The 132,262-nt window shown below is 50.2% G+C and overlaps 7 protein-coding genes and 1 pseudogene across 13 annotated transcripts; 5 read left to right on the forward strand and 3 right to left on the reverse strand.

Moving 5' to 3' along the window:
• Nucleotides 1-1,169: 1,169 nt before the first annotated feature.
• Nucleotides 1,170-15,114, forward strand: LOC140902458 (uncharacterized). Its single transcript, XM_073322550.2, has 7 exons — nt 1,170-1,321; nt 2,181-2,257; nt 3,887-4,231; nt 4,776-5,126; nt 5,880-6,160; nt 10,035-10,155; nt 11,908-15,114. Exons 2-7 carry the CDS (start codon nt 2,203-2,205, stop codon nt 12,600-12,602), a joined length of 1,848 nt encoding a protein of 615 aa, XP_073178651.2. The 5' UTR covers nt 1,170-1,321; nt 2,181-2,202; the 3' UTR covers nt 12,603-15,114.
• Nucleotides 15,115-17,525: 2,411 nt separating this feature from the next.
• Nucleotides 17,526-30,272, forward strand: LOC140902444 (interferon-inducible GTPase 5-like). Of its 4 annotated transcripts, none has more exons than XM_073322523.2 (6): nt 17,526-17,868; nt 18,230-19,085; nt 20,958-21,311; nt 22,241-22,591; nt 22,953-23,236; nt 25,245-30,272. In XM_073322523.2, the coding sequence occupies exons 2-6, from the start codon at nt 19,028-19,030 to the stop codon at nt 26,436-26,438; spliced, it is 2,241 nt and encodes a 746-aa protein (XP_073178624.1). In that variant the 5' UTR covers nt 17,526-17,868; nt 18,230-19,027; the 3' UTR covers nt 26,439-30,272. The 4 variants fall into 4 exon arrangements, with proteins under 4 accessions (XP_073178624.1, XP_073178625.1, XP_073178626.1 ...); XM_073322524.2 differs by having other exon boundaries at nt 18,856-19,085; XM_073322525.2 differs by lacking the exon at nt 17,526-17,868 and having other exon boundaries at nt 17,902-18,425; nt 18,856-19,085.
• Nucleotides 30,273-36,768: 6,496 nt separating this feature from the next.
• Nucleotides 36,769-46,182, forward strand: LOC140902843 (interferon-inducible GTPase 5). The gene is made up of 2 exons (XM_073323411.1): nt 36,769-37,049; nt 40,963-46,182. Exon 2 carries the CDS (start codon nt 41,051-41,053, stop codon nt 42,332-42,334), a length of 1,284 nt encoding a protein of 427 aa, XP_073179512.1. The 5' UTR covers nt 36,769-37,049; nt 40,963-41,050; the 3' UTR covers nt 42,335-46,182.
• Nucleotides 46,183-49,844: 3,662 nt separating this feature from the next.
• Nucleotides 49,845-61,600, reverse strand: LOC140902842 (uncharacterized). The gene is made up of 7 exons (XM_073323410.2): nt 61,269-61,600; nt 60,352-60,428; nt 56,780-57,133; nt 55,675-56,022; nt 55,049-55,296; nt 54,418-54,520; nt 49,845-53,445 (listed from the first exon to the last, which is right to left on the reverse strand). Exons 2-7 carry the CDS (start codon nt 60,419-60,421, stop codon nt 52,655-52,657), a joined length of 1,914 nt encoding a protein of 637 aa, XP_073179511.2. The 5' UTR covers nt 60,422-60,428; nt 61,269-61,600; the 3' UTR covers nt 49,845-52,654.
• Nucleotides 61,601-75,230: 13,630 nt separating this feature from the next.
• On the reverse strand, nt 75,231-78,844 carry LOC140902973 (phospholipase A2 inhibitor gamma subunit B-like; annotated as a pseudogene).
• An 11,456-nt stretch (nt 78,845-90,300) lies between these two features.
• On the forward strand, nt 90,301-103,564 carry LOC144929868 (uncharacterized). 3 transcript variants are annotated; one of them, XM_078850497.1, is made up of 8 exons: nt 90,301-90,623; nt 91,783-91,977; nt 95,660-95,736; nt 96,765-97,118; nt 98,040-98,378; nt 99,019-99,218; nt 99,722-99,827; nt 101,430-103,564. In XM_078850497.1, the coding sequence occupies exons 3-8, from the start codon at nt 95,679-95,681 to the stop codon at nt 102,113-102,115; spliced, it is 1,743 nt and encodes a 580-aa protein (XP_078706623.1). In that variant the 5' UTR covers nt 90,301-90,623; nt 91,783-91,977; nt 95,660-95,678; the 3' UTR covers nt 102,116-103,564. The 3 variants fall into 3 exon arrangements, with proteins under 3 accessions (XP_078706623.1, XP_078706625.1, XP_078706624.1); XM_078850499.1 differs by lacking the exon at nt 96,765-97,118; XM_078850498.1 differs by lacking the exons at nt 90,301-90,623; nt 91,783-91,977 and adding an exon at nt 96,643-96,670 and having other exon boundaries at nt 95,698-95,736.
• Nucleotides 103,565-118,350: 14,786 nt separating this feature from the next.
• On the forward strand, nt 118,351-125,328 carry LOC144929840 (interferon-inducible GTPase 5-like). 2 transcript variants are annotated; one of them, XM_078850450.1, is made up of 3 exons: nt 118,351-118,561; nt 119,128-119,241; nt 120,868-125,328. In XM_078850450.1, exon 3 carries the CDS (start codon nt 120,932-120,934, stop codon nt 122,078-122,080), a length of 1,149 nt encoding a protein of 382 aa, XP_078706576.1. In that variant the 5' UTR covers nt 118,351-118,561; nt 119,128-119,241; nt 120,868-120,931; the 3' UTR covers nt 122,081-125,328. The 2 variants fall into 2 exon arrangements, with proteins under 2 accessions (XP_078706576.1, XP_078706577.1); XM_078850451.1 differs by lacking the exon at nt 118,351-118,561 and having other exon boundaries at nt 118,568-119,241; nt 120,871-125,328.
• Nucleotides 125,329-128,121: 2,793 nt separating this feature from the next.
• Nucleotides 128,122-132,172, reverse strand: LOC144929829 (phospholipase A2 inhibitor gamma subunit B-like). The gene is made up of 5 exons (XM_078850407.1): nt 132,124-132,172; nt 131,567-131,683; nt 130,955-131,107; nt 130,390-130,530; nt 128,122-128,406 (listed from the first exon to the last, which is right to left on the reverse strand). Exons 1-5 carry the CDS (start codon nt 132,170-132,172, stop codon nt 128,192-128,194), a joined length of 675 nt encoding a protein of 224 aa, XP_078706533.1. The 3' UTR covers nt 128,122-128,191.
• Between the last annotated feature and the right edge of the window lie 90 nt (nt 132,173-132,262).

A 132,262-nucleotide genomic window follows, 5' to 3' on the forward strand; every position in this document is an offset into this window, starting at 1 on the left:
CAGCGCCCCCTAGTGCCACCCTGGGGCACCGACACCAGCCCTGACAGCCAGGGGAGAACCCCCACCCCGCCCCCTTGCAGCACAGCGCCCCCTAGTGCCGCCCTGGGGCACCAGCACCAGCCCTGACAGCCAGGGGAGAGTCCCCACCCCGCCCCCTGGCAGCACAGCGCCCCCTAGCGCCGCCCCGGGGCATTGGGGCCAGCCCTGACAGCCAGGGGAGAGTCCCCACCCCGCCCCCTTGCAGCACAGCGCCCCCTAGTGTCGCCCTGGGGCACCGGCACCAGCCCTGACAGCCAGGGGAGAACCCCCACCCCGCCCCCTTGCAGCACAGCGCCCCCTAGCGCCGCCCCGGGGCATTGGGGCCAGCCCTGACAGCCAGGGGAGAGTCCCCACCCTGCCCCCTTGCAGCACAGCGCCCCCTAGTGCCGCCCTGGGGCATTGGGGCCAGCCCTGACAGCCAGGGGAGAGTCCCCACCCCGCCCCCTTGCAGCACAGCGCCCCCTAGTGCCGCCCCGGGGCACCGGCACCAGCCCTGACAGCCAGGGGAGAACCCCCACCCCGCCCCCATGCAGCACAGCGCCCCCTAGTGCCTTTCTGGGGCATTAGGGCCAGGCCTGCCTGCCGCAGGAGCGCGCCCCCCACAGCACAGCGCCTCTAGTGTTGCCCTGGTTCATTGCACTGACTGCAAGGGGAGAGCACCCCCTACTGAGTCACTGACCCCACACCCTGGAGCCACCTTAAATTTTCTGGTGTCCCACCCAAGCACTGAGCGCTGCCAGCTCTGCTTGTCTTGAGTCTGTGAGATCAAGGCTGCTGTGTGCCAGGGGAACATCGGGGCAACAACTTTACAGGGATGAAACAGAGCTGAAGTGGTTTAACTTTCACGTTTCTTTGTTAAAACGACTTAACTGATTGAGTGTAAACCCTTGCCTGGACCCTCTTATTTCTTCTTAAAGCAATTAAGAAGCAACTGAAATAAATCAGCTGAAGACATGTAACTTCTGTGTGTGTAGACAAGGCCTCGAGGTTCCTGTCCTGAATCCATAAAGCGCCATCTCCAAACATTAGGGCTTTATCCTTTTGTGGCGTTCGGGACGCGCGTTCCAGGTCTGTGCCTCCTTTAGCTACATTATCTGGCTGCTGCGTGAATTTTGTGCTGTTTCAATAAGCGGTTGCTTGTTTACTTTCACTTTCCCTGTTACTCAGAGGCTGCTCTCGTAGGGGGGAGAGATGGGGCGGGTGCCGGGGAACGAACAGGAATTATTCCCTTTCCCCCAGCACACCGAGAAGATCGGAGGGTTTGATGCCTTTGGGGTGGAAGGTAAGAGATTCCCCTGCCGCCTGGGCCTGATTTCTTGCTGGGATTTTCTCCAGAATACGTTTCGAAGGCCTGCTGAGTGGCACCTCGAAAATGGCTGCTAAACACGGAACTGCACGTTAATAGCTCTAGATCGAACCGACCTCTGCTGTTCTAACGGAGTCACGGCCGTAACAGCTGCACGTGGCCCGCGGATTTAGTCAGGGGGACCCCAGCCTTCGTGGGATGATGGTGCCGAGCAACATGTGGTGATGGGGGAAGACTTTTGTGGCTAGGCAGAAGGGAGGGGGAGAAGCCCTGAATCCCCAGTATGTGTCTAAACCAATGGTCCCCAAACTTTTCAGGGTCACATCCCCCACTTACCCCTGTCGCCCTCCCGCCCCGAATCAGGGCTGGGAACATGGCCACACTTCCGGGGTGGGGAGGATGTGGATGGGGTAAGGGGGCCGAGGCTGGGGCCCGGTAGCAGGCCCGCAGCCAGGGGCTGAGGGTGGGGGTGGGCCTGAAGCTGAGATGGGGGCAGAGCGGGGCTGGGTGTCGCTTCCTCCCCATCCCTGTGGGGGCTGGCCCTGGCCCACTGTGCCCCCCCCCGGGAACGTTCCTCCACACCAGCGGGTCAGTCGGTGTAACTGCGTGGCTCAGCCGGGGGGGGGGATATGTTTCACACCCCTGAGCGAGGTGGTTATAGCGATGTAAGTTTGTAGCCTAGACCTCGCTTCAGTCTCTATTAGTTTACCCTAGGTTTGTAGAGACCTTTCGCTAGGACCCTGCTGAGCCGAGCCGAGAACCAGGTCGTCAGCGTTCAAACAGGCATTTGGGGCAGGATCCAGCCGTTCAGAGCATGTTGCTCCTTCTCTTGCAGATGTCCGACAGCCTTCAGCGTAATGGGAACTGGCCCCACGTTATCACTTCACTCGCTCGCTCTGTGGACCCTCTACGGTAAGTCCCCGGTTCAGTACAGTTCTGATTGTAATGACGCAGGCTCGGACACGTGCGCCTCGGTCTTTGGATCACACCCGGGGAGAGGCTCAGTCCCAGATCTCCCGCACATCACACTCACCGCTCTCCCACGCGGCTCCAACTAGTCCCTCCACCATTCAGTGCAGCTACGCCCCACCCTTTGAAGGCAAGTAGCGCGCACACCGATCATTCTCTTGCTGTGCCAACTCCAGGGGGGCAGAGTTAAGGTTACAGGGGTGTTGACCTTATCTCAATACTTCCTGGTTTTCAGAAGCCTCAGTTTTGTTGAACTCGACATTCTGGTAAGACAGGAGCTATGACTGGGCGTCCTTAACTCTGCATTAACGAGGGTGACCATACGTCCCGCTTTGGTCGAGAGACTCCCATTTTTAAGTCCTGTCCTGGCTCAGTTGGCAAAAGCAAAATGCACAAATGCACAGTTGTGTCAAACAGGTGGGGAGCGACCCCTAGCAGGAGGCGGAGGAACGTGTGGGGAGGGGGGCGAGTGGCAAGGCCAGCCCTGCATGGGAGGGAGGGCTCGGGAGAGCGGCTTAGGCCAGGCCAGCCCCACATGAGCGGGTGACAGGGGGTCTTGGGCTGGCCCCGCGTGCAGGGGGTTGAGGGAGGCCTCAGGCTGGCCCCACGCAGGTGGGCGGTGGGGGCCTTGGGCCAGCCCCATGTGGTGTCCTGTTTTCCCTTTGGGAAAATATGGCCACCCTAGCATTAACAAAATGTTTTGACGTTTGTCCCATCTGGATTTGGAGACATTTTACCTCTGGCCTGGATGATTTTCTTCCCCTGCCCCTGTACTCCCCTGCTTCCAAATGATTTTGGTCCCTGTAACACGCTGCCCTTGTCACACTCGGGGAGAAACATTCATGCTAGCATATGAGGCACTGGGGAGACCTCATCTGGAAAACCGTGTCCAATTCTGCTCAGGGAAGATGAATCCGGACTGAGCCAGGTGCAGAGAAGGGCTGCTAGGATGATCAGAGGAATGGAGAGCTGATCTTATGAGAGGAGACTGAAAGGCTTGTTTAGCCTAGCAAAAGCAGGCCAGGAAATGAGTCTCTCTGGCCTGTGTTGTGCCAATGGTCATAATGGTCCATTCTGGCTTTAACATCTATGCTTCTGGTTCTTGGTTCGCCTGAGCCCCACGCTGGCCCTGTAATTTTCACCCACTTTCAGATCCCTTCATGCAGTGAGAGTGGCACAAAGCAGCTTCAGTGTCAATGGGAATCAGGGCTGAAAAATGTACAGGCAGAGAGAGACTGGATCTGAAAGTGAAAGATGTTATATTGACATATTACAACTAGAGAAGTTAGAAACAAACTTCAAATCCACTTATGGAAAGATTATGACATAACACAAACTTATTTCTTAAGAATCCAGAACCCTAACACAGAAGAACCAAAACCAGAGAGAGACAAAGGGAGAGAGGTATAACTCAGCCCATCTTACTCTAGGCTGGCTCTTTGCAGACAGACTGATGATCGCACACTTCCCTGCAGACCCCCAGTTTTTGAGTGGGACCCGGAAACCTCTTACCCGTTAAAGAGATAGCTTGTCATTTTAACACTCTAATACCGACCCTTGCTTTCCTTTCAGGGGTCATTGTGGCACAGTCACCCATCACAGCTCAGTGCGGCAAGGACATTACCCTGAGCTGCACCTTTCCCACACTCGGCTTGGCAGCAAATCAACAAGTGAACGTCACCTGGAAGAAGCCAAGAGCCGAAGAACCAGACCTGCTGGTCCACAGCTACTCTTTGGGAACAGAGAAACAATCTGAGGCTTACAGGGGGCGGACGCAGCTGGATCCAGAAGGATTCGCCAAAGGGGACGCATCCCTGAGACTGAGGGATGTTCACATTCAGGACGAGGGGTTTTATAGCTGCTTCGTCAACTCTGAGCTGGGCCCGTGGTCTGAGGAGATGTCGCTGACAGTGCTGAGTATGTCGCCTCCTACAATGGGCTTTGCTGGCCTCTGAGGCTACAGCTGGTCGAAATGATGCTGTCCAAACGTTTGTTGGGTGGAAAACAGCTTTTCAACTAAATGCAAATTGTCACCCCCCCTAAAAAATGTTTTTCCCATTTTTTGTTGCTTAATTCCCATTGAAGTCAAGGGATTTAGGCACATAGAGGGATTCTCAAAAGCACCTCTCTGCAGCTGTAGGCACCTGAATCCCTTTGGAAATCCTCTCACCCTGTCTTGGTGCATCCATGGCCTTGATACCAAAGCTTCTCTGGCACCCTCCATCACTAACTCCAGTATTAACCACCATCTCCCCTTCTGCGAATCCACTCAGGTTTGGCAGTTACAGATTTTGGGGTGGAATGGAAGATGGGTGCAGGCTGTTTCCCTGAGGAAACACCAACAGAGAAGTGTTGTGTTGTGGTTACCTTTTAGACTACAGCGTATGCAAGTTGTGTGTGCATGAGCCACTGGTTGGTGTCTGAAAAATTCCACAAAAAAATATTGATTTTTCTCTTTAAGGGGCAAGACAACGAGAGTCACCCGTTGTAGTTCAGGAAGGGGAGGACGTCACCCTCAGCTGCTCCTTCGAACCTGAGCAAAACCTCCGGCTGTTGAACATCACCTGGAAGAAGGAAACAGCAGAGGGACGGGATCTCCTGGTTCACACGTACTATAATGGGAGGGACCAGATGCTGAGACAGAATAAGGCTTACTGGGGCCGGACCCAGCTGTATCCGGAGAGATTCCACGAAGGAATCGCGTCCCTGAGACTCGAGAACGTCCGGCTGTCAGATGGCGGGGTCTACACCTGCCACGTCAAACCCGAACTGGGCAGGTTTTCCATGCGGATGAGAGTTACCGTGGAGAAGGGTAGGGCTCCTCTTACAGGGTACCGCACAAGTCCCAGGGTCAGGGTAGCTGGGCCGCTAGGAACTGCTCCACGTGGCAGTGGGTTATCACATCACCATAACCCACTGGGGAGCAGAGTCAGACGGCTCAGCGAGATGGTACATGGGGGGCCAAGGCGATCGCTGGTGAATCTCAGTGGTAGCAAAGGGGAAGAGGTCAGAGGGCCCAAGCACAGGCAAATAGGGTTGCCAACGGTCTTGTTTTTACCCAGGTACTCTGGTTTTTGGCTTCTCTGTCTGGGTGGTTTTCTGGGACCTGGCAACCCTCAGTGGCACCCAAACCAAAAGTCCAGTTACCGCGGGGTGGAGGGAGGCACCGGGTCATTACCCCACCCCAGCCCCTGCTCAACCAAGGCCACCTCCTACCTGCTGGTGGGCCCCTTGAGACGATCCAGCGAGCAATGTGGGGAGAGGAGCAAGCAACGGGGTGGGGCCTTGGTGGGAAGAGATGAAGAAGGGGGCGTGGCTTCCTCATGGGTCTGGTTACCAGCAGAAAGGTGGGAACCCTACGGGCAAATGGGAGGAGAAGTCTCCAAGAGATGATCTCTCTGTGCAGCTCTGACAATATTGGCCATCCCCCGGACTCGTGGCAGTGGGAAAGGTATCTGAAATTCCCAACCCCTCTTGGGGGGCGTTTCCTGGGACCCTGCTGTGCTCACAGAAGCATTCTGGGTTTTGTGGATTTTTCTTCCCTCCCACCCCCCATTTCTTACAGGCGCCAGTTGTGTCTGGTTCTTTTGGGCACCTCTTCTTCTTCTTCTTGCTCTTTCCCTGTTGGTAATGGTTATCATCATTAAAATGCATCGTCTTCCCGTCCGATGGAAACTGAGGCCATCCAAACACGCCTTCCAATTGGAGGCTGAACAGACAGATATCCGTCTGTCTGATGACTATGAGGAGAAAAATGACAACGTGGAGGGAAGAGCGCAGCCGGAAGCATATTTCTTGTGGGACATAAGAGTGGATGATACCAAACAGACTCGAGAGTCCTGGCAGGTGAGTTTCAAAACATTTTTCTTTCCTTGGTGTGTCTATTGGAAGGCATCTTCATTACAGGTGTGAGGAGGGTTTATGCCGCTTTGAGCATTTTTCTTTTACCTGTTTGAAATCCCTCTGTTTAATTACATTTGCACTCAGCAGTCTCCAGCCACAAAGAAAAAAATTCCCTGCCTCCCCTTCTCCACCAGAATTTTTAAGGCTGATAGTTTTCTGACACCAAATGTCATGGTGCAGGTACCCCGCACCTGGATGGACTGTGAGGAGTTTATAATTGCTCAGGAATGCATAGATTCCGGACAGAGCAGACAAATCTGATCTTCTGGTCTGACCTCCTGGATAACGCAGACCAGAGAACTGCCCCAATAAGATCCTTTAGAAAAACATCCAATCTTGATTTTAAAATTGCCAGTCATGGAGAATTCACCACAATCCCTGGTAATTTGTTCCAGTGATTAATTACTCTCACAGTTAAACCTTATTTCCAGTCTGAGTTTGTCTAGCTTCAATTTCCACCCATTGTATCATGTCAAACCTTTCTCTGCTTGACTGAAGAGCCCTCTGTTATCAATTTTCTATTCCCCATGTAGGTATTTATAGACTGTGATCTTATTCTTATTGCCTTAATTCTGGAGGCTGTACATTTCTCCTTGTGTCCATTTGCTTCCCTCATCAATTTTCTACAATGCCTAGCTTCTAATTTGTAGTCATTGCTATCAACTTCTCCTTTCTTCCAGTTGTTACATATTATTTTTTGAAGCTTTTTCACTTCATCTCTAAGCAGGCTGTTTTTTTAAACTCTTTCTCATCTGGGATTGTAGTTTTCTGGGCATCTAGTAAAATGTTCTTAAACCATTCCTAATTATCATTGACAGTTTTCTCTTTACATTCTTTCTCCCAGCTGATACATATTGTAATTGTTTTCAGAAACTGGCCCTGTTAAAACACCCTGTATCTATATTACCGCTTGGGACTTTATTCTGATTGCACATGACAAATGTGACCAAGTCATGACCACTTGCTTCTAAACAGCCACTCATTTTTAGTTCTGTGATCCATTCCTTTTGACCCGTCAAGATCAGTAGCGGATTAGCCACTGGGTTGATGGGGCTTGTGTGCAGGCGCCCTGGCCAATTGGGGAGCCCCGGAAAAATGGGGCCCCTGTGTTCTGACCCTGCTCCCCTGCAGGAGAAGCCGCAGTGCCTGGACCCCAGCTGCAGCCCCGGGCATAGGTGTAACTTAGGAGGGTGCGGGGGGGGGGGCGGGCGCATTTCCCTCCCAACAGAGGCAAGACATGTGGGGGGGGGTCACATGCAACTCCCCCACCAATTTCTGTGAACGCTCCCCCCCCTACCCCCCCACCCCGCATGTTTTGGCTCCCGGGGAGCGGAGGGGAAGGAAGCAGCGGAGGGCCCTGCCTTAGCAGCTGGATGCCGCCTCCTTAGTTCCCATCTGTTTCCTCTACAACCCTGAGTGCCCACGGGGAAGGGGGGGGCATAGCAAAGGGAGGTGGGGTGAGGGGAGGAGAAGGGGATAGGCGGGGGGAACCAGGAGCCCAGCATGTGGCATTCCCTGCGCAGCAGCAGCCCCAGCAAGGAGGTAACTGGAGCAGTCCCAGAGCAGTCCTGTCCCCTCCACAGCACCGGCAGCCCAGGTCCCACTGTAGGCTGGAGGAGAGAGCCAGTGAACCCAGGGGACTCGCTTCAGCCTGCATGGGCGCAAGTTGTCCCCCGAGATATAGCAGTCAAACTACGCCTAGGGCCCCCGGGACTCCAGCTCCCTGCTGCAGCCTCAGGGCTATGGCAGGGGAGGGGGACAGAGCTTCTCCAGTCTCGGGGCCATGGGGTGGGGGGGAGCAGAAAGGAGCAATGTTGTGTGGCCGCAGTGGGGGGGTAGGGGGAGAATGGGGCTGACTGTGTGTGGAACAGGGTGGGGCCGAAGGGGGTAGGGGCGGAACAGGGGGGGACTGCAAGTGGAAGAGCTCAGGGCCCCATGAAATCTTAATCCGCCTCTGGTCAAGGTGAAGTCTAATTAGAGCTGGTCAAAATGGTACCGTTGAAACATTCTTATGATGAAAAATGGCTTTTTGACCAAAGTTTTCCAGTTTTTAAAACTTTCCAGGTTAAAAAATAAGGGTTTTGGAAACTATATTTTTTTTGTGCTGAAAATGATTTTCAAAAACCACGTTTTTCCCATTTTTGGTTTTCCAGCCACTTTGCCCCCCCCCTTTTCCAATTGGCAAAAGTTGGTAAACAGTGTGAATGCATCCGATGCAGTGAGCTGTAGCTCACGAAAGCTTATGCTCAAATAAATTTGTTAGTCTCTAAGGTGCCACAAGTCCTCCTTTTCTTTTAGTGTGGAAAAAATACATTTTCAATCCCTTTCTTACTGTTTTCCAGGTTCTAGCTGGAAAACACTAGAAAGGTGGGAGAAGCAGGTTGTCCTTCACTTTATCATACTTTTAAAAAACCTTTCCCCGCCTTTATCCAATGCCAAAAAGGGAAAAAAAACCACTTCCTGAAAATTAAAAAAAGGGAAACAAATCAACATTTTGAGAATGAACATAGTTGGTTTGAATTGAATTTGTTTTGTTTCGAAAATTACAGCAGAAAATTGAAATGTGATAATAAATAATAATAATAGACTCATAGACCCACAGGGTTAGAAGGGACCACAAAGGTCATCAAGTCTAACCCCTAATAATAAAAACCTATTGTTTATTAGGTGCATTACGGTAGCACCCCTAACCTGGCCTGGGACCCCACTGTGCTAGGCACTGTGATATTATTAGTGCCCTTTATTAGGTGTATTATGGTAGCACCCACGCGCCCCTATCCTGCTGCAGGACCCCACTGCACTGGGCGCTGTGCATTATTCGTGTCCTTTATTAGGTGTATCGCGGTAGTGCCCAGGCACCCCTATCCTGACCCAGGACCCCAGTGCACCAGGCGCTGCACAAACACAGAACAGAGTCCCTGCCGCAAAGAGCTTCTAGTCTATGTAGAAGCCAAGAGACGCCAGCTGGAGACGGCCAGATGGACGGGGGAGGGCAAGGAAACAATGAAAGACTATTGTCTAAATAGACACGGTCAGGGAAGGGGGAGAACGCACCAGCGGAGCGAGCAATGGGAGGGCTGGAAACGAGGCGCATTGCATTAGCACAGGGGAAGGGGCAAGGGGGGTACAGGGGGTGCCGAGGGGAACAGGGAGTCAGAGGAGTGAAGCTGAGGTGAAGGGGGGGGGGGCTGCTGGCACGAAGAACCGGCCACCTTAGTCCTTACCGGCCCCACCCAGCCTGTGCCGAGACGGTAACGCACCCAGTAAACACCAGCCTGTGGATTAGGCCTCCCCAGCGCAGCCAGAAGCCATCTGCAGCCAGGCCCAAAGGAGGAGAAAAGGGGCTCCTGCTTCCCTCCCTGTTGAGATTTTGAAGAAACGGGGCACCAGGAGCTTGCTTCAGCTTATGGCTTGCCAGCCTTGCCTCGCTCACCTGCCCCAAGGATTTCGCCAAGGCCTTCAGGCGGAGGATACGGTTTTATGCCTTTCCTACCTTCACTCCTGTTAGCCCAGCAGAGGTGATGCAGAGCGTTCATCCACATTGCAGCTGGGACGTATCATTCCCAGCGTGGGCAGAGATGCACATGCCGGCTCCGATCCAGCTAGCCCCTCGCAGCGGGGCCGTGGAGACGCAAGCCGTAGCCCCCGGGTACAATCCCGTCCGAGATCCTAGACACGTCCTGGGGCAGCTAGCCTGAGACGCTGCCTGTACCCCTGCAGTCACGCCTCTATTTTAAACGAGCTAGTTCAATCAGAGTTGTGCCGATTGCAATGTAAACGCAGCCGTTCTATTCACTCCAATGTCAATCTTTTCTAGACACCAGCCTGGGATGAACGACGCGCATGGGAGAAGCCAAAACAGCCAAAATTCTCTCGTGGAAAGTCTCCTGCAAGGGAAAAGGTTCCCAGAAATATTGCCCGGAAGCCTAGCAAGAAAGGTAAAGTCCCACTTGTAAGCCGTGCTATTTTCACAGAAGAAGGAAAACTAATTCAAAAGAATGATTCTAAAAAACTAATTCAAAAGGTTTATGTCATAGACCTCCCATTATTTCTTAACTCTCTAGGTCTCTGTGGATTATTTCTCACACGTGTTTGCTGTCTTCCCAATTTCATATCTAGGCATGTCACTAACAAGTTGCTCCCTTCTTCCAGAGCAGAATGAAGATGTTAAAGAGATTGGGCGCTCTTAGGGGCAGGGGAATGTCTCTCTCTGGGTTTGTGCAGCGCCTGGCGCCGTGGGGCCCCAGATTTTGGTTGGCATCTGTGCAGCACCCAACAATATGCAGCCCTGATTTCGGTCAGGGTGTGCAGTGCCCAGTGCTACGGGGCCCCCGCTCTGTGTTTGGACTCTAATACAAAGTCAGGGGCTGGTTTGCGTGTGCGTTACTCCACGTCAGAAATCAGGAACTGGGGCTGCGGGTCGAGCCAGGTTACCTGGAGAGGAGCAAGGCAGAAGCAGGGCAGGATCATCACAGCCGTGGGCACATGCTTTGAGCAGCCCCCAAACTGCTGCTTCTCCAGAGCCGGTCTGCTGACTCTTTCAGCTCATCAGGCGGAGTAGCCAGTTAGGGAGCCCACTCCAGGCTGTGCTCGTTAGGTTGCCCAGAGACCAGCTCTGCTGCAGGCCCTGATTCCTGACCATCACAGCCAGCTGAATGGGCGGGAGCCGCCTGTAGACCAGGTTCTGGCTCTTGGTTCCGTTTGTAAGTTTCTTGTCCCCCCAGGAACGGGGGAAGGGCCCGCCCACCTCCCAGGATTTCCAATAAGGCCCCCAGGAACTGCAGCTGGGGGCGAGCTCCTCAGCCCAGGCAGACAGTCATGGGCGAGCTCAGAAGGCTGAAAATAGCTTTCCCCACAGAGCCTGGAGCAGAGATAAAAGCATCAACTGGGTCTGCTGGTGACTGGGACGGGAAATGCTGCTGTGTCCCCCACACACACATTCCAGCCACCCTCCCCCCCTGACCCCCCCCCCACATGCTGTCTCCTGGCCACCCTGGGCTGTGGATGGGGTGTGATCTATGGTAAAATGTCACTTCCATTGTAAATCCAACTTGTGAGTGCGGAAGGCAAGAGGAGGAGACACTAAACAAGGCAGAGACACAGCTCAGTCCTGACCTGCAGCCCCCGCCACCCCAGCCCTGAGCTCCCCACCCCCTCAGCCCTGCCAGTGACCCTTGATCCTGACCTGCAGTCCCCTGCTATTCCAGCGATGGTCTCAGGCTCTCTGCAGACTCAGGCAAGCGCTGCATCAGTAACACTCGGGGAGTTCCTCCTCTCACATCTATTGCCCCAGGTTATCTGTAGACTCATCTCTGCATTTGTTACCCTCAACTCATCACTCTGAGATTCTCTCCACAAGCATAACACTTAGAGAGTTACTTTAAAAAAGGAAAGCCGTGATTCTGGAGAACAAGCGAGCAGCTTTCGGTAGGGGCAGCTACAGATATGGGCATGTACTGGATGTTTCCAAGCCCTGCCTAACGGATGCTGTAAATGACAGAGGCTGGCAATGACCCACAAGGGAATCACGAATGGGCAGCCCACAGCAGCGTCCCAGCCATGCGTGGGGAAGAGCCCTGCCAGCCCCCTATGGAACATCACTGGAGGCTGAAATCAGAGTTGAGAGTTTCATGTTTGACAGGGACTTTTAAAGCCAACTGCAATTGAAACGTTTCTTTTCCTTTTCCAAGGCCGGCGGCTGGGCTCGGATGGGGATAGTGCGGACTCCTGGAGCGACAAGTTCACTTCTGAAGCAAGTGATTTTTCTGAAGTGGACTCTGCGTGGCAGGAGGATGGGGGGTCATCACAAAAGACCAGGTGTAGGATCGCTCTCCTGGGGCAGACGGGCGCTGGGAAATCATCCTTTGTCAATGCCATTAGAGGCCTGGGTGATGAAGAGGAAGGTGCTGCTAAAACCGGGGTGGTGGAGACAACAATGGTACCAACTTCTTACCTGCTTCCCAAACAGCCCAATATTACTATATGGGACCTGCCGGGGTTCGGGCCGACAAAGCGTCAATCAGACACAGACCTTGATCTCTTCAGCTTGAGCCAATACGATGCGTTCCTTATCTTCTCCTCCCATCACTTCACAGCCACCCATGCTGGCTTGGCCCGGAAGATCCAGCGAGCGGGGAAGAAGGTTTATTTTGTGCGCTCCAAGGTGGACCAGGAGTTGCTTCCTGCCCGGAGGCATCAGCCTTCTACCTATAATGAAGAGCGAATTCTGCAGAAAATCAGAGACACCTGCATGACACACTTGCAGAGAGAAGGGGTGACTTCCCCGCAGGTTTTTCTCCTGTCTAGCTTTGAATATGGCCAGCACGACTTCCCTCTTCTAGAGGAAATATTACAGAGAGAATTTGGGAGTCGTTTCCCTGGCTGAGCTCTTGTTCCCCAAAAATCTTGCACAAGGAAAAAGCAGCCAGGCGGAGTCAGAAACCAGCCCTAACTTCAAGTTATAATACCGAAAATATTCATATAAATCTCTAAAAGGACATGGCAGAACTAGAGGGGGTTTAGAGAAGGACCATGAGAATGATCAAGGGCCCGTACCCAGCTGACTTTAATGTCGTTGCCCCTTTTGCCCCCACCCCCTTTCCCCTGGCCGCTGAGCTTCTGTCTTCCCTGTCCCCTAACACAAGAGCAAGGGGGCATTTAATAAAAGTGAAGGTTGGGAATTCAAATCGAAGAAAGGAGCTCCTTTTTCACACAGTGTGGGGAACTCACCACCCCATGATGTCATGAAGGCGAAGAGTTGAGCAAGGTTCAAAGAGGGGTTGGCCATTTATATAGCTAACGAGAACAGCCAGAGCGATCTTAGAAAATGACAACACAATGGTGTTGTTTGCAGTGTTGGTTCCAGGATATTAGCGAGACAAGGCGGGGAAGGGAATAGCTTTTATTGGACCCATTTCTGTTGGGGAGAGAGACAAGCTTTGGAGCTTACACAGACAGGGGTGGCGAGTTGGATGGGCCTGTGGTGCCCTTGCTCCACCAATATTCAGAGCACGGGGGCCCGGCTCCACCAAAGTTCAGGGCCAGGTCTCTCCCCCGGCCGTGCCGGCGGCTGCCTATGCACGCCTCCCGTGGCGCGTCCCCTGAGCCTGCATGCTGCCCCCGGCGCAGGGGGGCCCAGGTGGCTTCCTGCCCACTCACTCCACTCCAGATCCCTTTCCTGCGGCCCCTGGGCAGGGGGTGGGGGTACGGTCTCTCCATGCTGCCCCTGCGGCTACTGGGAGCTGTGGGGGTGGTGCCTGCAGGCAGCAGCGCATGGAGACCCCCTGTGCCCCCCGGTCTAAGAACTGCTGCCGGAAGGGGGTGCGGGTCACTTACAGGAGCTGCCCCAGGTAAGCGCCTCACCCCTCACCCCCTCCCGCACCCAAACTCCCTCCCAGAGCCTGACCCCTTTCCCCCCACACCCAAACTTCTCCCAGAGCCTGATCCCTCACCCCCTCCCGCACGCAAACTCCCTCCCAGAGCCTGACCCCTTTCCCCCCACACCCAAACTTCTCCCAGAGCCTGATCCCTCACCCCCTCCCGCACGCAAACTCCCTCCAAGAGCCTGCACCCTGCACACCCTCCCGCACCCCAATCCCCTGCCCCAGCCTAGAGCCCGCACCCTGCACCCAAACTCCCTCCCAGAGCCTTAAGCAGGGGGGACGGGGACTTGGACCTGTTCTGGGCACCACCAAAACTTCTCCAACCTGCCCCCATGTTAACACAGAGCTCTTCTTCAGGTCTGGGAAAGGTATCAGAATACCACAGCGAAATACAAGCGGGGACAGATCGTATAGCATATTGAGCAATAACAACTACATAGAATATCATAGAATATCAGGGTTGGAAGGGACCCCAGAAGGTCATCTAGTCCAACCCCCTGCTCAAAGCAGGACCAATTCCCAGTTAAATCATCCCAGCCAGGGCTTTGTCAAGCCTGACCTTAAAAACCTCTAAGGAAGGAGATTCTACCACCTCCCTAGGTAACGCATTCCAGTGTTTCACCACCCTCTTAGTGAAAAAGTTTTTCCTAATATCCAATCTAAACCTCCCGCACTGCAACTTGAGACCATTACTCCTCGTTCTGTCATCTGCTACCATTGAGAACAGTCTAGATCCATCCTCTTTGGAACCCCCTTTCAGGTAGTTGAAAGCAGCTATCAAATCCCCCCTCATTCTTCTCTTCTGCAGGCTAAACAATCCCAGCTCCCTCAGCCTCTCCTCATAACTCATGTGTTCCAGACCCCTAATCATTTTTGTTGCCCTTTGCTGGACTCTCTCCAATTTATCCACATCCTTCTTGAAGTATGGGGCCCAAAACTGGACACAGTACTCCAGATGAGGCCTCACCAATGTCGAATAGATGGGCGAACCGAGACAGTCACTGCGCTCTTTGGACGGATACAAAACCACAATGGCGTTTATCCAATGCATCCCGCCAAAACACCAGAAACTTTTACTTGTACCCACCCCGAGTGGTAACGCTGACTGCAGGGGGGTGGTTTCTAAACCGCTCCGTCATGGGGTGCATTAATTTCTCTGTGTGGGCACGGCTGCTGCACACTAGAGGCTCACTAGTGTTTTTTGCCATAGTTTGAAACAGTCCTACAGTAAACGCGCACTGGGAAACGTTCCAGAGAGAGATTGTTCATTACAGGCATGGAAGGATTTGTTTTTATTGGTAAATGTCAGTAAGCATCAATTTCACCGGACATCCACAAAACATGAAGGAAAAAATATCTCCATTGATAATAACTGAAATGTACAGAAAGGCAGAGTCAGAGAAACACTGCTTGAGAACTTATCGAAGTTTGATTGAAGACTATTTACTTGGTGTATTTTGACATGGGATATTGACAATTTGTGTTTTAATGGTTATAAAGCTTTTACTTTTTGAATCTCAGCATCTACCATCATTCAACACTTAGTATCTGATCCAGTGGCGTAGCCAGGTGGAGAAAACAGGTGAAGCTCCGGGTCTTCGGCGGGGGGGGGGGTGTCAGGCGGCGCTCCGGGTCTTCGGCAACACTTTGGCGGCAGGTCCTTCACTGGCTCTGGTCTTCAGCAGCCCTGAAGGACCCTCCGCCCACCCAATGCCGCCAAAGACCAGAGCGAGTGAAGGACCCGCCGCCGAAGACCCGGAGCTCTGCCTGACCTGACGGTCACTTCTGCTCGGTGGGAGAGCGGCCGCTGCCCCGCTCCCCGCCAGCCACGCTACTGATCTGATCCCCCTTCATACTTTCCCGCAACTGTGAAATTTAAATAGATACAAATGGAACAAAAGGCTTAAAAACAAACATCACTATTATTAGTTGAATTCTGCCAAGCCCAAGTATATACTATTGTAATGAGCAATGCATATAACGGACATTACTCTTTGGAGTGAGTATTTACAAAATCAAAGTCCAATTTTTGGACCTCTGCAGAGAACTGCAAAATTGCTAAAAATAAACCCTGAGAAATGAAATTAACCCCCCGCCAAAATAGAGGTCCTAGAAATAGCCTTTCCCATCCATCCACAGAGCTAAAACTCCTCCTGGCTCACATCTCGATTGCTGTGACATCCCCTTCTCCAGCCTTGATAAATGCAATCCTGCCCTGCTCAGATGCATAAGAACATAAGAACGGCCCTATTGGGTCAGAGCAAAGGTCCATCTAGCCCAGGATCCTGTCAGTGGCCAGTGCCAGGTGGCCCAGAGGGAATGAACAGAACAGGGAATCATCAAATGATCCTGTCACCCATTCCCAGCTTCTGGCAAAGAGAGGCTAGGGACACCATCCCTGCCCATCCTGGTATTCCGAGATCGCTCCCTGAGCCCACTGCTTTGTCTACGCCACCCCTCTCTTTGCTTTGCAGCCCTGCACTGGCTTCCCCTTCTCCAGCTCCTCAAATGTCAGCTGCTTCTCTTCACTCAGACAGGCCTTCAGGGCCAATCCCCACCCGACCTTTCCTTTCTCATTCGCACTCCCACCGTGGGTCAGCCCTTGCTGCCAGCCTCGATCTCCCGCTTGGTACATTTCCAGACAAGCCCCTCGGTGACACGACACCCCCGCGCTCTCCTTCACGCTTGGGGGGATCTCCCTGTAAACATCTTCTGGGCTAAACTGCCTTGTGATTTCCTTGCCCTCCCCTTTCCGTTTGTCTGGCTCCAGCTGGCTTCTCTTCTCTTAGACTGGAAGGTCTTTGGGGCAAGGACTGACTTTATTCTGTGTCCGTGCAGCGCCTGGCGAAATGGGGATCCTGGCCCATGATTAGAGTGCCCTGGAGCTACCGTAATGCACCTAATAAATAAATGAAGTGAGACCCATACAGACCCCTCCAGGTTTAGCCCAAGATGCACCATTTCCTTCTGCCTTTGAGAGAGGCAGCATTGTGCCCAGGATCAGCTCACTAAACATGGCCAGACACCTGTAACCAGCAGCTAACAGGCAAAGGTGAAATCGCACATGTCTTGGGGTTATGAAACCATGACTCCTTGGGAGGAAGCGTGAGCGTCTCCCCATCGGCCCCCCAGGACTAGGGGACTGCCCCTATCCAGCCTTACTCCAGAGAGAGCTAAAGCCATGGCAAGAAGATGGAGGGCACACAAGTGTCCACCTGGTCTGCTAAGAGTGACAGTTCCCTGCCACCTCTCCTGGCCACCCACAAACGACACATCTAGCAAGGCCATCTAGCCCCAGTGGGGCTGGACGAACCCCAATCAGGGCAGGTCTGGGTTTACTTGGTCCTGCCTCGATGCAGGGGGCTGGACGGCATGATCCCATCCAGCCCGACATGGCCATGATTCTCTGGAAACACCACAGAAAGGAGATCGGTGACCCCTAGCGCCCCGCTGGGGCATCGGGGCCAGCCCTGAGTGCCAGGGGAGAGCCCCCTGACCCCACTCCCTGCAGCACAGCGCCCCCTAGCACTGGCCTGGGGCATTGGGGCCAGCCCTGACTGTCTGGGGAGAGTGCCCCTGAGCACTGGATCACTAACTCTGCTCCCTGCAGCGCTCTCTGGATTTTGGGAGCTTTCCTAGCCAAGCACTGAGTACGTGCAAGCCCTCTTAGCTTGAGACTGACCAGTTCCTGCCAAGCTAACCCAGCTCTCTGCCAGGGGACCCCATCAGGGCACGCGTCAACCCTCTGGCAAGAGTCAAAGAGCGTCCTCCCAGGAAATTTGGCAGCGTCACCTTCAGCTCTTTGGCCAGGGCTGCACTACACACTTACACTCAGGGGGGTTGGGAGGTGTGACAAATCCCCACACCCGCAGTGTAGACAGCTGTATGTGGATGGGAGAGTGTCTCTTACGGAGGTGGAGTTACGAAGCAGATGGGGAGAGCTCTCTCCCGTTGGCTTAGAGCGTCTCCCCAGATACTCTAGGGGGTACAGCCATGCCGATGTCCATTTCTAGTGCAGACCTGCCCCAATCTCCCACCGTCTGTGACATTCAGGATTCTTGGTGCAGGTCAGCTTCCCGGCTCGTTTGCTCACTGCTTTCAAAGCAAACAGGAAAAAAAAAACCCCTGCCGGTTGCTTTCACTTTCCAGATCATTCACCCTGCTCGGCGTCGGTGGCAGAGAGGCCATGAGAGCGATAGGAAACCGAACACAAATCACTCTAAGCTCTTTGCAGAGTCGGGGCACCAGAGGCTCCCGGGAGGGAAGCTGGTAAGTGGCCTTTCTTGGCTTTGGGCCTTGTTTTGTTGGCGACTGGTTATTTGAAGGCCAAAGAGGCACTGTACCAGCTGCTGAGGAGCAGCCATTTTAGGTGTCCTGAACGCCACATACCGATGAATAATGGCACAGAGCTGGGCTCTGCTCCTAATGCTCCACACGGGCCATCGAGTTAGCCAGGGTCAGGCCACTCGTTGCAGGACGCTGGGCAGCATGTGGCCATGGGGGAGGCTCTCCGGTCTGATCGGAAGTACACTTTCTCTGGGAGAGGCACAAGCCCTCAGTTCCCAGCACAGAAACATGCCCCCCCCCCTCCATTTTCTATTTGTAATAGAAAACAATCCCCTTTCTCTAGGCCAGTGGTTCTCAAGCAGGGGTACGTGTATCCCTGGGGGTAACCAGAGGTCTTCCAGGGGGTACATCAACTCAGCTAGATATTTGCCTCGGTTTACAACAGGCTACATAAAAAATCCTGGCGAAGTCAGTGCAAACTAAAATTTCATACAGACCATGACTTGTTTACACTGCTCTATACACTGTCCACTGAAAATGTAAGTACAATATTTATATCCCAATCGATTTATTTTATAATTATATGGCAACAGCGAGAAAGGAAACACTTTGTCAGTAATAGTGTGGCTGGGACACTTGTACTTTTATGCCTGATTTTGTCAGCAAGTTGTTTTTAAGTGAGGTGAACCTTGGGGGTACACAAGACAAGTCAGACTCCTGAAAGGGGGACAGTAGTTTGGGAAGGCGGAGAGCTGCTGCTCTAGAGGGGTGGTGCTGCATTTCGGCTTCCCCTGGGATGCCGGAGAGAATTGGATTCCTGCTATGGAATTGCATTCAATGTCATTTACACCAGGGAAAAGGGGGGGTTAGCATTAATGAGAAACCAGGTCTGCATTTGTTAAAGGCATTTCCACAGCATCCTGCCAAATCCTTCCACCCCTTTGCTTTCCTGGCTATTAAATTACATAGGATATGAGAGATTGGAACCAGCCGGGAGTTACGCCTGAGCGCTACCGGGGTGAGCGAGAGGGGAATCGCACCCTGTGCCTTCGTTCCTGATGTTCAGCGGATCGCCTGGGGCAGGAGCCAGCCCTTCACAGACTGTCCTGCCTTCGCTGGTAGACGCAGGCTGCTCCATGCCATGGCGCGAGTCAGTCTTGTTTGCTCACTTCACGCGATTGTGCTGTGGACTCTCTGCGGTAAGTATTCCGGCTCTGCTCGCCTCTGTCTTATTGAGGAGTCATGATGCTGGTGATAACGACTTCAGTGCCCAGAAGCCCCCGTCACAACCCAGGACCCCACTTTGCTCGGTGCGGTACGTTCTGATGCTGTTTATTAGGTGTATCACGGTAACACACAAGAACCCCACTCCTGGCCCCTGGCCCCGTTGTGCTCAGTGCTGTGCATTATTACAGGAACTCCTCACTCAATGGCATCCTGTTAACGTTAAGTCGCTGGTCAATTAGGGAACATGCTCGTTTAAAGTTGCGGAATGCTCCCTTCTAATGTCGTTTGGCAGCCGCCTGCTTTGGCTACTGCTTGCAGGAAGAGCAGCCCCTTGGAGCGAGCTGGTGGGGGCTTGGAACCAGGATGGGCCGGCAGCCCCCCCATCAGCCCCCCTAAGCTCCCTGTCCAGCAGCCTCCCAGACTATCAATTGCCGGCAGTTCACCTGTCCCTCCCCCCGCCCCCGCTGCCGTGTGCTGCTCCTGCCCTCTGCCTTGGAGCTGCTCCCGGGAGCCTCCTGCTTGCTGTGCAAAGGGGGGTGGGGAGGGCTGCTAATGTCAGGGTATCCCCCTCTCCCCGCTCCTTTACCCCATCTGCAAAGAGCGGAGGAGGACATGACAGGGCTCGGGACAGAGGGAGCTTGCTGGCCGCAGCTTCTGGAATGCATCCGATGAAGTGAGCTGTAGCTCATGAAAGCTCATGCTCAAATAAATTGGTCCGTCTCTAAGGTGCCACAAGTCCTCCTGTTCTTTTTGCAAATACAGACTAACACGGCTGCTCCTCTGAAACCTGTCTCAACTTGCTGATCTACTTAAAAAGGCAATGGACTTAGAGTGGGGTCAGCGTACTTAAAGGGGCAATGCGCGTCTCTCTCTCTCACACCCCCCCCCCCCCCAGCACTTTGGAAAGTGGAGGGAGTGGTGTGTTCCAGTGGGATAGCCTGGGTTCATCATCACGTTCAGTTTCCACAGTGAATGTTTGTAGCCACTGCCCTGCTGTGTCTCCTCCCTCCGTTCGTGCTGCTTTGTAGAGTGCAAGTCTACATTAACAACACCGTGTTAACCCTTGAGGGCTCAGCCCAGTGCTAATTCATCATTCAGCAGAAAGGCATTCCCGCGGAAATATCCCACCCTCTGACTCCACCACCTCAACCAAGCTTCACAATCATTGCTGTGTACAGTATTCAATCGTCTGTTTAAAACTTGTACTAATTATATATAAATACACAGTATACACACACACACACAGAGCTGTGGATGGTCTGCCCAACTCATCAGGTCTCATGCTAATCTTTTATAACTCGAGATTGGCTTAAGCGTGAGGTTCAGTCTCACTTCCAAAATGTATGTTAGCATTAAGTCCTCTAACTCTGAATCTCCTTGTTATCCAGCTAACCATCCAATCCCTGTTTAGATCTTGTCAAGCTCCTGGGCTCAATGACATCATGTGGCAGGGAGTTCCACATGTTCACTGTTCCATGAAAAAGTACATCTTTTAATCAGTTTGGAACATACCACCTTCTCATTTCTTTTTTTCCTCTATTTATTAGCCAATACATTGTTACAAAAGCATTCCTGTAACTAGCTTTACACCCTCCAAAAAGACAAGGTTTGGTGTACATACAAGATCTGGCCTTCAGAAAGCTGTAAGCCTAGGAGGTTGGCCAACTATTAAGGTAGCAGTTTAACACTTCTTTGCTCCCTCCTTAGTATTCAAAACATGTCGGCCCAACTTACAGGCTGGGGGGTCTCTCTCCTGGGGAGCAGCGAATCTGAAAAAGATTCGGGGGTCATGGTGGAGGTTGGAGGACGAAGGACTCTGATGCTGATCTTCACTTTCCTTTAAGGGGTTGCTGGAGAGGAGACAGCCATCACAGCTCAGTACGGGAAAGACGTCACCCTGACCTGCATCTTCCCTTCCAAATTTAAGATAAACTTCTATCGATTGAGCATCACCTGGACAAAGGAAGGTGCCCAGGGCCAGGATTTCCTGGTTCACAAATTCCATCTGAAGATGAACTGGCTGGAGGGACAGGAAGAGGCTTATAGGGGCCGAACGCAGCTATATCCACAGGAATTCCCCCAGGGAAACGCATCCCTGAGACTCAGTGACGTTCGCCTCCACGATGAGGGATCCTACCTCTGCAGCGTCACCTGTGAGCTGGGAAACTGGTCCCAGAAGATTTCACTTACAGTGCTAAGTACGGTTCCTCTTCCTGTACCCCGATCATAGCACCCGTGACAATCGCTCCAGGCCCGGTGTACCATGTGATCACCCAGCAGGGCAAATGGGTGCCTCATTGCAAAGCCAGTGTATCCACCAAAAATGCCACACTCGTCTGGCCTTCATCTTGTCTGCTTTCTGTTCTACCTGTCACCTCCCAGGCAGGGGAAGGAGAACTCCCCCTGCAGTGTGACTTAAAGCGCCATCTAGCCGTATGATTTTCCATGCAGGTTTTATGTGGTGAGGAGAAATGGGTAACATTCAGTGCAGCTCCTGCTTCTCAAAGAGATTGTTTCAGGCTCTCGGCAGATACCGGCAGCCATTGGTTCGTGGTCTGCCTGTCTCTGCTAGATTAACGAGCCCGTTAGTGCTTGGTATTTTCTCCCTGTGAAGGTGCTTATAGATGGTAATCATGCCACCTCTACTTTTGGATAAGTTTCACAACCATAAAGGCTAGAGTGTGACATGTTCTTAAAATGAGATTTTAGATTCTGGACCTGAACAAGGCTGGCACCAGGGGAAGTCTAAGGGGCCATGAGCCAGTTCAATCCAACCCCCATGGATATGTTCTGTGTACGTAATTTCTACATTTCAGGAAAAATGGGTGAAAAAAATTTGGGGGAAAAATGAGGATTTGATTGTAGGCACTTATCACTCTTCCATTTCCATAGGATCTAGCCGTTTCTCAAAGTTTAATGTACTCCTCCTCACAGGGCCTCTGTTTAGTAGGACAGGGCTGTTGTTCCCATTGTACAAATGCGGAAACCGAGGCACAGGGCGATTTAGTGTCTTGTCCAAGTTCACCCAGGGGTTTTGTGGTTGAGCAGGGAATTAAGTCAGGATTCTGGAGTCCCAGGCTCGGGCCCTAACTCCCCCCTTCTGTTTGGATGTTTGTTTCCCTCTCAGGTGACAGTGAAACAGAAAGGCCCATCATAGTTCAGACAGGGGAGGACATCATCCTGAATTGCTCCTTCCAATCCGAGTTAAACCACCAGCCACTGAACATCACCTGGAAGAGGGAAGAAGAGGAGGGACCGGATCTCCTGGTTCACAGCTACTGCTCTCAGCTGGACCCATTGGAAACACAGGATGAGGCTTACCGGGGCCGGACCCAGCTGTATCCAGAGAGATTCCATGAGGGAAACGCGTCCCTGAGACTCAAGAACGTCCAGCTGGAGGATGACGGGGTCTACACCTGCCACGTCAAGCCCGAACTGGGCAGGTTTTCCGTGCGGATGAGAGTGGCTGTGGAGAAGGGTAGGGCTCCTCTCTTAGGGCACCGCACAAGTCCCAGGGTCCGGGCAGCTGGGCCGCTAGGAACTGCTCCACTCGGCAGGGAGTGGAGCTGTGTGCAGAGGAGGGCGGGGGGGGGTCTAGGCGATAACCAGTGAGGTGGGAGGTGAGGTTGAGTGATGGCAAATGGGAAGGGGAGTGGGGTCTGTGGAAGGGCGGGTGTCCATGACACGCTCTCTCTAGGAAGCTGTGATCCACGCTAGGGAAATGCCTGAGAGCCTCCGGCTTCTGTTTGTTGGACATGTCTAACTCCCTCCTCATGTGCCCCTGGGGAATTTCAGGTATCTCATGCTGCATCCCATTGGGTTTATTTTGTGTTTTCCAGCTGCTGAGCTTGTCCAGAGCCCACCAACACTGTATGGTCTGTGGTTGATTGATCTGGGAGTATTACTGGTGATATTAGCATTTGCTCTCCTTCGAATGTATTATCCTTCCTTGCGGAAACTGCTGCTGAACAAAAAGTCGCCTCGCAGTGAGTCCCAACAGACTGTGTCTGACCATAAAAAAGACAAAGAGGAGAGAAGTCATCTACTCCGGGCATCCCCGTTGACCTCTGTGGAGCCAGGAGAGGCCAATCCCACGCACAGTCCACCTGCACATTCCTCCCCGGTATGGCTCCAGACATTTTGTGTCCCTTCTTCGTTTGTGTGTGAGGTTGTTAGTTCGAGGGGAGGAGGCTGGGTCACTAGGTCTCTCTCTTTGGATTTCACACGGCCGTGCTGCCCGTTTGAAATTATTCATTTGTCAGGCAAACGTGGAAAAAGGGATCAGGATTGTGGTTTTGAAGACTCTCATGTTTTCTTTCGTCACAACTCAAAGCCTCTTGGCACAGAGACTTCACATTTGCTTTATTTAAGGGCTTGTTTACACATGAAAGGTAATCCGGAATAAGGTAAAGTGTGAATTTAAAGCAGAGTAACTATTCCAGAACAACACCATAAGGGGATGTTCTTATTCCAGAATGAGAGTGCCTTTTTCTTTTGTCCAAAGTGGATTAAGGGCTTGCCTACACAGGGCATTATTTCTGACTAACCATTCCTGATTAACTCCCTGTGTGAACGCTCTTATTCTGGACAAAGAGTGCTTTATTTGGAGCTAGCCTAATCCACTTCCAAAGCCTCTTCTAACCTCCAGTATACATCTTCCCAGAGCACCATGCAGATGTCAGTGGCAGAGAGCCAGTTAGGCCAGCTTTACAGGACCCTTGTACCAGAAGCCAGCTCACTCCCACACCACCTGCTACCTTTCTAGGTCAGATTTCCAACCAGAGCAGGAGTTGAGGACCTGGCCCTGAAAGTTCTCATCACAGGTGCCCCAGCTAACAAATAGGGGCTGCATTTTCCTACTGGCCTTGCAAACTGCTCCTTAACCTGATTTTGCAAACTGTGTAACCAGCTCACAGACACTCGACTCAGAAAGTTTCTGCTCATACTTAACTCACACTTACTGAAGCCAGAAATATGAAACCTAACTTGTTTGGTAGATCCTTGGTGCTCTAAAGATCAAGCCAATTCTGAAGACAATTGCACCAGCTGTTTGAAAGTTGTGAAGGTGTATGTAGCAGATCGCAGACTCACCGGTGCTATGCCTCCTGCTGGTCATCTGGGAATTAGTTCATCAACCTCAGAGCACTCCCTGCTAGCTGGTGTCTTGCCTGCTTCAGGCCCCATGTCCCTCCCAGACCCCAGTGCCCTTTAACTTTGGGTTCTGCCCACAGCAGTACCCCCACACTCTAGGTCTCCCCTCCTAGGGGAACCCCCTCTCCCATGCCCACCTTGCCTCAGTGGCTCCTGCCAGTCGTCATCTAGCCCCCTTTCTCTGGGGCAAACTGCAGTCTGTAAAGGCCACTCATCACTGGCAAGGGTGTTGGACCTGCTGCCTTTCCCTGCAGCCCCAGTACTTCCCTAGGTCTTTTTGGCCGGCCTCAGCCTGGGAGGTTGCCAGGCCTGAGCTCCCCAGCTCAGCCTGCCCCTTCCCCAGCACTGCTCTGTCAAAGGTACCTTTCACTCCTTCAGGCAGCTAGCTCCACCTCTCTCCAAAGCTAGAGCAAGACTGCCTACCTCCTGCCCCTGCAGCTCTTTTATAGGGCCCAGACTGGCCCTGATTGGCTGCCTCTCCGACTTTTCTGATTGGCTCCCAGCCCTAGCCCTCTCCAAGGGCTGGCTTTTAACCCTTTCAGAGCCAGAGCAGGGTGACCACCCTGCTACAGTGTAACTTTGGTATGTCTTCTCCAAAACTGCCCTGGGTCCCCAAAACAGGCAGAGATTATCAGATTCCAGTTGTGCATCTGGGCTGCATGCTCAGAAAGGATCCTCTGCGAATGTTTCTCACACCTTCCTTGCAGAAAGGGGGCTGGACATACACCTTTATGATAGTGCTGCCACTTCTCACTGGTCCTGGTGAGGGACCTTTGAAGGTCTGATGTGTATAGGGGTGGGGGAAGAAGAAGGACAAAGTGTCCTCAGTCCCCTTCCCACCAGCGATTTGTTCAATTTAACTGCAGCTTGTTGCAAATACGCTTCCAGCCTGCTGTGGTTCTCCTGTGAGCTGATTACATTATAAATGTTGCCCTTGAGAATACATGATCAATATTTGGTCTGGGTTTTTGTGTTTTCAGGGACAGACTGCCAAAGACAGGGGAGAACCAAGGGCTGCTCCTGGAGTTCAAATAGTACCTACATTGATTTCTATAATGCAGCAGAAGGCTTTGGAGTACACCAAGTTAAACATCGCCATCATGGGAGAGCTAGGCTGTGGGAAACTGTCCTTCATTAATGCCATGCGGGGGCTATGTGATGAAGACGAAGGTGCTGCCCCACTCGGGGAGGAAGAAATGATGATGGAGCCAAAAGCTTATCAGCATCCCAAACACCCAAGTGTGACTTTCTGGAGACTGCCAATAGATTTTCAGCCATGTCTCCAGCCGGTGAAATTTGTCCACTACGACTTCTTCGTCATCATGGGTTTAGAGGGATTCACACGTAAGCATGCTGAGCTGGCCCGGGAGATCCAGAAGGCAGGGAAGATGTGTTACTTTGTGCGCTCCAAGGTGGATGCAGATTTGGATTCTGCCAAACGTAGCCGGCCCTCCACCTATGATGAGGAAAATATACTGCATGACATCCATAACCACTGCATCAGGTGCCTGGGAGAGGGAGAGATGATCAATCCTGAGGTTTTCCTCCTTTCCGCATTTGAATTAGACAAGTACGATTTTCCCCGCCTGCGAGACAGCATGGAGAAAGCACTCCCAGGTGCCAAGAAAAGGGCTTTGATACTAGCCCTGCCCAACACCTCTCCGCAAATCTTGCAAAAGAAAAAGGAAGCCCTGCAGAAGCAGATCTGGAAAATAGCCCTTGTGTCCTCTCTTATCACGGTTATTCACATACCCGGTATCTCCACCATTCTTGGCATAACCATCCTGCTGATAGTCATGAGATACCACTGCCTGGTCTTTGGCCTGGATGATGTCTCCTTCACGGCTCTCACAAGGCAATTTGGCAAACCAGCGGAAGAGCTGAAGGCCATTATGAAGCCCCAGCTGGCCAAGGAAATTAGAATTAATGTGGTCTTGCAGCTCCTGTCCTCGGTTGGGTGCGGCATATTCACAGGAGCTGGTTTGTCTCTGTGTCCTTTACAGGTGCTAGGATTCAAGCTGTCTGGAGGAGTTGCAGCAGTAGGATTCCTGGGGGCTGGTGGAATTTCATTGGCTACCACGTATATCCTGCTGAAAACCTCTCTCAACAGTGCTGCTGAAGATGCCCAAAGAATCCTACAGAAGCTCAGTCCATATGACAACAGGGAAAGCTAACGAGACAACTCAAATGAGGAAGGATTTCCAGGACCATAATTTTCAGGGCACACACTTCACGAGCACCATGTGCTTATTCTGCTGTTCTTGTCCCTGTTCTGGTCCTTCCTTTTGGAGCTCCCCTGGTGTAATCCTCCAGCACATAACTCCACCAGCTTCCACTGGACACTGGAACTGGGCTAAGATTGTCACACAAGACGGGCTTAGATTGGAAGAACCAGCATCATAAACCCGGGTCAACGGATGAATAGTGAAATGATTGAATTTAGGTGTGTGGGAAAGATGCTGGCAGAGAGCCTGAGTCCTTCGTGTATTCCCAGCCCAGGCAGCTGGCCCTGTTCTACTTTCCTGCTCACAGTTCTTTCGTTCTTGTATTGTTTCTTTTCCTGTCTATTTATATTACAGCAACACTTACTGGAGACCCCAGCTGGGATCAGGGTCCCGTCGGGCCGGGCGCTGCCCAGACACACAGCCAGAGACAGTCCCTGCCCCTAAGAGTTTACAAAGAGACACAAGGTGGGAGGGGAAATGGAGGCACAGAGCGAGACCCCAAGCAGGCCAGAAACACACCCTGCGTCTCCTCACTCCAAGGCTAGTGGGCTAAAAAAAAACCGCATGCCTCACTTCCTCTCAGTCTTTTAGCTCTGCTTCCTTGTTCACCACTCAGCAGCAGGCTCCGTGCCGCCTGGGACGGGGCGTTCCCGGGGGGCTGCCCAGGTCCTGGCATCTCAGCTCAGCGGCAGCGTTACGGGACGAGAAATCTGGGCCTGGCAGCTGAGCCACCTGTGTGGTCGCTGCGGGAGCTGCTGCTGCTTTCCCCGCAGCCTTAGGGACGCCTTTGCACAGTGGGGGCAGAGCCAGGGGCGTGCAAATTTCTGCACCCTCGTGCTGTTCTCCTCTGTCCCAAGCCTCCTGCCAGACTAGCCTGGGGACCTCGAGAAGACGGTTGCTGATAGAAACACCATGTGTATCGTTATTAATGCTGTAGGTCTCCCGGCTAGGAAATGGGTCTGAGTCCCTCACTCGCTGTTCGGTCTGTGTTACACCTCCCTCTGCACCCTGAGCCAGCCAGTCCCCACCTGGGGCCAGATTGGGGCTGGCGCCTCGTGGAGGGAAAAGGCCTCATTTCCCATTCCCCACTTCCCGAGCCAGTCATTTCAAGCAATAGCATTACAAACCGGGCGAGAGCTGATGGTTTATACCTTTAAAAGGTAATTGCTTAGCCTGCTCACCGTAGGTTAGCAAGACGCGAATACAGTGTGTCTGTTCACTAGCCTGTGTGTTCCCCTCGTCAGACTTGCTTTATACTCCACTAAACAGGCATCTTTCGGGACTGAGCGTTTGTGTTTCCGAACCTCGTCACTCACAGAAGACTGCATTAATTCAGGGCTGGTGGACGGGGCAGTGCTGGATCGCATGCACGGAAGTAAGTGTGTGGTGAGCAGAAAATCTTAGGCCTTGTCTACACTACAGACGTTTGCCATGCGCCGTACTGTCTGGTACCTCTCAAAGGCTTGAGATGCAGGTCTAGTCCACCTACAGCATTGTTTGCCAACCATGCTGACTGCTGCCCAGCATCCTCTGTGCTTCATCAGGTGTAACTTAGCCCCCAGCTGATTCTAAGTCAGCACATTTATCCTTAAGGTGAAAGCATAGCAGAGAAAACACATTCAACACAATAAAAGTGCCCGCGCTAATAATCTCCCCAGAGCTCACCCACAGTCTCAGCAGGGCCCTGGTAGCTGATCAGTCCTGCAACCCCCCATCGGGGGTTTTCTGTGGTTACAAGTTCATCACAGCTGTTAGCGCAGAACAGGAACCCCCAGGAATAGGCCAAGTCCTCCCAACCCTTCCCAGGAAGGACTAGAGCTCTCGGGAGATTGTGCAACCAGAGCGAATTCACCTAATAATCCTCCACCCCAATGTTCTTAGATCCCAAAGGCACTGTGGTTCCCCTCTTCCATGGAATTACATACAATCCCTGCATGGGCCGGGGGTGGAGCCCCCATTTCAGGGAGACTAGCCCCAGCTCCGCCCCTTCTACCTGCCCCCCCACCCCTCCCACGGCCAAAGACCCGAGACCCCCGTCCCCTCGGATGGAGGAGCCCTGATCCATCTGGGACCCCCTCCCGCCTCCCCACAGCCAGTGTAGTGCGAGAAATTGCTATCTCCAATACAATACACCCACACAGCGTATACAGCCTTTGATTCCCCCCATCCTGGAGTTGGTGTGAATTGGCCAGTTGCCAAGGGCAAGTGAGAATGTCTCATTACAGGGGGAGATTCCCAGCAAGACTTACAAGAACTTTGCTGTGCACAGTCTGGCAAAATACCTTGCTCGCCTCAGCAGGCTCCGTCCTTTTTAGCCTTGGAGGCTCAGGTTTGGGGCAAGGCAAATCCTTATAGGTGGCACAGGGTCCTGCTACTCCTCTCCTCAGTCAGTCCCTTGGGCCTGTTTTCCTTCCCTCCTGGGGAGTGAGTGCAGCCTCCCTACTGGGAAGGTCTGGTGTCTTGCTGCAAACAGCCTACTAGCCCTTCCCGGCTCCCCTCACTCTCCCCCTCCTTCCACCAGGGGAGGGGTTTAAAAGGTCCCAAGCAGTTGGAGTCAGCCGAACCGAATCGCTTCCCTAGCCACCCCTTTCCCAGCTGAACCTTATTGCCCCCTGGTTCTCTCTCCTCAGTGGATAGGGAGGGGCCTTTTAATCCCCTGGGACTAATTACTACCCCCCTTTTGTAGCTGTTTGTCCTGGGTTTACCCCGATAGCAACATTACAGCTTTCAGGTTAGCTTTGAGAGCATCAGGGTAATTCAGGCACCTGGCTTGGCAAGGATGTAAACAATATGGTCCCAATAAGGCAATAAAATCAACAAACTTAAACAGCTTAATGTATACATCTTACACACACCAGCCGAGTCTCTCTCTCACTCACACACACACACTAGTTCTATCCATCGTGCGCTTGGCTGGTGTCGATCTTCAGAATGCGTTCCCTTTTCTCCTTTCTTTCATGGGTTGAGCAGTGAAATAGTTCACAGTGTGGCCATTAAAAGCTTTATTTGCAGTTACACTAAAGCCTCTTGAAAGCCCCTTGACACTGGCAGAGCAACCGAAAGTGGGTGTATATTATAGACACCCCCTCTGAGGCCCTTCAGGATCATCCCAAGTGTTTGAGTTCGCGCCCACGGGAATGAACGGGGCAATTCACACCTCACAGCAAGCGTTTCAGGCTCTCTGCAACCTTAGGCTTGGTCTACACTTACAACTTAGCTATGTACAGCCGCGTCTGCACTACAAAATAAACTCAACCTCGCTTCGGTCGGCAAACAGCCGCTGCAGTAAGTTCATTGCTGGGGCATGTCTCCACTTCGCTCCTTGTGCCGGCTGTGTGCGTCCTTGCTACGGGCGTGTCTGTCGACTGCACTGTCAGAGTGGGTGTAGCGGGGCAGTTACCCTGCTCCGGGGGAAAAAGCTCGGCTGATTGGGGGAAGCAGCCACAGCTGGCCCTGATATAAGGGCTGAGGGAGGAGCTGGGTCAGTCTCCCTCCAGCCTTGGAGGGGGAAGGACCTGGCTGCCTGGGAGACAGGGTACCTTGGGCAGAGCAGGGCTGGGGAAGGGCAGGAAGAGGAGCTGGGGTGCTCCAGCCTGGCAACTCCCCAGGCTGAGGCCTAGTTAAAGGCCTAAGGTGGTTCTGGGGCTGCAGAGGGGCAGCCCGGGGACAGGCAGAGGCAGCTGGTCCAACCCCCTTGCCCGTGATGAGCGGCCATGACAGTCTGCAGCCTGCCCCGGTGAGCAGGGGCTAGATGAGGACTGGCAGTAGCCACTGAGGCGAGGTGGGTTTAGAGGGTTGGGGGTTCCCCTGGGAGGGAAGACCCAGAGCGTGGGGACTGCCGTGGGGCAGAACCCCAGGGTCAGGGGCACCGGGATCTGGGAGGGACGCTGAGCGGGAGAGACACCGGCCAGCAGGAGGCGGTGCGCCAGTGAGTCATCGATCTGCTACAGTGGGGCATGGTGGGACGGCTCCTGACAGCGGGTAACCGTGGATGTGAGCAACACAGTGTCTATCCTGTCACTGCATCTACCTAACTACAACGACCTTGACTCTGCACCGCTCGTGGAGGTGGAGTCATTACGTTGGGGTGGCAGGGATGTTATGTCGGCGGGCGTGAAATGTAAGTGTGGACGCTCCCGTGCTTAGGTGGACATAAGTTGCCTTGCGCCGACCTAATTCCGTAGCAGAGGCCCCGACCTTCTGGTTTCCCCAGAGGTGCTCGACCCCTGCTCTGCCCCAGGCCCTGCCCCCCACTCCACCCCTTCCCCCACGGCCCACCCCCACTCGGCCTCTTCCTGCTCCTTTCTGACCCCTCCCCCCAGCGTGCCCCACCCTCACTCCACCTCTTCCTGCCCTCTGCTCCTCCTCCTTTCCCCCAGAGCATCTTGCCTGCTGCTGAACAGCTGACCTGCAGTGGGCGAGCCGGGGGCACCGCGAGGGAGAGGAAGGAGCTGATCGGCAGGGCCCGCCGGTGGGTGCTGGGCCCTGGAGCACCCACGGAGTCGCACCTGTGCTCTGTAGCGAGGTCTCTGTAGTCAGAAGTTACCAGTGCAGCACTCAGCTCGTGTTGGGCGATGGTAACAGTCGGCTGCGTGCGCGTTCCCCCCGTGTGCTGCCCCGGCTCTGCGCAGATCGCTGACACAGCAGACCCCGAATGACCACAGGCTCTAGTAAGGTATGAAGGCACGTCGGCCAGGTTTATTGCTCAAACGAAGTGCAGGGATAGTTCCCCATAGACTCGACAGGGCATACTATGAATTTGTGCTCCCTGGCAATGGACACAGCTCAGTCAGCGGCGGGACTTTCCGCTGCCCCCTAGGCCGGACAGAGACACCCCCCCCTCAGGGATGTATCTTATACACAGGTACAAACAAGTTACACAACGTTCCTGGCGTATCGAGGTGCAACCCCTTTCCGTAACTATGCACCACCCTTCTACGCAGTGAGGTGCCGCCTCTCACCTTGTCCGTGTTGGTTCGAACAAAACAACTCTCTCCATCATACTAGCCTTTTGCCCCTGTCCTTGTTGTCTATGTGGATGGTATCAGAATGTTCTTGTATCATTTGTAGACCGTCCTGGTATCCAATACACTTTAGATCTATGTTTGTGCAACAGCATATCTTTATGCACCATCAGCCTTTTCCTTGCCAGCTTCTGCGAGCAGGGTCTGCCTCTGGCTCACAGCTTAACTTTGCTTTATGTTAGCAAAGTCTTGACCATTACTTTAGCTCAGGCCTTAGCTCTCATACCTGGCCTCTGATACCAAGGGTTTATGTTTCAGGGCCACATCTTACTACCGTCTCAATCAGGGATGTGAAAAAGCCACCCCACCCCCCACAGCCAGCATTGCAATGTGTAGATGCAGCTGTGCCAATGGAAGAGCGCTTAGCTAACGTCGTTCGAGGAGGCAGTGTTCCTACAAAAACTCCTGTCAGCATCTACGCCTGGTCTATACTTAAGAGTGAGGTCGACACAGCAACTAGAGACTTAATTTTGTTAAAAAAAAGAGAGAGAGAGACTAAGAGGACAAATGAGAAGTCCTGAGAAAGCCCTGGCTGGGATGATTTAGTTGGGATTGGTCCTGCTTTGAGCAGGGGGTGGGACTAGATGACCTCCTGAGGTCCCTTCCAACCCTGAACTTCTAGGATTCTATGATTCTAAGTCTGCTCAAAAATTTTTATAAAACAATTTCTTTTGTAATATGCAGAATACAGGTTTTATCAGCAAGAGTTTGGAAGGACCTGGATAATTCACACATAGCTTTCCACTCATGCAAAGGAGCAGAGCTGAGACCTCTATGACACATGAATTAAGCTAAATGTAAGGCACCAGTTTAAGGTGTCCTCAGAGGTTTGCTCTAGTCTAACTAAATCAAATTAAAAAAGGGATTTTGGTTAAAGTGGTGCAACTTTTGCCTGTAGACCAGGCCTGAACTTGGTATCATGTTGTCACGCTGCCCGAAGAGACTCAAGGGCATGGGTACCAACCTCAGGGCAAACTGCCAGAAATAGGGCACAACCCCCCAAACTGGGTGTGAGGTCTGTTTCGATTTCACAAAAACCAAATATCAAGTGTAAACTCCTCAGGCACCATAACAGCCCAATCATGGAGTCACAGACAGTCGCCTGGGGTACCCTGCTCGATTTTGCCACCCAGGCAAGCCTGCCTTTGTGATGGATGGTCACTTACACCAAAAATCACAGCAATATTTAGCATCTGAAGAAGTGGGTATTCACCCATGAAAGCTTATGCTCCAATACGTCTGTTAGTCTATAAGGTGCCACAGGACCCTTTGCCGCTTTCACAGATCCAGACTAACACGGCCACCCCTCGGATACTTAGCAATATTTAGGTTTCTCCCAGTTCCAAAGGACCCGTCACTTATACCATGCCAATTGCACTTTAGATCTCGCACCAAAGATGACGCTTGTGGCCACTCCTATAATAAACTCACTAAGAATTGATTCATTAAGAAAAGGAAAGAAGAATTCCTTATTTACAAGATTAACGCAGGTAAACAGACATGCACACACGGGGTGGGAACCGTGGTAATAGGTCATCTCCATACGCTCCTTAGGGTAACCCAGGCTAACCTGGGATTCTTTTGCATGTGTTATGTAGCTCTTTTGCACTTTTAGAGTTCAAGCCACATAAAGATGATGATTTTTCTTGTCTGGCAGTTTTAGTCCCTCCCTTCCCCCAGAGTTTAAGCTGACAGGATGAGCGCTTCTGCCCCTCCCCTCTTCATGGGTGTGCAGGGGAACAACCAACAAAGTCTTTGGTTTATGACAGTGGCTCTCAACCTTTCCAGACGACTCTTCCCCTTTCAGGAGTTTGATTTGTCTTGTGTGCCCCCAAGTTTCCTCTCACTTAAAAATGACCTGCTTACAAAATCAGACCAAAAAATACAAAAGTATCACAGTGCTGTCAAAGCGCACTATTACCGAAAAATTGCTGTCTTTCTCATTTTTATCATACAATTATAAAATAAATCCATTGGGATACAAATATTGCACTTACATTTCAGTGGACAGTCTATAGAGCCGTGTAAACACGTCATGGTCTGTATGAACTTTTAGTTTGCACTGACTTCGCTCGTGCTTTTTATGTGGCCTGTTGTAAAACTAGAAAATGCCTAGATGAGTTGATGGACCCCCTGGAAGACCTCTGCGTATCCCCAGGGGTACATGTACCCCTGGTTGAGAATCACTGGTGTATGATGTCCCACAATGGCCTGTTTGGATCCAATAAGCCTTCCTGATGGGCAGGAGATAACCCTTCCCGGGGCAAACCAGTATTTCACTCTTGATGAGGTTTCTTTCCTGGCTGGGTTTACGGTTTCAGAGCAAACGTTTTACAAAGCCCTCAAGTAGTACCACTAGAGCAGGGGATACAGACATTACAAGTGAAATTAAGGCAGGCAGCAACTCACAAGCATTTCCTAAAGTCTGAACATATTTTTGTAAGCTTAACATCTATATTAACAACCCTCACACACAGACTGGTTTCCAGCTCTGAATTTGTCAGGGCTGAGGCCTAGAGTCTTGTTGCAGTGTAGATGTACCCACTGAGCCCTTGGCAACTGGTTAGCTGGCCAAGCAGCTTTAACCAACTCTGTAAGGGCAGGTCTACACTACAGGCTGGCACCGATGCAGCTGCACCACCGTAAGGCTTCTGGTGAAGATGCTCTCAGCTGACAGGAGAGATCTCCCATCAGCTTCATGGCTCCACCTCTGTGAGAGGCAGCAGCTATGTCAGGGCAGACGATTTCCTTGCTGTCTACACAGGGGGTCAGATTGGTATAAACCAGGTCTCTCAGGGGATTTTTTCACCCCCCCTCCCCGAGCACTGTTGTTAGACCAAAGTAAATGTGTGGTGTAGACAAAATCCAAGAACCAGTTGATGGCCCTATTAACACCTTCACAGCTCTCCAGTCTCTCCTTCCCCAGACCTGGAGAAGAGCCCTGGGTAGCTCCGGAGCTCGTCTCTCTCTCGGACAGAAGTTGGTCCAATAAAAGCTATTCCCTCCCCCACCTTGTCTCTCTAATATCCTGGGACCCACGTGGCTACAGCTACACCACAAACAACATTCTCCCAACAGAACGGAACATGTCGACATCTTAATGACTGATCTCACAGACAGAAAGAAAAGATATATTAATGGGAGGGGGATGGGAAGCATACAGAGCCCCTGGCTTGGGATAGGGAGTCTTTCAAATAGAGGGGGATGCGTGGGGGCACCCAGGAAGCTTGAGGAGAGACAGAAGGTCAGGTATGGCTGGAAGAAGACAAAGTGGGAAGAAATCTACCTTGAACCCAGACTGTAACTTGTTAAGTCTTAGCCGCTAGAAAGCATATTTATTTACTTTTATTTGCTTGTCATCATTTTTGTCTTTATCGCTTGTACCTGAATTCACTGAGCCTAACAAAAGAGAGGATTTCCGTCTACACTATGGCAGGTTTCCTCACACCACCACAGCTGTGCCGCTGCAGCCATGCTCTGTAAGGTACGCAGGAGAGAGCTCTCCTGCCCACGAAATAAAACCACCCCCAATGAAGGGTACTGGGCTGTGGGAGTGGGGGAGATCCATGCATGTTGGGGTCCTGGGCAGGGGGGTCTGCGTGGGGTACTGGGAAGTTGCAGTGGGGCTGAGGATGGGGGCGGGGCTGGATTCAGTGCATTTGTGTGGGAGGGTGCTGGGCATAGCGGGTCCAGGGAGGGCTGGGCAGGGGGGGCTGCGTGGTGCGGCATGGACCCACCTCTACAGGGAAGGGGCACGCTGGCAGCACAGGGCTGGGCGGGGCAGTGTGCGTCTGGCGACTGCTGGTTTCTAAACAGTGCCCCCACATTGGGCGTGCCCGCCCCCGCCGTGCCTTGCCCCTGGCCAGCCCCTCGCTCCAAGGACCGACCTCCCTGCGCCATGTTCCATTGCTCCCATCGGGGCCCACAAAAAGTTTATCCAGCCCTGACTGGGTCAGAGCAATGGTTCATCTAGCCCAGTATCCTGTCTTCCAAGATTGGCCAATGCCAGGTGCCCCAGAGAGAATGAACAGAATAATCAGGGAAGCATCAAGTGACCCATCCCCTCTTGCTCTGTCCAGCTCATGGCAGTCAAAGCTTAGGGACACCATCCCTGCCCGTCCTGGCTCATAGACATTGATGAATCTACCCTCCATGAACGTATCTAATTCTGTTTTTAGCCTAATTATATTTTTGGCCTTCACAACATCCCCGGGCAAACAAGTTCCACAGGGTGCCTGTGTGTTAGGTGAAGAAGCACTGCCTTGTGTTTGTTTTAAACCCACTGCCTGTTAATTTGACTGGGTGACCCCTGCTGGTTGTGTTATGTGAAGGGGTAAATAACACTTCCTTCTTCACTCTCTCCTTCCATTCATAGAATCATGGAATTGCAGGACGGGAAGGGACCTCGAGAGGTCGTCTAGTCCAGTCCTAGGCACTCAAGGCAGGGTTACGTAATAACTAGACCATCCCTGACAGATGTTTGTCTAACCTGCTCTTAAAAACCTCTAATGACGGAGATTCCACAACCTCCCTAGGCAATTTGTTCTTGACAGTTAGGAAGATTTTCCTGATGTCCAACCTAAACCTCATGGTTGTACAGACTGACATTCTGGCATGGGTGGCTTTATTGCATCGGCGTAACGGGGCGCTTACGTTGTCCGGAGACAAATTAGCGTGTAGACACGTGCACAGAGAGGTGGACGCAAAGTGACTTATGTCAACCAAATTCTGTAGCACAGACCAGGCCTCAGGCTCTCCTGTTGAAGCTTTGGATCAATAGTTAAAGAGAGACTGGGCCAGACAGAGGGCACGTGAGAATGACTGTAGAGCCTGGTGGTGAGAGCACCCACCTGGAAAACACAGTGTGGAGTTCGCCCGCTCACTGACCCTTCAATTATCTATCCACCACGGAACAGCGTCACCAGGAGAGACTCAGGGAGCCGGCGTCAGCCAGTCACCTTATGCCAGGGGCTACCGCAGCTGCCACTGGCTGCCCCATTTGAGCAGTTCCGGGTTCACCACGGCGCTGGACCCACACTCAGAAGGGGTCCCGGTGTCCGGACTTGCTGCTTCAGCCTCCAGCGACCAGCCCGATCCCCCGGCCGGCTGAGCTGGCCAGGAAAACTGCCCCTGCCGCCAGTGAGTGCTGGGGGCCAGTTCCCCCCTGCCCCCCAAGTCCCAAGGCAGGAGCCAGGGGAGTAGAGTGGAGCGGGCTGGGGCCAGTTCCCCCCTGCCCCCCAAGTCCCAAGGCAGGAGCCAGGGGAGTAGAGTGGAGCAGGCTGGGGCCGGGTCACTCCACTTCCTGCCGCCCTGTGGCTGCGTGCTGGGTGGAGCTCACAGAAATTAGACTTGAGCTCTGCTGCGTGTTTTTTCAGTAGATTGCGTGGTACTTTCAGTTTCCATATTGCTGCATCACAGACTTACAGGAAGAGAGAGACACAGAGAGAGAGAGAGAGATGGCTGAAACACAAAGGATTACCATATTTCTTTAACTTCCCGAGAAGGTCCCAGGAATGGAAGCACCCAGGGGTGGAAGGTAAGAGATTTTCTGCTCCAGGGTGGGTTGGTGAAATTGATTCCTGGTGTCATTTTAGCAGCTTCTTCATGTCTGTAAATTCAAGGCACAAGTGATTGAAAATGGTTGCTATGAAGGTCTCGCTGAAAATAGCTTCTAGATACTTCCGTATTTACCATTCGACACTCAGCTCCCCCCTGGTCACCCAGCCAAAGACAACTCCAGGGGCTTGTCGTCAAAACAGTTTTGCCCAAAACATTTGTGTGTGGGGGGGGCGGGGGGGCGGTGCAAAAAATGCAGGTTTGGTGATACTGAAATGTTTTGTGAATTTCAGTTGATTTTGCCAAGTTATTCGTTTGGGGGGAGGGGCACCCTAATTGCAGGAAAAAACAGAAATGTTTCCTAATGACATTTTGTAAATGAAAAGTTTTAGAGTGGCTTTTTGTGTCACAATTTCCTGATTTCTTTAATTCCACAATGACTAAAAAAATGGCAGAACTGAAATGAAATGTTTCCTTTGTCCCAAAACAAAACAGAAATTTAACTCGTTAATGAGCTGACAGGTTTAAAAAGTTCTGTTTTCAGCTCAACCCCAAATGCTTTTTATTCCCCTGACTTTTCAAAATTGCCAGCAAACTGTGAAATCCATTATTTTCCCAGCTCTAGATTCACAGAGTCATAGGACTGGAAGCGAGCTCAAGAGGGTTTTTAGTCCAGTTCCTAGCACTCATGAGAGGACAAAGTATTATTTACACCCAAGGCCACAGGTCGGGGGGGGTCATGCAGGTCAAGTGTCCCCCCAGCAACTGGCCCAGGTGGGGAGTGGACCAATGCCTCTTCCCTCTGCTGGGGTGTTGACTGTCACTAAAACCTGTTTGTGTTAATTTATGTAGCTTTGTATGCAAAAGCATAAAGGGGCCTATTCAAGGTGCTGCGTGCCCCTGCCATAAGTTACAAAATCAGAAATAAAATTAACCAGCTCACTAACCCCGGGCTATTTTCTGGGAGGGCCTGTGTGTTCCAGAGTGGACAGTCTTCAGCCCACTCCCTTTGCTATCAGAACTCAAATGCAGGGCCGGATTAACTTTTTGTGGGCCCAGCACCATACATATTTGTGGGCCCCCATGGGGCAAGGTGCAGGGGGGCGGGATGGTCAGTCTCGAGAGTGAAGGACGGGCTGGGGGCAATGAGGCTCAGCGCAGCGGGAGCAGCCCTGGTCCACACAGCCCAGCAGGAGGGCACGGTTTACAAATCTGCAGCTGCCAGACGCACACCGGCCTGCCCAGCCCTGTGCTGCCAGCATGACCCTTCCCCTTGAGGGTGGGCCCGCACCACACCGCCCCCCTGCCCAGTGCCCCACCCTTATGCCCAGCGCCCCCTGCCCATAGATCTCCCCACTGCCCCCCACTTTCCTCACAGCCCACCATCACAGCTGCACAGCACCCCATATTCCTGAGGGGATTCTGCACCAAAAAAAATAAAAATTCTGCGCGTAATAGTTTAAAATTCTGCAAATTTTATTTGTCCAATAAATAAATGTGGAGGCTCCAACATGGCAGTGAGGAGCACAGGCCACTGGTTGCATGGAGGTGGGAGATCCCTGCAGCCTCCCCCCACCCCACCCCGGGACAGGGACTCAGCAGTGAGGCTGCACCCGACCCTGACACAATGCAAGGGCCAGGCCTGTCCCAGCAACACCCTGGGGCCCTGCCCCCCTGTGCCAGGCGCACAAGGTGTGGGTGAGCAGGCTCAGCCCAGCAGCAGGATCCAAGTGCAGAGGGACTTAGTGTGGGGGGATCCAGGTGGGGGTAAGAGAGTTCGCTGTGGGGCAATCTGGGTGCGGGCGGCTCAGTGGGTGATCTGGATGCACAGAAGCTCATTGGGGGGTTCCAGGTGCAGGGGCAAATGGGACTCTGCAGGGGATCCAGGTGAAGGTGTCTGGGGTTCAGCAGGGGGGTCTAGTGCAGGGGAGGTGGGGTTCATTTGGGTGGGGGTCCAGTTGCAGGTGGTTGGGGCTCAGTGGGGAGGGTGTCAGGGGGGTTCATCGGGGTGGTACAGATGCAGGGGAGGTGGGGCTTATCAGGGTGAGGGTTCGATGGGCCTGCTGAACAGGGGAGCCCCAGCTTCTGCCAAGGGGATGCCACAGGCTGGGCTCCAGCTTCCTCCATCCCCTTCTCTTCCCCATCCCCTGCCCCTTCCCCACTGCCCCATCTCCTCCCCACCTCACCCTCTTCGTTCCCCACTGCCTCTTCCCCCTGCCTCCACTTCCCCCTCCCCTTCTCTTCCCCATCCCATGTCTCTTCCCCACCGCTCCATCCCTGCCCCAGCTCCCACTTCCCCCTCCCCTTCTCTTCCCCATCCCATGCCCCTTTCCCACTGCCCCATCTCCTCCCCACCCCACCCCCTTCATCCCCACTGCCTCTTTCCCCCATCCCCCACTTCCCCCATCCCCTTCTCTTCCCCATCCCATGTCCCTTCCCCACCGCTCCATCCCCGCCCCAGCTCCCACTTCCCCCTCCCCTTCTCTTCCCCATCCCATGCCCCTTTCCCACTGCCCCATCTCCTCCCCACCCCACCCCCTTCCTTCCCCACTGCCTCTTTCCCTGCTTCCCCTGCTTCCTTCTCTTCCTCATCTCATGCCCCTTCCCCACTGCCCCATCTCCTCCCCATCCCACCCCCCTTGTCCTCACTGCTTCTTTCCCCCAGCCCCTGCTTCCCCTGGCCCCTTTTCTTCCCTTCCCCATCCCAGGCCCCTTCCCCACTGCCCCATCTCTTTCCCATCCCACCCCCCTTGTCCTCACTGCCTCTTTCCCCCAGCCCCCGCTTCCCTGGCCCCCGCTTCCTTTGCCCCCTTCTCCTCCCCACCCCACCCACTTCCTTCCCCCCTGCCTCTTTCCCCCTAGCCCCAGCCTGCCCCTGCCCTTCCCCCCCATAGGCACTCACCATCGTAGGGAAAACAGGATGGCTCCCAGCACACAGAAGGGGAGCTCAACCAGCAACACTGCTGGGGCCAGTCAGGGACCCTGTGCCCCCCGGAAGCGGCACAACCAGCCAGGACCAGCAGGGCCATCCCTCGACATTGTGGTGCCCTATGCAGCGGAAGGAAGGGGTGTCCCCAGGCCTCCGCACGGCGGGGGGACGGTACCCAAGGTCTGTGGGGGGCAGGAGCAGGCAGGCCCGACCCCGCAGTCACGGGGCGACGGGAAGTGGAGTGACCCAGCCCCAGCCTGCTCCACTCTACTCCCCTGGCTCCTGCCTTGGGACTTGGGGGGCAGGGGGGAACTGGCCCCCGGCACTCACTGGCGGCAGGGGCAGTTTTCCTGGCCAGCTCAGCCGGCCGGGGAATCGGGCTGGTCGCTGGAGGCTGAAGCAGCAAGTCCGGACACCGGGGCCCCTTCTGAGTGTGGGCCCAGCGCCGTGGTGAACCCGGAACTGCTCAAATGGGGCAGCCAGTGGCAGCTGCGGTAGCCCCTGGCATAAGGTGACTGGCTGACGCCGGCTCCCCGAGTCTCTCCTGGTGACGCTGTTCCGTGGTGGATAGATAATTGAAGGGTCAGTGAGCGGGCGAACTCCACACTGTGTTTTCCAGGTGGGTGCTCTCACCACCAGGCTCTACAGTCCGTTCTGCTTGTCCAACGGACAGACAAACAAACAGAGAAATGCCATCAAGTTGCATGTAGGACCTCACTTTGCTTGGCCAAAATAGAAGAGTACTAATAACACAGTAATGAAGGGGCAGCTTGCCAGCTTGGGTCAAGGGGCCGTAGCTCCCCTGGGGTGATTGGGGACAGATTCCCAGCTGGGATAAAACAGCCGTAGCTCCAGGATCTGGCCCTAGGTCTTGAGGACTTATGGGAGATATAATGGCAGGGTCATAGGGGAGATTAATTCCATTTATTTTTAATAACTGAAATATTTGTTCTCTTTTTCAAAGACAGGCAGCTTAGGTCGATTGAGCGGCTCACAGGAAGTCTCAGTAAAAGTCCATTGACCCAGTAGTGGTTGGGAAAAAATCTCCCACTATGAGCGAAGAAGAATTCAAAGCTGCTGTCCAAGAAGGAAACCTTAAAAAAGCAGCTTCGATAGCACAGCGGATGATCAAGTCACCCAGATTATTCGAAATTGCTGTCATCGGGGAGTCGGGCTCTGGAAAGTCATCGTTTGTCAATGCCTTCCTGGGCTTAGCTGATGGTGATATAGGAGCCGCTGAGGTCGGGGTGGTGGAAACGACAGTGTGGTCAACCATGTATTCACATCCTGAATACCCTAATGTTTTCTTATGGGACCTTCCAGGAATCGGAACGCCAAATTTTCAGTCAATTGAACACAAGATGACTGATAAATACTTGTCAGGATATGATTTTTTCCTTATTGTCACTGCTACACGCTTCAGAGATATTCATGCCAACCTTGCAGAGAAGATCCAGGAGAACATGAAGAAGTTTTATTTTGTGCGCTCCAAAGTGGACCAAGACTTGGGGGCGGAAAAGAGAAAAATAAACTATAGTGAGGTGAGAACCCTGCGACAGATCAGAGAGGACTGCAAAGCCCATCTGCAAAGAGCAGGGGTGAATGACCCTCAGGTTTTTCTCCTCTCCAGCTGGGAATCTGACAAGCACGATTTTCCCCTCCTGAAGGAAACTCTGGATAAAGAACTCTGCCATGCTATGTTGCAAAAGCTGCTCGATACCTCATGCTCGACCCTGCAGGAGAAGAAAACAGCTATGCAGAAGACCACATGTAATCCAGCTACCTTGTCGGGCGGTCCTGGTGCTATTCCTCTTCCAGGTCTCTCTCTTGTTGCTGACATGTCTATCTTGGTGGGTTGCATGAGAGATTACTGCAAGAATTTTGGCCTGAATTCTGACTCCCTCACTGCACTCGCTGAACAGGTTGGGAAGCGGGAGGAAGATCTGAAGGCCGTGATAAGTTCTCCACTGGTTACCGAAATAACAACTGACCTTGTACTGAAGCTGCTGGAAAAGTCTGCAGGTGAGGGAGTGATGTATCTGACTTACTTTGCCTGGAGTATGCCAGTGGTCGGGTCACTGTTTTCTGCACAGGTTTCTTTTGGCACAACAAAGTTTATGCTGGATAACTTTATAAGCGACCTTGCTGAAGATACCCAAAGAGTCCTGGCAAAGGCTTTGGAGGGAGAAGAGAAAAAGTCAAAACAACATCACCAAGAAATCAATTTGCCTGTAATGCATGAAAAAACCCCAACCAATCCAATCTCAGCTGGAGGCAGGTGTGACGCTGGCCGACCAGGTGCCAGCTCATGCCAAGACTCTAGGCCTCAGCCCTGACAAATTCAGAGCTGGAAACCAGTCTGTGTGTGAGGGTTGTTAATATAGATGTTAAGCTTACAAAAATGTGTTCAGACTTTAGGAAATGCTTGTGAGTTGCTGCCTGCCTTAATTTCACTTGTAATGTCTGTATCCCCTGCTCTAGTGGTACTACTTGAGGGCTTTGTAAAACGTTTGCTCTGAAACCGTAAACCCAGCCAGGAAAGAAACCTCATCAAGAGTGAAATACTGGTTTGCCCCGGGAAGGGTTATCTCCTGCCCATCAGGAAGGCTTATTGGATCCAAACAGGCCATTGTGGGACATCATACACCAGTGATTCTCAACCAGGGGTACATGTACCCCTGGGGATACGCAGAGGTCTTCCAGGGGGTCCATCAACTCATCTAGGCATTTTCTAGTTTTACAACAGGCCACATAAAAAGCACGAGCGAAGTCAGTGCAAACTAAAAGTTCATACAGACCATGACGTGTTTACACGGCTCTATAGACTGTCCACTGAAATGTAAGTGCAATATTTGTATCCCAATGGATTTATTTTATAATTGTACGATAACAATGAGAAAGGCAGCAATTTTTCGGTAATAGTGCGCTTTGACAGCACTGTGATACTTTTGTATTTTTTGGTCTGATTTTGTAAGCAGGTCATTTTTAAGTGAGGGGAAACTTGGGGGCACACAAGACAAATCAAACTCCTGAAAGGGGAAGAGTCGTCTGGAAAGGTTGAGAGCCACTGTCATAAACCAAAGACTTTGTTGGTTGTTCCCCTGCACACCCATGAAGAGGGGAGGGGCAGAAGCGCTCATCCTGTCAGCTTAAACTCTGGGGGAAGGGAGGGACTAAAACTGCCAGACAAGAAAAATCATCATCTTTATGTGGCTTGAACTCTAAAAGTGCAAAAGAGCTACATAACACAGGCAAAAGAATCCCAGGTTAGCCTGGGTTACCCTAAGGAGCGTATGGAGATGACCTATTACCACGGTTCCCACCCCATGTGTGCATGTCTGTTTACCTGCGTTAATCTTGTAAATAAGGAATTCTTCTTTCCTTTTCTTAATGAATCAATTCTTAGTGAGTTTATTATAGGAGTGGCCACAAGCGTCATCTTTGGTGCGAGATCTAAAGTGCAATTGGCATGGTATAAGTGACTGGTCCTTTGGAACTGGGAGAAACCTAAATATTGCTAAGTATCCGAGGGGTGGCCATGTTAGTCTGGATCTGTGAAAGCGGCAAAGGGTCCTGTGGCACCTTATAGACTAACAGACGTATTAGAGCATAAGCTTTCATGGGTGAATACCCACTTCTTCGGATGCTAAATATTGCTGTGATTTTTGGTGTAAGTGACCATCCATCACAAAGGCAGGCTTGCCTGGGTGGCAAAATCGAGCAGGGTACCCCAGGCGACTGTCTGTGACTCCATGATTGGGCTGTTATGGTGCCTGAGGAGTTTACACTTGATATTTGGTTTTTGTGAAATCGAAACATAGACCTCACACCCAGTTTGGGGGTTTGTGCCCTATTTCTGGCAGTTTGCCCTGAGGTTGGTACCCATGCCCTTGAGTCTCTCCGGGCAGCGTGACAACATGATACCAAGTTCAGGCCTGGTCTACAGGCAAAAGTTGCACCACTTTAACCAAAATCCCTTTTTTAATTTGATTTAGTTAGACTAGAGCAAACCTCTGAGGACACCTTAAACTGGTGCCTTACATTTAGCTTAATTCATGTGTCATAGAGGTCTCAGCTCTGCTCCTTTGCATGAGTGGAAAGCTATGTGTGAATTATCCAGGTCCTTCCAAACTCTTGCTGATAAAACCTGTATTCTGCATATTACAAAAGAAATTGTTTTATAAAAATTTTTGAGCAGACTTAGAATCATAGAATCCTAGAAGTTCAGGGTTGGAAGGGACCTCAGGAGGTCATCTAGTCCCACCCCCTGCTCAAAGCAGGACCAATCCCAACTAAATCATCCCAGCCAGGGCTTTCTCAGGACTTCTCATTTGTCCTCTTAGTCTCTCTCTCTCTTTTTTTTAACAAAATTAAGTCTCTAGTTGCTGTGTCGACCTCACTCTTAAGTATAGACCAGGCGTAGATGCTGACAGGAGTTTTTGTAGGAACACTGCCTCCTCGAACGACGTTAGCTAAGCGCTCTTCCATTGGCACAGCTGCATCTACACATTGCAATGCTGGCTGTGGGGGGTGGGGTGGCTTTTTCACATCCCTGATTGAGACGGTAGTAAGATGCGGCCCTGAAACATAAACCCTTGGTATCAGAGGCCAGGTATGAGAGCTAAGGCCTGAGCTAAAGTAATGGTCAAGACTTTGCTAACATAAAGCAAAGTTAAGCTGTGAGCCAGAGGCAGACCCTGCTCGCAGAAGCTGGCAAGGAAAAGGCTGATGGTGCATAAAGATATGCTGTTGCACAAACATAGATCTAAAGTGTATTGGATACCAGGACGGTCTACAAATGGTACAAGAACATTCTGATACCATCCACATAGACAACAAGGACAGGGGCAAAAGGCTAGTATGATGGAGAGAGTTGTTTTGTTCGAACCAACACGGACAAGGTGAGAGGCGGCACCTCACTGCGTAGAAGGGTGGTGCATAGTTACGGAAAGGGGTTGCACCTCGATACGCCAGGAACGTTGTGTAACTTGTTTGCACCTGTGTATAAGATACATCCCTGGGGGCGGGGTGTCTCTGTCCGGCCTAGGGGGCAGCGGAAAGTCCCGCCGCTGACTGAGCTGTGTCCATTGCCAGGGAGCACAAATTCATAGTATGCCCTGTCGAGTCTATGGGGAACTATCCCTGCACTTCGTTTGAGCAATAAACCTGGCCGACGTGCCTTCGTACCTTACTAGAGCCTGTGGTCATTCGGGGTCTGCTGTGTCAGCGATTTGCGCAGAGCCGGGGCAGCACACGGGGGGAACGCGCACGCAGCCGACTGTTACCATCGCCCAACACGAGCTGAGTGCTGCACTGGTAACTTCTGACTACAGAGACCTCGCTACAGAGCACAGGTGCGACTCCGTGGGTGCTCCAGGGCCCAGCACCCACCGGCGGGCCCTGCCGATCAGCTCCTTCCTCTCCCTCGCGGTGCCCCCGGCTCGCCCACTGCAGGTCAGCTGTTCAGCAGCAGGCAAGATGCTCTGGGGGAAAGGAGGAGTCATTACGTTGGGGTGGCAGGGATGTTATGTCGGCAGGCGTGAAACCTTAACTAGGCCTCAGCCTGGGGAGTTGCCAGGCTGGAGCACCCCAGCTCCTCCTCCTGCCCTTCCCCAGCCCTGCTCTGCCCAAGGTACCCTGTCTCCCAGGCAGCCAGGTCCTTCCCCCTCCAAGGCTGGAGGGAGACTGACCCAGCTCCTCCCTCAGCCCTTATATCAGGGCCAGCTGTGGCTGCTTCCCCCAATCAGCCGAGCTTTTTCCCCCGGAGCAGGGTAACTGCCCCGCTACACCCACTCTGACAGTGCAGTCGACAGACACGCCCGTAGCAAGGACGCACACAGCCGGCACAAGGAGCGAAGTGGAGACATGCCCCAGCAATGAACTTACTGCAGCGGCTGTTTGCCGACCGAAGCGAGGTTGAGTTTATTTTGTAGTGCAGACGCGGCTGTACATAGCTAAGTTGTAAGTGTAGACCAAGCCTAAGGTTGCAGAGAGCCTGAAACGCTTGCTGTGAGGTGTGAATTGCCCCGTTCATTCCCGTGGGCGCGAACTCAAACACTTGGGATGATCCTGAAGGGCCTCAGAGGGGGTGTCTATAATATACACCCACTTTCGGTTGCTCTGCCAGTGTCAAGGGGCTTTCAAGAGGCTTTAGTGTAACTGCAAATAAAGCTTTTAATGGCCACACTGTGAACTATTTCACTGCTCAACCCATGAAAGAAAGGAGAAAAGGGAACGCATTCTGAAGATCGACACCAGCCAAGCGCACGATGGATAGAACTAGTGTGTGTGTGTGAGTGAGAGAGAGACTCGGCTGGTGTGTGTAAGATGTATACATTAAGCTGTTTAAGTTTGTTGATTTTATTGCCTTATTGGGACCATATTGTTTACATCCTTGCCAAGCCAGGTGCCTGAATTACCCTGATGCTCTCAAAGCTAACCTGAAAGCTGTAATGTTGCTATCGGGGTAAACCCAGGACAAACAGCTACAAAAGGGGGGTAGTAATTAGTCCCAGGGGATTAAAAGGCCCCTCCCTATCCACTGAGGAGAGAGAACCAGGGGGCAATAAGGTTCAGCTGGGAAAGGGGTGGCTAGGGAAGCGATTCGGTTCGGCTGACTCCAACTGCTTGGGACCTTTTAAACCCCTCCCCTGGTGGAAGGAGGGGGAGAGTGAGGGGAGCCGGGAAGGGCTAGTAGGCTGTTTGCAGCAAGACACCAGACCTTCCCAGTAGGGAGGCTGCACTCACTCCCCAGGAGGGAAGGAAAACAGGCCCAAGGGACTGACTGAGGAGAGGAGTAGCAGGACCCTGTGCCACCTATAAGGATTTGCCTTGCCCCAAACCTGAGCCTCCAAGGCTAAAAAGGACGGAGCCTGCTGAGGCGAGCAAGGTATTTTGCCAGACTGTGCACAGCAAAGTTCTTGTAAGTCTTGCTGGGAATCTCCCCCTGTAATGAGACATTCTCACTTGCCCTTGGCAACTGGCCAATTCACACCAACTCCAGGATGGGGGGAATCAAAGGCTGTATACGCTGTGTGGGTGTATTGTATTGGAGATAGCAATTTCTCGCACTACACTGGCTGTGGGGAGGCGGGAGGGGGTCCCAGATGGATCAGGGCTCCTCCATCCGAGGGGACGGGGGTCTCGGGTCTTTGGCCGTGGGAGGGGTGGGGGGGCAGGTAGAAGGGGCGGAGCTGGGGCTAGTCTCCCTGAAATGGGGGCTCCACCCCCGGCCCATGCAGGGATTGTATGTAATTCCATGGAAGAGGGGAACCACAGTGCCTTTGGGATCTAAGAACATTGGGGTGGAGGATTATTAGGTGAATTCGCTCTGGTTGCACAATCTCCCGAGAGCTCCAGTCCTTCCTGGGAAGGGTTGGGAGGACTTGGCCTATTCCTGGGGGTTCCTGTTCTGCGCTAACAGCTGTGATGAACTTGTAACCACAGAAAACCCCCGATGGGGAGTTGCAGGACTGATCAGCTACCAGGGCCCTGCTGGGATTGTGGGTGAGCTCTGGGAAGATTATTAGCGCGGGCACTTTTATTGTGTTGAATGTGTTTTCTCTGCCATGCTTTCACCTTAAGGATAAATGTGCTGACTTAGAATCAGCTGGGGGCTAAGTTACACCTGATGAAGCACAGAGGATGCTGGGCAGCAGTCAGCATGGTTAGCAAACAATGCTGTAGGTGGACTAGACCTGCATCTCAAGCCTTTGAGAGGTACCAGACTGTACGGCGCATGGCAAACGTCTGTAGTGTAGACAAGGCCTAAGATTTTCTGCTCACCACACACTTACTTCCGTGCATGCGATCCAGCACTGACCCGTCCACCAGCCCTGAATTAATGCAGTCTTCTGTGAGTGACGAGGTTCAGAAACACAAACGCTCAGTCCCGAAAGATGCCTGTTTAGTGGAGTATAAAGCAAGTCTGACGAGGGGATTACACAGGCTAGTGAACAGACACACTGTATTCGCGTCTTGCTAACCTACGGTGAGCAGGCTAAGCAATTACCTTTTAAAGGTATAAACCATCAGCTCTCGCCCGGTTTGTAATGCTATTGCTTGAAATGACTGGCTCGGGAAGTGGGGAATGGGAAATGAGGCCTTTTCCCTCCACGAGGCGCCAGCCCCAATCTGGCCCCAGGTGGGGACTGGCTGGCTCAGGGTGCAGAGGGAGGTGTAACACAGACCGAACAGCGAGTGAGGGACTCAGACCCATTTCCTAGCCGGGAGACCTACAGCATTAATAACGATACACATGGTGTTTCTATCAGCAACCGTCTTCTTGAGGTCCCCAGGCTAGTCTGGCAGGAGGCTTGGGACAGAGGAGAACAGCACGAGGGTGCAGAAATTTGCACGCCCCTGGCTCTGCCCCCACTGTGCAAAGGCGTCCCTAAGGCTGCGGGGAAAGCAGCAGCAGCTCCCGCAGCGACCACACAGGTGGCTCAGCTGCCAGTCCAGATTTCTCATCCCGTAACGCTGCCGCTGAGCTGAGATGCCAGGACCTGGGCAGCCCCCCGGGAACGCCCCGTCCCAGGCGGCACGGATCCTGCTGCTGAGTGGTGAACAAGGAAGCGGAGCTAAAAGACTGAGAGGAAGTGAGGCATGCGGTTTTTTTTTAGCCCACTAGCCTTGGAGTGGGGAGACGCAGGGTGTGTTTCTGGCCTGCTTGGGGTCTCGCTCTGTGCCTCCATTTCCCCTCCCACCTTTTGTCCGTTTCTGAACTCTTAGGGGAAGGAACTGTCTTTGGCTGTGTGTCTGGGCAGTGCCTGACATGACTGGGCCCAGATCTCGGCTGTCTCTGGCTGTGTGTCTGGCAGCAGTGCCATTTTAGATTGGGCGGGGGCAACTTTAACTTTGATTCGAGGAGCTACTCAGGCACCTGAAAACTCAAGTGTTTTTGGGAGATAACAACTTAGAAATTAGCTGACGGGAGCACTGCACCTAATTCCTATATAAAGAAAGGAAAAAAATATAAATACAAACACCAATTAAAGCCATATTTTATGTTTATATATACATTTAGAACAATCCGGAGATAATACAGCAAGATATTCCTAGCCAAGCCTGGAAATATCATAAGAACGGCCAGACTGGGTCAGACCAAAGGTCCATCTAGCCCAGTATCCTGTCTTCCCACAGTGGCCAGTGCCAGGTGCCCCAGAGGGAATAAAAAAAACAGTGCTGGCAAACAGAAGCTAGGGACACCATCTCTGTCCATCCTGGCTAATAACTGTAGATGGACCTGTCCTCCATGAATGCATCTAGTTCTTTTTTGAACCCTATCATAGTCTTGGCCTTCACAACATCCCCTGGCAAAGAGTTCCATGGGTTGACTGTGGGTTGTGTGAAGAAATACTTCCGTTTGTTTGTTTGTTTGTTCCTCCTGCTGCCTATTAATTTCACTGAGCGACCCCTAGTTCTCGTGTTATGTGAAGGAGTAAATAACACTGCCTTACTCACTGTCTCCACACCCATCAGGACTTTATAGAGCTCTATCATAACCCCCATTAATCGTCTCTTTTCCAAGCTGAAAAGTCCCAGTCCTGTGAATCTCTCCTCATACAGAAGCCGTTCCTTACCCCCAATCATTTTTGTTGCCCTTCTCTGTACATTTTCCAATTCCAATATATCTTTTTTCAGATGGGGTGACCAGACCTGCACATGGTATTCAAGATGTGGGTGTATCATGGATTTCTATAGAGGCATTATGATATTTTCTCTTTTATCTTTCCCTTTCCTAATCATTCCCAACATTCTGTTTGCTTTTTTGACAGCCGCTGCACCTTGAGTGGATGTTTTCAGAGAACTATCCACAATGACTCCAAGATCTTTCTTGCATGGTAACAGCTAATTTAGACCTCATAATTTTGTATGTATAGCTGGGATAATGTTTTCCGATGTGCATTACTTTGCAGTTACTTTCCTTTACCAGTTTTGGAGCCTTAATACAAGAACTAATAACTTTAACCAGCAAATAACATTCATGCAGAATATTTGCTCAATATCATTGTCATTACCACGTCACACCAATCTCCCACAAACACCCGCACACTTGTTTATTTTCATTTATATTACTTTTGCAAAAATTATAAGCAAGCAAATATATGCACTTTTAATTTGTGAATCTCATTTCTTATGAAAAAGTTATGAAGTCTAAAGTAGTTGTGTTTCTCCTCAAACATGCTTCTGAAACACGGAATGACTAACAAATTGAAGAACGAATTCGTTTTGGCACTATCTAAACAAAAAGGATAGTCAAAAAGCTTTTAAAGTGATAATTGGAAAGAAAATATTACAATAGATTGGCCAACACGGGTTTCCCATCAGCTCTGACACACCTGAAGGTGTATTTCCAATATATAAAAATATGACTTTTTCCAGTGGCCATGTGTTTTCTTTTCTTAAGTTACTCAGTAACTAGAAATAAAGTCTTAAACATTGTAATCTATTTCTACAATGCATTTGATATTTCTCCAGCGTAAAGGAAAATGAATTTAAAAATTGAACTTTTAGCCTCTGGAAACTCTTCAGTTCTATTACGTAATATAGGAATCCTAAGTATGTATCTACAGTGATGTTAGAGGGGTTTCCTTTCACCCCCTCCCCTGGTTCTTGTCTCGCATGCAAAAAGCAGAAGACCAGAAGTCCGAAGTGCAGCCAATGCAATGTTTATTGGCATTAGTTCCAAGCAAGCATATCCATAGCTCTACATGCCGGCAGAGTCTGTTTCCCCCTTCCCAGCTCTGACGCTGCAGAGCCGGACCTGTGTCCCTGTTCCCCATTCCCACCATCTCCTTCTTAGCAGCCCCAATATACCTGCTGTGCTCAACCCTAGTCACACCCCTTACAACTTATGGTCATGTTCCATTTTGGGGTGTCGTGAGTCTGGGATCTTCGTCCCACCTCTTTTGTATCCCATGGGAGGGGTAAGGAGTGAGGTTGTTTTCTGGCCAAGGCCAGGCTTTTAGTGTTTCTTATGTCTCCCGCATCCCTCTTGCCTCTCCTAACTAATTGCTTGACCTTGGCTTGAGAAATGAGCCAGGCAGCCTTTCAGTGTATGCGCATATATTACTCTCCCACCATGCCTTGTAACGATTTAGCTCTATCCCTTATCTCTTCCCGTTATACTGCCAAACCCATTTGTCCAGACAGAAGCGACACACATTGTCTTTGTTCGCACATATTAGTAAGGGTATAAAAGTATCAAAAATCAAACCCAAAATTCTCTCTCATGCTGACAAACCAGCTATATACTAACAATGACCCAACTGGATCATTCTTAACTGTGCCTTAATGAAAATACAATATGACACTAGACCTCTTAAATGTTAAGAAAATTTGCCCTCTAAACAATGTCCTTTCTAGCGCATACTCACATATTAAGGAAGTTAGGAAAGCAACCACTTCTAAGGCTGTAATAACCAGGGAGGATTAAGACCCCTACAGGAACCGTTTAAAAAAAAAAAAAAAGTCCCAGAGGTCCATAGAAGAATTTCAGAAAGAAACCATTTGTATTTGCTGATGGAGACGCCAAGGTACGGACAATAACGTCCTCTGATTTCCACCAGGAGTGACTGAACGTCTCAGGGCAGCACCGACGGTGACAGTGGAAATAAAACGGCCCAGCTTTGTGGGGGAGACTCGTGGAGATCAGCACGTACCAGGTCCCTTCTCTGGGCCAAGGCTGGACAGGACTTGCCCTCCCCTGGCTCCCATCCCACCAGCGGGGGAACGAGGAGCTATTTCCCCACAGGAAGGGCTTTGAGTGCCCTCTGGTGCCGGGTTGCTAGCGCTGATGCTGGCTGGGGGGGCTGATGGGCGCCCAGGCTCTCAGCCGCCCAGCCCGAGGGGGCATGTAGGGAACTCATTATACCCGCTCTGCTCCGGGTGGGGGTGCACAGAGCCATACGGACAGTTCTCAGCTGCGACGACAAAGCTGGGGAATTTACAGTTCCCACAGCCCGGAGTGGGAGAGGCGGGGTGGGGGTGGGGACAGCCTTGTGCCAGCAGCAACTTCTCAGCCCCCACCCACGGCCTTCGCAGTTCCTCTCCTGTTTGCACGCCATTGTGATACGGACCTGGGGTGGGGGGTGGGCAGGTGCCCGCCCTCTGTAAATAGTGCACTTGCCAAGCGGGCATGTCTATTCTTAGCCCTGCAGTGCACATCCAAGTCAATTGACCCGGGCACTAAGAGCTGGTGCCTTGGACCCTTTTTTTTTTTCCTTCCTTTGTATTTTCTCCCTTCCCTCTGGACAGGGACGATAAACCTGTTTTGTTTTGTTTTGTTCTCCCGTAGGCTGCAGCTCTTTAGCAGAGCTAGTGCGGACGAAGTGCCATGGCTGAACGTCAAGTGCCTTCCCGGCGTGTTCCGGCTGCGTGCACTGTTGGCAGAGGTGGATCTGGCTTTCTACGACAGGGTGATGCAATTTCATGCTCCACCCAGAATTCAGAAGGTCTGTAGACATCTTCCCAGACCATCACACCAACCCTCCAGAGGAGCGGGGAAGGAACTGTGACTCCCTGGCCAGTGGACTCCTAATAAAGCGTAGGCACTTGATTTTTCTGGCAGAAGGACACAAAAATGGGACATGGGTCAAATTCTCTGATGGCGTAAATTGGAGCTACCTGGGTAGAGTTTGGCCCCATGTTGGCTCCTACAATGTCACTTTTATCTTTTGCAAAATGGGTAAAGAACTCTTTGAGAGAGCCCGCTGCAAAGCACACGCCCTATGATTGTGGAATTCCTTGGCTAACGTTTGCTGCAGGTGTGGGAAATCAAACTTGTCAGGGTCCCAGCTGGATATAAGGAAAACATCTTTCTCTCCTCCCAGGCGCGATATACAGTCCTCTCTGATCATCTGCAGGGCGCTCGCCTCACGGCCGTTTCTTCTCTGTGCAGACAACACGTCCGAGTCCACTTTGGAACGGACAAAGTAAAACCTCTTGCCCAGCATCTGAATCTCCTCCACAAGTCTGGTGTCGGTATCTGTGAAGCGCTCACAGGAGATGACAATGAGCAAGTCGTACTGTCTGAAGTGACGCTGCGTAAGGAAAGTGTCTGAGGGACAATTCCTTGTCCCGATCCCTGGCAGGTCCCATAGCGTTACGTTGGGGTGTTTGGGATGTGAATAAGCCTTGGGCTCCACCATGATTCCTCCTATCACCCCAGTATCAGCAGCACCTGTATCCTGTTCTTTCAGACCCCGGGTGGCATTGACAAAAGATGACTTTCCAGATCCCGTCTCTCCGACTACAGCAACTTCGAGCTTTGCATTCTTGATGGCCTCACTGACTTCTTGCAGCGCGGAAGCCAGCCCTGACGGGTTATTTGTTGCAACAGCAGCTTTCAGTTCTGCAATGTCTCCTTCAGAGAGCATGTCGAAATCTTCCCAAACCACATCTGTAGCAGCTCTTTCCTGTTGTTCATGCTCCTTTGGCTGCCGGTCTTAAGGAAAGGGAATGACACATTTCAGTTATGGATCGATTCGTTTCCACAGGCAGTATACAATCAGAACCAACAGCTACACTCAATATGATCTCTAGTCAATAGGCAACAAGATTCTGATGACATTTAAGGAAGGCTGCTTTTGTCACATGCGAAAGCTCCAGCTCATTATGACCTTGATTCAGCAAAGCACTCGAATCTTTACTGAATTCTCTAGAAGCTCTGGATTTGTGGGGCCTGGTTGTTCTTTCACCAGGCCTGGCACATTTGTCCCCCTTCCCACCCCACAAAGAAAAACAATTTTCAAGGGCCCCCAACCCATCGTCAGGACGGCCCTTTTATGTACAAAGTTACCCAGTGTTAAGCAGTGGAATTACGGCAGATTGAAGAGGCTTCACCCTTTACATAAATCACAGCAAAATACCAACACTGAGGCCAAATTTTACTTTTTTAAATTCTTAATTTCTAAGATTTCCCAGGGATTGAGTTAGCCTCTGGACTCCTGGAAAGTGGTTTGTTTTTTAAAAATAGCAATATCCCGGGGGGCCCAAATTACTCAATTCTCCCCCTCCCCAATAATTGGATGGTAGAACTAGTCCTGCCTGTCACTTAAATCAGTTCTGCTTTCCCTGAGAATCATGGGGAATTAGGTTCCAAAGTGCCGCAGTCATCCTACAAAATGGGACTCAAGCGCCTAAGTCACTTTGGCACATTTGAAAATTTTAATCGTGATCTCCTGACTTGCTCTCCCGAGCATACTGAAGTGCCCAGGGTCAGATCCTGAGCTGGTTTAAATCAATGTAGTTCCAGATCTGGCACATTGTCCTCTATCTTCTACCAGCTTGAACAATTCCTCATCCTAATAAACGAGTGGCTTTGTCCCGTCTTAATTCAGCTAACTATCAAGTCCTGCTAGGGCCAGAGGCTGATTTGGGTATAAACCCCCAAAGCATGAAAAACACAGTATTTTACCCAAGGAGCTGGAAGACTGTGTGTCACCATGTTCCATTACTCGAGAGCCTCCAGGGCATCTGGTGGTAACCTCTCCATAGGGCTGTGAGTTCAAGTCTGTTGCCTAGAAAAGATTCACATTTGGGGAGAGGAAAGAAAATCTGTGTTAGGAGCTATGGATCCCCAGCTGTGCTGTGCATGACATGTGGCTTGTTTGGAATCATAGCAAGGGGACTTTCTATGAAACTAACACCTTGTTACAGCACCAGACTTCCCTCCTGGCTATCTTTGTGTATTTCTCTCTTCCCCGATGACCTAAATGCATCACATGTGATGCAGCTGCTCTGGGTACATGGGTGGTCTATCTGTTCTGTGCCAAATAGGGCAACTACATAGCCCTCCTTCTCAGTAGCAGCTGAGCATCTCCCAGTCATTCACGAAATTACCCTTGCAACCTCTTGTGAGATACGGTCCACGTTATTAATGGAGTTGAAGGGCAGGATTTCCAAAAGCATCTTAAGGACTGAGGAACACAATTCCTATTGAAAGGCCCTTTTGAAAAGCCTTTCCAGAGGGGTTTGCTCTGTGTGGCAGAACTGGGAACCCCCAACATATGCAAACAGGAAGGAAACAAACATGTCTTGTGCCTCACCTGTAAGGAGTAGCCAGGTGGTGGCAGGAGTGTGTTTGGCTTTTCTGACTCACTGGCTGTCAACAAGTTTGACTCAGGCTGGTCTCTGCCCTCCTGCTGTTTCTGTTGGGGCCAAAACTGAAAAGTCCTTAATTTCCACAGCAGGGAGGGATGGTGCTTCTTAATAATAATACATGTTATAATTGCTAACGGAAGTAAACACAAGAAGACCCAGTACACAACTGATGATGGCTGGTCACTCACAATGCCTGTAAAAGACAAACAGAAAACAAAATAAAAACTTTTGGATGCTATTGGCATAATCTTAGTATTTTCCTTCCCATCTCTTGTGCAGCCTAGCGTCTGGTTCGTTTTTCCCCTGCCACTGCATGTTAAGCAGCAGCTTTAGTTGAGGTATCCGCAAGGCCTCTTGCTTGTGTGGCTATGGCGGGGTTCAGAAGCCAGCAATGCGCATATGGCTCATATTAACCCTATGGGGAAGCAGGGACAGCCTGGACCAGATCTATGGAGCTAGAACCTGACAAGGCTGGGGAAAAGGTTAAGGTTACATCGAGGTAGCTAACCTCAAGCACTTTTCTCAAGTGTAGGAAAACCCCTCAGGGCTTGTACTATACACTGTCCCGTACCTTCGACTGTAACTTGCATCCGCACAGAAAACCGTCCCAGTTCCGGCTTGACATGGCAGATGTAGAATCCCTCATCCTGGCTGCGAACTCTCCTTAACGTCAGGGACGCATTTCCCTCAGGGAATCTCTCCGGGTGGAGCTGTGTTCTGTTCCTGTAAGTGACCTCTTGTCTCTGCAACGTGTCCATCCCGTTATAATAGCTGTGAACCAGGAGATCTGGCCCCTCGGCTTCTTCCTTCTTCCAGGTGATGTTCAACAACTGGCGGTTTAATCCAACTTCAAAGGAGCAGTTCAGGGTGACGTCCTGCCCCAGCTGAGCCACGATAGGGGACTTCATTTCACGCTTCCCTTATGGAGAAACCAGGCTCAGAATTATTTACCCCAGCTCCAGAGGCAATTGTCGGTCACGTTTTCCGTTCTATTTTATAGAAACCAACCAGCCATAGTAACCCATACGAACATGCCACACTCGTAACATGCACACAACACAACAGACACCCCGCACACCCACTACACACAGTCACGCCGCCGTCACAACTCTCCAAGCCCACCACACTTACATGACACACACGCACAATGCTCACACAGCACACGCCGAACAACACACACAGACCTCCCACGTTACCAAGAAGACCAACAGGGTTATACACCTTCGCGTTTTCTCTGCAGTAAAACGTATGCACCCACGTACCATTTCCTTCAAAATTCACACCCACAGAAAGGCCTAGAACATTACCAGTGCTCCGCCTGGGCTGTGAGGGGGATTTGAACCCGTGACCTTTGGAACCAAAAGCACGCACCGCTGTCACATGAACTGAAGGAACAACTCCAACAGTGGATACCGCTAGGAGGCTATTGTCTCTTTAGGTGATAGGGCCGCTGGCGGGGGACAAAGGCAAGCACTGCGCTTGTGTGGGCTAAACCTATGGGGAAGAACACAAGGCTACACAGTGGCTGAAAGTCAAGGCCAAACGCTGCTACCACAGACATGGCCTGTGTCTGCACTGTGGGGTTGTGGGGCGTTAACCAGACCTGGCTCTGCTGGGGATCACATTGTACACAGCGAGTGAGTGGGTCTCAGATGACACAGGCAGAGGAAACCTACTTAGCACTGCCAGTGAAATCTCCTGGGACCAGGCTCCCAGCTCAGAGGTGATGTAGCAGAAGTAGGAGCCCTCGTCCTGGACGCGCACGGCCCTGAGTCGCAGGGACGCGTTTCCTTTCTGGATTCCCTTCGGGTACAGCTGTGTCCGGCCCCCGTAAGCTTTGTCCTGTCCCTGCCACAGGTCCGTCTTCCCATAGTAGCTGTGAACCAGGAGATCTGCTCCCTCGGCTCTTTGCATCTTCCAGGTGATGTTCAGTCGATGGAGTTTTACCTCCAGTATGTGGTCGAAGGTGCAGTCTAGGGTGATGTCCTCGCCATCCTGAGCTGTGATGGATGGCCGTGCTCCAGTGACTCCTTAAAGGGAAGCAAAGGTAGGTGTGGGAGCCTTTCACCTTGAACCCCCATTTCCAAGCCCTCCCCAAATATCGGCATTGACTAGCCTGCCACCATCGGACACGTGCATCCGTGGAAGGTGGTCCCCATTCCCAGAGACACATGGCCAGTGCACAGTTACTAGTTGGTAACAAAAAGCATCAGAGCACCGCCAGGTACAATTCCTCTGTTAACCCAGCTGGGCTGGAGGAAGTCCCTTGTGGACACAGCTATCCCAGCCAATCGGGGTATGGATCTGGCTTGTTGCGCTCACAGGGGATGGTTTTACTGCACTATGCTGTGGGCCGGGCCACACGAGGAGTGCTCTGCTGGGATTGTATCCTGGCCAAGTGCTCCTAGTGCAGACCGAGCCTGCGTCTACACTCGCGGGTTGTAGACGTTAACTAGACCCAGTGTAGGGGGTATAAATAAGCTGCAGGGCCACGGCAGGACAAGTGACGGCAGCAGAGACCCGGCTTAGCCAGGCTGAGTATGTGCCCACTGGCTGCAGCTCTTGCTGTCTGTATGACTGCACGTACCCTGCTTTCTATACTCGCCCCAGCTGTCACTTAACTGCCGCGAGCTGGGGAATGGGACGCCCAGTTCACAGTGTAGACAGAGCCTGTGCGGGCACAAGTGTGTAGTGTAGACATGGCTGCAGTAGTATAAAGGGGTTTCAAACCAGTGTAGCTAGTTCCTGTATGTGAAGGGGAATACCCTAGACCAGTGGTTTTAAACCTATTTTTCTGGGGACCCAGCTGAAGAAAATTGTTGATGCCCACGACTCAACGGAGCTGGGCATGAGGGGTTTGGGGTGTTGGAGGGGCTCAGGGGTGGGGCTGGAGATGAGGGGTTTGGGGTGTGAGAGAGGCTCATCCCCAGCAGAGGGTTGGGGTGTGGGGTGAGGGCTGTGGGGTGGGGCCGGGGATGAGGGGTTTGGGGTGTGGGAGAGGCTCAGGGCTACGGCAGAGGGTTGGGGTGTGGGGTGAGGGCTGTGGGGTGGGGCCGGGGATGAGGGGTGCAGGAAGGGGATCCCGGTTTTGCACGGGCTCAGGGCTGGGAATTGGAGCGTGGGGTTCGGGCGTGGGCTTACCTCCGGCGGCTCCCGGTCAGTGGCGCAGCGGGGGGCTAAGGCAGGCTTCCCGCCTGTCCTGGCACCACGGACCGCGCTGCACCCCGGAAGTGGCCAGCAGCAGGTCCGGCTCCTAGGTGGAGGCACCCAAGAGGCTCCGCACTGTTCTTGCCCGCAGTCACTGCCCTCCCCACCGCAGCTCCCATTGGCCAGTTCCCAGCCAATGGGAGTGCAGAGCCGGTGCTCACGGCAGGGGCAGCGCGTGGAGCCCCGTGGCCCCACTCCCTAGAAGTCGGACCAGCTGCCGGGCGCAGCGTGGTGTCAGAACAGGTAGGGACTAGCCTGCCTTAGCCGGGCAGCACCGCCCACGGGACCTTTAACAGCCTGATTGGCAGGGCTGAGCAGAGCCGCGAGGGTCCCTGGGTGCTGGGCAAGGCAACCCAGGGCCTGACACGCTGCGACCCAGTAACGCTGCACGAGACTGGTATTTGGCAGCTTTACATCGTAGTCGGGGCACGCGCTCTAGGGGCTGTCCCAGTATAACTGTATCAATGGAACAGCACATACATAACCGACATACAGCGTGGCCCTGGGGGGGGGAGGTTTTCAGGGGCTATAGCTACCCCAAAATTTGCGTTAGCCCCCCCCATCGCCACCTCTCCCAGACCTGGGCACCCTGCCAGGAGCTGCCAGCTGCTCTCTGGCCGCCCAGCCCCCACCGCTGCGGCAGTCTCCCCTTCTTTGGGAAGCAGTTCAGTGGCTCGCCCGATGCCAGAGGTGGCTGTGCCCACGTGGATCTCCGCTGAGCCGGGGCGGGGGGGCAGAGACCCTGTCTGGGCCGGTGCCCCGGGCTCAGGAGTGGGAGCTGCAGCTGCTGCGGGACTGAAAAGTGTTCAGCTCCTGGGTGCTGGTCTTAAGGAGACTTAAAGCACGTGGACGCACTCACGCGGGGCACACACCGCCTCCCTCCCACACTCCCCAACCCACAGTCTCACACACACACTTGTGTTGTTGTTGCAGTTACTTCCTGGTACTTCCTGTCGAAATGCTCAAGGCAGATATATTCTCTGGAATTCTATTCTTCCAAAGTTTAAGGATTACCGTCCTGCGATTTTCGCTGTTTGGCTGCTCTGTGCGGTTCATCATTTTATTTCTCTCTTATGCTTAAATGTAATTCTTTCAGTAGTGAGGTCTGAAATGTCTAACCTGTCCTGGCTGGAGCAATTATCATTATTACTTTTATTACCCTATTGTGCTTTGTCATCCATTGTTCAGTGGGGTACAATCAAATAATAGTTTCCATGGGAGGCACATGCACCCCCCATTCGGGGAGGCTAGCCCCCTTCCCCACCCCTTTCACCCAAGGCCTTGCCCCTTCTGCCCAATGCCCCGCCCCCACTCCGCCCCTTCCACACACACCCCCTCTCACGGAGGAGCCCTGAGCCCAGGCTGCTAGGGGAGCTCTGAGCCCCGCCGCGGCTTGGTCCTGGGGCTATGGCAGTGAGCATTAGTGGGGGTTTGGGGAGGCACCTCCATTACCCACCGCCCATGACAGGACCCTTCTAGAACATAAATTTAGCTTGTGCTCACCTTTGCCGTGCCAATTTAAAAAAATTAGCTAAACACGTAATTTTAGACACTGTGCAGATTGTACAATTATTTGCAAATTGTATTTTTAATTATATCTGTAAAATAACTTAAAATTCATATGCAAATAAAATCTGTATTGTCTCCTGATTGTTCTAAACTTATATATAAACTTCAGATATGGCTTTAATTGGTGTTGGTAGCTATATTTTTCTTTCTTGTAGAAAGACTTAGATACAGGGCTCCTGTCAGCGAATTTCTAACTTATTATCTGCAAAAAAACTAAATTGGTTAGTCTCTAAGGTGCCACAAGTCCTCCTTTTCTTTTTGCAAAAAACCTAGTTTTCAGGTGCCTACGTAGCCCCTTGAAATCACCATTAAAGTTGGCCCCCGGGGCCCCCCCATTGGAAACGGCGCCATTGGCACAAACTGGGACCAGCTAAAAAAAAGGGGCGGGGGGCAAACCCAGTAGGGAAATGGACAATTAAAGCGATCCCAGATCGCACAAAAGAGGCAGGAGAGTGAAGCAGGAAGTACCTACCATAGAGAGTCCACAGAGCCGTCAAAAGCAATGACCAGCCAGGGCTCATTCCCACTCTGCTTCTGACCATTTTGCATCTGCAAGAAAAGGAGATAAAATGCTCTGATGAGCTGCATTCCAGACACCAGCCCCTCGGGACACGGACACAGACACTGCAGCCCTGGGTTCCCATCCTGCTCACCCCAGCCGGGGCGGAGGGTCCCACGCGGCTCCCAGAAGCAGTGGTATGGCCCCCCTCCAGCTCCTATGCGCTCCAATGGCCCTGCTCCAATGGGAGCTGCAGGGGCGCTGCCTGCAGACGGGGCAGCATGCAGAGCTGTCTGGCCGCGCCTCCGCCTAGGAGCTGGAGGGGGGACATGCCGCTGCTTCCGGGAGCCGCTTGCAGTAAGCGCCGCTCAGAGCCTGCACCCCTGAGCCTCTCCCCACGTCCCAACCCCCTGCCCCAGCCCTGATCCCTCTTCCGACCACCAAACCCCTCAATCCCAGCCCAGAGCACCCTCCTGCACACCAAACTCCTCATCCCCAGCCCCACCCCAGAGCCTGCAATCCCCAGCCGGAGCCCTCACCTCCCCCCCGCATCCCACTCCCCAACCCCAGCCCGGAGCCCCTTCCCACACCCTGAACTCCTCATTTCTGGCCCCACCCTGGAGCCCGCACCACCAGCCAGAGCCCCCACCCCCCCCATGCCTCAACTCCAATTTTGTGAGCATTTGTGGCCCGCCATAGAATTTCTCTTCCCAGATATGGCCCTCGGCCCAAAAAGTTTGCTCACCCCGATCTAGAAGCTGTTTTCAGGGAGCCCTTCATAGCAGCCATTTTCAGTCAGTTGTGCCGTCAACTTACAGACACGAAGAAGCTGCTAAAATGACACCAGCAATCAATTTCACCAACCCACCCTGGAGCAGAAAATCTCTTACCTTCCACCCTTCCTTCCACTCCTGGGACCATCACGAAGAAGTTAAAGAAATATGGTAATCCTCTGTGTTTCAGCCATCTCTCTCTGTGTGTGTGTCTCTCTCTCTCTTCCTGTAAGTCTGCGATGCAGTAATACGGAAACTGAAAGTACCACGCAGTCTATTGCAAGCTCAAGTCTAATTTCTGTGAGCTCCACCCAGCCACTTTTCAATTGATTTTAGGCGTGCCCGATCAGTGTCTGTGAGTCCCGCATCGCCCCCGGGAGCAGAACACGATGGGGCTGCCCCTTCGCCTCCTGCCTCATGCTGCCCTTACCCCCAACCCCCGCCCTCACACCGCCTCTTCCCTGCAAGACCACACGCCCCCCCGCTAGCCCCTGTGAGCCGGCTGGCTGAAGCGGGTGTTGATGCGGGTCACGGGTCGGATGCACGTTGTTTCTGGCACCCGCGGATCCATAATTTTGTGTCCATGCAGGGCTCTGAATATACAGATCACCCCGCCTGCTGTGGGTGCCCGGTCAGGCACATGCCCCTCCACGCCTGCTCCCAGGCAGTCCAGAGCAGAGGTGATCCTACCCCCCTTGCCATGGGGACCCTCGCTGGGAAACCGCCCACAGGACACATTTCCACCCCACACCAGCTCTCCCCCCGCAGAGACGAGACTTACAGGGCAGCTGCAGCCTGCTCATCCCCCCCCAGAGGCGACATGTAGCTGTGTCTAGTGAGGGGACATATTCCCCCCCCACGCACACACACACCATTTCTCCGGACACCTCTTGAAGGGCTAAAATCCATATGCTGTTTATGTTACAACCTGATATATAGACTGTGTCAGCTCTTTTAACAGGCCCAAAATCCAGAGTTTGGTCAAGAAGACAGAGGCCTAGCAAATAGTGAACAATATTAGCTAAGAAGCAGAACAAAGGACAACCTTGCTTTTCGCTAAGATAAGCTTGGTCAGCAAGAAGCCAGGTGGAAATTATAATTGGGGGCTTTATCTCAAAGTTGCGAACAGACCATGGGATTGAAAGGGGCCCTGTTTCTTCTGTAGAAGAGGTGCCTTCCTACACACCAGTCTTGAGTTTATGGAAGAGGTTCAGACATATCAGTATGAGATATGATATCCTCCCTCTCACAGACGTGCACCTCTCCTCCAAGTCATTGCCAGTACCTGCCTTAGAAACACAAATGAATAATTAAAAGACAACCTTTATTGCTAGTTACTTTTCATTTGTCCTTTTGCTTTAACTTCTAGGTGTGTACCTGTTGGACAATCATAGAATCATAGAATATCAGGGTTGGAAGGGACCCCTGAAGGTCATCTAGTCCAACCCCCCGCTCGAAGCAGGACCAATTCCCAGTTAAATCATCCCAGCCAGGGCTTTGTCAAGCCTGACCTTAAAAACCTCTAAGGAAGGAGATTCTACCACCTCCCTAGGTAACGCATTCCAGTGTTTCACCACCCTCTTAGTGAAAAAGTTTTTCCTAATATCCAACCTAAACCTCCCACACTGCAACTTGAGACCATTACTCCTCGTTCTGTCATCTGCTACCATTGAGAACAGTCTAGAGCCATCCTCTTTGGAACCCCCTTTCAGGTAGTTGAAAGCAGCTATCAAATCCCCCCTCATTCTTCTCTTCTGCAGGCTAAACAATCCCAGCTCCCTCAGCCTCTCCTCATAACTCATGTGTTCTAGACCCCTAATCATTTTTGTTGCCCTTCGCTGGACTCTCTCCAATTTATCCACATCCTTCTTGTAGTGTGGGGCCCAAAACTGGACACAGTACTCTAGATGAGGCCTCACCAATGTCGAATAGAGGGGAATGATCACATCCCTCGATCTGCTCGCTATGCCCCTACTTATACATCCCAAAATGCCATTGGCCTTCTTGGCAACAAGGGCACACTGCTGACTCATATCCAGCTTCTCGTCCACTGTCACCCCTAGGTCCTTTTCCGCAGAACTGCTGCCTAGCCATTCAGTCCCTAGTCTGTAGCTGTGCATTGGGTTCTTCCGTCCTAAGTGCAGGACCCTGCACTTATCCTTATTGAACCTCATCAGATTTCTTTTGGCCCAATCCTCTAATTTGTCTAGGTCCTTCTGTATCCTATCCCTCCCCTCCAGCGTATCTACCACTCCTCCCAGTTTAGTATCATCCGCAAATTTGCTGAGAGTGCAATCCACACCATCCTCCAGATCATTTATGAAGATATTGAACAAAACCAGCCCCAGGACCGACCCTTGGGGCACTCCACTTGATACCGGCTTCATTATCTATGGATTCCAAATCAGAATTCAACATATATATATATTTTCTACTAACACACTTTATATGTTGTTTAATGGAAAACACCTGTGTACTAATTAAGTGTCATGTGTTAACCTGAAACCATGGGCGGAGACATTATGTAACCTTTTAGACCATTGGCCACTGTGCTTATCTTCTCTTGCTGCTAGACCTACCCAGGGGTTTGGGACTGCCTACCCCGTCATTTCCCTCCGCCCATGGAAAATCCATATAATCCATTGTAATCAATTGTTTGGCGGTGTCTCTGAGCCTAATAAGCGAGGTGACTCTCCGTCAGCGCTGTGCGTAATAAACCCACGTGCTTGATTCTACACGGTGTCCATATTTGTTCCTTCACCTCTGGCTCGGACGCACAGAAGCGAGGAGCTAACGCTTCCCCAGCGGTGGCACTCACAGTCATCCCCTTCTCCTCTCCCTGCCCCTCTCCCACTCCTCCATCCCCTCCCGCTTCTCTTCCCCCTGCCCCATCCCACTCCCCCATTCCTTCCCCCTTTCCCTTCCTCCCACCCTATCCCCTTTCCTCTCCACACTGTCACCTGCCCCATTCATAGAATCATAGAATCATAGAATATCAGGGTTGGAAGGGACCCCAGAAGGTCATCTAGTCCAACCCCCTGCTCAAAGCAGGACCAATTCCCAGTTAAATCATCCCAGCCAGGGCTTTGTCAAGCCTGACCTTAAAAACCTCTAAGGAAGGAGATTCTACCACCTCCCTAGGTAACGCATTCCAGTGTTTCACCACCCTCTTAGTGAAAAAGTTTTTCCTAATATCCAATCTAAACCTCCCCCACTGCAACTTGAGACCATTACTCCTCGTTCTGTCATCTGCTACCATTGAGAACAGTCTAGAGCCATCCTCTTTGGAACCCCCTTTCAGGTAGTTGAAAGCAGCTATCAAATCCCCCCTCATTCTTCTCTTCTGCAGGCTAAACAATCCCAGCTCCCTCAGCCTCTCCTCATAACTCATGTGTTCCAGTCCCCTAATCATTTTTGTTGCCCTTCGCTGGACTCTCTCCAATTTATCCACATCCTTCTTGAAGTGTGGGGCCCAAAACTGGACACAGTACTCCAGATGAGGCCTCACCAATGTCGAATAGAGGGGAACGATCACGTCCCTCGATCTGCTCGCTATGCCCCTACTTCTACATCCCAAAATGCCATTGGCCTTCTTGGCAACAAGGGCACACTGCTGACTCATATCCAGCTTCTCGTCCACTGTCACCCCTAGGTCCTTTTCCGCAGAACTGCTGCCTAGCCATTCGGTCCCTAGTCTGTAGCTGTGCATTGGGTTCTTCCGTCCTAAGTGCAGGACCCTGCACTTATCCTTATTGAACCTCATCAGATTCCTTTTGGCCCAATCTTCCAATTGGTCTAGGTCCTTCTGTATCCTATCCCTCCCCTCCAGCGTATCTACCACTCCTCCCAGTTTAGTATCATCTGCAAATTTGCTGAGAGTGCAATCCACACCATCCTCCAGATCATTTATGAAGATATTGAATAAAACCGGCCCCAGGACCGACCCTTGGGGCACTCCACTTGATACCGGCTGCCAGCTAGACATGGAGCCATTGATCACTACCCGTTGAGCCCGACAATCTAGCCAGCTTTCTACCCACCTTATAGTGCATTCATCCAGCCCATACTTCCTTAACTTGGTGACAAGAATACTATGGGAGACCGTGTCATTCCCCCATCCCCTTCTCCTCCCCCTGCCCCATCCCACTCCCCCATCTCCTCCCCTTCTCTCCCCCACCCCTCTCCCACTCCTCCATCCCCTCCCGCTTCTCTTCCCCCTGCCCCATCCCACTCCCCCATTCCTTCCCCCTTTCCCTTCCTCCCACCCTATCCCCTTTCCTCTCCACACTGTCACCTGCCCCATTCCCCCATCCCCTTCTCCTCCCCCTGCCCCATCCCACTCCCCCATCTCCTCCCCTTCTCTCCCCCGCCCCTCTCCCACTCCCACATCCCCTCACCTTCTCTTCCCCCTGCCCCTCTCCCACTCCTCCATTCCCTCCCTGCTTCTCCTCCCCCTGCCCCATCCCACTCCCCCATTGTTATACCAATAAAATAAAAACCAGCAGGATTTTATTAAAGGGAAAAAGGCAAAATACCACATTTATTGTGAATACAGAAAGAATCCTAGTAAGCAGTTAGTTACAGCTATAACATTCCATTCAGTCTCATATTTATTCACACATTCATTCACACACACACACACACAGGTTCTGCAAGGTTGTTCTCATAGTTACCAGCCTTAGAGTTGCTCATGCCAAGCCACTGGCCAGGTGGCCTGGACATGAGGAGGGAGCAGGGCCTTGTCAGATGCTCATCTGATGCTCCTGGAAGTTGGTTTGCAGAATCAGACCCCAAAGTTCTCACTTTCCAGAGTCCATTTTTATAGGAATTTCTTCCTAGGCCAGTCTATGGAGGTGGCTTCATCATGCTGTTGCTGAATCAGTCAGCAGATGGCACATTCCTGATGGCTCTGTTGCCAGGTGTTATCTTGTTCTTTGGGTCTCCCATAGAATCATAGAATATCAGGGTTGGAAGGGACCCCAGAAGGTCATCTAGTCCAACCCCCTGCTCGAAGCAGGACCAATTCCCAGTTAAATCATCCCAGCCAGGGCTTTGTCAAGCCTGACCTTAAAAACCTCTAAGGAAGGAGATTCTACCACCTCCCTAGGTAACGCATTCCAGTGTTTCACCACCCTCTTAGTGAAAAAGTTTTTCCTAATATCCAATCTAAACCTCCCCCACTGCAACTTGAGACCATTACTCCTCGTTCTGTCATCTGCTACCATTGAGAACAGTCTAGAGCCATCCTCTTTGGAACCCCCTTTCAGGTAGTTGAAAGCAGCTATCAAATCCCCCCTCATTCTTCTCTTCTGCAGGCTAAACAATCCCAGCTCCCTCAGCCTCTCCTCATAACTCATGTGTTCCAGTCCCCTAATCATTTTTGTTGCCCTTCGCTGGACTCTCTCCAATTTATCCACATCCTTCTTGAAGTGTGGGGCCCAAAACTGGACACAGTACTCCAGATGAGGCCTCACCAATGTCGAATAGAGGGGAACGATCACGTCCCTCGATCTGCTCGCTATGCCCCTACTTATACATCCCAAAATGCCATTGGCCTTCTTGGCAACAAGGGCACACTGCTGACTCATATCCAGCTTCTCGTCCACTGTCACCCCTAGGTCCTTTTCCGCAGAACTGCTGCCTAGCCATTCGGTCCCTAGTCTGTAGCTGTGCATTGGGTTCTTCCGTCCTAAGTGCAGGACCCTGCACTTATCCTTATTGAACCTCATCAGATTCCTTTTGGCCCAATCTTCCAATTGGTCTAGGTCCTTCTGTATCCTATCCCTCCCCTCCAGCGTATCTACCACTCCTCCCAGTTTAGTATCATCCGCAAATTTGCTGAGAGTGCAATCCACACCATCCTCCAGATCATTTATGAAGATATTGAATAAAACCGGCCCCAGGACCGACCCCTGGGGCACTCCACTTGATACCGGCTGCCAACTAGACATGGAGCCATTGATCACTACCCGTTGAGCCCGACAATTTAGCCAGCTTTCTACCCACCTTATGGTGCATTCATCCAGCCCATACTTCCTTAACTTGCTGACAAGAATACTATGGGAGACCGTGTCAAAAGCTTTGCTAAAGTCAAGAAACAATACATCCACTGCTTTCCCTTCATCCACAGAACCAGTAATCTCATCATAAAAGGCGATTAGATTAGTCAGGCATGACCTTCCCTTGGTGAATCCATGCTGGCTGTTCCTGATCACTTTCCTCTCATGCAAGTGCTTCAGGATTGATTCTTTGAGGACCTGCTCCATGATTTTTCCAGGGACTGAGGTGAGGCTGACTGGCCTGTAGTTCCCAGGATCTTCCTTCTTCCCTTTTTTAAAGATTGGCACTACATTAGCCTTTTTCCAGTCATCCGGGACTTCCCCGGTTCGCCACGAGTTTTCAAAGATAATGGCCAGTGGCTCTGCAATCACAGCCGCCAATTCCTTCAGCACTCTCGGATGCAACTCGTCCGGCCCCATGGACTTGTGCACGTCCAGCTTTTCTAAATAGTCCCTAACCGCCTCTATCTCCACAGAGGGCTGGCCATCTCTTCCGCATTTTGTGATGCCCAGCGCAGCAGTCTGGGAGCTGACCTTGTTAGTGAAAACAGAGGCAAAAAAAGCATTGAGTACATTAGCTTTTTCCACATCCTCTGTCACTAGGTTGCCTCCCTCATTCAGTAAGGGGCCCACACATTCCTTGGCTTTCTTCTTGTTGCCAACATACCTGAAGAAACCCTTCTTGTTACTCTTGACATCTCTGGCTAGCTGCAGCTCCAGGTGCGATTTGGCCCTCCTGATAACATTCCTACATGCCCGAGCAATATTTTTATACTCTTCCCTGGTCATATGTCCAACCTTCCACTTCTTGTAAGCTTCTTTTTTATGTTTAAGATCCGCTAGGATTTCACCATTAAGCCAAGTTGGTCGCCTGCCATATTTACTATTCTTTCGACTCATCGGGATGGTTTGTCCCTGTAACCTCAACAGGGATTCCTTGAAATACAGCCAGCTCTCCTGGACTCCTTTCCCCTTCAAGTTAGTCCCCCAGGGGATCCTGGCCATCCGTTCCCTGAGGGAGTCGAAGTCTGCTTTCCTGAAGTCCAGGGTCCGTATCCTGCTGCTTACCTTTGTTCCCTGCGTCAGGATCCTGAACTCAACCAACTCATGGTCACTGCCTCCCAGATTCCCATCCACTTTTGCTTCCCCCACTAATTCTACCCGGTTTGTGAGCAGCAGGTCAAGAAAAGCACCCCCCCTAGTTGGCTCCTCTAGCACTTGCACCAGGAAATTGTCCCCTACGCTTTCCAAAAACTTCCTGGATTGTCTATGCACCGCTGTATTGCTCTCCCAGCAGATATCAGGAAAATTAAAGTCACCCATGAGAATCAGGGCATGCGATCTAGTAGCTTCCGTGAGCTGCCGGAAGAAAGCCTCATCCACCTCATCCCCCTGGTCCGGTGGTCTATAGCAGACTCCCACCACTACATCACTCTTGTTGCACACACTTCTAAACTTAATCCAGAGACACTCAGGTTTTTCTGCAGTTTCGTACCGGAGCTCTGAGCAGTCATACTGCTCCCTTACATACAGTGCTACTCCCCCACCTTTTCTGCCCTGCCTGTCCTTCCTGAACAGTTTATAACCATCCATGACAGTACTCCAGTCATATGAGTTATCCCACCAAGTCTCTGTTATTCCGATCACGTCATAGTTCCTTGACATCACCAGGACCTCCAGTTCTCCCTGCTTGTTTCCAAGGCTTTGTGCATTTGTATATAAGCACTTGAGATAACCTGTTGATCGCCCCTCATTGCCAGTATGAGGCAGGAGCCCTCCCCTCACAGACATTCCTGCCTGTGCTTCCTCCCGGTATCCCGCTTTCCCACTTACCTCAGGGCTTTGGTCTCCTTCCCCCGGTGAACCTAGTTTAAAGCCCTCCTCACTAGGTTAGCCAGCCTGCTGGCAAAGATGCTCTTCCCTCTCTTCGTAAGATGGAGCCCGTCTCTACCCAGCACTCCTCCTTCATGGAACACCATCCCATGGTCAAAGAAACCAAAGCCTTCTCTCCGACACCATCTGCGTAGCCATTCGTTGACTTCCACGATTCGACGCTCCCTACCTAGGCCTTTTCCTTCCACGGGGAGGATGGACGAGAACACCACTTGCACCTCCAACTCCTTTATTCTTCTTCCATCCTTGAGGCTGTTGGGTGGATTCCAGTCTGCCCTCCGGGGGTCATCCGGTTATTTCCACTTGACGCCTTCTTCAGCCGATGGACACTGGATTCTTAGGCTGGCACCTCCCTGATCACTCAGTTGTTATCCACACCAAGCATCCATCCACATACATCCTCTATCTCTATTTTAAACACAATTGTTAACAAAGCGAGATGACTACAACAAAAGGGTGGGGAGTCTCTGGGTGCTGTTTCTGTTGTTACAGAGTGTTGCTTTGAGTCTCTCTCTGTGTGAGTGGTTGTTGTTACAAAGAATTCCTTTGAGAACAGACTCTGTCTTAGAATGTACTAACACAATTAGCAGCTTGCAAGTTTCACAAGAGAGGGAGAAAAACAGTACCAAAACCCAAGAGACCTCTTAATTAGTAATGTTAGGTGAAAAAAATTAAATATAAAGCAGTTATGCCGACCGAACCAAAGTCAAGCCAAGAGAGGCTGCTGGGAAAGTCTCTGAAAGTAGAATAAAGGAATATTTGTTTAAGTTACAAAGAATGTGACCATCGCTTATTAGCACTGTAATGTCCAGGAAGTGGATCTCTTGTGTGGACTGATCCAGGCTGAGGTTGAGGGTGGGATGGAAATTGTTGAAATTATGGTGGAATTCCTCAAGGGCTTCTTTTCCATGGGTCCAGATGATGAAGATGTCATCAATATAGCGCAAGTAGAGTAGGGGCGTTAGGGGACGAGAGCTGAGGAAGCGTTGTTCTAAGTCAGCCATAAAAATGTTGGCATACTGTGGGGCCATGCGGGTACCCATAGCAGTGCCGCTGATCTGAAGGTATACATTGTCCCCAAATGTGAAATAGTTATGGGTGAGGACAAAGTCACAAAGTTCAGCCACCAGGTTAGCCGTGACATTATCGGGGATAGTGTTCCTGACGGCTTGTAGTCCATCTTTGTGTGGAATGTTGGTGTAGAGGGCTTCTACATCCATAGTGGCCAGGATGGTGTTATCAGGAAGATCACCGATGGATTGTAGTTTCCTCAGGAAGTCAGTGGTGTCTCGAAGGTAGCTGGGAGTGCTGGTAGCGTAGGGCCTGAGGAGGGAGTCTACATAGCCAGACAATCCTGCTGTCAGGGTGCCAATGCCTGAGATGATGGGGCGCCCAGGATTTCCAGGTTTATGGATCTTAGGTAGTAGATAGAATACCCCAGGTCGGGGTTCCAGGGGTGTGTCTGTGCGGATTTCTTCTTGTGCTTTTTCAGGGAGTTTCTTGAGCAAATGCTGTAGTTTCTTTTGGTAACTCTCAGTGGGATCAGAGGGTAATGGCTTGTAGAAAGTGGTGTTGGAGAGCTGCCGAGCAGCCTCTTGTTCATATTCTGACCTATTCATGACGATGACAGCACCTCCTTTGTCAGTCTTTTGGATTATGATGTCCGAGTTGTTTCTGAGGCTGTGGATGGCATTGCGTTCCACACAGCTGAGGTTATGGGGCAAGTGATGCTGCTTTTCCACAATTTCAGCCCATGCATTTCGGCGGAAGCACTCTATGTAGAAGTCCAGTCTGCTGTCTCGACCTTCAGGAGGAGTCCACCCAGAATCCTTCTTTTTGTAATGTTGGTAGGGAGGCCTCTGTGGATTAGTATGTTGTTCAGAGGTGTTTTGGAAATATTCCTTGAGTCGGAGACATTGAAAATAGGATTCTAGGTCACCACAGAACTGTATCGTGTTCGTGGGGGTGGAGGGGCAGAAGGAGAGGCCCCGAGATAGGAGAGATTCTTCTGCTGGGCTAAGAGTCTAGTTGGATAGATTAACAATATTGCTGGGTGGGTTGAGGGAACCACTGTTGTGGCCCCTTGTGGCATGTAGTAGTTTAGATAGTTTAGTGTCCTTTTTCTTTTGTAGAGAAGCAAAGTGTGTGTTGTAAATGGCTTGTCTAGTTTTAGTAAAGTCCAGGCGCGAGGAAGTTTGTGTGGAAGGTTGGTTTTTTATGAGAGTATCCAGTTTTGAGAGCTCCTTCTTAATCTTTCCCTGTTTGCTGTAGAGGATGTTGATCAGGTGATTCCGCAGTTTCTTTGAGACCGTGTGACACGAGCTGTCAGCATAGTCTGTGTGGTATGTAGATTGTAATGGATTTTTTACCTTCAGTCCTTTTGGTATGATGTCCATCTGTTTGCATTTGGAAAGGAAGATGATGTCTGTCTGTATCTGTACGAGTTTTTTAATGAAGTTCATAGATTTCCACTCCATATGGCTAAATTCAGTGCCTTGCATAATGACAGGTTTCAGAATAGCAGCCGTGTTAGTCTGTATCCGCAAAAAGAACAGGAGGACGTGTGGCACCTTAGAGACGGACCAATTTATTTGAGCATGAGCTTTCGTGAGCTACAGCTCACTTCATCGGATGCATTCAGTGGAAAATACAGTGGGGAGATTTATATACACAAAGAACATGAAACAATGGGTGTTACCATACAGACTGTAACCAGAGTGATCAGGTAAGGTGAGCTATTACCAGCAGGAGAGCGGGGGGGTGGAGGTGGGGGAGGAACCTTTTGTAGTGATAATCAAGGTGGGCCATTTCCAGCAGTTGAAAAGAACGTGTGAGGAACAGTGTGTGTGTGGGGAATAAACATGGGGAAATAGTTTTACTTTGTGTAATGACCCATCCACTCCCAGTCTTTTTTCAAGCCTAAGTTAATTGTATTCAAAAACAGACTCCAACGAGAGACTGCTTAATTGGAATTAATTTGCAAACTGGATACAATTAACTTAGGCTTGAATAAAGACTGGGAGTGGATGGGTCATTACACCAAGTAAAACTATTTCCCCTTGTTTATCCCCCTCCCACACTGTTCCTCAGACGTTCTTATGACTTAAGTGGGGTTATGTCTGGTTTACTACAGTAGAAGGGATTGGAAACCCAGGCCCAGTGACTGACTGTCTGTCTATCTATCTATCTATCTATCTATCTATCTATCTATCTATCTATCTATCTATCTATCTATCTATCTATCTATCTATCTATCTATCTATCTATCTATCCCCAAACAGACCCCTCTATCTCTCCATTACATGCACACCCTACCGTCTATCGTTCTCGCTCTCTCTCTCTCATCCCAGACACACCCATCTCATTCATTGACTCCAATGGAGCTATGGCCCATTGACCCCAGCTGGGATCTGGCTATATTTTACATACCTGCCCCCTTCTGGGTAATCCCAGAGCAGAGCAAGTGAGTGGAGGACACTAGTCCGGACCCAGCTCTGACGGGAAGCCAGGTCCAGTTCCTCCATGGGATGGTGCATGACTCCTCCTAGAGGTCACTGATGGAATAATCTGGGCCATGCAGGTGGGCTCCTTCCTACCTCCTCAGTCAGCAATCAGTGGGCTCAGAGAAAGTCAGGCATGTGACCCTTTTACACCCATCTCTCTAATGAGACTGTAGATCCTCTCATTTTCTGTCCAAATGGCCAATCATGTCTGAATGCTGGCACTGGCGGTTTCCAATGGCATGGAGTTCTGCAGATTAATGCCATCTCAACAGAAAAAAGTTATCATTTCTCCCCTTTAAATCTAAGCTTTTAAAGGGGAAGCCCCACAGGGTTAGGAGGTCGTCCACATGAACCTAGGTGGGTGGGTCTCTGTTGATACGGGAGGGCTCACTCGCTTTCCCCCCACCCTCTCGGTGGGGTGGTTTACTGTAGCACCAATGTAACCCGGATCCATACCAGTGTGTGTCTTTCCCGCCTCTAGTGGCTGGATCCTGGAAAGTGGTTTAGGGAGCTGCTATGCCGCACAGTGAAAGGTGTGTCTCCTTTAATTCCAGGGTTAAATGCATTTACTCCTGCGTTTATTCCCCCCTCGTCCTCCCCCCAAGTCCAAGGTTCAGTCCTGGTGCCCGGTATCTTTCCAACAACTGCTCTGTTCAGGAAGCAGAGCTGCCCTGGCATCCCCAGGCGTAGGGGGGAGGGGAAGCTGCTTTAACCCTTTAGGGTCTGCAGCCCTGGTTAGTGGGTCCTGCCACAAAGAATATATTTATGATTTAAAAAAAACGGGTTTTTCAGCTGAACATTTTTCAGTTTGATGACAAAAAAACTGGAATATTCTAAGAAATACCCCCCTCCAAACAAACAAACCCCCTTTTCCAAACGACTCTAGGGCCCGTAGGAGGGTGGGTGCGGCTTCTGATAGCCCCACGACCCTTGCTAGAATTAAACACAGGGGAAATCAGCCCGATCATCACAAACACACACACGTAATCCCGGACACACCCCCACACATGCACAGACTCACGATCTCACACACAGACACATGATCCAAGACTCCCGGTTACACACACAATCCAGGACTCAGGACTATACGCACACACACTGTTATACCAATAAAATAAAAAACCAGCAGGATTTTATTAAAGGGGAAAAGGCAAAATACCACATTTATTGTGAATACAGAAAGAATCCTAGTAAGCAGTTAGTTATAGCTATAACATTCCATTCAGTCTCATATTTATTCACACATTCATTCATACAAACACACACACACACACATACACACCCACACACACAGGTTCTGCAAGGTTGTTCTCATAGTTACCAGCCTTAGAGTTGCTCATGCCAAGCCACTGGCCAGGTGGCCTGGACATGAGGAGGGAGCAGGGCCTTGTCAGATGCTCATCTGATGCTCCTCTGATGCTCCTGGAAGTTGGTTTGCAGAATCAAACCCCAAAGTTCTCACTTTCCAGAGTCCATTTTTATAGGAATTTCTTCCTACGTCAGTCTATGGGAATGGCTTCATCATGCTGTTGCTGAATCAGTCAGCAGAGGGCACATTCCTGATGGCTCTGTTGCCAGGTGTTATCTTGTTCTTTGGGTCTCCCATCCTTGAGGCTGTTGGGTGGATTCCAGTCTGCCCTGGAATTCCACTTGACGCCTTCTTCAGCCGATGGACACTGGATTCTTAGGCTGGCACCTCCCTGATCACTCAGTTGTTATCCACACCAAGCATCCATCCACATACATCCTCTATCTCTATTTTAAACACAATTGTTAACAAAGCGAGATGACTACAGCAAAAGGGTGGGGAGTCTCTGGGTGCTGTTTCTGTTGTTACAGAGTGTTGCTTTGAGTCTCTCTCTGTGTGAGTAGTTGTTGTTACAAAGAATTGCTTTGAGATCAGAAAGAATAGGAGGACTTGTGGCACCTTAGAGACTAACAAATCTATTTGAACATAAGCTTTCGTGAACTTTCGTGCATCCGATGAAGTGAGCTGTAGTTCACGGAAGCTTATGCTCAAATAAATTGGTCCGTCTCTAAGGTGCCACAAGTCCTCCTTTTCTTTTTGCGAATACAGACTAACACGGATGCTACTCTGAAACCTTTGAGAACAGACTCTGTCTTAGAATGTACTAACACAATTAGCAGCTTGCAAGTTTCACACAGAGAGGGAGAGAAACAGTACCAAAAACCAAGAGACCTCTTAATTAGTAATACCCTGGAATTGAAACTCTGGGGAACCAAACTCATTTGTGATTTTCATACAGAACTTCTTTAATATGATCCAACAACACCACACACACACACACACACAGAGTCCAAGACTTACACACACACAGTCCAAGACTCATGATCACACACAGACACACACAATATGAGACTCATGCTTGCATACTCCCAGAGTCCAACACTCACAATTACACACAGAAAGACACACAGTATCTGAGATTCGTGATTACAGACAAACACACACGCACACGACCATTTTCTCCTGTCTGCTTTATTCCGTTAATCCCACGAAAGGGGAAGTGAATCCGAGCGGGACATGGGAGCCTTTGGCAGGGGGGCACCCGCCCGCCACCTGCGGTGTGGTTATCCAGGGCCACGTGGCACGGGCGTGGGGATCAGGAGTGGACCTTCGCCAGCAGGACTGTAACGAGGGCTGGGAGGACGAGTCTGGCTGGTTCTGGAGCCATGCTGCCACATGGGAGGCTGGTCTGCATTCGGCCGTGGTGACATCCATACTGAACCCCCCGAAGGCCCCTTTGAACTGTTGTATATTGGTGCAGGCGGACTCGGTGGCGCAGCCTTTCATGGTGGTGTGTATGGTTGTCCCACCTGTGGGGGACCAAACAGCGGGGTCAGTGTCTAGCGACCTATGACCTCTTATGGCTCTGACCCTATACAAACACCCTCCCCCTCCTCCTCTGCGCCACTCCCTGCTGCCCATCTAGACCTGCCCCCAACAGTCTCCCCCCCCAGCTCTGATATAGTCTCACTCTGTGGACACCTGGGCAAGTCATGTAGGGCCCTGATCCCTAATGAACTTTGGAGCAGGCCTGTGTTAGTCCCACCATTCACCAGGCAATGGTGTAGCTCACTGATGGTGTCAGAGCTGGGATCCCTAAGAAGCTCTCAGTCAAGGGGTCTGTACAGAACCTGGCATGTCAGTGGTTTGATCATTGGCCTGCTAAACCCAGGACAGGGTGTTTGTGCCATCACTTTTCCTGTATTATTTTGATTTGTAGAACAGCAGGCTCTGGAGACACCATGGCAGTTTGGGGCCCCATTGTGCAGGGTGCTGTGCATAGGACAGTATCCCGTCTCCGCCAGTGGCCAGCACTAGATTCTGCAGAGAAAGGATCAAAACCGCCCAACGTGTGGGATAATCTCCTCCTCCTCTAGGTCTCGTCCCGATTGCTAAGAGCTAGAGCTCCCCTCACGACCTGAAAGAGGAGGGTCACTATCCCCGCCAACATTTTTACGATCATTTATTCTGATCTCTCTGATTAGCCCACAATCCCTTTTCGAATCTTGCTCAACTCTTGACCACAGCAATTTCTTGGATGGGGAGTTCCACGGACTGACGGTTTATTGACTGGGAAATGTGTTTCCTTTCATCAGAATGAACTTGTCCCTTTTCAATTTCATTGAACATTCGCTTACATCCTGTCCTGTGACAGCAGGCGGGCAGGAGTCCTCGATCTCCCCGCTCTCGTGGTCGGTGACATTTTTCAGCTGAAACTTTTTTTCAGTGAAAAATGCAAATGTGACCACTTGGGAACATTTTGCAAATTCAAAGTCGCCCAATTGTTTCAGTTGGAAGAAACCCCTGTAAAAACACAAACTCTGGGGGGAAAAATAGAAACTTTTCCCTCTTTTGGTTCAAAACAACTTTTCCTTCCGACATTTTATTTTTTAAAAAAATTTAAACAACTTTAACAACCCCTCAAAATCAAAACGAGATGTTTCGTTTGACCCAAAATGAAACTTTTTCTGACTTTTCAGTTTGTTGAAAGTGCCGCCCAAAAATTAATTTTGATTTCACCCGAAACAACTATTTTCTCCTAATCTTTTGGTGTTGGTCTAGAATTAAATTATCTATCTATCTATCTATCTATCTATCTATCTCCCTTATCACAATCATAATTTCATATGTTCTATCATGTAGCCTCTCTTATTCCCAAGGAAAAATAGCCCCAGTTGGTTCCCCTTCTCTCCGCAGGCTTTTCCAGACCTTCCTTGTCAGCTGTCTCCAAACCCTCATGAATTCTAACATGAAACCCCAACGGGTGCGTAGGGGAAACAGAGGTACAGTGAGGAGAAATCATGGGGACAGTATCCAGGTGTGCCGAGACTCTGCCCAATTCTTCCCCATGGCAGGAGATTGCCCGTGTGTGTGGCTCCCTCCTGGATGGGGAAATCTGAGCGGAGAAACAGTCGATTGGCAATTACCACTTTTCACGGTGCCGCTGACGTGGATGCAGTGGGTCTGGGCTCCTGGGCAGTCGATGATCTCTTCACTGCAGTGATGGGAAAACAAAGAGTAGCAGGCTGGGCAGCGGAGGCCGTTCAGGGTGGTGTTAGCCGGGGACGCTGGGAAGAAGCAGAGCAAACGCAGTCAGCTCGGGGGACGAGCCCCAGGACGGGTCGGGGCCGGGAGAGCAGCTGGGGGCTGCACAGCTCAGCCCCGGGGGCCCCCTGCAGGGGGCGCTGTAGCTCCGGGGAAGCCGGGGGCAGCAGGGGCAGGGGAGGGGTTTGCAGCAGGGAGCTCTGGACCCCGCCCCGGGTGGGGCCAGCTGGGTTGACACCTGGGGGCAGCCTAGAGCCCCGCCCACTAAACTCCACCCAGCCAGGGGCTCAGTGTTAGTCCATGGGGTGCCCCAAAGGATTCTTTCATAATCCTTTTTCCATCCTCCCAAAGAGACCCCTGCAGGGGTCAGGAGGAGGAGAAGGGGACGTGAGGAAGGGGAAGAGCTGGAGGGAGAAGGAGCAGGGAGACGGAGATGGAGCTGGGTACCGGGAAAGGAGGCTGTATTACAGGCCTGCCCCATACAGCAGGCGGTGCTCGTGCTCGTGGATATCCCGTTCCCCAAAGTCATTAAAACAGGATCGAGGCCGCACTGGCTGGAGGACACACAGGTCTTCATAAAGGTCGAACTCTTCATCTCGCCTGCATGGGAGGAAGAGGAGATGAGGCTTCATTCCCTGGTGTCGTTGTCTCCGCCTCCCCATCGCAACTGTTCACGTGTGTGATCATGATCAAGCTAAAGATGGGGAAACTGAGGCATGGCATACAGAAGGAATGACTCAGCCAAGGTCAGTATAGAACCAGGAGTGCTGATACCCACTGCTTCTTCCACCCCTCAACCTAACCCTCTCGATCTCTCTCCCCTTCCAGATTTGGAGATAGAACCCAGGAGTCCTGGCTCCTAGCCCCCGCTATTCTGACTCACCAGGCCCCAGTCCCTTCCCAAAGCCAGGGATCGAAGCAGTACTGAAGTCCTGGCTTCCAGCCCCCTACTCTAACCCACTAGATCATGCCCACCTCCTGGTACTAGGAAGAGAATGAAGGAGTGCTGACTCCAAATGAGACTGTGTTCAGCGCTGGGTCAAGGTTTCCTGCACCCACCTACTACGGTTTCTGTTTTAATGATCCCACAGGAATTCATATGTTCACTGCAGACTTGGACTCTGCCTGTACAGCTGTGACATGGGCTGACGCAAACCTCGCACGAAACACAGGTCCCTGTGGAAGGAAAGGCAACATGATGCACCTGGGCAGAGCCCTCACTCCACTCTCTCCATCCCCATTGACTCCAGTGCAGATACGGGCCATTGACCCCAGCCGGGATCTGGCCCTGAATTTCTTGGGTTTGTGCCAATGTCGTCTGTCCCTCCATTGCAAAATCGAGTGAGGTAGCTGAGAAAGGGGGAGAAATCTTTCCCTCTCCTCCAGCTCGGTGGGAGCTGGAGGTCCCCATCTCCCCAGAGAAGATCGGTGGGGAGAATTTCCTCCACACGGGACAGGTGGTGAGCAGCCCCCCAGCCCAGGGGCAAGATCTCAGTGCTGGGGCATATTTCACCCCGGGGAGGAGAGCTGCTCCCCTCCAGAGCAGCTATTCCAGGGTGGGTCTTTTTCTGTCGGCACCGGGCAGGGCTCCAAGACCCCCGAGAGCCCGTTCTCACCTGTCTCCAGCAGGGCCGAGAGGAGGCAGAAGAGGAGAGGTGTCCTCATGGTGCCGGGGACGCAGCCGGACGGTGCTGAGAGCCGGGGGTCTCTGACGCAGCAAAGGCCGGGGCTTGGCAGTTATCGACAGAGGCGGGGGCGATGTTGCAATTGGTGTCACCCTGCCCAAAATGGGAAGCGGGGAGGATTTTGGCTGATGGCCTTGGGCTGTCAACACGGAGGCCCCCCAGGAAGGTAAGGGCTGGATGCTGTGTTCGTCACACGCCCGGGGGCTGCTCAGTGCACGGCCCTGGGTTTGACTCAGGCCTGGGGCACTCGCGCCGTGGGCCAGGGTGGCGCCCGGCACCTGGGAGGCGGTGACGGTGGAGTGGGACGAGGGGGACCCTGGCATTGGGGAGAGTGCGGGGACACGCAGAGCCTAGGGGTGCCAGGTTTGCCCAGGCTGGCCCCTTCTCTGGGGTAGCTGTCCCCGGGAAATCTGCCAGGATGCTCTGTGCACACGCCCAAGCGGCTGGTGACACGAGCTGAGGATCATCCCGGGTGTCCTGGGTTTTTGTATCTCAGAGGTAGGAACCCTAGAGCCCCTGGCACTGGGGGGAGGGGGTATGGGAGGGCACAGAGCCCCTGGCACTGGGGGTAGGGGAAATGGGGGGCACAGAGCCCCTGGCACTGGGGGTAGGGGAATGGGGGGCACAGAGCCCCTGGCACTGGGGGGAGGGAAAATGGGGGCACATAGAGACCCTGGCATTGGGGGAGGGGAAATGGGGGGCACAGAGCCCCTGGCACTGGGGGGAGGGGAAATGGGGGGCACAGAGCTCCTGGCACTGGGGGGAGGGGAAATGGGGGACACAGAGCCCCTGGCACTGGGGGGAGGGGAAATGGGGGCACATAGAGACCCTGGCATTGGGGGGAGGGGGAGTGGGAGGGCACACAGCCCCTTGCATGGGGGAAGGGGGACTGGGGACATGACAGATCCCCCGGCATGGGAGGAAAGGGGGCCCTGCTCTATTAATTTAGACAGACTAAGCAGGCTGGAGGGGTTGGCCGATCCCTGTCACTGTCCAACATTAACTAGTGTGAAGCAGGGTGGGGGTTTGGCACATGAGATCCCCACAGACGGTGAGTGCGTGATGCTTAGTCCCGTGGCCGGTCTCTCTCCCCAGGGTCCCTTCGGTTTGGGAACCCGAGAGGGAGTGGTGGGGCTAACCTCCCTGGTGCACGGACTGTTACTCCTGGGGGAATTCTGCGCTACTGTGCACGTGTATAATTAACGAGCTGTGCATATTTTTAATACTTTGGAGCAGAATTCTCCCAGGAGTAGTCGATGGGGCCGTCAGATGTGCTGCTCTGCGGAGCCAGGAGAGCAGGAGGTCGCCAGCAGGGGTGTCTGGTGATGTCTGGAGTACGTGTTGCTTTTGGGGATGAGTTGGGGATGGGAGTGAAAGCCAAGGACCACCCAGGACAGGCACAGGGGTGGAGGGAGAGGGGCTCAGACCACTCCACGAGATCGAAGTGCTCCTAATTCCCGATTCCCACATGGTGGGCAGGCATGGGGACAGGGTGGACAGGCCAGGAGAGGTGCGTGGGGGCGGCAGGCGGGGCTGCGGGAGAGACCTGGCCCCCAACTTTGGTGGACTTGGCCCCCCCGTGCTCCATACATCTCGCCGCCCTTGTGGGTGCGGGAATATCCTTATGGGAGCAGCTTCTGGGTGGAAGAGACACAAGCTTGCAAACTTCACAGAAAGAAAAGGAGGACTTGTGGCACCTTAGAGACTAACCAATTTATTAGAGCATAAGCTTTCGTGAGCTACAGCTCACTTCTTCAGATGCATATCGTGGAAACTGCAGCAGGCTTTATATATACACAGAGAATATGAAACAATACCTATTCCCACCCCACTGTCCTGCTGGTAATAGCTTATCTAAAGTGATTTCCAGCACAAATCCAGGTTTTCTCACCCTCCACCCCCCCACACAAATTCACTCTCCTGCTGGTGATAGCCCATCCAAAGTGATAACTCTTTACACAATGTGCATGACAATTAAGCTGGGCTATTTCCTGCATAAATCCAGGTTCTCACATCCCCCCCACCCCCATACACACACAAACTCACTCTCCTGCTGGTAATAGCTCATCCAAACTGACCACTCTTCAAGTTAAAATCCAAGTTAAACCAGAACATCTGGGGGGGGGGGGGGGGTAGGAAAAAACAAGAGGAAACAGGCTACCTTGCATAATGACTTAGCCACTCCAAGTCTCTATTTAAGCCTAAATTAATAGTATCCAATTTGCAAATGAATTCCAATTCAGCAGTTTCTCGCTGGAGTCTGGATTTGAAGTTTTTTTGTTTTAAGATAGCGACCTTCATGTCTGTGATCGCGTGACCAGAGAGATTGAAGTGTTCTCCGACTGGTTTATGAATGTTATAATTCTTGACATCTGATTTGTGTCCATTTATTCTTTTACGTAGAGACTGTCCAGTTTGACCAATGTACATGGCAGAGGGGCATTGCTGGCACATGATGGCATATATCACATTGGTGGATGTGCAGGTGAACGAGCCTCTGATAGTGTGGCTGATGTTATTAGGCCCTGTGATGGTGTCCCCTGAATAGATATGTGGGCACAGTTGGCAACGGGCTTTGTTGCAAGGATAAGTTCCTGGGTTAGTGGTTCTGTTGTGTGGTATGTGGTTGTTGGTGAGTATTTGCTTCAGGTTGCGGGGCTGTCTGTAGGCAAGGACTGGCCTGTCTCCCAAGATTTGTGAGAGTGTTGGGTCATCCTTTAGGATAGGTTGTAGATCCTTAATAATGCGTTGGAGGGGTTTTAGTTGGGGGCTGAAGGTGACGGCTAGTGGCGTTCTGTTATTTTCTTTGTTAGGCCTGTCCTGTAGTAGGTAACTTCTGGGAACTCTTCTGGCTCTATCAATCTATCAATCTGAGCCAGAAGAGTTCCCAGAAGTTACCTACTACAGGACAGGCCTAACAAAGAAAATAACAGAACGCCACTAGCCGTCACCTTCAGCCCCCAACTAAAACCCCTCCAACGCATTATTAAGGATCTACAACCTATCCTAAAGGATGACCCAACACTCTCACAAATCTTGGGAGACAGGCCAGTCCTTGCCTACAGACAGCCCCGCAACCTGAAGCAAATACTCACCAACAACCACATACCACACAACAGAACCACTAACCCAGGAACTTATCCTTGCAACAAAGCCCGTTGCCAACTGTGCCCACATATCTATTCAGGGGACACCATCACAGGGCCTAATAACATCAGCCACACTATCAGAGGCTCGTTCACCTGCACATCCACCAATGTGATATATGCCATCATGTGCCAGCAATGCCCCTCTGCCATGTACATTGGTCAAACTGGACAGTCTCTACGTAAAAGAATAAATGGACACAAATCAGATGTCAAGAATTATAACATTCATAAACCAGTCGGAGAACACTTCAATCTCTCTGGTCACGCGATCACAGACATGAAGGTCGCTATCTTAAAACAAAAAAACTTCAAATCCAGACTCCAGCGAGAAACTGCTGAATTGGAATTCATTTGCAAATTGGATACTATTAATTTAGGCTTAAATAGAGACTTGGAGTGGCTAAGTCATTATGCAAGGTAGCCTGTTTCCTCTTGTTTTTTCCTACCCCCCCCCCCCCCAGATGTTCTGGTTTAACTTGGATTTTAACTTGAAGAGTGGTCAGTTTGGATGAGCTATTACCAGCAGGAGAGTGAGTTTGTGTGTGTATGGGGGTGGGGGGGATGTGAGAACCTGGATTTATGCAGGAAATAGCCCAGCTTAATTGTCATGCACATTGTGTAAAGAGTTATCACTTTGGATGGGCTATCACCAGCAGGAGAGTGAATTTGTGTGGGGGGGTGGAGGGTGAGAAAACCTGGATTTGTGCTGGAAATCACTTTAGATAAGCTATTACCAGCAGGACAGTGGGGTGGGAATAGGTATTGTTTCATATTCTCTGTGTATATATAAAGCCTGCTGCAGTTTCCACGATATGCATCTGAAGAAGTGAGCTGTAGCTCACGAAAGCTTATGCTCTAATAAATTGGTTAGTCTCTAAGGTGCCACAAGTCCTCCTTTTCTTTTTGCGAATACAGACTAACACGGCTGTTACTCTGAAACTTCACAGAGTTCATCAGGTCTGGCACCAAGTAAGAAAAGGATTTTGGGGGGAGGGGGGGAGAAGAGGGAAAGCACTGGATTTTGGGAATCCCTGGCTTAAATGACCCCACATTTGGATCAGTAACCCTAGCCAGTACCTCCATGAGGCACACCCTGGTTCAAGGCGATCTAATTAACTATGCAGACTTTAGAGCACTTAGAAGATACCGAAAGGTGGTCTAAACCTTAACTGAGCAGAGCTGCGGGTGCTGGCCCACTGTCATAGGAGGAAGGGCCAAGAGAACGTGCTCCTGTTTGCGTTGTGTTCTCCAGGGCGTTGGCTGGCTCACGGGAGCTGGGAATGGAAAATATTCCCATCGATAACTGAAACTGACAGATCAGCCAAGTACGGGAAATGCTGCTTCAGAGCTGATTAGAATTCGATTTAAGGTCAAAGTTTTGACATGCGACGTTGACAGTTTGTGTTTTAAAAGCTGCAAAGTTTCAACTTCTTCTGAGTCTCAATGTCTACTGTCATTCTTGTCTGACCCCCCCGATTGTCTGACCTTCCCTGGCTTCCCGCAACTGTGAACATTTAAATCAATAAACATGCTTAAAGCCCATAATTGTGCACAACTGAGAAAACTGAAATCAATACAAATAAAACAAATGCTTAAAACCAAACATTGATATCAAATAAAAATACAAATTCTGCCAGGCCTCGCTATGGGCCTTTCTCCTCCACAGCGCTGGTTCCAGTCCAGCTCCAGGGTTTAAATCTCTGGGAGATTAAACAGCCCAAACTGGTGGTTGTATTTTTATGTGTATTCTGTGGCGGGTGAGAGATTTCTCACATTCTTTAATGCCTCGTTTTCGGGCCTTGTAAATGACAGAAACAGCCTTTGGGTTTTGTGGAGAGGAATGCGGGGTCCGAAATCTCAGTTAAGCTTCATCTCACCACTCGGGCGGCATGAAGGGGATTTAGTGTAACTGAGAATCTCCCTAGTTCCTTGGTATCTTCCCCCCGCCCTATAATTGCCCCGCTCGGTACCTCAGAGCTCCACAACTCTGCCTTGCCCCACCTGGCCCCTCAGGGGCCCTCCAGGGCTCCCCATCATTCCCCTTGTGCCCCCCTTCCCCGCCCCTCAACGCCCTCCCCGCCCCAGCTACCTCAAAGCTTCCTCCGCCTTGCAGCCACAGCAGCTCCCAGCTTTCTTCTGTGACGAGGCAGGAGCAAAGTGCAGGTGTTTTGTTATCGGGGTCACACCCCGCCTGGCAAGTAGTCAGCAACACTGACCAAGCCAGGCCAGTGCTTCAGCTTTGCACAAGCACCGTCTGGAAGTTACCTGCAGCTGGTGGTGAACGCAGTAAGAGAACAGGGGATGTGGCTGCTCACACATTCACCTCGCCTTGCGACCAAAGCACCACCAAAACTCCCCTCTGCAACTTCTGTGCTCTCTCCTTGCACCCCAGAGCCTCCAGGTAACCAGTCCAGCTGCCCACTGAGCGCCCCCTTGTGGGCATAGCAGCTCCACAGCACCCTGTCTCAGTTTCCCTTCTTCAGGGCTCCTCACCGAACACCACACACAGGAGTTTCTCCATTCAAACACCCCTCCTCAGAGTGAAGCATCCCAGGCAGGAGCTCCCTGCTCTGTGAAGCCCCGGCCACAGCTTCCCCTCTGGCTCTTCAGAGTCTCCTTGAACAAGGGGTCCTGTCATTTGACAGAGCGTGGGGGCCTGGCTTCCAACCCACCAGCATTCCTTCCCTGACTCCTAACCCTGACCTGCTCCCAGGGAGGGGTGCAAATTGCCACATGTAAAAACAATCCATCCCCCCCACCTGCCCCAAATCATCCCCCCATGTCACTGCCCCTTTTACTGTCCCAGACCCCTCCAGCCCATCCCTGCTGCCCCTAAGCCCCTCGTTTCTTCACCCTCACATACTGACTGTCTCTCTCTGGACTCTATGTTGTCGCCCTGATCTCTGGCTCCATTCCCTTTTCCGTCCCTACAAGAGCTGGGCCCCATCGTCGGCCAGTAACACACCCACCCACCAGTGGCCTGGATCCCAGGCCAGACTGTGAGCTGCCCTCTGGGCCATCTCGCTAGGGCAGTGCAGACCTGCTGATGAGCGGCGATGAAGCTCCAGTTGTATTAATTAATTAAGGCCTGGTCTACACGACAAAGTTAGGTCAAAGGAAGCCGCCTTTGCGTCTACAGTAGGAGGTCCCTTCCGCCAACCTAACCCGCCTGTAGCATTGACTTAATTACTTAATTAATTTGATGTTGATGGGTCGACAGCTTAGCTGAGCATGGTGACTCAATGCCCCAAATGTGCCCCAGCGTGGAGTACACAGGAGGCGGTGGATCTTATTGCCGTGTGGGAAGAAGAGTCTGTGGAGGCAGAGCTCCCATCCAGCCGAAGAAATGTCGACACCTACGCAAAGATCGCGTGGGGCATGGTGGAGACAGGCTACACCCGGGACATGCAACAGTGCCGTGTGAAAACCAAAGCACTTCAGCAGGCAGGGGTATCAGAAGACAAGGGAGGCAAACAATCATTCTGGTTCAACAACGAGCTGCGTGCGATTCTCAGCAGCGACCCCAGCGCTACCCCCAAAACGCAGCATGGCTACCTCCCAGGAGTCCCGGTCCACCTGGGAGAATAACAGGAGGGGGAAAGGAGTCCAGGAGAGCTGGCTGTATTTTAAAGAATCCTTCTTGAGGTTACAGGGGCAAACCATCCCAATGTGTAGAAAGAATAGTAAATATGGCAGGCGACCAGCTTGGCTTAACAGTGAAATCCTTGCTGATCTTAAACACAAAAAAGAGGCTTACAAGAAGTGGAAGATTGGACAAATGACCAGGGAAGAGTATAAAAATATTGCTCGGGCATGTAGGAGCGAAATCAGGAAGGCCAAATCACACCTGGAGTTGCAGCTACCGAGAGATGTTAAGAGTAACAAGAAGGCTTTCTTCAGGTATGCTGGCAACAAGAAGAAAGCCAAGGAAAGTGTGGGCCCCTTACTGAATGAGGGAGGCAACCTAGTGACAGAGGAAGTGGTAAAAGCTAATGTACTCAATGCTTTTTTTGCCTCTCTCTTCACGAACAAGGTCAGCTCCCAGACTACTGCACTGGGCAACACAGCATGGGGAGGAGGCGACCAGCCCTCTGTGAAGAAAGAAGTGGTTCGGGACTATTTAGAAAAACTGGACGAGCACAAGTCCATGGGGCCGGATGCGTTGCATCCGAGAGTGCTAAAGGAATTGGCGGATGTGATTGCAGAGCCATTGGCAATTATCTTTGAAAACCCATCGTGATCGGGGGAAGTCACGGACGACTGGAAAAAGGCTAATGTAGTGCCCATCTTTAAAAAAGGGAAGAAGGAGGATCCTGGGAACTACAGGCCAGTCAGCCTCACCTCAGTCCCTGGAAAAATCATGGAGCAGGTCCTCAAGGAATCAATTCTGAAGCACTTAGACAAGAGGAAAGTGATCAGAAACAGTCAGTATGAATTCACCAAGGGAAAGTCATGCCTGACTAATCTAATTGCCTTCTATGATGAGATAACTGGTTCTGTGGATGAAGGGAAAGCAGTGGATGTGTTGTTCCTTGACTTTAGCAAAGCTTTTGACATGGTCTCCCACAGTATTCTTGTCAGCAAGTTAGGGAAGTATGGGCTGGATGGATGCACTATAAGGTGGGTAGAAAGTTGGCTAGATTGTCGGGCTCAACGTGTAGTGATCAATGGCTCCATGTCTAGTTGGCAGCCGGTATCAAGTGGAGTGCCCCAAGGGCCTGGGGCCGGTTTTGTTCAATATCTTCATTAATGATCTGGAGGATGGTGTGGATTGCACCCTCAGCAAGTTTGCAGATGACACTAAACTGGGAGGAGTCATAGATACGCTGGAGGGTAGGGATAGGATACAGAGGGACCTAGACAAATTGAAGAATTGGGCCAAAAGAAATCTGATGAGGTTCAACAAGGACAAGTGCAGAGTCCTGCACTTAGGACGAAAGAATCCCATGCACCGCTACAGACTAGGGACCGAATGGCTCGGCTGCAGTTTTGCAGAAAAGGACCTAGGGGTGACAGTGGATGAGAAGCTGGATATGAGTCAACAATGTGCCCTTGTTGCCAAGAAGGCCAATGGCATTTTGGGATGTATAAGTAGGGGCATTGCCAGCAGATCGAGGGACGTGATCGTTCCCCTCTATTCGACATTGGTGAGGCCTCATCTGGAGTACTATGTCCAGTTTTGGGCCCCACACTACAAGAAGGATGTGGAAAAATTGGAAAATGTCTGGCGGAGGGCAACAAAAATTATTAGGGGACTGGAACACATGACTTATGAGGAGAGGCTGAGGGAACTGGGATTGTTTAGTCTGCAGAAGAGAAGAACGAGGGGGGATTTGATAGTTGCTTTCAACTACCTGAAAGGTGGATCCAAGGAATAGAATCATAGAATATCAGGGTTGGAAGGGACCCCAGAAGGTCATCTAGTCCAACCCCCTGCTCAAAGCAGGACCAATTCCCAGTTAAATCATCCCAGCCAGGGCTTTGTCAAGCCTGACCTTAAAAACCTCTAAGGAAGGAGATTCTACCACCTCCCTAGGTAACGCATTCCAGTGTTTCACCACCCTCCTAGTGAAAAAGTTTTTCCTAATATCCAATCTAAACCTCCCCCACTGCAACTTGAGACCATTACTCCTCGTTCTGTCATCTGCTACCATTGAGAACAGTCTAGAGCCATCCTCTTTGGAACCCCCTTTCAGGTAGTTGAAAGCAGCTATCAAATCCCCCCTCATTCTTCTCTTCTGCAGGCTAAACAATCCCAGCTCCCTCAGCCTCTCCTCATAACTCATGTGTTCCAGTCCCCTAATCATTTTTGTTGCCCTTCGCTGGACTCTCTCCAATTTATCCACATCCTTCTTGAAGTGTGGGGCCCAAAACTGGACACAGTACTCCAGATGAGGCCTCACCAATGTCGAATAGAGGGGAATGATCACGTCCCTCGATCTGCTCGCTATGCCCCTACTTATACATCCCAAAATGCCATTGGCCTTCTTGGCAACAAGGGCACACTGCTGACTCATATCCAGCTTCTCGTCCACTGTCACCCCTAGGTCCTTTTCCGCAGAACTGCTGCCTAGCCATTCGGTCCCTAGTCTGTAGCTGTGCATTGGGTTCTTCTGTCCTAAGTGCAGGACCCTGCACTTATCCTTATTGAACCTCATCAGATTTCTTTTGGCCCAATCCTCCAATTTGTCTAGGTCTTTCTGTATCCTATCCCTCCCCTCCAGCGTATCTACCACTCCTCCCAGTTTAGTATCATCCGCAAATTTGCTGAGAGTGCAATCCACACCATCCTCCAGATCATTTATGAAGATATTGAACAAAACCGGGAGGATGGATCTAGACTATTTTCAGTGATAGCAGATGACAGGACAAGGAGTAATGCTCTCAAGTTGCAGTGGGGAAGATTTAGGTTGGATATTAGGAAAAACTTTTTCACTAGGAGGGTGGTGAAACACTGGAATGTGTTACCTAGGGAGGTGGTGGAATCCCCTTCCTTAGAAGTTTTTAAGGTCAGGCTTGACAAAGCCCTGGCTGGGATGATTTAGTTGGGGATTGGTCCTGCTCTGGGTAGGGGGTTGGACTAGATGACCTCCTGAGGTCCCTTCCAACTGTGATATTCTATGATTCTACCTCAGGCAACAACGAGGAGGACACTGTGGACAAAGAGCAGGAGGAGGAGAATGGAAGGCAGGCGAGCAGGGGATCCATTCTTCCTGAGAGCCAGGAGCTACTTTTAACCCCAGAGCAGTCCAGCCATTCCCAGAACAGCATCGTGGTCAGGTGTGATGCCAGGGAAGGCACCTCTTGTGGGGATGCAATTCCAATGAAACTGTAGGGGTTACATGCTCTTATATTTTATGTTTAATATGAAGGAAAAGTGAGGTGCAGTGTGTAGCTGATTCCCAGTGGCCGCCCCAACTACGCAGAGGGTTCTCTCCCAAAAAGGATGTTTATGTGCACAGGGATGGCCCAGGAATCCTCCATGGAGATCTCGAGGAAACTTTCATGAAGGTTCTCTGCAATCCTTTCCAGAAGGTTTCTGGGGAGGGCTGCCTTATTGGGAACACCCACAACCAGCCTCTCAGGTGCAGCAACGGAGGAGCCAGATGCACTGATGGTCTACTAAAGGGAATCCACACTCCCAAAGACTTTCCCAGGAACTGGATAAAATGGAGACATCTCAGAGAGAGCACGTAGATAATGGAGACTGTTTAACTCAGGTCATAGCAAAGCCTAAGGGACTTAGGCACCAAAGTTCTATTTTCATAAGTGACTGAGGGCTATATTTCCATAGCTATTTAGGTATCTAAAGATGCAAAGAGGGGTTGGAAACCAATGGGAGTTGGGTGGCTACCCTGCTGGAGCACTTCCCAAAACTCCACTAGGTGCCTTTCTGCATCCTCTGGCACCTAAATACCTTTGAAAATCCAGCCCTTAGCTCCTAAGGCACTTTTGAAATGTTTACTCCTGGTTCTTGTTTATTTGGATATTATCCAATTCCCCAAACAGCTTCATGGGGTTTTGAAACCGTGACCCCTCAGGAGGGAGTTCATGAGCATCTCCCCGTCAGTCCCCCAGGACTAGGGGACTACCCCTATCTGGCCTTACTCCAGAGAGAGCTAAAGCCATGGCAAGAAGGTGGGGAGCACACAAGTGCCCAACTGGTCAGCTAAGAGTGACAATTCCCTGCCACCTCTCCTGGCCACCCACTGCAACCCACAAATGACACATCTAGCAAGGTCATCTAGCCCTGCTGGGGCTGGACGAAACCCAGTCAGGGCAGGTCTGGGTTTACTTGGTCCTGCCTTGGCGCAGGGGGCTGGACGTCATGATCCCATTCAGCCCGACATGGCCATGATTCTCTGGAAACACCACAGAAAGGAGGTTGGTGACCCCTAGCACCCTGCTGGGGCATCGGGGCCAGCCCTGAGTGCCAGGGGAGAGTCCCTGCCCCCTGCAGCACAGCGCCCCCTAGCACTGGCCTGGGGCATGCTAACCCAGCTCTCTGCCAGGGGACCCCATTAGGGCATGTGTAAACCCTCTGGCAAGAGTCAAAGAGCGTCCTCCCAGGAAATTTGGCAGCGTCACCTTCAGCTCTTTGGCCAGGGCTGCACTACACACTTACTGTGTCACTCAGGGGGGTTGGGGGTGTGTGTGTGTGACAAATCCACACACCTGCAGTGTAGACAGCTGCATGTGGATGGGAGAGTGTCTCTCACGGAGGTGGAGTTACGAAGCTGACGGGGAGAGCTCTCTCCCGTTGGCTTAGAGCGTCTCCCCAGATGTGCGAGGGGGTGCTGCAGCCACGCCGATGTCCATTTCTAGTGCAGACCTGCCCCTAATCTCCCACCGTCTGTGACGTTCAGGATTCTTGGTGCGGGTCGGCTTCCCGGCTCGTCGGCTGGGGAGCCGGCAGCTCTGGAACTGGGCTGTTTGCTCACTGCTTTCAAAGTGAAACAGGAGAAAAAAAAACCTGCCGGTTGCTTTCACTTTCCAGATCATTCACCCTGTTCGGTGATGGTGGGAGAGAGGCCATGAGAGCGATGGGAAACCGAACACAAATCACTCTGTAAGCTCTTTGCAGAGTCGGGGCACCTGGGAGGGAAGCCGGTAAGTGGCCTTTCTTGGCTTTGGGCCTTGTTTTGTCAGCAGCTGGTTGTTTGAAGGCCAAAGAGGCACTGTAGCAGCTGCTGACGAACTGCCATTTTAGGTGTCCTGAGCTGGGCTCTGCTCCTAACGCTCCACACGAGCCATCGAGTTAGCCAGGGTCAGGCCACTCGATGCAGGACGCTGGGCAGCATGTGGCCATGGGGGAGGCTCTCCGGTCTGATCGGGAGGACACGTTCTCTGGGAGAGGCACAAGCCCTCAGTTCCCAGCACAGAAACATCCTCCCCCCCTCCATTTTCTATTTGTAATAGAAAACGATCCCCTTTCTCTAGACCAGTGGTTCTCAAGCAGGGGTACGTGTATCCCTGGGGGTAACCAGAGGTCTTCCGGGGGTACATTAACTCAGCTAGATATTTGCCTCGGTTTACAACAGGCTACATAAAAAACCCTGGCGAAGTCAGTGCAAACTAAAATTTCATACAGACCATGATGTGTTTACACTGCTCTATATACTGTCCACTGAAATGTAAGGACAATATTTATATCCCAATCGATTTATTTTATAATTATATGCTAACTACGAGAAAGGAAGCAATTTGCCAGTAATAGTGTGGCTGTTGTGACACTTTGGTCTTTTTATGTCTGATTTTGTCAGCAGGTCATTTTTAAGTGAGGGGAAACTTGGGGGTACACAAGACAAATCAGACTCCTGGAAGGAAGTGGTTCTCAAATTTTTATACTGGTGACCCCCTTTACATAACAAACCTCTGAGTGCAACCCTCCTTGTAAATTAAAACCACTTTTTAAACACATTATAAATGCTGGAGGCAAAGCTGGGTTTGGGGGTGAAGGCTGACAGCTCATGACCCCCCATGAAATAACCTAGTGACCCCCTCAGGGGTCCCAACCCCAATTTGAGAACCCCTGCTAAAAGGGGTACAGTAGTCTGCTCTAGAGGGCTGGTGCTTCATTTCGGCTTCCCCTGGGATGCCGGAGAGAATTGGATTCCTGCTACGGAATTGCATTCAATGTCATTTACACCAGGGAAAGGGGTGTGAGCATCAATGAGAAACCAGGTCTGCATTTTTTAAAGGCGTTTCCACAGCACCCTGCCAAATACGTCTGCAACCCCTTTGCTTTCCTGGCTATTAAATTACATAGGATATGAGAGATTGGAACCAGCCCGGAGTTACGCCTGAGCGCTACGGGGGTGAGCGAGAGGGGAATCGCGCCCTGTGCCTTCGTTCCTGATGTTCAGCGGATCGCCTGGGGCAGGAGCCAGCTCTTCACAGACTGTCCTGCCTTCACTGGCAGACGCAGGCTGCTCCATGACGAGAGTGCAGTGGACTCTCTGCGGTCAGTATTCCAGCTCTGCTCGCCTCTGTCTTATTGATGACTCATGATGCTGCTGATAACGACTTCAGTGCCTAGGAGCCCCAGTCTCAACCCAGGACCCCACTTTTCTCGGTGTGGTACATTCTGATTGCTATTTATTAGGTGTACTATGGCAGCGCCCTGGAACCCCATCCAGGCCCAGGACCCCAAGGTGCTCGGCACGATACATTATGATTACTATTCATTAGGTGTATCACGGTAACACACAAGTACCCCAGCCCTGGCGCAAGACCCCATTGTGCTCAGTGCTGTGCATTACTATTGCTATTTATTAGGTGTATTACGGTAGCATCCAGGCACCCCAATCATGGCCCAAGACTAGGGGGCATATGTTATTATTGCTATGTATTACGGTAGCACCACAATTCCCTAGTCTCAGACCAGAGCCCCATTGTGCTGGGTGCTATTTAAGCACAGAACAGTTTACTCTTAAGCAAAATGAGTTGCCATGGGATAACAGGCAAGGTCTCCCACAGTATTCTTGCCGGCAAGCTAAAGAAGTATGGGCTGGATGAATGGACTATAAGGTGGACAGAAAGCTGGCTAGATTGTCGGGCTCAACGGGTAGTGATCAATGGCTCCATGTCTAGTTGGCAGCCGGTATCAAGTGGAGTGCCCCAAGGGTCGGTCCTGGGGCTGGTTTTGTTCAATATCTTCATAAATGATCTGGAGGATGGTGTGGATTGCACCCTCAGCAAGTTTGCAGATGACACTAAACTGGGAGGAGAGGTAGATATGCTGGAGGGTAGGGATAGGATACAGAGGGCCCTAGACAAATTGGAGGATTGGGCCAAAAGAAATCTGATGAGGTTCAACAAGGACAAGTGCAGAGTCCTGCACTTAGGACGGAAGAATCCCATGCACCGCTACAGACTAGGGACCGAATGGCTCGGCAGCAGTTCTGCAGAAAAGGACCTAGGGGTTACAGTGGATGAGAAGCTGGATATAAGTCTGCAGTCCAAGAAGGCTAACAGCATTTTTATAAGTAGGGGCATTGCCAGCAGATCAAGGGACGTGATCATTCCCCTCTATTCGGCATTGGTGAGGCCTCCTCTGGAGTACTGTGTCCAGTTTTGGGCCCCACACTACAAGAAGGATGTGGAAAAATTGGAGAGTCCAGCAGAGGGCAACAAAAATGATTATGGGGCCGAAGCACATGGCTTATGAAGAGAGGCTGAGGGAACTGGGATTGTTTAGTCTATGGAAGAGAAGAATGAGGGGGGATTTGATAACTGCTTTCAACTACCTGAAAGGGGGTTCCAAAGAGGATGGATCTTGACTGTTCTCAGTGGTAGCTGATGACAGAACAAGGAGCAATGGTCTCAAGTTGCAGTGGGGGAGGTTGAGGTTGGATATTAGGAAAAACTTTTTCACTAGGAGGGTGGTGAAGCACTGGAATGGGTTCCCTAGGGAGGTGGTGGAATCTCCATCCTTAGAGGTGTTTAAGGCCCGGCTTGACACAGCTCTGGCTGGGATGATTTAGTTGGGGTTGGTCCTGCTTTGAGCAGGGGGTTGGACTAGATGACCTCCTGAGGTCCCTTCCAACCCTGATCTTCTATGATTCTATGGTACGCCCACAGTATGGCAACAGGGCCAAATCCAGAGGAAAAATCTCCTCCCTGCTCCTGCTTGAGATTCCCTTGTTAATCATCCCAGGATTACATCAGCTGTTTTGGTCACACAGTCACATTGGGAACCCACATTCAGCTGATTATCCACCATGACCCCTAAATCATTTTCAGAGTCCCTGCTCCCCAGGAGAGAGGCCCCCAGCCTGCAAGTTGGGCCGACATTCTTTGAATACTAAGGAGGGAGTGAAGAAGTGTTAAACTGCTACCTTACTGCTTGGCCACCATCCTAGTTTTACTGTTTTCTGAAGGCCAGGTCTTGTAAGTACACCAAACCTTGTCTTTTCAGGGCTGTGACATTAGTTATATGAATGCTTTTGTAACAATTTATTGGCTCTGCTAATAAATAACCAGAGGAAAAAAGAAATGAAAAGGCAGCATGTTCAAAACTGACTAAAGGATGTACTTTTTCATGGAACAGTGAACTTGTGGAAATCCCTGCCACATGATGTGGTTGAGCCCAGGACCTGGACAAGATCTGAAGAGGGATTGGACGGTTATCTGCATAACAGGGAGATCCAAAGTTAGAGGACTTAATGCTAACAAACATTTTGGAAGTGAGACTGAACCACATGCTTACACCAATCTCGAGTTATAAAAGATTAGCATGAGACTGCACAAGTCGGGCAGACCATCCACAGCTGTGGGTTTCGTGCAGCTTCCTCTGAAACGTCTGGTGAGAGTCTCTGTTAGGGACAGGGCACTGGACTAGATGAGCTGTGGGTTTGAGCCAATCTGGCATAAGAACATAAAAGTGGCCAGACTGGGTCAGACCAAAGGTCCATCTGGCCTAGTGTCCTGTCTTCCCACAGTGGCCAATGCCAGGTGCCTCAGAGGGAATGAACAGAACAGGAAATCATCAAGTGACCCCTGTCGCCTATTCCCAAATTCTGTCCCTGCCCATCCTGGCTAATAGCCACTGATGGACCTATCCTCCATGAACTTATCTAGCTCTTTTTTGAACCCTGTTATAGTCTTGGGCTTCACAATATCCTCTGGCAGTGAGCTCCACAGGTTGACTGTGCGTTGTGTGAAGAAATACTTCCTTTTGTTTGTTTTAAACCTGCTGCCTATTACTTTCATTTGGTGACCCCAAGTTCTTGTGTAATGAGAAGGAGTAAACAACACTGCCTTATCTACTTTCTCTGCACCAGTCATGATTTTATAGACCTCTGTCATATCTCCCCTTAGCCATCTCTTTTCTAAGCTGAACTGTCCCAGTCTTATTAATCTCTCCTCATTCCATCCCCCTAATCATTTTTGTTGCCCTTTTCTGAACCTTTTCCAATTCCAATAGATCTTTTTGGAGATGGGGCGACCACATCTGCATGCAGTGTTCAAGCTGTGGGCGTACCATGGATTTATATAGAGGCAATACGATATCTTCTGTCTTATTATCTGTCCCTTTCTTAATGATTCCCAACATTCTGTTCCCTTTTTTGACTGCCGCTGCCCATTGAGTGGATGTTTTCAGAGAACTGTCCACAGTGACTCCCAGATCCCTTTCTTGAGTAGTACCAGCTAATTTAGACCCCATCAGTGTATATGTGTAGTTGGGATTAGGTTTTCCAGTGTGCTTGACTTTTTTCATTTTTTTCACTTCTTAATTTTAACATCCTGTGGTGTCTGAATCAAAACTTTTCAGAACTTGCAATTTCCTGCAGGATGGAAACTGCATTTCCCTGATCAGCTCTGGGACAGTGGCAGGGATAGAATCCACTTCTCCAGCATTGGCATGCAGGTTCCTCAACCAGGGTGCCAGCTTTTCTCTTTCTGACATCCCCTGCCTCAGTCACTATACACCTTCCATAAGACAGGGGTCCTACAGACAATAGCCTGGTTCATCACACAGCCCTCCTCCACTCTCAGTCCATCCCATGGACTGAACAGGTTTTGCTGATTTTTATGGGGAGCTCCACCACCTCCCGGGTGAGAGAAAGGGGAATCAGATCTTGGGGTTACAATTCTGAAGTTAATGGTGCTTTGGACAGAACCTCTTACTCTCTCTCTTGCAGATGCCAGCCTGTCTGCAGCATGATGAGGTGGGAGCCCCGCTGGTTGATTCGCTTGGTTACATTGTGGACTCTCGGTGGTACGTATTTCCTGCTTTGCTCTTCTGCATCTCTTAAGAGATTAATATAGTCTTCTTTATACACACACACACGCTCACGCACACCCACAGCTTTCTTGCCATGTGCCTCCTTCCTATCCTGAAGTCAGTCCTTATCTTTGATGATAGTGCTGCAGAAATTACTCTGCTGGTTTTGTCACAACTGAAAGATAAAATGGCCTTTTCAGGGAGATTAAATACAATACAGAAGAATAACTAACCATTCCAAAGGAGTTTAACTTAAGTATTTACAAGATGCCCACTACTGTGGTATCTGGGCACCTTGAAAAGGCTTAAATTGGATCAATAACAATGCATTAATTGTAAAAATCTCCAGTGTGACTTCTTAAGTATACTAAGGACTAGTCAAAAAAGCAAAAACAAACAAACAAAAAAACATTTTTTCCCCTCTATGAAAATTTTTGAACAAAACATTTTCACCCAAAGCTTTTTGATTTTTCCAGATTTCAGAAAGCAAAGAACAGAATTTTGCATTTTGGTTTTAGAAAAACTGAATGTCTAAAACCCGAAACGTTTCTGGTTTTTGGCTGAAAATGCTTCGTGATGCCTCATAGGAGTTGTTGTCCTCACGTCCTCATTTTCCTGTATGGGCCAAGCTCCCTAGCTGGACTACATCTTCCATGATGCACCATGTCCAGGACTCGATGAGGCATCAGTTGAAAATTTTGGTGGAAACTATTTTTCCTTGTTTTTTATAGAATATTTCCATAGGGGGAGGGAGAGACATTTTTGACCAGATCCACTAATCTACTCAGCAGCTGAGGTCCAACTAACAACTGGTATTTAGAACAGAGGAATATTGTATTGTGATTTTTAACAATATATTATTTATTAATAATGAACTATGTAACCACCGTGTCTCTGTAGGAAATGGAACAGACCTTTCACCTGTGTGGTAGGTTTTTCAAAGAACCTGTACAAATATCTGGGGAGAGAGAGGGGAAACAGGCTGAAGTTAAAAGATTCTGGCACCTTTGCTTGCCTTTAAGGGGTTGCTGGAGCTCAGTCACCCGTCACTGCTCAGTATGGAGAGAACGTCATCCTGAACTGCACCTTCCCTTTCATATCTGGGGTGAAATTTCAGCGCTTGATTGTCACCTGGAAGAAGGAAAGAGACAACGGACCAGGTCTGCTGGTCCACAAATACTACTGGGGGATGGACCAACTATATAAACAGGACAAAGATTACAAGGGCCGCACACGGCTTTTCCCAGAGCGATTCCCTGAAGGAAATGCATCCTTACAACTCCATAGTGTCCGCATGCAGGATGAGGGATCGTACTGCTGCTATGTCAACTCTGAACTGAACTCAACTTCTAGAACGATGCCACTCTCAGTGATAAGTATGATGGTGATTCTTGTGCACTTTCCTAGCATCTGACGAGCTTCCATTCTCCAGTGCGGACTCGCCCTGTCACGGCCCCGGGCACTATGATTACATGGCTGTGTCAGAGGCTGTATAATTCTCCTCTGGGAAAAGTTGTGGCATAAATCATTGATGGTGCTGCATAAATCAACACCAGTTGTGCCTGTTAGACACCGCCCATTGCAAGAGGAGGTGTAGTGCTGGACCACTCCCTGGGCATTTGGAGGCACCTTGCACATCTCCAGTTGTGCCGGCGGAGAAAATAATTGGCTCTCCTGCTCTCTGCATGAGAACTGAAACGTGTTAGTCTAATTAGAGTAACTGGGCTCAATATGGGGGTAATTAGGTGGAATTTAATGGTCTGTGCTATACAGGAGATTAGACTAGATGATCTCCCTTAAACTCTGTGAAACTCTGCCTTTCCACACAAGTGTAGGTCACACTATCCCACAGTGTCTTTATCCCCCCTCTAGTGCCTGTTCCACGTAAAATGAGAACAACCAACTACTGCTGCCAGGTAAAGGAGTTACTCTTTTAGCTCATGCAGTAGAAACTTATGTTTTTGGCACTGAAAGTGTCGAGGTCCCATCCCCACTGATATCCCAATGGTGGGGTGGCTGGCATGGTTGTTGTACACATTTTTATAGTAGTAAATTTTGGGGTGGAGGAACATGGGTGAAGAACATATTTTTCCCTAGAGAAAATATTGACAGAGAAATAATATGCTGTGAATTCTTCTTAGATTATGCAAAATCTGTTTATGGGCTGTTGTGTGTGTGATGAGTAAGGTTCTTTGTGTGTTTTGTTGGTGGAAGTTTTCTGAAAAATTAAACAAAAATATTTGGCAAAAAGTGTGGGTGGAGCTGGGATGAATAATCCCAATTTTCTTCTCTCTAAGGGGAGATTCAAGTAGAGGAGACCATCAGCGCTCAGCAAGGGGAGGACGTCATCATGAACTGCTCCTTCGGACCTGTGTCAAACCTTCAACTATTGAACATCACCTGGAAGAAGGGATCAGATCTCCTGGTTCACAGCTATTTTTCTCAGCTGGACCAGCTGGAAACACAGGATGAGGCTTACCGGGGCCGGACCCAGCTGTATCCGGAGAGATTCCACGAGGGAAATGCGTCCCTGAGACTCAAGAACGTCCGGCTGGAGGACAAGGGTTTCTACACCTGCCACGTCAAGCCGGAACTGGGCAGGTTTTCCATGCGAATGAGAGTGACCGTGGAGAAAGGTAGGGCTCCACTTTCAGAATGCAGCAAAATCCCAAAGCTTGGTAGCCAGGACCATTTGATCAACTCAGACGTATCACTGGGTTCTGAACTAGCCATAACTACTCAGGGAAAAGACCTGGACAGCTCAGTGTAGGCACAGGGATCTTGTAGAGCTGTAAATGGCACTGGAGGTGGGGGCTGGGGAATGGAGGGTTTGATGGGGATGCACAATGCGGAGACCAGATGGAACTGGAAGAGGAGGGTTGGGGGGATGGTGTGAGAGAGGAGTGGGGCTAGGCAAGGAGGGAAAATGGGAGGGGAGGGCGGCTGAGTAAGATGGATGAGGGCTGGGTGACAAGGGAATGGGAGGGAAGGGTGGGGGAGGTGGGTGATGTGGGAACGGGGGGCCAGGCAGGGTGGGGGAGTGGGATGAGGAGGGCATGGAGGCTAAGTGTGGGGAGGAATGGGAGGGGAGAGTGGAGAGGCTGGATGGGTGCGGGAACGGGAGGCGATATTTCCATTTGCCAGTCTGGCTATTATATTCTATGATATGAAGATGCTGCAGAGCTCCTTGCGTATTTCAAAGGGAAGGATTTTGAAATTTCCCCTCTCTCAGTTGTGTTTTTAGGCATCTCTTGCAATTATTTTTGTCTCTTACAGCTCCTGAGAATGCCCACTCATCATGGCTCTGGCTTCTTCTGCTTTGTGTTACCATTCCACCACTAATATATATTATCCTTAAGAGCCGCTATCCTTCCCTGCTGCAGTCACTCAAGAATCTGCAGCCATTTAGACCCTGGGAAACCCAGAAGTCAGGAGTATGCACCACAGCCCCACACCCCCCTGATGACTGCCTCCAGGTAACTCTCCAGACCATTTGTATTTCCTTCTTTGTTTGTGTATGTGTGATGGGCCCTGTTCCAGAGCCCCAGTAACACCACCCAGGAGGACAACTGATTTGTGAAGAAGTCTGACCTCAACATCTACACTGCTGTTTTTAGTGCCGTAGACTCGGGCGCCGAGACTCACTGCCACAGGCTTTAAACCGCAGTATAGATGTACCCAGTGGCTAAGGGTAAACAGCTTGAGGGGACCTGCTCTTCTAGGTATTACTATTAGGGTATGTCTACACTTGCAATTGAGCAACAAAACTCCCTGCGAAAGACCCTGCCAACAAAGCGAACGCCGCTCGTGGAGGGTAGAAGTATTTAGTCAGCGAAAGTGCCAACAAACAGCGGCTACACTGCTGTGTTGACAAAGCCTTGTTGCTAAAAGCTGTGAAGTGTAGACATAGCCTTGGAAATATTCTTTGGTTCCTAACAATAACCAATTTTCTTCCTCTTCAAATATGAATCTTTTCTAGAGGCCAGCCAGGAATGAAAATCCAAGACCTGAAAGCCATGGAATCATCCAGAGTAGGTCTGAAGCAGGGGACCATGAAAGGGGGACACTGAATCCCAGAGAAGAAGGTAAAATAATTCTGTATGGAAGAAGGTGTGTTTGGGTGCAAGAAGAAAAGCTAGTTCAAAGATGCATTGAGGCATTTTGATTTAAAACTTGTCAGTGATGGAGAATCTACTATGACCCCGAGTAAATTATTCCATTGGTTAATTCCCTCGCTGTTAAACACTGATGCCTTATTTCCAGTCTGAATCTGTCTAGCTTCAACTCCCAGCTGTTGGATTGTGTCAGACCTTCCTCTGCTTGACTGAAAAGCCCGTTATCCAATATTTGTTGCCCACACAGAATCATTCTTGTGGCTCTTCTCTCACCCCCTTATCAACATCCTTCTTGAATTACAGACATCAGGATTCCGGCAAGTTGGGACACATAAACATTGCAAGAAATGTCCCTTTTATTTGAAATATTATTTTACACCTATCCATTGTCCAGCTAGCTGGAAGGCAGCACAGTTCATGGTGTGTTAGTTCCCCACCAATATTCCTGTGCATTTTCATAGACCAGCACATGTTTTTAATTTCTCTAGGTCACACTGCATTATTCCTATGTCCTCATCGGTGTTTGCAGCTCAACATTGAGTTAGAATGGCCTGTGAATTTAAATAACATGCAGTTTCCTCCCTTCTTCTAGATAATTAAAGGACACATTAAATAGATTGGAAGCCCTCTGGCACTGTCTCTCTATAATATGGCCCTAATTCTGGAAATATATGGCCCCAGTCCTGCAAGCTGATCCGTGACAGTGGTCCATGGCTCATAAAGACTTGTAAAAGGCTTTGCAACTCTTCAGGCAAACCTGGCCTTGTTCATGGCTTTATGAACGTGAAGAGACTGCAAAGTCTTTTGCAAGTCTGGGCTGACCTGTAGCGAAGCCCTCATAAACAAGGTTAACTGCATGTGATTTCAGTGGACCTGATCAGTGACACTTAAACCCTTTTATATCACTCCAGCAGCAAAAGATGAGTGATAAATTACATGTTACATCATCTGGGCCCAGTGTTTTGTAATTAATTGCCCAATCCAAAGGTACAGCCAAGCAGTGCTTGGCACAGAACCCGAGATGGGGGCAAAAGTGACTATATGCCATATTTGTGTTCCCTGAACCCTGTGGCAACTAAATGCCCTAAGGCTGTCCTAATTTATGTTCTCTGCTAACTGACCCCAAGGGGTTGTTATGCTGGTTGAGGATAGCCAGATCACGGCAATGCACATCTGATGCCCTGGGCACACTCTAAGAGGCTTGTCCATCAGGGTGTTGGGAGTGGGGTGGCATAGAGCCACCAACGGTAGCTCCACAAAACTTGGGGGTATCTTCAGCTGCCCAATGAGGGCAGTTTTGTGACTCCTTGATGCAACCAGAGCAGAGCAAAGAGCCTGGGATCTGACCCTGTGAGCCCAAGACTTCCCGAGTTAGTGGAAACTGTGCTTTTGTGGGGGATCGGGAAGGTGTTGTTATCAAACTCCTTTAACAGACTGTTTCATAGTTTGCTGCAACTCACCTCTAGCCCCCAGAGAACGATGCTGAAGGCTGTAGCTTGTGCAGAGAGTTTAGTATTCAACCAGTAACTTTAAAGCAAAGAGTAACCAAAATATTTCTCCTCCTTTTTGAAGACTGTCTGCTGGAGCCCAAGGAACGACTCCTATGTCCTGACGGAGACAGCACCAATCTCTCTCAAGATGGTGGTGAAGAACTAGGGGCTGCTTCTGGAACAGGAGACCTTTCAGACTCAGTTTCTGGTTCTCATGAGTCACTACCAAGCACTGGGCTTAATATTGCTCTCCTGGGAGAGACAGGCTGTGGGAAGTCCTCCTTCATCAACGCAATTCGGGGCCTGCAAGATGAAGATGACAATGCTGCCCGGACTGGGGTGATTGAGACAACAAAGAAGAGGAAGTCTTATCAGCATCCCAAACACCCAAACGTAATGATATGGGACATGCCAGGAATCATCCTGGGGAAGTTTTCACTGGACAGGGACATCGAATTGAGCAAGTCTGATGTGTTCCTCATCTTCTCCTCTGACAACTTTACAACCCTCCATGCCAACCTCGCCCAGGAGATCCAACGAATGGGAAAGAAGGTTTATTTTGTGCGCTCCAAGGTGGATGTGGACCTGTACAATAACAGAAGAAAGAGAAACTTCAGTGAGTCAAGAATCCTGGAGCAAATCAAGAACACCTGCATAGAATGCCTGGAAAGAGAAGGGCTCCACACCCCACGGCTTTTTCTCCTTTCTCACAATGAATACGACCAGCATGACTTTCATTGTCTAGCAGAAGAACTTGGCTGTGCCTAGAGACTTGAATTGTGTCTCCATTAGGGGGCTTGTGTCCCAGGGAACTTTTGGTGCCAACAGGTGCATAGGGTTTTACAGAGAATCCCCTGGGTCAGATCTATGCATAATAATTCACTGAAGGGCAGCATGTGAGGTCTGTGCCAGGAACCAGTCACTCAGGTGGTGAAATGTGTGTGCAGATAATATTTAAGGAGTTACCTATATTGGAAATTATGTTCTTGGAGTTAGGGCTGGTCGTCAGGAAGTCACATTCTTCCTGTCTGAAAGGAACACCTCTGAGGTAACAGAGAGCTGTCTCCTTGTCTGGCCGTGTGTGTATCATCTACCTTGCACTTTGAGACTATTTGCATATTATGCTTGGCACTAATCAAGAGCTTGTGAAATCTACAAGAAAGGAAATCAGGACGATGAAACAAACAGCAGGCAGAGGGTGTCCTGTTTTTTTAATGCAGACAAAGGATTGTTTGGGCGTATATAGGGAGGCCAAGGGACATAATGAATTCTTCACCATGGAGGCAAACTGACAGCATGCTTGTCTCAGGAAAGGGGTGTTCCAGCCAGCCTAGCTGCAGAGATTTTGGGTGAGCAGCACTCTTCCAAGGCGTGCGAGTACCTTGTTAATTAAGTCTAGACTCTAGAATGTGTGTTGTAATTTTACTTTGCTTGTAACTTATTGTCATAATGTGGTCTGTTTGTCTGGGGGACTGTGTGCTGAGCCTCATGGCCTGCTAGGCAAGACTGAGAGCTTCTTAATGAGGCTTTGATCCCCAAGCTCTTTAGCACCCATCAACCCTTAACCAGGCAGCAGGGTTACTCAGGAAGAACAGAGGTTTCAAAAGCCCACTCCTAAGCCACCAGAGGAGACAGCAACCAGGAGCAGCTAACAGGAGTTTTGTGAGGGAGTTGAGAATGAGGGGCTAGACATACTTTATTACCATTCTTTACACTTAAGGCAATAAACCCTCCCTACTAAGAAAAGAAAACAGCAACAAAAGAACCCACTGCAGGAGTAAAAAGAGAACACAGGCAGACGACCAGCAACAGACTGGGGGGCTATCCAGTTAATTGCACTGAATACATCTGTAGTAGAAAGAGAGAGCCTGAGGCATGGGCCTGGTGCAAAGCCTGAGGCCTGAACCAGAGTAAGTACAAGTTATGCTCTGAGCAACTGTCAGGCCCTGTCAAAAGCTGTTGTTTGCCTGCAAGTCGATGTCCGGGACACAAACTCGGCACCGGTATTGCTAGCATTCCAGCAGGCCAGCACAAGAACACCCCAACCTCGCACACGATAAAATGGTTTGACAGAAGTGATGAATAGAGATGTTTTGTCTGAAACATTGGGAGGAAAGTACAAGGGGAGGTAACAAAAATGTCAGGAAATGCATAAGGGGATATGTAAGTTTATCTCAAGTTGTTTGTTTGTCTCAGTCTATAAATTTTGGAATACCTTGCCTTAACCCTTTGTCTGGCCTAAGGCAGTGGAAAATCCCACCACTGCCTGAGCTGGTTCGTTGTTATGGGCATACCTGTGTTAGTGTACCTGCAACCATTGCACTGGGGCATTAGCACCGTTCTTCATCAGCAATAACCTAGCCAGATGCCTTCACTACTAAACAAAGTTTATGATCTTATTGGGAAGTTCAACCGGAGCCTGCTGTATGGGCTATCTGGCCAGAGCCAGTCTAGCACACAGAAAGAACCCAAACACACAGCCGAACATCTGACAACATCAGCATGTGTGATTTCCTGCCTTATGGGTGGGTGGCATATGTGTGCATTCAGTGCAAGGAGATCTTGGTCCTCAGAGACCGTGTACGGGTTTTGGAGACCAGAGTGACTGAACTGGAGGTGCTAAGGGGGACAGAGAGGTAAATAGATGAGACTTTCCGGGACACAGCAGAACTGTCCCACCCCCAGTCTGACAGCCTCTGTGCTGTTGAGGAGGATGAAAATCTCAGAGAAGGAGAACATCCAACTGGAGCAGAGTGAAACGATCCCATAGTTGCGACCCTCCTTCCAGATGAGGATACCTCCCAGCGGGAGGGAACTCCAGTTATTAGGAAGAGACAGGTGTTAGTAATGGGAGATTCGATCATTAGAAACATAGAGAGCTGGGTTTGCGATGACCGGGAGAACCGTATGGTGACTTGCCTGCCAGGTGCAAAGGTTGCGGATCTCTCGAAACATCAAGACAGACTTATGTGTAGTGCTGGGGAGGAGCCGGTGGTCATGGTACATGTAGGTACCAGTGACATAGGGAAGGATAGGAGAGAGGTCCTAGAGGCCAAATTTAGGCTGTTAGGTACGAGATTCCAGAGTAGCAGCCATGTTAGTCTGTATTCACAAAAAGAAAAGGAGGACTTGTGGCACCTTAGAGACTAACCAATTTATTTGAGCATGAGCTTTCATGAGCTACAGCTCACTTCATCGGATGCATTCAGTGGAAAATACAGTGGGGAGATTTATATACACACTGAACATGAAACAATGGGTGTTACCATACACACTGTAAGGAGAGTGATCACTTAAGATGAGCTATTACCAGCAGGAGAGCGGGGGGGGGGAGAAAACCTTTTGTAGTGATAATCAAGGTGGGCCATTTCCAGCAGTTGACAAGAACGTCTGAGGAACAGTGTGTGTGTGTGTGGGGGGGGGGGGGAATAAACATGGGGAAATAGTTTTACTTTGTGTAATGACCCATCCACTCCCAGTCTCTATTCAAGCCTAAGTTAATTGTATCCAGTTTGCAAATTAATTCCAATTCAGCAGTCTCTCATTGGAGTCTGTTTTTGAAGTTTTTTTGTTGAAGAATTGCCACTTTTAGGTCTGAGATCGAGTGACCAGAGAGATTGAAGTGTTCTCCGACTGCTTAATGAATGTTATAATTCTTGACGTCTGATTTGTGTCCATTTATTCTTTTACGTAGAGACTGTCCAGTTCGACCAACGTACGTGGCAGAGGGGCACTGCTGGCACATGATGGCATAGATCACATTGGTAGATGTGCAGGTGAACGAGCCTCTGATCATGTGGCTGATGTGATTAGGCCCTGTGATGGTGTCCCCTGAATAGATATGTGGACACAGTTGGCAACAGGCTTTGTTGCAAGGATAGGTTCCTGGGTTAGTGGTTCTGTTGTGTGGTGTGTGGTTGCTGGTGAGTATTTGCTTCAGGTTGGGGGGCTGTCTGTAAGCAAGGACTGGCCTGTCTCCCAAGATTTGTGAGAGTGATGGGTCGTCCTTCAGGATAGGTTGTAGATCCTTGATGATGTGTTGGAGAGGTTTTAGTTGGGGGCTGAAGGTGCTAGTGGCATTCTGTTATTTTCTTTGTTGGGCCTGTCCTGTAGTAGGTGACTTCTGGGTACTCTTCTGGCTCTGTCAATCTGTTTCTTCACTTCTGCAGGTGGGTATTGTAGTTGTAAGAAAGCTTGATAGAGATCTTGTAGGTGTTTGTCTCTGTCTGAGGGGTTGGAGCAAATGCGGTTGTATCGCAGAGCTTGGCTGTAGACGATGGATCGTGTGGTGTGGTCTGGATGAAAGCTGGAGGCATGTAGGTGGGAATAGCGGTCAGTAGGTTTCCGGTATAGGGTGGTGTTTATGTGACCATCGCTTATTAGCACTGCAGTGTCCAGGAAGTGGATCTCTTGTGTGGACTGGTCCAGGCTGAGGTTGATGGTGGGATGGAAGTTGTTGAAATCATGGTGGAATTCCTCAAGAGCTTCTTTTCCATGGGTCCAGATGATGAAGATGTCATCAATGTAGCGCAAGTAGAGTAGGGGCGTTAGGGGACGAGAGCTGAGGAAGCGTTGTTCTAAGTCAGCCATAAAAATGTTGGCATACTGTGGGGCCATGCGGGGACCCATAGCAGTGCCGCTGATCTGAAGGTATACATTGTCCCCAAATGTGAAATAGTTATGGGTGAGGACAAAGTCACAAAGTTCAGCCACCAGGTTAGCCATGACATTATCTGGGATACTGTTCCTGACGGCTTGTAGTCCATCTTTGTGTGGAATGATGGCGTAGAGGGCTTCTACATCCATAGTGGCCAGGATGGTGTTATAAGGAAGATCACCGATGGATTGTAGTTTCCTGTGGAAGTCGGTGTCTCGAAGGTAGCTGGGAGTGCTGGTAGCGTAGGGCCTGAGGAGGGACTCTACATCGCCAGACAATCCTGCTGTCAGGGTGCCAATGCCTGAGATGATGGGGCGCCCAGGATTTCCAGGTTTATGGATCTTGGGTAGCAGATAGAATACCCCCCTCTCCCCCCCGCTCTCCTGCTGGTAATAGCTCATCTTAAGTGATCACTCTCCTTACAGTGTGTATGGTAACACCCATTGTTTCATGTTCTGTGTGTATATAAATCTCCCCACTGTATTTTCCACTGAATGCATCCGATGAAGTGAGCTGTAGCTCACGAAAGTTTATGCTCAAATGAATTTGTTAGTCTCTAAGGTGCCACAAGTCCTCCTTTTCTTTTTAGGTACGAGATTGAAATTCAGGACCTCCATGGTACCCTTCTCTGAGATGCTTCCAGTTCCACACGCAGGGCCAGTTAGGCAGAACTGCAAGGTCACAATGCGTGGATGAGACCATGGTGTGTGTGTGGGGGTGGGGTGGGGGGGTTTGTAGATTTATTAGGAACTGGCAAAACTTTGGGGAAAGAAGTAGACTATAAAGGAAGGATGGGCTCCACCTAAACCAAAATGAATCAGATTCCTGGTACTTAAAATTAAAAAGGCCATAGAGTGGTTTTTAAATTAAGGGCTGGGGGAAAGTTGACAGGTGTAGAGAAGCATATAGTTTGAACAAAGACATCCCTTAGCAGATGATCTATTAATGGGGATTGTCTATGTCCTAGTAAGGAGGAGAGGATGAAAGATAAAAGACGGGTAGTATCTGATGAGAAACAGTCAAATGAAAACAGTCCTATTCAATTACATCACGAAATGGCAGACAGCTAAAAAGTGACAAGTTTTTAAAGTGCTTATATACAATTGCTAGAAGTCTAAATAATAAGATGGGTGAACTAGAGTGTCTCATATTAAACGAGGATATCGATGTAACAGGCATCACAGAAACTTGGTAGAATGAGGATAATCAGTGGGACACAGTAACACCAGGGTACAAAACGTATCGGAAGGACAGAACAGGTCGTGCTGGTGGGGGAGTGGCACCATTTGTGAAAGAAAGGGTAAAATCAAATGAAGTAAAAATCTTAAATGAACCCAACTGTACCACAGAGTCTCTATAGATAGAAATTCCAGGCTCTAATAATACGACTATAGCAGTAGGGAGATATTACCGACCACCTGGCCAGGATGGTGATAGTGACTGTAAAATGCTCAGGGAGATTAGAGAGGCTATCAAAATTAAAAACTCAGTAATAACGGGGGATTTCAACTACCCCCATAGTGACGGGGTACAGGTCACCTCAGGGCGGGATGCAGAGAGAAAGTTTCTTGACACCTTAGATGGCGGCTTCTTGGAGCAGCTGGTCCGGGAACCCACAAGGAGAGAGGAAATTCTCAGTGGAGCACAGGATCCAGTCCAAGGGGTGAATATAACTGAAGCGCTTGGTAATAGTGACCATAATATAATTAAATTTAACATCCCTGTGGCAGGAAAAACACCACAGCAACCCAACACTAGCATTTAATTTCAGAAAGGGGAACTACACAAAAGGAGGAAGTTAGTTTAACAGAAATTAAAAGGTACAATGCCAAAAGTGTAATCTCTGCAAGCTGCATGGAAACTGGTTAAAGACACCCACAGGTGAAAGTGGGCCGGTGTGGGCCGGTATGCCGCTGGTACCAGCCCGCACACACCCGATGTTAAAGCGCTGCCATGGCACCGCTGCCAGACCCTACCAGCAGGGCTGCCAAAAGGCGGGGAGCAAAAGGGGCAGCTGCCACGGGGCCCGGAGATTTAAAAGGGCCCAGGGCTCCTGGCCGCTGCAGAAGCAGAGGCCATGAAGGAGTGGCTTGGGCAATCTGCCCCCAGACCCACCCCGTCAGTCTGAAACCCCACCCCTTCCGGGGGGCCCAGAGCTGCCCCTGCCCCCCCGCCAAGGACGTCAGGCCCAGTACAGGGTGCACCAGTAAGTCCCGGCATCTACTTTCACCTCTGAAGACACCATAAAAGAGGCTCAAATTAAATCTATCCCCCAAATTAAAAACATAGTAAAAGGATTTTAAAAGTGCCACTGTATCTAAACAACAAAGTAAAAGAAGGAATAAGAGGCATCCTTAAAAAGCAGAAGTTTAATCCTATTAAGGAAAATAGAAAGGAGCATAAACGCTGGCAAGTGAAGTGTAAAAAAATAATTAGGAAGGTCAAAAAAGAATTTGAATAATAGCTAGACAAAGATTCAAAAAGTAATAGCAAAAAAAAATTTTAAGCAGATCAGAAGCAGAAAACCTGCTAGCCTACCAGCGGGGCCACTGGACAATCAAAATGCTAAAGGAGCACTCAAGGACGATAAGGCCATTGCAGAGAAACTAAATGAATTCTCTACATCCATCTTCACAGCTGAGGACGTGAGGGAGATTCCTAAACCTGAGCCTTTCTTTTCAGGTGACAGATCTCAGGAACTGTCCCAGATTGAGGTGTCATCGGAGGAGGTTTTGGAACAAATTGATAAATTTAACAGCAATAAGTCACCAGGACCAGATGGGATTCACCCAAGAGTTCTGAAGGAGCTCACATGTGAAATTGCAGGCCTGCGGTTTGCAACCTATCATTTAAATCAGCTTCTGTACCAGATGACCGGGGGGGTAGCTATATTAGGTTATGGGGGTGTTCCTCCCCTGCTGGGTCCGTGGGGAGCCAGCCCGCCTCACTACGTCTCTAGGCATCGCTCTATGTGGGGAATTAGCGTTGCCTGGAAAGACACTGCTCAGGCCTGTAGCCAGGGCCGAGCCAACAACGGGGGTGCCAACGACGGGGGTGTCTGTGACCGCAAGCAGCTCCACGGGGGTCCAGTCAGTCAGTGGTCCGGGTGGTCTGGGTCAGTCGTCTGCTTCCTCCCAATCTACTGGAGCCTCCCAGCGCGGGAGCTCAGGGGAAGGGTCTATCCCCTCCGGTGGCTGTGCTCCAACTGAGCCTTCTGCTCTGCCCTTTTATATTTCAGGTCCCGCCCCATGGTTTCGGAGGGGGTGGGGAGCGGAGGGAGTTTGCTGTGGCTCTGCCCACCAGAGTGTAGAGACGTGCTCCTCCTCTTCTGGGTCCATGGGAAACCAGTAGCTAATGTGAGGCCAATTTTTTTAAAAGGCTCCAGAGGCAATCCCCGCAGTTACAGGCCGGTGAGCCTAATTTCAGTAACAGGCAAAATGTTTGAAACTATAGTAAAGAAGAGAATTATCAGACACATAGATGAACACCATTTATTGGGGAGGAGTCAACATGGTTTTTATAAAGGGAAATCGTGCCTCACCCATCTCCTAGAATTCTTTGAAGGGGGTCACCAAGCGTGTGGACAAAGGGGATCCAGTGGCTATAGTGTACTTAGATTTTCAGAAAGACTTTGACAAGGTCCCTCACCAAAGACTCTTAAGCAAAGTAAGCTGCCATGGGATAAGAGGGAAGGTCCTCTCATGGATCAGTGACTGGTTAAAAGAGAACAAAGGATGTGAATAAAAGATCAGTTTTCAGATGGAGAGAGGTAAATAGTGGTGTCCCCCAGGGAGCCTGTACTGGGACCAGTCCTATTCAGCATATTCATAAGTGATCTGGAAAAAGGGGTAAACAATGGCATGGCAAAATTTGCAGATGATACAAAACTACTCAAGAGAGTTCAGTCCAAAGCTGACTGTGAAGCGCTACAAAGGAATCTCACAAAACTGGGTGACTGGACAACAAAATGGCTGATGAAATTCAGTGTTGATAAATGCAAAGTAATGCACATTGGAAAACATAATCCCAGCTATACATATGATGGGGTCTAAATTAGCTGTTACCACTCGAGAAAGTGATCTGGGAGTCATTGTGGACAGTTCTCTGAAACCATCCACTCAATGTGCAGTGGCAGTCAAAAAAGTGAACAGAATCATAGAAGATCAGGGTTGGAAGAGACCTCAGGAGGTATCTAGTTCAACCCCCTGCTCAAAGCAGTACCAATCCCAACTAAATCATGAGAACATAAGAAGGGCTGTACTGGGTCAGATCAAACGTCCATCCAGCCCAGTATCCTGTCCACCGACAGTGGCCAATGCCAGGTGCCCCAGAGTGACTGACCCTAACAGGTAATGATCGAGTGACCTCTCTCCTGCCATCCATCACCCCCCTCTGACAAACAGAGGCTAGAGACACCATTCCTTACCCATCCTGGCTAATAGCCATTCATGGACTTAACCTCCATGAATTTATCCAGTTCTCTTTTAAACCCTGTTATAGTCCTAGCCTTCACAACCTCCTCAGGCAAGGAGTTTCACAGGTTGACTGTGCGCTGTGTGAAGAAGAACTTCCTTTTATTTGTTTTAAACCTGCTGCCCATTCATTTCATTTGGTGGCCCCTAGTTCTTATATTATGGGAACAAATAAATAACTTTTCCTTATTCACTTTCTCCACATCTGTGGCGAAGTGGGACTGTTCTTAATGTTTCCTCTGAATAGTGTGGGACTGCCTCAGTTTCCCCTAGGCAGTTCTTAAGTGTCTAGGTGGTGGGATAAGGGTGTATGATCATTGCAGAGCCCTAGAGGGCAGGTGTGTGTAGGGGTCTGGACACAGAGAATGGCCGACACCCTGTTTCCTGGCAACTGATGGCCTGGGCCCTTCCCCCCTGCAAGGTGAGAGCTAAAGGGTTGGAGAACAAAGGAATCCGGTGCCCTCCTGGCCCGGGAAAGGGACAAAGCCCAGAGGAGGAGGGGCTGGAGGGAGTTTCAGTTTGGGGCTGGTTGGGACATGGAGTGAAGTGCAGATATGGTTGTCTGGCTCACTGCCCCCCCCCCCAAATGGACCCAGCTGCGGGGTCCTGTTCTCTGCACCTACAAGCTCTGGTTTAGACCGTGTTCCTGTCGTCTAATAAACCTTCTGTTTTACTGGCTGGCTGAGAGTCACGTCTGACTGCGGAGTTGGGGGCAGGACCCTCTGGCTTCCCCAGGACCCCACCTGAGCAGATTCACTGTGGGAAGCGCACGGAGGGGCAGAGGAGGCTGAATGCTCCGAGGTCAGACCCAGGAAGGTGGTGAGCTGTGTGTCCTGAAGACAGGCTGCTCACAGAAAGGCGACTGCCCCAGAGTCCTGCCTGGCTTCATGGGGAGCAGTTCCAGAGCATCGCCCAGGGACTCCGTGACAACATCACTCATAATTTTATAGACCTCTATGATATCCCCCCTTAGTCTCCTCTTTTCCAAGCTGCAAAGTCCCAGCCTCAGTCATCTCTCCCCACATGGGACCCGTTCCAAACCCCTAAGCATTTTAGTTGCCCTTCTCTGAACCTTTTCTAATGCCAGTATATCCTTTTTGAGTTGAGGGCTGTGTCAAGCTGGGCCTTAAACACCTCTAAGAATGGAGATTCCACCACCTCCCTAGGGAACCCATTCCAGTGCTTCACCACCCTCCTAGTGAAATAGTGTTTCCTAATCTCCAACCTAGACCTCCCCCACTGCAACTGGAGACCATTGCTCCTTGTTCTGTCATCTGCCACCACTGAGAACAGCTGAGCCCCATCCTCTTTGGAACCCCCCTTCAGGTAGTTGAGGTTGCTATCAAATCCCCCCTCATTTTTCTCTTCTGCAGACTAAATAAGCCCAGTTCCCTCAGCTTCTCCTCATAAGTCATGTGCCCCAGCCCCCTAATCATTTTCATTGCCCTCTACTGAACTCTCTCCAATTTGTCTGAAGGAATGAAAATGGACACCGTGTAGAATCAAGCACGTGGGTTTATTACGACACAGCGCTGGCGGGTGTCACTTTGCTTAGTAGGCTCAGAGGCACTGCCAATCATTTGATTACAATGGATTATATGGATTTTCATGGGCGGAGGGAAGAGACGGGGTAGGCAGTCCCAAACCCCTGGGTAGGTCTAGCAGCAAGATAAGACAAGCACAGTAGCCAATCGTTAACGATTACTTAATGTCTCCGCCCATGGTTTCAGGTTAACATATGATACAATTAGTACACAGGTGTTTTTCTTTAAACAATGTGTAAAGTATATTAGTATAAAATATATATTGAATTCTGATTTGGAGTCCATAGAATGAAGTAGCTTCTCTGATGTCCAACAGATACATACCTGGGGATTAAAAGAAAAGAAACATTGAAAAGTACTTGTCAATAGAAATTGTTTTTCAGTTGCTCATTTGTGTTTCTAAAGGCAGACACCGGTATCTGGGAGGGAGGATGTCATATCTCATACTGACATGCTTGGACCTTTCCATGAACTTGAGGTTGGCATGTGAGGAGAGCATGGTTATCTCTTCTTGCCGAGGAGTATACACAGATTCAGACATAGGGCCTCTCTAGCTCCTTTGGTCTGTTTGCAGCTTCAGATAAAGGCCCCAATTATTGCTTCCCACCTGGCCTTTTGCTGACCATGCTTATCTTAGTAAAAAAGCAAGGTTGTCTCTTGTTTGTTCTGCTTCTCTAAGCAAATATTGTTCTCTGTTTGTTATGCCTCAGCCTCTGGATCTTTGGTCAAGCTCTGGACTTTGGGCCTGTGTCAGGTTTTTACATACATATGGATTTTGGCCCTTCATCGTCCACATCCTTTCGGTAGTGGGGGCCCAAAACTGGACACAGTACTCTAGATGTGGCCTCACCAGTGCCGAATAGAGGGGGACGATCACGTCCCTCGATCTGCTGGCAACGCTCCTACTAATGCAGCCCAAAATGCCATTAGCCTTGTTGGCAACAAGGGCACATTGTTGACTCATATCCAGCTTCTCGTCCACTGTAACCCCTAGGTCCTTTTCTGCAGAACTGCTGCCGAGCCATTCGGTCCCTAGTCTGTAGCGGTGCATTGGGTTCTTCCGTCCTAAGTGCGGGACTCTGCACTTGTCCTTGTTGAACCTCATCAGATTCCTTTTGGCCCAATCCTCCAATTTGTCTAGGTCACTCTGGACCCTATCCCTACCCTCCAGCATATCTACCTCTCCCCAACGGTGCAATCCATCCCATCATCCAGATCATTAATGAAGATGTTGAACAAAACCGGCCCCAGGACTGACTGCTGGGGACTGCCAACTAGACATCGAGCCGTTGATTGCTACCTGTTGAGCCAGACGATTGATCCAGCTTTCTGTCCACTTTATAGTCTATTCATCCAAGCCGTACCTTTTTAACTTGCTGGCAAGAACTCTGTGGGAAACCGTATCAAAAGCTTTACTTCTGCACTTCCATATGCTCACATCATCCCTTATAGAACAACCTGAAGTGTTATCCATCATCTTCATCATCACCTTCACCTTCCTCATCGTCACCAGTGGCCATCTTTTATACAATGTTATGCCAACGCCATTATGCTTGATGCATATTCGAAGGGGATTTTCCCCTTTTCCTTATTTGTATTTCCTCACTTTACTAATGTTGGAGTGTCTTTTTCCTATAGGTCAGTATATCATTGATCTCAACTTATCATCATATGCCTCAGTTCGTTACCATGGCCCTTTTGTGGTTAGGTATCACATTTGTTATTTCTGTCCTAACCGACTATTCTGGGTTTTTCCAAGTTGTGGTGTACCCATTAAGTTGAGAAGGGTATGAAACTTAGGAAAGCCCCTCTGACAACCTGCTTTAACACATCACATGTGGACCTTATGCTTTAGCTCATCACCATCTATCTGATGAAGTGAGCTGTAGCTCACGAAAGCTCATGCTCAAATAAATTGGTTAGTCTCTAAGGTGCCACAAGTCCTCCTTTTCTTTTTGCTATCTAGGTGAAATGTCCCAGACATATGTACCCTAACTTTGCCGTAGCTTAACATAGAGGATATGGCCTGTAAGTCCCTTGCGTTACAGCCAAATATACTCTAATATAAACCTATTGTAATCTATTATAATAAAACAAGTAATCAAAACCAAAAGGAAATAAGAAATCCATAAGAAAAAATACACATAGGCAAGCAAGCAGGTTAGTTTTAAGTGACTGTGGACTATTGAAGCAGTAGAAAATAGCTCCGGGAATCATGGTTAAAGTCTCCCCCCCCCACACACACACACACCAAAATCTGAAATGGCGCCCCTAAGAGCTGGCCCCAGCATCCCAGCGCAGTTGTAGGGGGTGCTGTGCCTGCGGGGGAGCTCAGCAAAGTCGTTGTCTACGCTGTATGAATGAATTGGTGTCTTCCGTGTCGATAAACATCAGGAACAGGGGGTCCTAATATAAGCTTCTCCTGAATGAGCCATGATATTATGTCATATGACTTGTGAAATAAATGCTGATTCTCCTTCAGTGACTCCAATGGGAATTACTCCTGATTTAGAGGGGAATTGGGCCCCGTTGACTCCAATGGAGTTACTCCTGATTTACACACCTCTCTCAAAGTTCAGCTTTCAATTCTTTTTAAAAGTTGGCCTCTGGCTGCTCTGGGTGCAGAGAAAACCTCAAAGAGATGGCTTGAGTGTGCCAAGTGCAGTGACATCTGCCAGAGTTTGCTGAGAGCCTGAATCCATCCCTGGAGGGATGCTGCCTGTAGTATGATGGATGCAGCAACACTGAACAAGAATAAGGCACCCAAGGACTTGTCTACCCAAGAAAGGCTTTGCCAATACAACAATATTGGTAGCACTATGCTGGCAGAGCCCGGTGATGCTTTCCGTGGGTACCCAGGGTTGTGAGTCACTTCGCTATCAACATGAGGGAGCCTTGTCTATTCCTGCCAGTGGTCAGCTCCCCAACTCCTCCACCAACAGGCAACATAAGCTCTCCTCTCTAGGCCTTGCAAGCCCTGCTGTTATTTACAGGTTAGCAATAGGCACATCCCAATCTCTAAGCCTTCTGAGCACCCCCCCTGGAACATCCAGCCCCGGGTCCACTGGATGCTTGCAGGATTCTGCAATCTGCTGCTTCCAAAGCAGCAGCATCACCCCAGCTTACCAGTTCCACCTCAGCTCACAGCTCCACTTGAACACCCAGCACCTGGACACATTTATAGCGAAAATTAGTGAAAGTTTATTTACCAAGACACAGAACGGAACATAAGAACGGCCATGCTAGGTCAGAGCAAAGGTCCATCTAGGCCAGTATCCTCTCTGCTGACAGTGGCCAGTGCCGGGTGCCCCAGAGGGAGGGGAGGGGAGGGATAGCTCAGTGGTTTGAGCATTGGTCTGTTAAACCCAGGGTTGTGAGTTCAATCCTTGAGGGGGCCATTTAGGGATCTAGGCCAAAAATTGGGGATTGGTCCTGCTTTGAGCAGGGGGTTGGACTAGATGACCACCTGAGGTCCCTTCCAACCCTGATACTCTATGATTCTATGAATAAACAGAACAGGGAATCATCAAGTGACCCATCCCCTGTTGCCCATTCCCAGCTGCTGGCAAATAGAGGCCAGGGACACCGTCCCTGCCCATCCTGGCTAATAGCCATTGGTGGACCAGTCCTCCATGAACTTCTCTAGTTCTTTTTTGAACCCTGTTATAGCCTTGGGCTTCACAACATCCTCTAACAGGGAGTTCCACTGTGAAGAGATACTTCCTGCTGTGTGTTTGAAACCTGATGCCTATTCATTTCATTGTGTGGCCCCTACTTCTTGAGTTATGAGAAGGAGTAAACATTTACTCCTTATTTACTTTCTCCACATCAGTCATGGTTTTAGAGACCTCAATCATATCCCCCCTTAGTCATCTCTTTTCCAAGCGGAACAGTCCCAGTCTTATTAATCTCTCCTCATACAGAAGCTGTTCCATACCCCTAATCATTTTTATTGCCCTTTTCTGAACCTTTTCCAATTCCAATATCTCTTTTTTGAGCTTGGGCGACCACATCTGCACGCAGTATTCAAACTGTGGGCATCCCATGGCTTTATATAGAGGCAACATGATATTTTCTGTCTTATTATCTGTCCCTTTCCTAATGATTCCTAATGATTCCAAACATAACTGGCTCTGTGGATATGGGTATATATATATATATATATATATATATATATATATATATATATATATGTGGATAACTAGCCCCCAAGTAGCCCGATCTATTTATGTAAACAAATTTTTTATTAACACTACGGTCTACTCCTTTAAAAAGAATCATTCCCTTGAATATAATTAAATGATGGATGTTAGCAGCATAGAATCATAGAATCATAGAATATCAGGGTTGGAAGGGACCCCAGAAGGTCATCTAGTCCAACCCCCTGCTCAAAGCAGGACCAATTCCCTAACCCTAACCTATAGATCTATAGCAAACAGATTTTGGCAGCCAAATTGTTCAGATTGGCTTAGGGTTATGTTCACTGAAGGGTTTATACAACTAATTATGATAAATACAAAAGATTAAGTTGGAAGGAGGTTTCTTGTGTTGCTGTAAGGATTTGAGAGTAAACATCACCTCCAGGAAATTCACTAATGATATTCAAGTTCGTGAGACTCTGCCCCCTTCAGAAATGTTAAACAATAAGTACAACAGGAGATAAGAATATTTACCAGCTGGAAGAGAAGGAGATACAGCAGAAAGCTGCAAAATGGCTGTATCATAGCCTAGAATTCCTCCTTACAAGTAATGCGTTAAGAAGCTCAAATAACCTGGTTGGCGCCTGACCAAAAGGACCAATGGGGAAAGAAGACACTTTCAAATCTGGGGTGGGGGGAGGCTTTGTTTTGTGTGTTCTCTTGGGAAGCAGAGAAGCATCAGGTCAGAAAACTCCTTCTCCTATAAATCAATCCTGAACCAGTTTCTAATATTACAAAAATAGTAAGTAAAGCCAGGTAAGGTGTGTTAGATTATCTTTTGTTTTAGCTTGTGAATTTTCCCTTTGCAAGAGGGAGGTTTATTCCTGGTTTTTGGTAACTTTGAACTAAGCCTAGAGGGAGTTCCTCTGTGTTTGTGATTCTTTTGTTACCCTATAAAGTTATCTTCCATCCTGATTTTACAGAGGTGATTCTTTTACCTTTTCTTTAAATATAATTCTTCTTTTAAGAATCTGATTGGGGTTTTTAGTGTCCTAAAAACCCCAGGGTTTGGTTTACCTATTTGGTTGATATATTATTCTCAAGCCTCCCCAGGAAAGGGGGTGAAAAGGCTTGGGGGGGGATATTTTAGGGAACAGGAATGCCAAGTGGTCCTTTCCCAGATTGTTTGTCTAAATCACTTGGTGGTGACAGCAGCATACTGTTCAAGGACAAGGTGGAATTTGTGCCTTGGGAAAGTTTTTAACCTAAGCTGGTAAAATAAGCTTAGGGGGTCTTTCATGCGGGTCCCCACATCTGTACCCCAGAGTTCAGAGGGGGGAAGGAACCATGACAGGCTGCTTGAGGGTAGCAGTTGAGGGGTATCAGAGTAGCAGCCGTGTTAGTCTGTATTCGCAAAAAGAAAAGGAGTACTTGTGGCACCTTAGAGACTAACCAATTTATCTGAGCATAAGTTTTCATGAGCTACAGCTCACTTCATCGGATGCATTCTGTAGAGAATCTACAAGATCTTTTTATATACAGACAAAGCATGAGAAGATGCCTCCTCACACCCCACTCTCCTGCTGGTAATAAGTTGAGGGGTAGCAGCTCCTGAAAAGGTATCTGGGAAAAAGGTCCCATAAAAGCATGACCCCACTCTGGGGAGAGTTGGTAAAATCCTGACATTCACAGGGGAATCAGTGTTTCTGTGTCACAGCCTATGGGCCTGACCCAAAGCCCATTGCTGGCACAGGAATAGCTCCCACAGACACGTGGGACTAAATGGTAGAATAAAGGGCCACACTGGGGTACTGCCATTCACTGCAAAAATAGCGAGTTGGAAAACATGGGAAAGGTTCAGTGTAATTTAAACACTATTTGTGGTGTGACAGCACGTTTGTTTCTTCCCAGCAGGGAGAGGTTCCAGGTGGTCATTCTGCAGCACTGCTCCTGCAGCCAGAAACCCCCAAAGTGGGGCTGGCTGTGGGGATATTTAACCCCTGAATGTGCCTGGAGCAGCCCCCCACCCCTCCCCTGCCTGAGCAGCTCTGTGTCTACTGGTGTGCCAAGGGGCTGCTCCTGCCTTTGTACATGTCGCCATGGGAAGGTGGGGGCAGATCATGATGAAATCTGCAGCAGGCATCTCCTGACCTAAGCCCAGAGCTTCTTCCCCTGACCACTCCCTGAGTGTGTTTGTGCCAGGAATGAATCTGAGAAACTGCTGCAGAAGGTCCCAGCCCTGCTGTTGGCTCTGCTAGATCCACCTCTGCATTCCTCTTGGCTGAGCAGAGAATAGCCAGGGAGGAGAGGGGCTGGGCTGGGAGAAGAGCCAGCAACATTGCTCGGGCAGGGGAGGGGAGGAGCGAGTCCTTCCTGAGTGAGCAACATTGCTTCAGCTGGTGGTAAGAAACTGGGGGGGGGGGCAGGAGACCTCCCCTGGGTCCCTTAAATGGCACCCCTGCTGGGAGCCAGGATTCCTGGGTTCTCCAACTCTGGGAGCAGAGTTGGGACTAGTGGTTAGAGCAGCAGGGTGGGAGTCAGAACTCCTGGATTCTCTCCCCAGATCTTGGAGGTCTCATGGGATAGAGCACGTGAGGGCAGACCTTGCAATTATAGTGCACCCCAGTGAAGTGCTTATGTTTTTCTTGGAGATCTGTGTCTGTACTCTGACTCTGCCCAATCCTGTTTATCTTATGAGAGCTGATTTGATTAAATTCAAAGTTGCTGCAGGAAATCTTTTCAGAGTACTTTTACAACAATCCAACCAAACTCACTTTTCTCAGAACCTGACTGTGCCCGAGGTCAGTCAGGCATTGGTCAAGCTATTTTTAACATTCAAGAATCTGGCTTTGCGTTGGTCCCATCTTGCTGCTGTAACTAGGGAATGCACGTTCAGAATTGTGATCTGGACTCTGATACGTGACAATTTGCAAGAGACGTTTGTGCTTTCACTTCCATTCTGACTCAGACGGAAAGCCACAGAGGGCAGAGACAGAAAGAAGGAGACCGAAAACCAACATTGTGTTCATTTGCTTTACTTCTCCATGTAGCTCAGACTAACAGAGGCATTTGCGACTGGAAGGTAAGACCATCTCCTCTGGTTTGTGCCTTTTAAAATGATTCTGTTACTATATTTAATCACTTGCTGTTATTTGCTTAAAAGCTGAAGGGTTTCTTTAAAATGGCTGCGTGGCCCTTAAAAATGGCTGCCCAGTGTGAACACACACTATGGATTTCACAGCTCTGAAGCCTGCTCTTGAATACACAGCTGGGGCCTGCTGTTGAATCTTCCATCTTGTTAGATTTTGTCAAAATAACCAGCTGGGTGTGTGTGTTGTGTGGGTATCCTATTTCTGTGTGCAATAGGGGTAAAATGTTCAAAAGCACCAGAATGATTTAACTTTAGGATTTCCAACTCTGACTGAAGCTGTTCCACGAGACCCCCCCGTGACATAATGTAATTTTCTTAAAATATCCTATTAAAATTTCCCGGACTTCTTTCACTAGTCACCAAGAGAGCGATGCTGGTTCCGGGAGACTCCAGGCCAATCCCAGAGGGCTGGCAACCTTATTTAACTTAGGGTCAGATCTTCAGTGGTTTTCAAACTAAGGTACACAAGCTCTCGTGAGAGGGTAGGTCAGAAAAATCCTGTCATGGCGGACAGCGTATTTTGTTTAGTAAGATTTGGCAATCTAATCACAGATATATTATGACCCTATCTCAGCTGAAGGTATGCATAAACTACATTATTTGGAAAGGGGTTCGCAGCCTAAAAACTTTGAAAACCGCTGTTCTAAGGTATTCAGGTTCAAGTGCGTCATGTTACACAATACTTTCCATTCTAATTTCCTCTTTTCAGACCTTTGTGACGTTCCGAACCATTGAATTTTGGGGGTACAGAAATGATCCATGTTTAGTTATCCCAGGGAGTGACAGTTTTTATTTTTAAGACACATCCCTTCAGCTGTTTCTGCATTATAAAAACACTTTTCCTACCGCGTAAAAAATATTTTGTTTTAAAAGAGAGAAACTTTAAACTGTGGTACAGGCATATAGTAACTCATTGCTAAATTTGGGGGCACAAGGAAGAACTAGAACTAAGAAAGCTGTGATTTTTTTTTTTTTTGTAAAAAATGCCTTAAATTCTTATGTTCACAGAGGCCTCTTTAAATAGCTCTGATTGAATAAAGGGCCCTTAGACAAGGCATAAATGTACACTGTAACACAAAACCTTGTAGCAATAGTAACCTCTCTGTAAAATAACGTTACACACAGCATTGGTTAATATATTTCAGTACAAAATATTTTCATCAAAAACTGGCCATTTTTCTAAAATGAAAATTTGTATATATATGTGAAATGTTTTGGATTTTTTTCAATGAATGTGGCAAACAAAACAACCGGGAGGGGGGAAATTGTTGAATTTTTAAAGTTACCCGTTCTCTTCTCCCAACTCCCATTTTTCTGGGACAAATTGTAAAAAGGGGGAGGCATCAAAAACAGCCCTAGCAACAAAGGACCAAAACCTGAAAAAACAAAACCAATTCTAAACTGGTAATTTCCTATAAACATTTTCTGAAATAAGTTACTTCCATGCTTTCAAGGCTGCCTCCTTAATTATCAGTAAAAAAGTCTGTGTAAATAACAAGTAATAATAATAATAACAACAGATAGGAACAATTCCTGAGATACTGTTTTCTTTTGAAGCAGACAAAATGCCATTGATATAGAAATACTTAAGGTTACTGTGAGAGCTGGAAGGCCAAGAGATATGGCTTCTGCCGTGAGAGAAGCCTTGACGTTTTCCGAAAATGCTGAGCTCAACATTGCCGTCATCGGGGAGTGCGGCTCTGGGAAATCATCCTTCATCAACGCCATCCGGGACCTGGATGATGAAGATGAGAATGCTGCAATAACCGGAGTTGTAGAAACAACACAAAAGCCAGTTCCATATCCATTTCCCACACACCCTAATGTGACCATATGGGAACTGCCGCCAATTGGGAGCCCAACCTTTCAGGCAGGCGGCTGCCTCCAGCAGGTGAATTTCAGCTGCTATGACACCTTCATTCTCATTGCCTCGCAACGGTTCAGCTTCAGCCATGCCGACCTGGCCAGGAAGATCCAGGGGATGGGAAAGAAGTGTTATTTTGTGCGCTCCAAAGTGGATGTGGATTTGTACTCTGCCATACGACGCCGGCCATCCAGCTACAATGAAGAGAGGATCTTGCAGGAGATCAGAGAATACTGCTGCAAATGTCTGCAGGAGGAAGGGCTGAGGAACCCACAAGTTTTCCTCATCTCTGTCTGGTATTTAGGCAAGTATGATTTTCACATCCTGCAGGAGACTTTGGTGGAAGAGCTCTCCAGTGACAAAAATCACTCTCTTGTTCTTGCCCTGCCCAACTACTCTGAAAAAATCATACAAAAGAAGAAAGAAGCCCTGGAGCACGGGATTTGGCAGGTAGCTGCTGCATCATGTGTTGGAGCCCTTGTTCCTATTCCAGGTGTCTCTGCTGTTTGCAATGTTGTTGTCTTAGTAAAATACCTCAGGATTTTCAGCAGGAACTTTGGTCTGGATAGAGACTCCTTCACCAGGCTCTCAAAACGGACACAGAAACCCAGGGAGGAACTGGAAAGAGCTATTATAAAAACACGAATGACTGAAGAGATAACCCAGTCTTTTGTCATCACATTACTGGCCAGTTTTGCTTTAGCGATAGCGTCTTCTGCCTTTGTGTGGGTACCTGTCATTGGTTCTGTCATATGTGCAGGGATTTCTTATAAAGCTTCCTACAGAACACTGCAGTCATTTTTGGAAGATGCTGCAGAAGATGCTAAAAATGTGCGGAGAATGGCTTGGGAACGTGAGCTTCTCGCTACAGAAAGAGAAAGAGAGTCCTCAAAAAAAGTCAATTAGCCAAAAACTTGACTTTCCATTTCCCAGATTCAGCTACCCAGCTGCCCTTAGTTTGTTTGGTTCTTATCTTTAGGAAAGGCAGGAAATACCCAGAAATAAGGTGTGGCCAAAAATATCAGTAGAACATGTGGTGGATAGCAGGACTTGCGTATAAAGGCAGCCAAACCAGCCCCTATAACACTGTTAGTGAACTGGGCATTCCCGTGGAGAGACGGCCAATTCAAACCACCTGGGGATCTGGTGTCATGCCCACAGCTGCCCCTGGCCTAGGGATAGAGTCAGGGACCTGGTATGGGACATGAGAGGGTGTGGGTGTTTTAGGGAGTCCCTGACATAGAGGAGTCTGGGATGTCACCCAGGGAGCCTGTGAGGGGAAATGAAGGGGTAGAACAAGCCCTCGGTGTGTACAATGAGTTGTGCCAATCGGAACAACAAAACATGTGGTCCTCTAGTGTATTTTATGGCAACTTGCGGTGAATTTTTCTGGTTAGTATAAGAACCATATTCATAGACACCCTGTTGCTCTCTCACTCATTACCAATATTGATACATGGATTCTGCTTGTATATGTTTTGTAAGAACTTTCAAATGCCCGATCTACAAATCTTTATCACTGACGCCTTTACATAGGTAGCCTGTCATCTTGTCAGACTTGGAAATACAGGTGTACCATATATGGCAGGCTTGATTCTTCAGCTGTCTCGTACTGTATGTGCACATCGTTACTGGTACATAAGTGTGCAAAGCACACAAATTGTACCCACTCTGTGTCCTACAAGCTGGTGTGAGCCAGGAGTAACCGGATGGACGCCAATCAGCCTGTTTCAGTTACACTGAAAGAGGATTAAGGCCCCGTCTACACTATGGGTGCTACAGTGGCAGACACTGCGGTGCCATAGTGTAGATGCTTCCTACAGCGAGGGAAGGGTTCCCGCCCCCCCATCAGTGTAGTAAATCCTCCTCTCCAATGGGCAGTTGCTAGGTGGACAGGACAGAAGAATTCTGTCTACCTAGCTGCATCTGCGTTGGGAGTTATATCAACCTAACTACAGGGCATAAAATTTTTCACAGCCCTGCATGATGTTTGATCTAATTTTTAAGTGTAGACTAGGCCCGAGACTAATTAGTTACAGAAAACTAAAGTGACTTTACTCCTGAATGAGATCATCCACATGGGCATTTAACACACTTTATCTTATGCACGGGGACTTCGCTCATTTACTTGATTTTCATTAACTTTTCTGAGCGTTATCCACAACCTCCACCATTCAGGACAGCACTACCTAACCCAGTGAATGCAGCTTCATTGGCAATCTTAACTTTGTATATCCTGGTTTTTAGAGGTTTGAGCTCAGCTGAACTTGATGTTCTGGAAGGACACAAGATAATGCAAAGTTAAGGTAACCCAGGGTAAGGTAGATTTTTGTCAGAGAATTCTTAGTTTGTTAGTTTAAGAAAGCAAACTGGTTCTTTCCTCACATGTTCTAGAGAGCGTTTTATACTCCAGCCTGGCAGTATTCAATTTTAATTTTTGTATCATTTAAATTGGCAATACCAATGGTTATTTTTAAGCTTTTTTTTTTCATTTTTATCTCTTTAATTTTTCACAATTGAGGGAAGTTATGGTGGGTCAATCGGGGCAGACATTAATTATGACGGAAGTTCCTGAGATTCAAAACACAAATTGTCAACATCGCTTGTCAAAATATACAAAGTAAATATCCTGGAATCAAACTGTGGTAAGTTCTTTACATTTCCGTTTATTATCAGCGGAAATATTTTTCCTTGGCTTGTGTATGTACAGTGAAATTGATATTTACCGACATTAACTCTGATAAAAATCGAATCCTTCCAAGCCAAACGAGTCTGGTGTAGTTACAGTGGTACAATGCCCCAGTGTGGATGCTGTTATACAGGTGTAAAGGTCTACATGGGGAAGGTATTTTTGTATATCTTTAGGTGTTTTTTTTTTCAGCATAAATTACCATGTGTCCACACACAAAGGATTTTTTTTTTTTATACTTTAGAAGTGACTCTGGTTTGGAATAAATGATATTCCTGTTAGTTTCATGTGGATGCATCCCCATTTCAAATTAACTGGGGAGGAGGAGACAATGATGGGAGCTCCCTATGAACTGGGGGGCAGCAGGACAGGAGCGGGGGACCTCCTGAGACTCAGGGCTGGGGCACTAAGGGGGTGCCTGCTCCAGAGTAGGAAAGGGCATCCTATTCCTGGGCAGCTGGTGCTTGGTGTATTGGTATCCCCTACCCCCTGCTCAAGTGCCTGTGCTCTGTCCCATCCCCAACCCTACACTGTTGGCTCCTAGCTGGCATATGTGCTCCTGCCCTGCCCCCAGGCTGGGTGTCTCTGCTGGGATCTGTGGTGGCGGGAAAGGGGGCAGAGACAAGAGTGGGACCTGGAGCTGGCTTCCAGGGAGCAGCTAGAAGAGCAAATGCAGGATTCAGGTCCAAGCCCTGTCATTTTGCAGTGTGGACACAGCTAAAGTCTGGGTTGTGACGCAGTATGGAATGTGGGTGACCATTTATAATGTATGATACCAATTTTACAAAATCACAAAGAATCTTATAAAAGATATGCCATGTAAGGCATCCGTGGAAAAGATACCATTTGCTAAATATGATAAAGCTTGTTTATATATATTATCATCTTCGTATCGTGGGTTGTAAATATGTGTGGTATATTGATATCTTTCAAACCTGTGCTGTGTATCTGGCTGACACCCCAAGACACATTGGTATCAGCACTACCAGCCTTCTTAATGGCCCATCAAGGGCCATCAGCTGGACAATGAGCCCATTGAGAGAAGCCAGGGGCTATGCCTAGGAGTCAGCAGGACATGTAAGGAGATGCCTGTGGACAGGGGACTCCAAGAGCTTTTCCATGCCCATGTGCTCGGAGCTTGTGTTTGGGACAGAGGATGTACAAGACACGTGGCAAAGGATATAAAAAGGCAGCTGTATCTTCTCCATTTTGGCTTCGACACAGCTTCTCACCTCTGGAGCAACTTCTCTGCACGCTGCAGCTCTGAACAAAGATCTGACAGGCCCATCCAAACTTTGGGTGTGTTCCAGAAGAACTTTACAAGCCAGCAAACTCGCCAGTGCTGCAAGGAACCTGATCTCTGGACTTAGAAATCATATGTACGTATCTGATTTCTTTCACCCTTTAACAACTCTCTTCTCTTTCTTTTCTTTAATAATAAAACCTTTAGTTGTTAGATACGAAAGGATTGGCTGGCAGCATGGTATTTTGGGTAAGATCCAAACTAGTATTGATCTGGGAATTGGTTGGCCCTTTGGGGATCAGAAGAACATTTTGTATAGTGAACAGTTTTAAGTAACTTCTCACTTTACTGGACCTATTTGCTGACTGGGAGGCTGAAACTGGAATGCAATAAAGGGGGCTGTGAGATTTTTTTTTTCTTTTTTTTTTGGCTTCTTGATAACCCGTGTGGGGGATCAGGCGCACAGCTTGTGACTGGCTGGTGAATCTAACTACAGAGTTAACCACCAGTCTTGGGAGAATCTGCACTCCTTTTTGAAGCCTGCCCTGACCTTGGCATTTTCAGTGTGGGGTACCTAGGCACATGGGTCATCAGACTTGGGTCTGGAAAGTCCACCAACACTATTGCACAATCCCCTGGGGCTCTGCTTCCCAGTCCTTCAGTCCCAAAACATCCCCCTTGCTTCCCAGGGACCAGATGCAAAGGAGAAAATCCAGCTTCTGTTTCTGGGGCGACTCTCCTTTGCAATATTACCGCTGGAAAAACACTGCCCCAGCCCACGATCTTTGAGACCTGGCAAACTCATACCAGCGTTGGGCTGCTTTCAGCTGGTAAGAAACTCACAGCAGTGTTGCATAAATAATATACAGCCTTGGATTGCTAAACCATGCTTTTCTTCGACAAATAGCAAAGGGAGAGAGGCTGGACAGAGAAAAGATAAGGCAGGGAAGAAAAATGGCACACTGGGGTAAGGGGGGAAAGGGGAGATGAAGTCTCACATCTCAAGTGGTGTTCAGGAGTTAGCCGGAGCCGGTGGAGGTGGCATTGTCCTCTGGGCCCCCCTCTCTAGCCCGCTTTGTCAGGGCATCTCTCAGGATTGGGGTGAAGAAGGTCCAGGGCCCCTGGAGACAAAATGAAATTCAGTCAAGACAAGTGCAAAGTATGACACTTAGGAAGGAAAACTTCAGTGCAGAGCTACAAGCTGGGGAATAACTGACCGCACGGTTGTACCACTGAAATGGAGGTCAGAGTGGATCACAGATTGATTGGGAGCCAGCAATCTGACACAGTTGTGAAAAAGGCTGTTATCACTGTGTGGTGTATTAATGGGCGTGTCATAGGCCGGACATGGGAGGTCATTGTCCCGCTCTGCTTGGCACCAGGGAGGCCCCAGCTGGAGAACTGGACCCAGTTCTGGGTGCCACGCTTTAGGAGAGATGGGGACAAACTGGAGAGAGTCCAGAGGAGAGCAAGAGAAATGATCAAAGGTTCAGAAAACCCGACCTGTGAGGACAGGTTACAGAAACTGGGCATGGTCAGTCTGGAGAGAAGAAGACCAAGGGGGTACCTGAGACCAGGCTGCAAATATGTTAAAGGCTGGTTCAGAGAGGCCAGGGATCAAATGTTTTCCATGTCCACTGAAGGTAATATAAGGTACAACAGGCTTTATCTGCAGCAAGGGAACTGGGGGCTGGATAGTAGGAAAAAATCTCTAACTCTCAGGTGACAAGTTTCAAAGGGGTAGCCCTGTTAGTCTGTTTCAGCAAAGACAACAAAGAGTCCTGTGGCACCTTAAAGACTAACAAATTTATTTGGGCATAAGCTTTAATGGGCTGGAGCCCACTTCGTCAGGGCAGTTCAGCTCTGGAATTGGCTTCCAACGGCGGCTGTGGGATCCCCATCACTGGATGGTTTTAAGACCAGGTTGGACAAATTCCCGCCAGGGCTGGTCCAGGTTGCCTCAGCGCTAGGGTTGCCAACTTTCTGATGGCAGAAAACTGAACACCCTTGCCCCGTCCCCTTCCCCAAGGCCCCACCCCCTGCTAACTCCATCCCCTCTCCCTCTGTCGCTCACTGTCCCCCACCCTGGCTCACTTATTCATTTTCAGGGTGCAGGAAGGCATGAGGGCTCCAGGTTGGAGCCAGGGATGACGGGTTTGAGGTGTAGGAGGGGGCTTTGGGCTGGGAGTGAGGCCAAGGGATTTGAAGTGCAGGAGGGGGCTGCGGCTTGAGGCAGGGGGTTGGGGTGTGGGAGCGGGTATAGGCTCTGGGCTGAGACTGTGGGCTCTTGGGTGAGGCCAGAAATGAGGGGTTCAGGATGTGGGAGGAGGCTCCAGGCTGGGGGAGGGGGTTGGGTTGTGAGAGGGGGTATGGGCTCTGGGTTGGGGTAGGGGGGTGGGGCTGGGGATGAGGGGATTAGGGTGCAGGAGGGGGCTCCGGGTTGGGGCCAAGGGGTTTGGAGTTCAGGAGGGGGCTCCAGGCTGGGGCATGGGGCTGGGGTGTGGGAGGGGGTGAGGGGTGCAGGTTCCAGGCGGGGCTGACCTCAGGCAGCTTCCAGAAGCGGCAGCATGTCTCTCTGGCTCCTAGGTGTAGGGGCGGCCAGGGGGTTCTGCGCGCTGCCCCCATCTGCAAGCGCTGCCCCTGCAGTTCCCATTGGCCATGGTTCCCAGACAATGGGAGCTGCAGAATTTAAACTATGGGGAATCAAACTCATTTGTGATTTTCATACAGAACTTCTTTAATATGATCCAACAACACCACACACACACACACACAGAGTCCAAGACTTACACACACACAGTCCAAGACTCATGATCACACACAGACACACACAATATGAGACTCATACTTGCATACTCCCAGAGTCCAACACTCACAATTACACACAGAAAGACACACAGTATCTGAGATTCGTGATTACAGACAAACACACATGCACACGACCATTTTCTCCTGTCTGCTTTATTCCGTTAATCCAACGAAAGGGGAAGTGAATCCGAGCGGGACATGGGAGCCTTTGGCAGGGGGGCACCCGCCCGCCACCTGCGGTGTGGTTATCCAGGGCCACGTGGCACGGACGTGGGGATCAGGAGAGGACCTTCGCCAGCAGGACGGTAACAAGGGCTGGGAGGACGAGTCTGGCTGGTTCTGGAGCCATGCTGGCCACATGGGAGGCTGGTCTGCATTCGGCCGTGGTGAGATCCATACTGAACCCCCCGAAGGCCCCTTTGAACCGTTGTATATTGGTGCAGGCGGACTCGGTGGCGCAGCCTTTCATGGTGGTGTGTATGGTTGTCCCACCTGTGGGGACCAAACAGCGGGGTCAGTGTCTAGCGACCTGTGACCTCTTATGGCTCTGACCCTATACAAACACCCTCCCCCTCCTCCTCTGCGCCACTCCCTGCTGCCCATCTAGACCTGCCCCCAACAGTCTCCCCCCCAAGCTCTGATATAGTCTCACTCTGTGGACACCTGGGCAAGTCATGTAGGGCCCTGATCCCCAATGAACTTTGGAGCAGGCCTGTGTTAGTCCCACCATTCACCAGGCAATGGTGTAGCTCACTGATGGTGTCAGAGCTGGGATCCCTAAGAAGCTCTCAGTCAAGGGGTCTGTACAGAACCTGGCATGTCAGTGGTTTGATCATTGGCCTGCTAAACCCAGGGTTGTGAGTTCAATCTTTGAGGGGGCCATTTAGGGATCCGGGGCAAAAATTGGGGATCGGTCCTGCTTTGAGCAGGGGGTTGGACTAGATGACCTTCTGAGGTCCCTTCCAACCCTGATATTCTATGATTCTATGATTCTATGTCGGGACTCCCAATTTCAGCCGGAGGGTGGGGGGGCATGCAGCACCTTGCACAGCGGGGATCCCCGTCTGAGCCAAGGGGTCTGTGCAACATCCGGATCAAAAAGGTCCCGATCTCAGTTGGGGCATCTATTGTACCATTCCACAACCAGTAAGAAAGAAATCTCTCTGGGACCTCCAGGTCAAACCAGCTGGGGGATTTCTGCAGGAGTCCCAGGGACAGGGTGTTTGTGCCATCACTTTTCCTGTATTATTTTGATTTGTAGAACAGGAGGCTCTGGAGACACCATGGCAGTTTGGGGCCCCATTGTGCAGGGTGCTGTGCATAGGACAGTATCCCGTCTCCGCCAGTGGCCAGCACTAGATTCTGCAGAGAAAGGATCAAAACCGCCCAACGTGTGGGATAATCTCCTCCTCCTCTAGGTCTCGTCCCGATTGCTAAGAGCTAGAGCTCCCCTCACGACCTGAAAGAGGAGGGTCACTATCCCCGCCAACATTTTTACGATCATTTATTCTGATCTCTCTGATTAGCCCACAATCCCTTTTCGAATCTTGCTCAACTCTTGACCACAGCAATTTCTTGGATGGGGAGTTCCACGGACTGACGGTTTATTGACTGGGAAATGTGTTTCCTTTCATCAGAATGAACTTGTCCCTTTTCAATTTCATTGAACATTCGCTTACATCCTGTCCTGTGACAGCAGGCAGGCAGGAGTCCTCGATCTCCCCGCTCTCGTGGTCGGTGACATTTTTCAGCTGAAACTTTTTTTCAGTGAAAAATGCAAATGTGACCACTTGGGAACATTTTGCAAATTCAAAGTCGCCCAATTGTTTCAGTTGGAAGAAACCCCCATAAAAAAACAAACTCTGGGGGAAAAAATGGAAACTTTTCCCTCTTTTGGTTCAAAACAACTTTTCCTTCCGACATTTTATTTTTTAAAAAAATTTAAACAACTTTAACAACCCCTCAAAATCAAAACCAGATGTTTAGTTTGACCCAAAATTAAACTTTTTCTGACTTTTCAGTTTGTTGAAAGTGCCGCCCAAAAATTAATTTTGATTTCACCCGAAACAACTATTTTCTTCTAATCTTTTGGTGTTGGTCTAGAATTAAATTATCTATCTATCTATCTATCTATCTATCTATCTATCTATCTCCCTTATCACAATCATAATTTCATATGTTCTATCATGTAGCCTCTCTTATTCCCAAGGAAAAATAGCCCCAGTTGGTTCCCCTTCTCTCCGCAGGCTTTTCCAGACCTTCCTTGTCAGCTGTCTCCAAACCCTCATGAATTCTAAAATGAAACCCCAATGGGTGCGTAGGGGAAACAGAGGTACAGTGAGGAGAAATCATGGGGACAGTATCCAGGTGTGCCGAGACTCTGCCCAATTCTTCCCCATGGCAGGAGATTGCCCGTGTGTGTGGCTCCCTCCTGGATGGGGAAATTGAGCGGAGAAACAGTCGATTGGCAATTACCACTTTTCACGGTGCCGCTGACGTGGATGCAGTGGGTCTGGGCTCCTGGGCAGTCGATGATCTCTTCACTGCAGTGATGGGAAAACAAAGAGTAGCAGGCTGGGCAGCGGAGGCCGTTCAGGGTGGTGTTAGTCGGGGACGCTGGGAAGAAGCAGAGCAAACGCAGTCAGCTCGGGGGACGAGCCCCAGGACAGGTCGGGGCCGGGAGAGCAGCTGGGGGCTGCACAGCTCAGCCCCGGGGGCCCCCTGCAGGGGGCGCTGTAGCTCCGGGGAAGCCGGGGGCAGCAGGGGCAGGGGAGGGGTTTGCAGCAGGGAGCTCTGGACCCCGCCCCGGGTGGGGCCAGCTGGGTTGACACCTGGGGGCAGCCTAGAGCCCCGCCCACTAAACTTCACCCAGCCAGGGGCTCAGTGTTAGTCCATGGGGTGCCCCAAAGGATTCTTTCATAATCCTTTTTCCATCCTCCCAAAGAGACCCCTGCAGGGGTCAGGAGGAGGAGAAGGGGACGTGAGGAAGAGGAAGAGCTGGAGGGAGAAGGAGCAGGGAGACGGAGATGGAGCTGGGTACCGGGAAAGGAGGCTGTATTACAGGCCTGCCCCATACAGCAGGCGGTGCTCGCGCTCGTGGATATCCCGTTCCCCAAAGTCATTAAAACAGGATCGAGGCCGCACTGGCTGGAGGACACACAGGTCTTCATAAAGGTTGGACTCTTAATCTTGCCTGCATGGGAGAAAGAGGAGATGAGGCTTCATTCCCTGGTGTCGTTGTCTCCTCCTCCCCATCGCAACTCTTCACGTGTGTGATCATGATCAAGCTAAAGATGGGGAAACTGAGGCATGGCATACAGAAGGAATGACTCAGCCAAGGTCAGTATAGAACCAGGAGTGCTGATACCCACTGCTCCTTCCACCCCTCAACCTAACCCTCTCGATCTCTCTCCCCTTCCAGATTTGGAGATAGAACCCAGGAGTCCTGGCTCCTAGCCCCCGCTATTCTGACTCACCAGACCCCAGTCCCTTCCCAAAGCCAGGGATCGAAGCAGTACTGAAGTCCTGGCTTCCAGCCCCCTACTCTAACCCACTAGATCATGCCCACCTCCTGGTACTAGGAAGAGAATGAAGGAGTGCTGACTCCGAATGAGACTGTGTTCAGCGCTGGGTCAAGGTTTCCTGCACCCACCTACTACGGTTTCTGTTTTAATGATCCCACAGGAATTCATATGTTCACTGCAGACTTGGACTCTGCCCGTACAGCTGCCATGTGTGCTGACGCAAACCTCGCACGAAACACAGGTCCCTGTGGAAGGAAAGGCAACACGATGCACCTGGGCAGAGCCCTCACTCCACTCTCTCCATCCCCATTGACTCCAGTGCAGATACGGGCCATTGACCCCAGCCGGGATCTGGCACTGAATTTCTTGGGTTTGTGCCAATGTCGTCTGTCCCTCCATTGCAAAATCGAGTGAGGTAGCTGAGAAAGGGGGAGAAATCTTTCCCTCTCCTCCAGCTCGGTGGGAGCTGGAGGTCCCCATCTCCCCAGAGAAGATTGGTGGGGAGAATTTCCTCCACACGGGACAGGTGGTGAGCAGCCCCCCAGCCCAGGGGCAAGATCTCAGTGCTGGGGCATATTTCACCCCGGGGAGGAGAGCTGCTCCCCTCCAGAGCAGCTATTCCAGGGTGGGTCTTTTTCTGTCGGCACCGGGCAGGGCTCCAAGACCCCCGAGAGCCCATTCTCACCTGTCTCCAGCAGGGCTGAGAGGAGGCAGAAGAGGAGAGGTGTCCTCATGGTGCCGGGGACGCAGCCGGACGGTGCTGAGAGCCGGGGGTCTCTGACGCAGCAAAGGCCGGGGCTTGGCAGTTATCGACAGAGGCGGGG

Source organism: Lepidochelys kempii, chromosome 24 (genome assembly GCF_965140285.1).
Source record: "Lepidochelys kempii isolate rLepKem1 chromosome 24, rLepKem1.hap1, whole genome shotgun sequence".
NCBI classification, from domain to species: domain Eukaryota; kingdom Metazoa; phylum Chordata; order Testudines; family Cheloniidae; genus Lepidochelys; species Lepidochelys kempii.

What these genes read in the sequence shown, in the direction of transcription:
- LOC140902458 (XM_073322550.2), top strand. Translation starts at nt 2,203, where the DNA reads ATGGGAACTGGCCCCACGTTATCACTTCACTCGCTCGCTCTGTGGACC. An exon ending in CGCTCTGTGGACCCTCTACG is followed by an intron (nt 2,258 to 3,886) that starts GTAAGTCCCCGG and finishes CTTTCCTTTCAG; the next exon opens with GGGTCATTGTGGCACAGTCA. An exon ending in GAGAGTTACCGTGGAGAAGG is followed by an intron (nt 5,127 to 5,879) that starts GTAGGGCTCCTC and finishes CATTTCTTACAG; the next exon opens with GCGCCAGTTGTGTCTGGTTC.
- LOC140902444 (XM_073322523.2), top strand. Translation starts at nt 19,028, where the DNA reads ATGGCGCGAGTCAGTCTTGTTTGCTCACTTCACGCGATTGTGCTGTGG. An exon ending in TGTGCTGTGGACTCTCTGCG is followed by an intron (nt 19,086 to 20,957) that starts GTAAGTATTCCG and finishes CTTTCCTTTAAG; the next exon opens with GGGTTGCTGGAGAGGAGACA. An exon ending in GATTTCACTTACAGTGCTAA is followed by an intron (nt 21,312 to 22,240) that starts GTACGGTTCCTC and finishes TTTCCCTCTCAG; the next exon opens with GTGACAGTGAAACAGAAAGG.
- LOC140902843 (XM_073323411.1), top strand. Translation starts at nt 41,051, where the DNA reads ATGAGCGAAGAAGAATTCAAAGCTGCTGTCCAAGAAGGAAACCTTAAA.
- LOC140902842 (XM_073323410.2), bottom strand. Translation starts at nt 60,421, where the DNA reads ATGGTCAGAAGCAGAGTGGGAATGAGCCCTGGCTGGTCATTGCTTTTG. An exon ending in GGCTCTGTGGACTCTCTATG is followed by an intron (nt 57,134 to 60,351) that starts GTAGGTACTTCC and finishes CTTCCCTTTAAG; the next exon opens with GAGTCACTGGAGCACGGCCA. An exon ending in CACCTGGCTACTCCTTACAG is followed by an intron (nt 54,521 to 55,048) that starts GTGAGGCACAAG and finishes AATCTTTTCTAG; the next exon opens with GCAACAGACTTGAACTCACA.
- LOC144929868 (XM_078850497.1), top strand. Translation starts at nt 95,679, where the DNA reads ATGATGAGGTGGGAGCCCCGCTGGTTGATTCGCTTGGTTACATTGTGG. An exon ending in TACATTGTGGACTCTCGGTG is followed by an intron (nt 95,737 to 96,764) that starts GTACGTATTTCC and finishes CTTGCCTTTAAG; the next exon opens with GGGTTGCTGGAGCTCAGTCA. An exon ending in GATGCCACTCTCAGTGATAA is followed by an intron (nt 97,119 to 98,039) that starts GTATGATGGTGA and finishes CTTCTCTCTAAG; the next exon opens with GGGAGATTCAAGTAGAGGAG.
- LOC144929840 (XM_078850450.1), top strand. Translation starts at nt 120,932, where the DNA reads ATGGCTTCTGCCGTGAGAGAAGCCTTGACGTTTTCCGAAAATGCTGAG.
- LOC144929829 (XM_078850407.1), bottom strand. Translation starts at nt 132,172, where the DNA reads ATGAGGACACCTCTCCTCTTCTGCCTCCTCTCAGCCCTGCTGGAGACA. An exon ending in TAAAACAGAAACCGTAGTAG is followed by an intron (nt 131,108 to 131,566) that starts GTGGGTGCAGGA and finishes TCTCCCATGCAG; the next exon opens with GCAAGATTAAGAGTCCAACC. An exon ending in CAGCGGCACCGTGAAAAGTG is followed by an intron (nt 128,407 to 130,389) that starts GTAATTGCCAAT and finishes TGGTCCCCACAG; the next exon opens with GTGGGACAACCATACACACC.